Raw genomic sequence first — 144179 nt, forward strand, 5'->3', positions numbered from 1 at the left:
GATGAATTAATTGAGTCACTGTTGGTCTTCCAGACTCTCCAATCCACTCCTGGATAAGTGAAATTAACAAACCAGTACAGGGTCGCTTGTTTTCTGTTATTTTCCTCTGTGAAGTTATCTGTTGTAAACGGGACATTAAATGCGAGAGTCTATTCCCACATGTTGCAATTGCAGGCAAACACCTGCTTCAGGTGAGGTTTGAACTCACAACCTCAGCATAGCCCACTGTTTGTACTGCTTTATAAGTCCCACACGCCAACCAATTGCGCCACTGGAGCACAAAAGCTCTGAATGGTTTGATTTAATAACATCTTACACTGAATGCCTGTGTTCGATTTGATTTATTTTTTGCTAACAGAATGATCTTCACAGCATGGCAACTCCAAGAGAAAAGCAAAGAACAGCACCAATCTTTGTACATGACCTTGCGAATCTCACACACGCCTTCGACGCTTTCAGTTTTGAGGGATTATGGAGCGTCCTCCTCAGTTTTGGCTACCTCTAAATAGAGAAAGGGGAGGTGGTGTTCATCCGTGCAAACAGCGAAATTTAAGGATGATAGCGCTAAATGTAGGGGACAAACCCACGACCCTGAGATTAAAAGCCTCTTTCTCTGTCGACCTAGAAAACATTGCTTTCCTCCTCATTTCTTGGCATGTTATGCATTGGAAAGTTAGAAAGTAATCGACCAACAAATGCCCCAAGGTTACAATGCATTCCTCTCAATCTTCAATAAAATTATTCGCAAGTTCCACTTCTTAGCTACACCTCCGTTCGAACATTGTAATCCATCTCCAAGATTTATTGTTCAATGTTAGTAGTGGTGCCATAATTTTTAGGGGCCCATATTATATTGAGTAACTCAGTGGAACGACTAATAAGTATGCCAGCCTGCTCGAATAAGCACATTCATGTATGTTACAGACTGTCAGAAATTATAAAGTGTCTGCCCAGTGGCAATCAACACTTCCATCACTTTATTTGCTCTGTGTGCCATGATCATTTAGTACTTCTCATTTTCCAGACTGTGTTGTAAGAGTTTGGTTTAATAGTTTCTGTTGTATACTAAAGTGGTCAGCTCACTTCGTCACCAAGGACAACATATTGAAAAGGTTGTCACACAGTGCGTAATTTAATCAGTTCGTTGATCTTTATTAGATGGAGGTTGCTTGCTTGCAGTCCAGGGAAAAGAGAAGGAAAATCTCCCAAATGCCTCTCATGATGTTCCCACTTAGTGATCCTACATTCTACAAAGAGAGACATTGCTTTGAGATACTTCACAGCCTGTCAGGTCATGAAGAAATTGCTGCAACCGATAGGAGTTTTGAAATTATTTTAGCCCCTTCCACAGGAGAAGAAATATTCATGAGCAGCATTAGCCGGTTTCCCGGTTGAAACTCCAATAAAGTTTCACTCACTCAGGTAGTGTGTAAATGCTGTCTGGAGTTTTAGTGAGTGGGATATAATCTACCTGCGTTTTTTCAAGCCTGTGTTCTGGGCCGGGTTGGAGTATCTTTTTTCGCAGGAATGTGCAGTAGCAAATATTCAGCAATGAAACTGAAGTATGCATCAATCGCCTCACTCTGAAATTGAAAGGATATTGCTTCTTCCTCGTTTTGAACCAGAGAACATTCAAGAGTAAGGTAATCTAACAACCTCGAGGTTACACTCTGCTGAAAACAGCCAAAGGGCCTTGATCAGTAACCCAAACTGTGTTTTCATGCTGCACTTCCAGATATTGTTTTCCAGCAATAGAATTGGGGACCGATATTTAGGAATGTTTTGGAGAAATTGTTGCAGCAACAGAATTTTGAAATTTCAGTTATTTAACAGTTCATTCTGCCCATCACCCCTAAATCAGAATTTTCAAGAGCTGTCCCGTGTGTCCCAAAATCAGAGAATCCCTACAGTGCAGAGGAGGCCATTCTGCCCATCAATTCCGCACTGACCACAATCCCCCCACGCCCTATTCTCGTAACGTCAGATATTTGCCCTGCTAATCCCCTGAAAATAGGGTCAATTTATCATGGCCAGTCAAACTCACCCACACATCTTTGGACTGTGGGAGGAAACCGGAGCACCCGCAGGAAACCCATGCAGACGTTGAGAGAAGGTGCAAACTCCACACAGACAATGACCTGAGGCCAGAATTGAACCTGGGTTCCTGGCGCTGTGAGGCAACAGTGTTAACCACTGCTAACCATTCTTTATCACGATGCATGTTACATTTCAAATAATTGTCTAATTCCCTTGTGAAACTGAGTTAACAACAATTTTACAAGTGGTACAGGAGCTTCAGGAGTGTCCGTGCATGCATGAAAATTACCAACATTCTCCCAACCCAATGAAATGAAGGAGTGGAGGTGGGATTCCTATACACTTTTCGTAATTAAAAAAATAAATAAAATTTTTGCCTTTGAATTCATTTCGAATATTTAAAGGAAGTTTACTCTGACTCGGACAATCCTCATTTCACTCAGTTGTTTTTCTGATTTCCAGTTCCTCTTGCTTTAAAACCTGTTATAGAAAACAGTGAAATCTTTCCTCTTCTGATTGGGAATGCACAAGAGGCCAGAATTAGAGGAACACAGATATCTCAGATGCTTTTGGAATTACAGATTTGGGAGAGGCAAGGATACGGAGGGGTTTGAACACAAGGATGAATGTTAATGTTAAGACAGCACTTGAAAGGCAGCCAATGCAGGAGTGCTGAGGGGTGAGAGAGGATTAGAACTTGCTGTGACTTAAGCCCCGGGCAGCAGAGCTTTGGTATTAATGTTTGCATCAGCTGGATCAGCAGTGCCTTATTTCCAAGACCAATATTGATCCTTTACAAGCTGATGTTCCCAGAACAACACACAGGACTCCAGGTGTGATCTAACCAGGGATTTGTATAGCTGCAGCAAACAGTTCCCTCTTTTCTATATCAGAATCTGTAACAGGTTGTACAGCAAGGGAAATATGTTCGTTTGTATCAACAGAGAAAAATGAGAACATTGTTCATCAAAATAAATTTCGTTTAAAAATTAAAGAAGAAATCAAGTTGCAAAATTAATTATTTTTTTCTGAAAACTGTTTAAAATGTCGAGACCAATTCCTCATGCATTGGGTCAGTGGAATGTTATTAATTTTCACACAATCTGCGTGGACACTGCAGAAGCTCCTGCCCCTCTTTCAATCTTGTTTTATTTTCAACTCAGAGATTTCCAAAGGGAAAAGCTCAATGAATCGAAATGGAAAAATAAAGTAGAATTATGGAGAAAGAGAAATATATTGTGTAACTGGACAACTCTTTGGAAGAAGCTGATACGGCCCTGATAGGTCCCCTAATGAGCTGTGTCATTTTACCATTCCATTGTTAGATCAATGCTGTGCAGCATTGTGAAATGTCTATTTATTTAGCTTAATTCAAAATGTGAGAAAGAAGTCTCAAACATCACGATATTGTTTGATATTCTCTGCACTTTTTTAAGCTCTTTTAACCGAAAATTTCTGTAGTGTAGTGGTTATCACATTCACCTAACACTTCTCATTGGAAGAAGCTGATACGGCCATGAAAGGCCTTTTAATGAGCTGTGTCATTTTCACTATTCCATTGTGAGATCAATTTCAGTGCAGCATTGTGAAATGTCTATTTATTTAGAATAATTCAATGCGTGATAAAGAAGTGCAACACCACAACACTGTTTGATATTCTTTACACGCTTTTTAAGCTATTTTAGCCGAAAACTTCTGCAGTGTAGTCGTTATCACATTCACCTAACAAGCTAAAAGTCTGCAGTTCAAAACGGGCAGAAATAATACGTTCGGTTTTTTTTATTTCAGAAAATCGATCGGTCATGTTTACTGTTAATAATTACTGACGACAGATGTTACACTGTATTACATTTCCCGTTTTCCTCTACACTTCTGTACACACTCAAATCCGACAGAATACCTTTCACTGACTGCCGTTTCCAGCTCTGACAGTTCAGAAAGCTTCTCTCAAACCGGCACATCCCGGCTGATTGCTGTTGATTTGTTTTAGATTATTAAAGGCTTCTACAGCAGCACCTCCGTTAATAAGAATCACTCGATGTCACATTTCAGACGGGAAACAAATCCATCAATGATTCTCTCTTTCCAGGCTCCACAGTGATATTTTACCCCGCACTCTCCAATCACTCGCTGCCAGCAGATAATGGCGACTGCAGCTTCAATCTGTGAGTTACGTGGAGTAACATCCCGTTGACACAAGACACTCCAACAGGGTCAAACCACCCAATACAACGAGCACAGGCTCAGGAAACCGCAGGTAGGCAAAATCCCGCTCAGGAAACCTCCTAAAAGCATTTACACAGTACCCAAGTGAGTGAAAATTTCTCTGAGCTTCTTCTCTTATGTTCTCCTGTGACCTCATGGGACTGAGCAAGTTCAGTAAGAAGTTTTCTTGACATTTAGCCCGATATTTGACCCAGGTCTGGGAGATATGTTTGTCAGAGCATCCAGATTTTACCTTGTAACAACTTATCGGTCACTTTCCAGCCTATCAAGTGTCCTTTCTCTTTCTGCCTCTGGATTTGTTCCTGACCTCTTGCCGATGTGATATTCCCAACTCTGACAGGAAACGACAAATCTCATTCATGAGAAATAAATAAAATAATCTTCATCTCATTCCAAAAAATGAAGACCTTTTAATCTTATGATGCGTCCACTAATTGCAGTCTACAATTAGACACATCCCCCAGTATCGAACTTACCAAGTCCATTCAGAATCTTACTCGTTTCCACTTCTGCCTCCCTCGCATCCACCTACAGAATGATTTACATCATTCCCTTGTTGCCCTTGACCTGGTACCAGGGACAGCCGTAATTCGCAAATCATAGTGGCACTGCTGTCTCATAGCGCCAGGGATCCTGGTCCGATTCCAGCCTCGGTCACTGTCTGTATGGAATTTGCACCTTCTTCCCGTATCTGCGTGGGTTTTCTCTGATTGCTCCGGTTTCCTCCACCAATCCAAAAAATGTTCGGGTTAGGCTGATTGGCCAGGCTAAATTGACCATATTGTCGGAGGGTTATCAGGTTAATACGCGAGAAGAAACATGTTTACCGAAAATATTCCACTAGGTGGCAGGGTTTGCAGTTGTAGGAGTAGTTACGGGAATAGGGCCTGGGTTGGATTGAGGTCGGCACAGACTCGATAGGCCGAATGGCCTCCTTCTGTACTGTAGGAATTATATTCTAGTGATGGTTACACAAGTACCTGGCTATCCCTCTGAAAATAGAATCTCCCACGTAACGAAATTCTCCCTCAGTGTAACCGAATAGGTGCTGGAGTGTGGCGACTAGGGGAGTAACTTCATTACAGTGTGAATGGAAGCGTACTTATGATACTAATAAATAAACTTTCAAACTTCAAAGCAATTCATTTATTTTACGCTTTGCTGTTCCCTATTGCACAATCACTTGTTCCTTGAGCGTTGAGTTGCACTTCTTCTCGTGTTCATAACTCCCAGAAGTCATTGAATATGGCCCACAAACAGGAGTCACCTGCAGAACCTGCTCTTCCAGAAGACAAAATAACTGAGGGGGGGTTTCACCTGTAGCGCAAGATGCACACATCTCTTATCCTCCCCATATTCCTTAACTCCTTGAACTGAACTGCCCCACAGCACATCCATCAATCTATGAAATTTTGATCTCAAGAAAAAGCAGCTCTTGACATTTCCTACTCTCGAGGTTTGCCCAGGACGTTTGCTGAAAAGTCCGGCGTTTGCTGAACAATTCTTACATGGTGCAGGAATTGCAGGCAACGGGTATTATATTTTCAAATACTCTATACGCGAAAATTGTTGATCCGACTTTATAAGCTTATTAAATTATTATTGTTAATGGCTACCATTAGACCGAAATTTTGTTGATACAGCTATTAAAATGGAGGTAGAGGCAAATTGTATTACTCATCTATAAATTGTCCACAGGTCCAGAATAATGCTCTGTGGAGGGGATGTATTTCGTATCCCACCTCCGCTGATGAAGACATTTGAGTTCAATCACTAACTGAAAATAATGATGACCATCAATCCAAAGTTGGAAAAATAACTTCCTCTTTATGGAAGGAAATCTGCTGTCTTTACCGGCTCTGGCCCACGTGGTACTCCTCACACACACCAATGTGGTTGGCTCTTGACTGTCCCCAGATTTGGTGTGAAAAGCCGGTTGCGATGGGAAACAAATGTTGGTCATGATTTTGAAGCCTAAATCGTACGCATGAATAAAGCTATAATGATTGACGGACTTCATCCATTTGCTTATGTGGGGGTAGCACCGGATGTTTTCATTTATTTTTAAACTCAGAATTTGAATTTGAATAATTTCGCAATGATACTCAGAGGATAATTCACCCTATTGTTTAACTCCTCTCTGAATTTCTTCTGGGTCCCAGCATAAATGAACGGGTTGACACAGGAATTCATAAATTGAAGCATGTATCCTACTTCTTCCAGAAGGAAAATTGATCCATCAGAACTTGACCCTGTTGAATACCTAAAATTTGCAGTTTGCACACAGATGAAATTGATAAAATATAACAAGTACAACAGGATGAAACTGCCCGAGATGGCGAAGAGCAAAACAATCGACTTTCTCCGTTTCTCCATCTCTGGGTCACTCTGATTCTCTCCAATGCTCTGGGCCCGGAGTCTTCTGCGGGCTCCATTGGCCGCCAGAATGTGTCTGACAGTCAGAGCATTGAGCAATAGAATCAGAATGAAAGGGAGGCCAGGGTTTGTAATGCAGCGAATCCAATCATAAACGATCCAAAGAGGTGAAGTATAAAATGATAATTTTAGAATACACACCCATGGTATATTGTCAATGACATATAAAGGCTCAAATGCGAAATACAAAAACATATTTTTCACAATGTTGAGAGTACAGACTATCCCTATCACTCGTCCCGCCGTTTTCTCGGTGCAATATTTCATTTTCATCTTCTGGCAACAAATAGCCATAAACCTATCAAAGGTGAAGGAAACAGTTAACCAGGCAGAACTGTCTATAGTTGCATAGTTCAAGACACAAAGACTACCGCATATTGGTGTGATAGAGAGGAAACTGCTTGGGAAATAAATGCCAGCGATACGGTTAAATATCACAGCCGTGATAACTACCAGGAGATCCGTCACTGCTATGGACACCAGGTAGCAGGTAATACATTTGGAGAGACCACACCTTCCTTGGTTCAGGATCACGATCACTGCCAAGTTAGCTGCAACATAAAACAAAGGATGGAGTGACACCTGTAATACATATATTTGTGAGAGGTTGAAAACAGGAACAAGCCATTAAAATCATCTTTGTTCGGGGGCTTCTAGCTGATACCCTGCCATAATTTATATGGCATGCTGAATTTGAAACTAACTCTTGTAGCAGAAGGATAATTTATGTTTTGAAAGAAATATAAAGGCTTACAAAGCGTAGAGCAATAAATATCTCAGATACAATAAAGAGGGCATGGCATCAGAAATCTAATGAAAATGCAACGAAAAAGACTAACAGCACTATGCTATAAACTACAACTGTCATGGCAATTCGCACAATGATCAGCAAAAATGTGGAAACTAACAATAATATATGAGGCACGTGAAAACTGGCTGAACACTTGCAAGACTCCGATCCGATTCATTGCTGTAAACGTATTCACTGTTCGAAATTTGTGCTCGAAAGGTCGACTGGGATGAGGAATGTGAACGGCTAAATGTTGTTCCTGATATTATAAGGGGGAGGTTAGCTGCGGCTCAGGGGTCCCTCTGACCTCTTCTACTGATATGCAGATGGGAGCTTGGCAGTTAACCTGAACCAACACTAAAGGCCGATAATGATGTCCCTGATATGCATTCGTTCTTACAGTGTGTTTGAGGGTGCTCAGGATAGCAGAACCATCCAGATTCCACAGCTGCCATCGTATAACAATCTGAAACAACTATTGTGGAAGAGGAGAAACCAAGAACAAGGAGGTGATGTTAAAGTTACACAAGACACCATTTAGACCGCGATCGATATATTGTCTGCAGTTTGGACATAACGCGCTAGGAAGGATGTGAGCGTAGTGGGAAGAGTGCAGAATTAGATTACAAGAATGTTTCCTGGGATGGGTATCTTCAGTTATGTAGATAGATTCCAGAGTTCGGGACTATTCTACTTTGAGAGAAGAAGTATGATAGGAAATTTGAAAGAGTGTTCAAAATCATAAGGGGGCTGGATAGAATACAAAGAACAAAGAACAAAGAACAATACAGCACAGGAACAGGCCCTTCGGCCCTCCAAGCCCGTGCCGCCCCCTGGTCCAAACTAGATCATTCTTTTGTATCCCTCCATTCCCACTCCGTTCATATGGCTATCTAGATAAGTCTTAAACGTTCCCAGTGTGTCCGCCTCCACCACCTTGCCTGGCAGCGCATTCCAGGCCCCCACCACCATCTGTGTAAAATATGTCCTTCTGATATCTGTGTTAAACCTCCCCCCCTTCACATTGAATCTATGATCCCTCGTGAACGTCACCACCGACCTGGGGAAAAGCTTCCCACCGTTCACCATAGAACCATAGAAAATTACAGCTCAGAAACAGGCCTTTTGGCCCTTCTTGTCTGTGCCGAATCATTTTATGCCTCGTCCCACTGACCTGCACTTGGACCATATCACTCCACACCCCTCTCATCCATGAACCCGTCCAAGTTTTTCTTAAATGTTAAAAGTGACCCCGCATTTACCACTTTATCCGGCAGCTCATTCCACACTCCCACCACTCTCTGCGTGAAGAAGCCCCCCCTAATATTCCCTTTGAACTTTTCTCCTTTCACCCTTAACCCATGCCCTCTTGTTTTTTTCTCCCCTAGCCTCAGCGGAAAAAGCCTGCTTGCATTCACTCTATCTATACCCATCAAAATCTTATACACCTCTATCAAATCTCCCCTCAATCTTCTACGCTCCAGGGAATAAAGTCCCAACCTATTCAATCTCTCTCTGGAACTCAGCTTCTCAAGTCCCGGCAACATCCTTGTGAACCTTCTCTGCACTCTTTCAACCTTATTTACATCCTTCCTGTAACTAGGTGAACAAAACTGTACACAATACTCCAAATTCGGCCTCACCAATGCCTTATATAACCTTACCATAACACTCCAACTTTTATACTCGATACTCCGATTCATAAAGGCCAATGTACCAAAGGCACTCTTTACGACCCTATCCACCTGTGACGTCACTTTTAGGGAATTCTGTACCTGTATTCCCAGATCCCTCTGTTCAACTGCACTCTTCAGAGTCCTACCATTTACCCTGTACGTTCTACTTTGATTTGTCCTTCCAAAGTGCAATACCTCACACTTGTCTGCGTTAAATTCCATTTGCCATTTTTCAGCCCATTTTTCTCGTTGGTCCAAATCCCTCTGCAAGCTTTGAAAACCTTCCTCACTGTCCACTACACCTCCAATCTTTGTATCATCAGCAAACTTGCTGATCCAATTTACCACATTATCATCCAGATCATTGATATAGATGACAAACAACAATGGACCCAACACCGATCCCTGCGGCACACCACTAGACACAGGCCTCCACTCAGAGAAGCAATCCTCCACAACCACTCTCTGGCTTCTTCCATTGAGCCAGTGTCTTATCCAATTTACTACCTCCCCATGTATACCTAGCGACTGAACCTTCCTAACTAACCTCCCATGAGGGACCTTGTCAAAGGCCTTGCTGAAATCCAGGTAGACAACATCCACCGCCTTCCCTTCATCCACTTTCCTGGTAACCTCCTCGAAAAACTCTAATAGATTGGTCAAACATGACCTACCACGCACAAAGCCATGTTGACTCTCCCTAATAAGTCCCTGTCTATCCAAATATTTGTAGATCCTATCCCGTATCACACCTTCCAATAACTTGCCCACCACCGACGTCAAACTTACTGACCGATAATTTCCCGGATTTCTTTTGGAACCTTTTTTAAACAACGGAACAACATGAGCCACCCTCCAATCATCCGGCACCTCCCCCGTGAATACTGACATTTTAATTATGTCTGCCAGGGCCCCTGCAAGTTCAACACTAGCTTCCATCAAGGTCCGTGGGAATACCCTGTCCGGTCCTGGGGATTTATCCACTCTGATTTGCCTCAAGACAGCAGGCACCTCCTCCCCTTTAATCTGTAAAGGTTCCATGGCCTCCCTACCAGTTTGCCCTATTTCCGTAGACTCCATGCCCGTTTCCTCAGTAAATACGGATGCAAAAAAACCATTTAGTATCTCCCCCATCTCTTTTGGTTGCATACACAGTCTACCACTCTGATCTTCAAGAGGACCAATTTTATCCCTCACTATCCTTTTGCTCCTAACATACCTATAGAAGCTCTTTGGATTTTCCTTCACTCTGCCTGCCAAAGCAACCTCATGTCTTCTTTTAGCCCTCCTGATTTCCCTCTTAAGTAGCTTCTTGCACTTTTTATACTCCGCGAGCATCTGATGTGTTCCTTGCTGCCTGTACATTTCATAGAACTCTCTCTTCCTCTTAATCAGTGTTACAATCTCTCTCGAGAACCAAGGTTCCTTATTCCTATTTACTTTGCCTTTAATCCTGACAGGAACATACAAACTCTGCACTCTCAAAATTTCTCCTTTGAAGGCCTCCCACTTTCCATTTACATCCTTACCAGAGAACAGCCTGTGCCAATCCACACTTCCCAGATCCCTTCTCATTTCATCAAATTTGGCCTTTTTCCAGTTCAGAACTTCAAACCGAGGACCAGATCTATCCTTATCCACGATCAGGTTGAAACTAATGGCTTTATGATCACTGGGTCACATCTATCACCTGCCCTAACTCATTTCCCAATCGGAGATCCAATATCGCATCCTCTCCAGTCGGCACCTCTACATACTGATGTAGAAAATTCTCCTGAACACATTTTACAAATTCTACCCCGTCTAAACCTTTAACAGTATGCGAGTCCCAATCTATATGTGGAAAATTAAAATCCCCTACTATCACAACTTTGTGTTTCTTGCAGTTGTCAGCTATCTCTCCGCTGATTTGCTCCTCCAATTCTCGCTGACTATTGGGTGGTCTATAATACAAGCCCATTAATGTGGTCATACCTTTCCTGTTTCTCAGCTCCACCCAAAGGGCCTCTGTAGACAAGCTCCCTAATCTATCCTGCCTGAGTACCACTGAAACATTTTCCCTGACCAACAATGCCACCCCCCCCCCCACCTTTTATCCCTCTGCCTCTATCCCGCCTGAAACATTGGAACCTTGGAACATTGAGCTGCCAGTCCTGCCCCTCCTGTCGCCAAGTTTCACTAATGGCTATAATGTCATATTTCCACGTGTCTACCCACGCCTTCAGCTCATCTGCCTTCCCCACAATACTCCTGGCATTGAAATAGACACACCTCAAAAAATTATTTCCACCACACTCTACCCTTCCATTTGTGATTTTGCTTGAACTAACCTGTCTTTTTACCCCTGCTCCACAATCTGCTCTGGCACTCTGGTTCCCACCCCCCTGCAAATCTAGTTTAAACGCTCCCCAATAACACTAGCAAATCTCCCTGCAAGTATATTGGTCCCCTTGTAGTTTAGGTGTAACCCGTCTCTCTTGTACAGGTCCCACCTGCCCCAAAAGAGGTCCCAATGATCCAAGAATTGGAAACCCTGCCCCCTGCACCAGTTCCTCAGCCACGTGTTTATCTGCCCAAGCATCCTACTCCTGCCCTCACTGGCATGTGGCTCAGGTAGCAATCCTGAGATTTCTACCCTCGGGGTCCTGCTTTTTAACTTCCTTCCAAGCTCTTTGTACTCACTCTTTAGGACCTCCTCACTCTTCCTTCCCACGTCATTGGTACAGACGTGTACCACGACATCTGGCTGATCACCTTCCCACTTTAGAACGTTGTGCACGCGATCAGAGACATCGCTGACCTTAGCACCTGGGAGGCAACAAACCATGCGGGAGTCTCTGTCCCGACCACAGAACCTCCGGTCTGTACCTCTGACCATTGAGTCCCCTATCACCCTATCTATACCTTTCATAATTTTATACACCTCTCTTAAGTCTCCCCTCATCCTCCATCTTTCCAGGGAGAACAACCCCAGTTTACCCAATCTCTCCTCATAACCAAGCCCGTCCATACCAGGCAACATCCTGGTAAACCTCCTCTGTACTCTCTCCAAAGCCTCCACGTCCTTCTGGTAGTGTGGCGACCAGAACTGTACGCAGTATTCCAAATGCGGCCGAACCAACGTTCTATACATCTGCAACATCATACCCCAACTTTTAAACTCTATGCCCCGTCCTATAAAGGCAAGCATGCCATATGCCTTCTTCACCAACTTCTCCACCTGTGACGTCACCTTCAAGGATCTGTGGACTTGCACACCCAGGTCCCTCTGCGTATCTACACCCTTTATAGTTCTGCCATTTATCGTATAGCTCCTCCCTACATTATTTCTACCAAAATGCATCACTTCAAATTCATCAGGATTGAACTCCATCTGCCATTTCTTTGCCCAAATTTCCAGCCTATCTATATCCTTCTGTAGCTTCTGACAATGCTCCTCACTACCTGCAAGTCCTGCCAATTTTGTGTCGTCCGCAAACTTACTGATCACCCCAGTTACATCTTCTTCCAGATCGTTTACATAAATCACAAACAGCAGAGGTCCCAATACAGAGCCCTGCGGAACACCACTAGTCACAGGCCTCCAGCCGGAAAAAGAGCCTTCCACTACCACCCTCTGTCTTCTGTGACCAAGCCAGTTCTCCACCCACCTGGCCACCTCCCCCTTTATCACATGAGATCCAACCTTTTTCACCAGCCTACCAAGAGGGACTTTGTCAAACGCTTTACTAAAGTCCATATAGACGACATCCACGGCCCTTCCCTCGTCAACCATTCTGGTCACTTCTTCAAAAAACTCAACCAGGTTAGTGAGGCATGACCTCCCTCTCACAAAACCAAGCTGACTATCGTGAATGAGTTTCTTCCTTTCTAAATGCGCATACATCCTATCTCTAAGAATCTTCTCCAACAACTTCCCCACCACGGATGTCAAGCTCACCGGCCTATAATTACCCGGGTTATCCTTCCTACCCTTCTTAAATAACGGGACCACATTAGCTATCCTCCAATCCTCTGGGACCTCACCTGCGTCCAGTGACGAGACAAAGATTTGCGTCAGAGGCCCAACGATTTTCTCTCTTATCTCCCTGAGCAGCCTTTGATAGATTCCATCAGGCCCTGGGGATTTGTCAGTCTTTATATTCTCTAACAAACCTAACACTTCCTTCCTTGTAATGGAGATTTTCTCCAACAGTTCAACACTCCCCTCCGAGACACTCCCAGTCAACACATCCCTCTCCTTTGTGAATACTGACACAAAGTATTCATTTAGGATCTCCCCTACTTCTTTGGGCTCCAAGCATAATTCCCCACATTTGTCCCTGAGAGGTCCGATTTTTTCCCTGACAACCCTTTTGTTCCTAATGTATGAATAAAATGCCTTGGGATTTTCCTTAATCCTATCTGCCAAGAACATTTCGTGACCCCTTTTTGCCCTTCTAATTCCCCGTTTCAGTTCTTTCCTACTTTCTTTGTACTCCTTCAGAGCTCCCTCCGTTTTTAGCAGTCTGGACCTAACATACGCCTCTCTTTTCTTTTGGACCAGTCCCTCAATTTCCCTGGTTATCCACGGTTCTCGAATCCTATCCTTCCTATCCTTCTTTTTTACAGGCACATGCCTGTCCTGTAGCCCTAACAGCTGTTCCTTAAATGACACCCACATGCCAGATGTGGATTTACCCTCAAACAGCATCTCCCAATCAAGAGCTGCCAATTTCTGCCTAATCCCACTAAAGTTAGCCTTCCCCCAATCCAACACCTTACCCTTGGGACACCACTCATCCTTTTCCATCACTATCCTAAAGCTAACAGAATTGTGGTCACTATTTGCCACATGTTCCCCTACCGAAACTTCGAAGACCTGACCGGGCTCATTCCTCAGTACTCGGTCCAGTATCGCCCCCTCTCTAGTCGGGCTATCTACATATTGTTCCAAAGAACCCTCCTGTACGCATTTTACAAATTCCTCCCCATTCAGAGTCCCAGCTCTCAGCGATTTCCAATCTATACGAGGGAAATTGAAGTCTCCCACGACAACAACCCTATTTTTCGTGCACCTATCCAGTATCTCCTGACATATCCGTTCTTCCACTTCTCTTGGGCTGTTGGGGGGCCTGTAGTACACCCCGAACATAGTGACTGCGCCCTTCCTGTTTCTGCGCTCCACCCAGAGTGACACCGCTGTAATATGCTCTCCAACTAATACTGCTACTCCCCCACCTCTTTTGGCCCCTCCTCTGTCTCGCCTAAAACACTTGTACCCCGGAATATTCAGCTGCCAGCCCTGTCCCTCTTTCAACCAAGTCTCTGTCACCACAACCACATCCAACTTCCTCGTGAGCAGTAAGGCCCTAAGTTCGTCTGTCTTACCTGCTACGCTCCTTCCATTGAAGCATAAGCACTCCAGGCCTCCACGCCCAGTGAGGTCATCCTCCCCCGGAGTGCGCTTCTTCTTTGCCAACCTTGTCCAAGCCCCAAGCTCGTCCCCAGCCTCTACCTTTGTAGACCTAATATTTTGATCCCCACCCCCCTGCCATACTAGTTTAAACCCCCTCCCCCCCAAACTGCACTAGGAAACCTCCCAGCCAGGATATTCGTGGCCTTCCAACTTAGTTGTGACCCGTCCTTCTTGTACAGGTGCCATCCTCTCCTGAAAACTTCCCATTGATCTAGGAAAATGAAGCCCTCCCTCCTGGACCAGTCCTTTAGCCAAACATTCAATTGTGCTAACTCCCTATTCTTAGCCTCACTGGCACGAAGCATTGGGAGCAGCCCAGAGATGGCCACCCTGGAGGCCCTACTTTTTAACCTATTTCCCAACTCCCTGAATTGCTCTCGTAGGATCCCCCTGCTCTTCCTATCTATGTCATTTGCACCAGTGTGTACAATGACATCCGTTTCTTTATCTTCCCCTTTGAATATGCCTCCTATCCGCTCGGAGACATCCATGACCCCAGCACCAGGTAGTCAGACTACCATCCTGGAGTCCCGTTTGCACCCACAGAATCGCCTGTCTGTGCCTCTAACCGACGGATCCCCCACCACTATTACTCTCCTAACCCCTCTCTTTCCTTTCCGGGCCACAGAGCCTGACTGTGTGCCAGTGATCTGGTCACTGTGGCTTACACCTGGAGAGTCATCCTCCTCCACACTATCCAAAACAATGTACTTGCTTTGGAGTGGGACAACCACAGGTGACCCCTCCACTAATTGCTCACTCCCCTCCCCTCTCACACCTGTCGCAGAGCCCTCCCTATTATGACAGACAGCCACTGAAGTACTCTCTGGTACGTTACCCTTCTGACCTCTATTCCTCCTAACTGTGACCCACGTGTCTTCCTCCCGATGCCCCGGTGTAACTAGTTCCCTATAATTCATGTCAATTATTCTCTCATTCTCCCTGACTAGACCAAGGTCAGCAATCTGCAGCTCCAGTTCCGTGATACGATCCCTCAGGAGCTGCAGTTCCACGCACTTGGCACAAATGTGAACCTGTGGGATGCTAGATGTTTCCAGGAACTCCCACATCCCATACATAGGGAGTGACGGTTTATATTCATAACAAGGATCAAGAAAGAACGGTTTGGTAGATTGAACCAGCACATTTTGGTAGTTTGAACCAGGGCTGGACTTACTCAGTTAATGTTATGGCGTTGGGGAGAGTTACATAACAAAGAGATCTCGGGATACATGTTCATAGCTCCTTGAAAGTGGAGTCACAGGTGGACAGAGTGGTGAAGACGGCATTCGGCATGCTTGGTTTCATCGGTCAGAACATTGAATACAGGAGTTGGGACGTCTTGTTGAAGTTGTACAAGACATCGGTACGGCCACACTTGGAATACTGTGTGCAATTCTGGTCACACTATTATAGAAAGGATATTATTAAACTAGAAAGAGTGCAGGAAAGATTTACTTGGATGTTACCGGTACTTGATCGATCGAGTTATAAGGAGAGGCTGAATAGACTCGAACCTTTCTCTCTGGAGCGCAGGAGGCTGAGGGGTGACCTTATAGAGGTCTATAAAATAATGAGGGGCATAGAAAAGGTAGACAGTAAATATATTTTCCCAAAGGTAGGGGAGTCTAAACCTAGAGGGCATAGGTTTAAGCTGAGAGGGGAGAGATACAAAAGTGTCCAGAGGAGCAATTTGTTCACACAGAGTGTGGTGAATGCCTGGAACAAGCTGCCAGAGGTAGTCGTAGAGGCGGGTACCATTTTATCTTTTAAAAAGCGCATAGATAGTTACATGGGTACGATGTTTATAGAGGGATATGGGCCAAATGCGGGCAATTGGGATTAGCTTCGGCGTTTTAAAAAAAAGGGCGGCATTGACAAGTTGGTCCGAAGGGCCTGTTTCCATGCTGTGAACTTCTATGACTCTAGGTTACACTTGCAACTAGATTTTCAAAAGCAACAAATTTGATGCGAGAAAGTACTTTTGTCACACAAAGAGTGGTTCGAGTCTACAATACATTGCCTTCAAGTGTGATGGAGAGACATTCAATGCATTCTATTAAGAGGGCATTAAATGATTTATTCAATAAAATTATTATGCAGGAGTATGGGAAAATGACCGCAGTTGAGGCACAAAGGCACGACGCTCACTTGAAGAGGCAACACAGAACTGGTAGGTCGAATGGGCTCCTTTTGATCCGCAGCAGTTCAATAGTTCTGTAATATTACGAAGGTGTATTCCTGTTTCATTGATGCAGGTTCTGAATAGATGTGACGAGATAACTTTTCGTTGCTTCTGCTTTCTATTTACGGCTTAGCAACTTGAAACTGTCCTATTTGCAACTTCTCTTTATCCAAAGCATTATCCAAACCTCTATGTATGTGCATATATTTTAAACAATCCCCCGAACCCTGATCTACTGTATCACGCTTTTGTGTGGAACATTCCGTGATTCCCTTTGTGCTCTAAGTACACTGTATTGAACTGGACACCTTTATTTTCGACAATCACTACATGATTCAACCGCAATATTGCCCTGTAATTCCCCTGCTCCCCAGTGTAGGATTTAAAGCGAAGCTCAAAGATGCACTGGTGAATCCCACTTTGAACTTCCCAGGGAAATGTCTCTGTGCAAATAGTACAGAAACTCTCCCTTCCCCGGATCATTGCACAGCATGTGGGACACTCGATGAAGTGATTTAAATCGGTAACTTCCCATGGTTCTGACAGGAATAAGGGGGTGAAGACAATGTTAAAGGTTGGAATCTAAACATTCTTTCATTTCTTCCGTTGTTTCATTTTTCATTTTAAAAAAATCTCACTTTCCACCTTTTTTAAATTTACGACTGTCTCCCCTCCCTGCAACTCAACACGGCCATCTGTTGCATGTGTCATGTTGTCCTTTGACATTGTGGTTGTCCGCACTGAAGGAGGAATCAGTTGTCTGCAAAGGAATGACCTCATGTCGAGGAATAGAGATGGGCACACTTAAAGTGGAAGATGAAACTTCCAAGTGATTTAATCAGTGGACGAACTGAACTTTAACATCAAAAGCAGAAAATGCTGGAAAATCATGACAGGTCTGACAGCATTCGTGATAACAGAGCAGAGATAAATTCTCGAGTCTGGATGACTCTTCGGCAGAGCTGTTGACAATAGAGAATAGGATTTGATACATTCTGCTGTGGTGAGGAGGGGGAGGAGGGGGAGCTGAGAGGATTGGATAGAGAGCCAGTGCTTGATGGAGACTGGAGAGATTGACAAAGGTGTCAGAGACAAAAAGACAAAGCGAATATAAGTCGTGGTGACCATGGATATGAACAGTGTTGATGACAACCCATTAAGAGATCGGAATATGTAAATAGCAAAGGTAAGAAGTGCGGACAAAACACAATGTCAAATGGCAACCTGAAACATGCAACAGATGGCCGCACTGAGGTGTGGGGAGGGGACACTGTGGTAAAAGATGGAAAATGAGATTAAGAAAAAATGAAAAAATGAAACAACGGAAGAAATGAAAGTAAAATGCAATGAAAAAGAAAATAAACAGAACTTTACTATTAGCTTGGAAGTCAGCAGCGACTGGTCAAGCCGATCTCATGGAGAATGAAACAGGTAACAGTTTACTGGCTCGTTGTCTATGAGATCGCCTCTGCTAATCAGAGTTTACTTCTAACGCCCTTTTCTCATTTATTCGAAATTATCGCTCCCTTCATGATTTGGTGTTCTTGTGAACTGTCCTGAGAATTGCAAAATGACAAGGTTCGGCAGCATATATACGTTATTTTTTGAGAATACTCCAGACACATTATCCAGTCAAAGGTGGAAATGATACAATTAATATTTGTCTCAGAACAGGGATAGATGATCAATGATTCTGGAAATGACAAATGACAAATGAATTGGAATAATTACCTGGAACTCCGATAACTGCAAGGACCGGATAGTAAATTGAAAACACCAGATCTTTCGGTGAGCCATGCATGTCAGCCTCTGAGATTAGTCAGCAATGAGGTAAAAGTTGGAGTTCTGGGTGCGTTCTTAACTAGATTGAGGCATTGTCTTATTTATATCCGATGTCAGGCTCAAGGGAGTTAATAAGAGAGTTTGATCCTTTGCACTTAATAGACGAATTAAAGTGCATGAACACGCACAGCTGCTCCCATATTCTTGCTTATTTCTTTAGGAATAGATGGTTTTGCAAATTATTTTGCAAAGTTAGCCAAGTTTATGAAAAATTCTCGGGTCAAAGTATTACATGCAGCACTAAGTGTTCACAGCACAAGTTTTCCAGACCAAAGATTTTATATATAGAAACACAATCAACTGCTCTCTCTTGATCACTGACCTTGCACAAATTTGCCGCACATAATATTGGACTGTACTTTAAGGAAATTGCCCGTGCGTTCAATGTGGATTAGTGCAGTTCAACAGACAAAATTTGTTGTCTACAGACCCAGTCCATCATGTTTACTTACAGTGCATTCTTGCCTATTTCATTGTAATTGTTTTCTGTGTGAACATTTCAAATTCCACAGATTTGTACTTGACATGCACAGGTCCTGCTCAGTGACTGTATGTTCATTGTATACTGTCGCAGATAAATATTAGTTTCTTCCTGGCTGCAGAAGTTCATATCAATGCGCCCACATTCAATATGGGCAGCGTCGTTCCAGAGCTGTACACTTAAGCACTTGATTGAGTTTTTTGGAAGGGTGTCCAGGAAGGGAGATGAGGGCAGTGCAGTCGACGCTGTCTATATGGAATTTACCAAGGCCTTTGACAAGATACCACATGATAGGTTGTTGCATAAGGTTAAATCTCACGGGATCCAGGGTGAGGTAGCCAGTTGGATACAAAATTGGCTTGATTACAGAAGACATGGAGGGGTTGTAGAGGACTGTTTTTCAAACTGGAAGACTGTGACCGGCGGTGTGCCTCAGGGATCGGTGCTGGGTCCACTATTATTTGTCATTTATAATCAATGATTTGGATGAGACTTTAAGGGATATGGTTCGTAAGTTTTCAGATGACAGTAAGATTAGTGGCATATTGGACAGTGAAGACATTATCTCGGATTACAACAGGATCTTGATCAATTGGGCCAGTGGGCCAATGAATGGCAGATGGAGTTTAATTTAGATAAATGCGAAGTGATGCAATTTGTTAGATCAAACCAGGGCAGGAAAACCTCATCTAATGGTCGGGCGTTGGAGAGTTATTGAGCGAAGATATCTTGGAGTACAGGTTCATAGCTCTTTGAAAGTAGAGACACAGGTGGACAGGGTGGTGAAGAAGGCATCGGCATTCTTGGTTTCATTGGTCAGAACATTGAATGCAGGATTTGGGACATCTTGTTGACGTTGTGCAACGTATTGGTAAGGCCACACTTGGAATACTATGTACAGTTCAGGACACCCGATTATAGAAATGATATTATTAAACTAGAAAGAGTTGAGAAAAGATTTACTGGGATGCTACCGCGACTTGATGGCTTGAGTTACAAGGAGAGGCTGGATAGACTGGGAAACGCTCGAAGACACGGGGAGAACATGCAAACTCCACACAGACAATGACCCGTGGCCGGAATGCAATCTGGTTCCCTTGTGCTGTGACGCAACAGTGCTAACCACATTGCCACAATGCCGCCCTACAATTATTAATTATTGTAATTACCAGTCGGATTGTCCACACATGCTCTGAATACTGATAATTCACCATTGCAGTTACACTGGAACGAGACACGTTGACTATTTAATGCTTCAATCTCCCCGCTCACCTTCTTCCCTGTGGATGGAATTTCTTAAAAATATCAGCAGATTCTGATGGCTCACCGTGGAGTGGAACTTAGCCCCACTCAGCGAGACTTGTGCTGAGGTGTTTAACTTGCTGACCACGCTGTCAGGATCATCACCACTTTGGGCGGAATTTTCTGATCTTTGAGTTCTTCGGTCCTGGCGAGATTGACAAAGCGTGTTGGTAACGCTGCAGGATAAGGACACGGTGGTCTCCCGTAAGACCTGTTCTATTGCTCGTGGCAGTCGAGTAACTACATGATCTGTACACCAGGAATCACTTGGGAAGCAGAAATGAACGTCAACCAGAGCATTATCTTCAATAGGAGAACACCAATATTCATCTTTCATTTCAACAATTTGAATTTATATTTGTGACATTTGGCGTCTCACCATCGTGTTAACACCATCATTATTTGAAGGACAGAGGGTTATAACAATAATGGGAAACTCAATAGTCCCTGTGTATTTCTACCCAGCGTAACTGGTCATGGCAAAACCAAGTGCCATTGAAACCATTGGAATAGATTCGGGTGTAATCTTGTTGTTGAATCATCAAGATATCAACCATTCGGAGAATGACAGAATGTTTGCTGAAGATCAGGAACTCATATAGCTCTGCACATATTTCCATTTCTTATAAAGAGTGACAACATTACCAGAAAGTTTGTCAATCTCATTTATTTAGACTTTAGCAAATATTGGGGCGAATTAAATTTACAATTTCTCACAGTGTGAAGAATATCGTTGTCAGGGTCACTGTAGCTGCATTCATAAGATAACAATCCCTAATTATTGCTTAACATTCCCCCATATTTTCATTTGTATAATTTAAGTATATAACAAACAATAATGGCTCTACTACTCATGCTTGCGGCACACCACTTTACACCAAACTCCAGTCACTCGAACAAACTTCTACCACTATCATTTATTTCCTATTACATATTTGGTCCCCTATTTCCCTCTGACTCCTAAGGGGCCTATAATACACTCCCACTAATGTGGCTGTCCCCTTAACGTTCTTAAGTTCTACGCACAAAGCCTCGTTTGAAGATACCATCTCTCCTTACAGCAGTAATTGTCTCCATGATTAATAGTGCTACCCCGGCTCCCTTTTTACACCCTCCTCTGTCTCGCCGAAAGATTCTATATTTGCTGAAGATTGAATACTGAAAGAATTATGGAAATTATCTTCTCTGCTTTACTGTTGGTGGCAGGTCCCGGGGCAATGGTATAGCCCAGGTGCCGAACTATACACAGAGATTATGCTTTGAGATTTTAGATAGTTTGGAAGCAATGGCTGATTTTCAGACATGTCTTCATTTCTCCAAAGTATCCTTGTTTAAGTGGTCGATTTGGAGGTTATAACTATGAAGGGGTGAAAACAAACGTAAACTATTGGGGAATCGAAAATCAGTTTTGCTTCTGCTTCAGCCACGAAGGAGACACATTTCCAAAGCACATGAACAACGTCTTTGCCGATGAATCCAGGGATAAAAATGTTGCAATAGCGGATCATTCAGGTTCCAGTTTGAAGCTGTGGGTAATACTGGATGTTCCAGAGATGGGAATAGGATAAGGATTCTGACGCTCTTCATGTGAGATGGCTGAGGAGGGAAATCGTGTTGATACCAGATCACTGATTCCAGGAAAACACATAGTGTGGATAAGGAAAGATGTGCCTCTTTCAAGGAAGCTGTATGTGTGAAGCTATGCTCTCATGTGACTACTAACATAACATTGCTTTCATAAAAGGACGGGGGCTCGACCTGCTTTAAAGGGAAGTGTGGGTTCTTGCAGCTACATAATGCCAGATATCGTGGACAGGCAGCTGAAAGACTTAGTGAGGTATAATTTTGTGACATGTAATCAACAACAAATCCAAAAACACAATTTGTGACAAAGAATGACAATGCCGGTTACAGACCTGAAACATGAAATTTGGAGGCAAGCACCAGTACAGGACGGCACGGTGGTACAGTGGCGAGCACTACTGCCTTACAGCGCGAGCGTTGGATTCCCAGCTTGGGGCACTGTCTGTACGGAGCTTGCACGTTGTCAACACATCTGCGTGAATTTCCTCCAGGTGCTCTGCTTTCTCCACCCACAGTCCGAAAAAACGTGCTGGTTAAGTGCAGTAGTCATTGTAAAAATTGTGACAATATTAAACATAGTTTTTAAAAAATCCTCTTATTGCGGTAACTTCATTTATAATAGAGGCCTTCAAACAAGAGAGAAGGTCAAGGGCGACCTGTCGCCGTCTTTCCCTTGCTATCAGACAGTGTCGTAAAAATGAATAGTATAGAGTTAAGCAATGATACAGCTATTGAATGAAGTCGCTTAAAAATATTTGATTTCGAATTGATTTATTATTGTCACGTGTATTAACATACAGTGAAGAGTATCGTTTCTTGCGCGCTATACAGACGGAACATACCGTTCATAGAGAAGGAAACGAGAGAGTGCAGAATGTACTGTTCCACTCATAGCTAGGGTGTAGCGAATGATCAACTTAATGCAAGTTAAGTCCATTCAAAAGTCTAACAGCAGCAGAGAAGAAGCTTGAGTCAGTTGGTACGTGACCTCAGACTTTTGTATCTTTTTCCAGAAGGAAGATGGAGGACGAAAGAATGTTCGGGGTGCGTGGGTTCGTTCATCATGCTGGCTACTTTTCCGAGGCAGCAGGAAGTGTAGACAGAGTCAATGGGTGGGAGCCTGGTTTGCGTGATGGATTGGGCTACATTCACGACCTTTTTTAGTTCCTCGCAGTCTTGGGCAAAGCAGGAGCCACGCCAAGTTGTGATACAACCAGAAATAATGCTTTCTTTGGTGCATCTGTAAAAGTTGGTGAGAGTCGTAGCTGACATGCCAAATTGTCTTCGTCTTCTGAGAGTGTAGAGGCGTTGTTGGGCTTTCTTAACTATAGTGTCGGCATGGGAGGACCAGGACAGATTGTTCCTGATCTGGAAACCTAAAAACTTGCATCGTGTGAATTTATTGAAGCTGACGGAAAATATTAAGACGCTTTGTAAATAGAATATATAACTCTACAGATGATTGTTTTCGGTCGTAAATTAGAAGCCTCAAATGAGTGAAGGGAAACATGGATAGAAAATACCACTGCTTAATGACACGTCCAGAAAATATATTCCGTCTCAATTTCAGTCAACGACATCTGGGTCCATGATTTAACAGAGTTGCTTTGTCAAATCACCATGGATGAATTGTCATTAACAGTACAAAGTTGATCTACCTACCAATATCAGACAGTACATCACCGTGTTTGGAATTTTGACATGAATTTACAGCTGACTTTACAGCGTGCAAGCAGTTTTGTGATATTTTTAAAAATCGTTTTAAACAGCTATAGTATTAGAAACTTTTCGGAGTCGGTGAAAGTCATGCTTTAACTTCACCTGTGAAATTTGCCTGGAGAGAAACAGAAACACAGTTTTACGTTATATTAAAAATTGCCAACGGACGCTGGAATCGGAGTCACAAACTGAAAATGCTGGAAATTATCTGCGGATCCGTCCACATCTGTGTAGAGAGAAAATAAAGTTACTGTTGCAAGTGCATAAGAGAGTTATATTCAAAACTAAAGAGAAGAGATGCATGATGGATAACTTATTGTGTAAGCGATGGTGTGGCAGCTGCAGCAGATAAGCAGGATCATTGATTTTTGGGAGCGAGGAGAATTGCATTCCCGATATGTGTCCATAAGTCATATTAAGCGTTAGCAGACTGAGAAGGCGCTAGTAGTTGCATAAAGTTAAAATATAAGGACGTGGTAATAGGAGAATAAAGGTCAGTGCCCCGTGAAAGCAGAAGTATAGAACAAATGGCAGATGATCAAATGGGACAGAGATTTTTTATTTAAAAACACCAATTCTCTTCATATAAGAAAAAGCTTCACTTTGCAGGAGAAATGTCACAGTCGAAAGATGTTGTACTTCGTGTTGAGCCCTGAGGGCTATAACCTACCTAATCAGAAGATGAGGTGTTGCTTTTCAAGTTTGGATTGGTCATCAGCCGAGAACTTCAGCAGGTCAAAGACGTATATGCGTGCGTGAGATCAGTGCTGAATGTAAATGGCAAATAACAGGAAGATTTGATTGGTGCTTGTGAACTGAGTGAATATGCAAAGCGGCATCCAGTCTCCGCTTAATCTCCCTATTGTCGAAGAGACTGCACTTCGAGCAGTAAATATGGTGGACAACTTTGAAGGAGGTGTAAGTGAAATGTTGCATCTCCCGAAAGGAGAGTTATGGGCCTTGACTGGTGAGATAAAGGGGAAGGTTTGCACTTTCTGCTATTGCAAGAGAAGGTGTGTGGGACGGGAATCAGGAGTTTGATGTGATGGAGGAATGGACCTCAGTATCACCGAGGAAGTGGTCCCATAGGAATGCTGGTGATGGGTGAGAGGAAAGTTGTGATTAGTTGGGGTGTCAAGCTGCCCATTTCCTCTAGCTCCACGCATAGATTCCCTCCCCGCCCTTGAGTGGGCCAACCCCTCTCCCTGGATTCCCTCTTGCCCTTTATATATGTATAAAAAGCCTTGGGAGTTTTCTTAATCCTGCTGGCCAATGATTTTTCGTGACCCCTTTGATCCCTCCTTCTTGCTTGCTTAAGTTTATTTCTACTTTCGTTGCATTCCATACTTGCTTATTGTGTTCCCAGGCTCCTGGCCTTGACAAATGCTTAGTTTTTCTCTTTGACTAGGGTCACAATATCTCTCCTTATCCAAGGTTTCCGAAACTGGCCATAATTATCCTTCATCCTTACAGGCATGTGCCGATCCTGAAACCCGATCAACATCCACTTGAAAGCCTCCCACATGCCAGATGTTGATTTGCCCTCCAACCTCTGCGCCCAATCTACATTTTCCAGTTCCTGCCTAATATTGTTGTAATTAGTCTTCCGCCAATTTAGCACCTTCTCTTTATCCATCAGTAGCTTAAAGCTTATTGAATTACATGGCCACGTGCAACTCCCTGTTGAACATATCAAACAAACTGGCTCCAAAACGTTATGTGGTAGAATTCAACCAGTTCGCAACTCACTGAGTGAAGAAGCCCTTCCTCATCTTATTTCTGATTAGGCAACCCCTTATTCGTAGACTGTGACCCCGAGTTCTAGCCTTCCCCAAAATTGCGAACATTCTTCCCGCACCGAGCCTGTCCAGTCCCATCAAGATTACATACTTTGCAATGAAATCCACTCTCATTCATCTCAAATCCAGTGTGTCTCAGCCCAGTCGATCCAATCTTTCTTCAAATATATGGACTGCCATTCCAGGAATCAGTCTGGTGAACCTTTGCTGAACTCCCTCGATATCAGGATGTCCTTAATCAAACTAAGAGACGCAAGTTTCACACAATACTCAAGGTGTGGCCTCATCCAGACCCTGTATAACTGCAGCAAGACTTCCTTCATCCTACACTCAAATCTTCTTGCTATGAAGATAGCATGTGATTAGCTTTCCTCGCCATCTTCTGTACCTGCATGCCAACCTTCAGCGACTGTTCCCCCATGGCACACAGGTCACGTTGCACTTCCCCTTTGGCTTCACTGCCAACATTCAGTTAAAAATCATCCTTCCTTTGTTTTTTGCCACCAAACTTTATATTCTCACATTTATGCACACTATATTGCATTTAGCAAGTATTTGCTCACTCAGTCAGCCTGGCCAAGTAACCCTGCAGCCTCTGAGCATCCTTCTCACAGTCACCCAGTTTAGTGTCGTGGACTCGAACACCAGGTTCCCGTTGTGCTGCGAAGTTCAGCAACCTCCCAAGTTTCTTAGAATTTGAATAACATGTTACAAATTATTCCTGCCACACTGGACAGGTTCAGTTTTTTACGCAGTAGAACAATATACCTGCCTCAGGTATATTGCGGGTATAGCAAATATATATCCAGTCCTTTGATTAAATTAGTTGACTTAGTGTAGAAACAGAGAAACTGGAAGCAGAAGTAGGCCATACGGCCCTTCGAGCCTGCTCCACCATTCATTTTGATCATGACTGATCGTCAAATTCAATACCCTGATCCCGGCTATTCCTTGATTCCTTTAGTCCCTTGAGGTATATCTAATTTCTTCTTGAAAGCAGACAACGTTATGGCTTCAACTGGATTCTGTGATAGTGAATTCCATGCATTCACCACCCTCTGTGTGAAGTAATTTATCCTCACCTCCGTTCCAAAAGACTTACCCCTTATCCTTAAGCTACGACCCCTACTTTTGGACTCCCCCATCATTGGGAACAGTCTTCCTGAATCTACTCCGTGTAACCTTGTTAGAATTACATAAGTTTGCATGAGATCCCCTCTCGCTCTTCAAAACTCCAATGAATGGTATCCTAGCCGATTTGGTCTGACTTGTACGACAGTCCTGCCATCGCAGGAATCATCCTGGCAAACCTTCGCTGTACTCCCTCTATTTTGAGACATCCGTCCTCAGATATGGACATCAAAACTTCACACAATACTCCAGGTGTGGCCTCAACAAGGCCCGATACAATTCCAGCAAAACATCCCTAATCCTGTACACAAATCCTCTCGCTATGAAGGCGAACACACCATTTGCCTTCTCACTGCCTGTTGTCTATGCGCATTTACTTTCAGCGACAGATGCACAAGGACACAAAGGTTTCGCTGAGTATCGACCTCCCTGAATTTATGCCCACATTCAGGTCCCAGCACGGATGCCTGCCTAACTCCATTTGATGTATCCCAATAACTTGAAAATGCATCATTGATAAGTACTTTTTTGTCTTCTGTTAACTGAACAATTTTTCATTCATCACAAATATCTAAGTCACAGATGCAGCATGAAATCTGGTTTCTTGATGTCATGTGATGTTGCAGCTGTACATATCCCTTCTGGAATACACCGCATCTACCCTTCCCACTTTATCCACATTGTTTTCCATTAATGGAACCTGCTCGTACCAACGGTTGTATTGTGAGGTCGAACCATGCATTCGAAATAATTATTCAAGTACAATCGTTGGTTGACTGTGCCAGCATGCGAACATATTCTAGTTCCTAACCTATGCATAATGCTGGAGAGGAGTTTGGTTTCCAGGCCAACAAATGTAACTTAATTTCGATTCATCGTCACTTCACTGCAAGGACTTTAAGACGGGTAATTCCCCTGCTTGGGTCCTTTTACATCTGGTTTCAGTCTGAATAAATAGGACGTGTTAACTTTCGTAGACAAAATACTCATGGCAAATGCTGCGTGGATTACAATAGTCTCAAGAAAATCAACACTTTTAGTGAGAGAGTAAAGCAGAACATTAACAATCAATGTGCAGCTTGATAAGACCATTACAGAGAAGAAAATATCATATTTATACTTGGAGAAAAGGAACTGAGCTGACTCATTGTGTTACAATTGTATCAAGATTTGGTGAGAGAACAATTGTAACGTCGTGAATACATTCGCTATCGGTATTATAAGTAAACCAATATATTGTGGTAGGTGGCTGAAAAAGTGGAAAGTGATTCATTAGAATGATGCTCGAACTAAAGAAATTCCTATCAGCAATTGGTGAATCAGCGATGGCTGCTTACTTCAGTAAACACAAGGCAGAACGGTGACCGATAAAGGATTTTAAGGTAATTGAATTGATCTCCAAAGTGAATTTACAGTAAAATGTTTCCATTTGTAGGGGTGTCAGAAACGGAGGGCATTACTGTAAGATCATCAGTGATGCAGTGATAGAAAATTAATGAAAAACATTTTTTAGCCAAAGAGCGGCAATCTGTCCATTCCATTCTGATTTGATTTTTGAAGTAAATCTTCAAAGTGGCGTGGCATGTTGCTAAAATGTTTAATGAAGCACACTGAATGCTGGGTTTTGCAAGTCAAAGGGAAGGATTGACTACACAGACGTAATGGTGAGCCTTTATAAAAGATTGGCTCGGCCATAACTGTAGTATCGTGACCAAACCTGGACATCAGATTTTAGGAGGGATGTAAATACCTAAGAAGCGGAGCAGAGGAGATTGACAGGATTGGTTCCAGGAATGAGGAGTGACGATTATGATGATGGATGGGATGGTACGTCCTAAAAAAGGGAAATCTCAAGAATTTTTCACGGAGATACTGAACACCATGAGGTGTCCAGTGAGCGAGTAACTGCATTGAGATTACGGTCGTGATCAAGATGTTAGCGAGTTTAGGTGAACTGCAAGGAACCTGGGCCGAAAAGGAATAAAACGCTTTTTTCTGCAGTGATTGGTTAGGAATGCTTCAGTGTGTGCTAAATTAACATCCAATTATGGCTTTCAAAAGGGCGTTGGAAAAAAATCTGAGGAAAACTAAATACATCATTACAGAGCATTGACGTGTGGAATGGATATTGCAAAAATCCTTCACAAAGAGAACAAATTGAATCGTCTGGTGTGCAGCAAGTATTGTACTATTATTTAATGAAAATCCAGAATGAGTCAAGAATGACTTAGATTCTTGGCAGAGTTATAATGATCAAAACAGATGGGACAATCTTCTGGTGGAACAAGGTTTACCTCGACCACTTGAGATCCAATTGAAATGTCTATTGCGCCGCAGGATCTATGTCGCTATCTAGTTACGTTTATCTATGCTTGGCAGCTGAATTGCAATACACCTGGTGGATATAAGTTGCAGAGATCTAATTTTCCTCTCGATGTCTGCATCACACGTTTAGTCATGAGCTATTTCAGCAAACGTCATCATGCAAGTGACTTCTTTGTTCAGTTTTCCATAACCTAAAATCCACAGCGGTGCCATCTAATTATATCGCCAATTATAGATCAGGGATTGTTTCTGTCGCTGACCACACGTTGGGAACATTACGAATAAACAGGCTCATGCAGAATATGCACTCTCCAGCGAATGGTCCATTATTTGCCATTTACTGCCCTATCTTTGCAGCTATTGGTGTTCCAGGTAGGATACAGAGATATTTGTACAGGCAATTTTGTAACATTCTGTGCGTGACTCCACAGAAAGTATTGTCTAAATTGACATTTTTGGAGTTTTTGATTTTTTGGTGAACCAACTTCCGATTGTTTCCTCAGGGTTTTGTTTTATTTCTTTTAATTCCTTTGGTTTGCCAACTCACCTTTATTGTTGCACCCACAGAAGCGCCCTCTGTGCCTTCAATTGTTTTAGATGCAGTGATAACGGATTTTGCTTTAAATTTTTGAGGGCCTGGCAATCCCCAATCAGCATGACGCAAACAGATTCCAAAAATAATATTGTTTTATTCCTTCGTGAACCCTGACAAAATATGTGCGGACCAGGCTAAGATGGTGATCCGAAATTAGCACTTCAACCTTATATAAATATTGACATGAAATGACGCAAACTTATTCGATCACCGAGCGGGCAATAAGAACTACAGTTTTCTGATCAATTACACAGAGTGAAAAATCATGGAGTTAAAAGTTCAAATCACATTAACGCTGTGTAAACTGACATATAGTGACACCATTAGAAGCTCACACCGGCTGATGTGTTAATATATTAATCTGGTGTAAATGTTGAGAGTGTATCTGCGTGTGTGTGTGTAAGTGTGTGTGAGTAAGTGTGTGTGTGTGTATATGCATGCGTGTGTGCGTGTGTGTATGCGAGCAGTGTGTGTGCGTGTGCATGTGTGTATGTGTGCAGTGTGTGTATGTATGCATGCAGTTTGTGCGTGCGTGTGTGTGTGTATGCGTGCAGTTTGTGTGTGTGTGTGTGTATGCATGCAGTTTGTGTGTGTGTGTGTGTGTGTGTGTGTGTATGGATGCATGAGTGCATGTGTGTATGTGTGTGTCAGTGAATGTGTATGTGGCCTGGAGGGGGTTGGGTTGGGGGGGGGGCGGGAAGAGGGGGAGGGGGTTGCTTTTAACATCGACCTGACAAAAATATTTTTAAACGCATCAGAATCTAGAAACCTATTGTAGAAAGGATGTTATTAAACTAGAAAGAGTGCAGAAAATATTAACTATGATGCTACCGGGTCATGGTGCTTTGAGTTATAAAGCGAGGCTGGATATACTGTGACTTTTTTCGGTGGAGCGTAGGAGGCTGATGGGTGATTTTATAGAGGTCTATAAAATAACGAGGGGCACAGATCAGCTAGATAGACAACATATTTTCCCAAATATAGGGGAGTCTAAAACTAGAGGGTATAGGTTTTAGTTGAGAGTGGAGAGATACAGAAGGGTCCAGAGGGGCATTATTTTCACACAGAGAAAGGTAAATGTCTGGAACAAGCTGCCAGAGGTCGTAGTAGAGGCGGGTACAATTTTGTCTTTTAACAAGCATTTGGACAGTTACATGTCTAAGATGGATATAGCGAGATACGGGCCAAACGCGGGCAATTGGGGCTAGCTTAGGGGTTAAAATAAAGGGGTTGCATAGACAAGTTGTGCCGAAGGACCTGTTTCCATGCTGTAAACCTCTATGCCTCTATGACTCTCATCATCTCTAACCTCCAATCGCCCTGGTAAACTGTTCCAGTTCCATTTTGTGCTGTCTGAAGGAACTAGAAATCATAAAGAAGGTTGATTTTAGAATATGTTTGTTTTTTGCAGCTGTAACTAGTTGCATATTTCAATCCAGTGTTCTGAATTGAGTTTCAGTTGCATATTTAGCAGTCACAGTTCAAGAGATCGCCTTCAAAATCGAACTGACATTCTTTCATCTGCTGTGGGTGCCTCGGGTAAACGTCTCCAGCTAAACTGAGTTCTCAATTAAAAATCTGTGATTAATTCTTCCGTTATTCGCAGTTATAATTGGTGCATCTCTCTACTTCATTGTCTGTTTGGTGTGAAGAAACCTATGTCAATAGAAAATGTGTCATGCAGGCTTTGTTGATTAATTGATATTCTTCTTATTTCAAATTCCTTTACTGTCCAACTGTCGAAACAGCACAGATGATAATTCAAACATTTTCTGGTGTACCAGCATGATGTTCGTTTGGTACACGCTTTGAAGGCGGCAAAAATTCAATGTCAGCAATTCCATGCGCCATGACACGGAAAGAATGGTTGCTCGACTTCAATGCTCAACTCGATTAAATTTCCATGCTGTCTTCTCATATACACTTACATCAGTCAGTGACTTCATCAATTTTCCAGTTACCAACTGAGTTCAAGAAATAATTCCATGAATTACCAAGAAATAATTCACTTTAAAAAAGCTTTCGTGGGATATGTATGTCACTGGCTGTCCATCATTCATTGTCCACCCCTTGTTGCCCTTGAGAAGGTTGCGGTGAACTGCCTTCTCAAAATGCTGATGCAATTTTCGAGGCCATTTGAGAAAAGAGTTGACAGTCAACAATATTGCTGTGGCTCTGGAGTCACATGTAGAAAATACTCGCTAAGGACGGCAGATGTACTTCCCTAAAGATCATTAGTGAAACAGATGGGTTTTCCCGTCAATCGACATTGGTTCCATGGTCATCAGTAGATTCTTAACTGCAGTTTTGTTTTGCTGAGTTCAAATTCCAACAGCTGCCAGGGCGAGATTCCAACCCGAGTCCGCAGAACATTACTGAGTTTCTGGATTAATAGTCTAGCCACTTTACCACTGGGACATCGTCTCTCCTTTGATAACTATTTGATTGAAACACATATTTCGTTGTCTATTTTAGGAATAAGTATTTGTGACTGAATGCAACCAATGTATTAATTAATTCATATTGTGCAACACTGCTGTTAATTATAATGGTTAAACAAGAGTGAATAGTTCGCCGTTCCTATCAATTGGGCTGCACAAGTCGGAAATATATTTTCTCCTTCATGCAATCCACAACAATTACTTTATTTGGCTTCCATTTTTCTGAATGACTTCCTCTTAGTTTACCTACTGCAAATGCTATTAAAAGAGTGACCCCTTCTCCCCCGCCCTCCACCGTCACTCACCCCCGAACATTTGAAATCCCAATTTTGTTGTCTCCAGTCAACAATCAAATCAGTTACTATCCAGCACACTAGTTCAAAGACAATGATAGAGAACTTCAGATGCCTGAGGAGACTACATTAGATGAGGAGGTTTCTCGAAGACGAGGAAAAAATAAGGCAGGAGTTAATAGCTGTATATCGAACTGGAAACCCGATGAAAATATTTAAAGCAGTGGGCAAATTTCAAAGGCATTCTTATTGCATAGAGTTGGTGGGATCTGGAATCCAGTGGGATAAAGGCGGATGGGAGCAGATTTAATCTTAAACTTCCAAAAAAATATTGTATGTGCACTTGGAGATAAAAAACAGCAGGACTATGTGATGCACTATCAATCAAGTCAAGACTAGTTGTAAGCAAGACAAATAGGCTTTTATTAGCAAGAACTTGGAGCCATCCCTGTTGGAGACCTGGTCTGCACCAAATGCTAGGTGGAGGAGCCACCGCATTTGCACCCGGACCAGGGGGAGGAGTCTTGGGCAGAGTCGACAGGGATGTGCCACATATACAGGCAATAATAAATACTAACTAACAGTGGTTAACCACAACAGATAACAGTGGTTTATAACATTCACCCCCTGTTTAAAAAAGAGTCCGTCGGGAGTGAGGCAGAGTGAACAATATTTACAGGTTCAGTCTATCCGGAGGCTTGCTCTGCCACTGCGACCGGCGTCGTGCCGGTTCCGATGTAGTTTCAGGTCGCGGTGTCATTTCAGGACGTTGTTGTCATCCGTAGTCTCGTCCGCTCGTCGAGTGCATGGTGACGACTCCTGGGGCTCAGGCGAGCTGTATACGGGGGTGAGAGGAGTGAATAGTGGGTCTGATCTGGCATGGACAAAGTTGGGGATTGGGGGTGAGGGGTTGGGGGCCATAGTCGTCCCTGAGTCTCCTGCGGACGCTCGGTCACGGAGATACCGTGATAGATACCATGTCCTCCCGCCCATCGGAGTACGCCACATAGGCATACTGGCATGGAGGAGTTGAACCCGTTCGACCAGGGGGTCAGACTTACGGGTCCTGGCATGCTTCCGAAGCAGGACAGTGCCCGGGTATGCCAGCCACGACGGTAGTGACCCTGAGGAAGACTTCCTGGGGAACACGAACATCCGTTCGTGTGGGGTGGCATTGGCCGCCGTGCACATGAGGGACCTAATGGTGTGTAGTGCCTCCGGTAGGACCTCTTGCCAGCGGGTGACCGGAAGGCCTTTAGACCACAGTGCTAGTAAAACAGTCTTCCAGACTGTTGCATTCTCTCTCTCTCCACCTGTCCGTTATGCCGGGGATTGTAGCTAGTAGTCCTACTCGAGGCTATGCCTTTGGAGAGCAGGTACCATCGCAGTTCCTCACTCATGAAGGAGGATCCCCGTTCACTATGGATATAGCTGGGGAAACCGAACAGAGTGAAGAGGCTGTGCAGGGCCCAGATGACTGTGGCTGAGGACATATCTGGGCAGGGAATCGCAAAGGGGAAACGTGAGTACTCGTCAATCACATTGAGGAAATATATGTTGCGATCAGATGAGGGGAGGGGGCCTTTGAAGTCAATGCTTCGGCGTTCAAAGTGGCGTGTGGCTTTTATGAGGTGTGCCCTGTCTAGTCGGTAGAAGTGCGGATGGCATTCCATGCAGACCTGGCAATTCCGAGTTACAGACCTGACATCCTCAACGGTGTAGGGCAGGTTACGGGCTCTAATGAAGTGAAAAAACCTGGTGACCCCCGGGTGGCAGAGGTCGTTGTGGAGAGCCTGTAACTGGTCCACCTGCGCACGAGCGCATGTTCCACGGGACAGGGCGTCAGGTGGCTCATTGAGCTTCCCGGGCCGATACAAGATATCGTAATTGTAGGTGGAGAGTACAATCCTCCACCGCAATATCTTGTCGTTCTTGATCTTGCCCCGCTGCATATAGTTGAACATGAAGGCAAACGATCGTTGGTCCGTGAGTCGGGTGAACCGTTTACCAGCTAAATAGTGGCACCAGTGCCGTACAGCTTCCACAATGGCTTGGGCCTCCTTTTCGACAGAGGAGTGTCGAGTTTCGGGGCCTTGGAGGGTTCGTGAGAAGAAGGCCACGGGTCTGCCCGCCTGGTTAAGGGTGGCGACTCGGGCGAAGTCAGACGCATCACTCTCCACCTGGAATGGGAAGGATTCGTCTATAGCGTGCATCGTGGCCTTCGTGATGTCAGCTTTGATGCGGTCGAAGGCCAGACGGGCCTCTGCCATCAGGGGAAAAAGGGTGGATTTTATGAGCGGACAGGCTTTATCCGCATAGTTGGGGACCCACTGTGCATAGTACGAGAAGAAACCAAGGCATCTTCTCAGTGCTTTAAGGCTAGTAGGGAGGGGAAGTTCCAGGAGGGGACGCATACGATCGGGATCGGGGCCGATGACCCCATTATCCTCTACATACCCGAGGATGGCGAGGAGGTGTGGACGGAACACGCACTTCTCCTTATTGTAGGTCAGGTTAAGGAGACTAGCCGTGTGCAGGAATCTGTGGAGGTTGGCATCGTGGTCCTGCTGGTCATGGCCGCAGATGGTGACGTTGTCCAGGTACGGGAAGGTTGCCCGCAGCCCGTTCTGGTCTACCATTCGGTCCATTTCGCGCTGAAAGACCGAGACCCCATTGGTGACGCCAAAATGGACCCTAAGGAAGTGGTAAAGGCGACCACCCACCTCGAACGCCGTATATTGGCGGTCCTCCGAGCGGATAGGGAGCTGGTGGTACGCCGACTTGAAGTCAATGGTGGAGAACACCCGATATTGTGCAATCTGTTGACCATGTCAGAAATGCGGGGAAGGCGGTACGCATCCAGCTGCATATATCGATTAATGGTCTGACTGTAGTCAATGACCATTCTGTGTTTCTCCCCAATCTTAACGACTACCACTTGTGCTCTCCAGGGGCTGATACTGGTCTTGATGATTCCTTCCTTGAGGAGGCGCTGGACTTCGGACCTGATAAAGGCCTGGTCTCCAGCACTATACTGCCTGCTCTTGGTGGCAATGGGCTTTCAGTCAGGAGTGAGATTCGCAAACAAGGAGGGAAGGGCGATTTTAAAGGGTCGAGAGAATGCAGGTGGTGCATAGTGGGCAATTTAGATGCCGCTGATTGCAGACGGAGAGCGGGGGAAAAAAAGGCCCATTATACTGTATAGTGACACTCTTCAGGTGGGTCATGAAATCTAGCCCCAGGAGAACAGAAGAGCAAACATGTGACAGCACGAGGAGCCTGAAGTTATCCTATACTGTGCCCCGCACCTTCAGGGTCACCACGCAGCACCCGAGGACATTTACAGAGCGGGACTGCGATGCCATGGAGATCGTTTGCTTGACAGGCCACACGGATCGGACGTATCGGCGCACCGTATCAGGGAGAATGAAGCTGTCCGTATTCCAGCTGTCAAACAAACAATGCTCCCTGTGCCCGTTTACCTCGATGTCCATCATGGACTTGGCGAGTCGATGAGGCTCCAGGGTAACCGATGCCAACGTTGATTCCTGCAGATAGCCGTAGGGGGCTGATGAGGTAGGAGTTGGAGGCCCCTGCTGGTCGTTCGCGGCCGAAGTCGTCCAAGATGGCGGCCCCCCCCCGGGTCGCCGGCGGCCGATGACGTCATCCAAGATGGCGGCCCCCGCGGGTCGCACGCGGCCGGAGTCGTCCAAGATGGCGGCCCCCGCGGGTCGCACGCGGCCGGGGTCGTCCAAGATGGCGGCCCCCGCGGGTCGCACGCGGCCGGGGTCGTCCAAGATGGCGGCTCCCGCGAGTCACACGCGACGCTCGTGGATTTGGAGGTGGACTTACGGCAGAATTTTGCATAGTGCGTTCTCTTCCCACACGCGGAGCAGAACGACTCCCTCGCCGGACAGCGTTGTCGGGGGTGCTTACCCAGGCCGCAGAAGTAGCATTTCGGGCCTCCAGATGCTGCTGCAGTGGTCAGATCACCGGTGAGACGTGGTGCGGCGTAGGTCTGTGGCCCTCCCGGTAGCGACGGCTGCGGTGTCCACGATGCGCCCACGTGGTCAGGTAGTAGGCCTCGAGATATTGGGAGGTCACCTCTAAAGATTCGGCCAGTTCCACCGTTTTCCTTAAGTCCAGCGCACCCTGTTCCAGTAGCCGTTGTGGGATATAGGTAGTTCCGATGCCCGTGACAAAGGCATCCCTGATTAAGTCCTTTGTGTATTGGGTGGCAGTCACAGTCTTGCAGTTGCAGTTCCGGGCAAGCAGTCGCAATGCGCGCAGGAATTGGTCAACCGATTCTCCTGGCTGCCGTCTGCGCGTAGCTAGGAGATGTCTCGCGTAGATTTCATTAGGCCGTTTGTTTTACTGGCCCTTTAGAAGTTCGATAGCGTCCTTGTAATTTTCCACGTCCCGAATCATAGACTATACTACATCGCTTACCCGGCCGTGGAGCACCCGTAGTTTGTTGGCATCCATACGGACAGCAGTGGAGGCTTTGATGTAGTCATCAAAGCATTTCAGCCAGTGATCAAACGTGTTTGACGCTCCTGCAGTTTGAGGATCCAGATTCAGTCTGTCGTGTTTTAGCAACTGCTCCATTTTTTACAAATCTTGGGAATAAAATTGATGCACTATCAATCAAGTCAAGACTAGTTGTAAGCAAGACAAATAGGGTTTTATTATCAAGAACTTGGAACCATCCCTGTCGGAGATCTGGTCTGTACTAAAGGCTAGGGGGAGGAGCCACCACCTTTATACCCGGACCAGGGGGCCGAGTCTTGGGCGGAGCCGACAGGGATGTGCCACATATACAGGCAATAATAAATACTAACTAACAGTGGTTAACCACAACAGATAACAGATAACAGTGGTTTACCACACTATGTGAAATGGTGAGCAAGAGAGGCTTCTTCGATAGGTCTGTCAAAACATTAGCACCTGGCAAATGAAAACAAGTCATATTGGGATTTATACAGCGCTGTTCGAGGCCAACTGTCATCTCAAAATTCGTTGCAACCAATTCAGCATTGAATTCTAGGGGCGAGTGCAATGTCGAAAACTTGGCTCGGCTCAATCCATCAATGCGATTTACACCAAATTACGTGGTCTTGTGTGATGCCGAATGAGAGATGGAAATGGTTGGGACACCATGATTATTACGTAGTAATAATTTCTGTTATGCTTCCATCCACCATAGAATACCTTTGTTTGAAATCTCTCTGAAGGATGGCATTTGCGACCAAGTCGCAGTGGTGTTTACAGGTTTGGTAAGTTTCCTCAAGTTTTGGCCTGAGAGTTGAAATTATAGCTGGTAATTGAAAAGCCATAATCCTACCAACTTGGCTGATGGGGCCACGTTTTGGTCTATAGCCGCTTTCCATGATTCAATTGTTTAGGAGTTGGGACCACAGTTTACACCGAAGCACTGAGCCAATCAGGTACTTTTTCTGAAAAGGGTCAATCAGAAGTTTATTCCGACCTCGCCTCGCTTTATTTCTGGATAACTCTAGCCCGGGTACCTGTCGGTTCCCGAAAGCCAATGTTGAACTGGCAGTTCATCATCCCTTATGTGCATGAATTCTCGATTCAGCATTAAATACTGCCATTTGTTCAAATTACTATTTTAGCTACATTTTTCACACCAATAGTTCCTAAGTATGAGTATCACATGTTACAAGACCACGTCCAGTTGTCCCTTGATCGACCCAGAATGGGAGATGATTTAGTTACAGGGATACCTGATCCTATCTCCCTCTCAAATTACGAGGAGTGGCTGAAGCATCTGTGTTATTTGCCACTGAATACACTGAATCCTGATACAAAGTTGCACGTTATTTTTCGTTCTTAGTATTAATTTGTTTCGTGGCAGAATGAAAGAATGACATAACCATTGGCAGAGTTCTGAACAATTGTATTTCAGAGTCATTTGTGACGAAATCATTTTGTGAATCTCCCAATATCATAATATCAGTAGATATCCCTCTTTCTCAAATCGATGAAAGACAAATTCCATTGATCCGATTCAATACTATTGCAATGTTAATGGATTATTTCCTCACCAACATGTTGAATTTAGTTAACTTTCGTTTCGTTCTGGACAGATCAGAGGATTGCACATTTTATCATGTAGGACACAACGTTTTCTCTGGTACCACACTTTCCTAACACATTGAACCTGGGCCGAATGCGTGCACATTTTTAAAATGAGGCATCTTGCAAATATCCTATCTAACCCAGCCTAACTAAAGCTATCGATTGAATTATAACCAGTAACCTTTTCCTCCTTTTTGCAGTTAATATCATGGCTATTGTGACCCTGTCCCGAGGAGGTTGTGGTCTCTCTCTCGATGTATCACTCGGTACCTGGTGCTCATGGCGGTGACAGACCTCTTGGTTATTATTACCGCCGTGATATTGAATAGAATAGGCGGCATCTATTTCTGAAACAGCTTCTTGTCCAGGACATTAACATGTACCGTCAGTACTGTGCTTATTTATTCATCCCGAGATTCTTCCGTCTGGTTAACTGTCGCGTTCACCTTTGATCGATTTGTGGCCATTAGTTGCCAGAAACTGAAAATAAAATATTGCACCGAGCAAACAGCGGCTGTGGTGATAGGTATGGTCTGTGCTCTGAGCTGTTTGAAAAACATTCCTTTCTGCTTCACATACGAGCCCTTGTATATAATTAATAACGTGGCCTGGTACTGCAATATAAAATCTATATTTTATGTTTCACCCATATGGGCAGCGTTTGACTGGTTTGATAGACTTTTAACACCATGCGCCCCATTCTTCCTGATCATGTTATTCAATGTCCTCACTGTCAGACACATTTTAGTAGTCAGTAGATCTCGTAGAAAACTCCGGAGCGACAACAATGCAGAAAATCAGCGCGATGCGGAGATGGAGAGTCGTAAAAAAGGGATTGTTTTACTCTTCTCGATATCTGGAAGTTTCATCCTTCTGTGGTTAACATACGTTATCAATTTCTTGTATGTCCAAATCAGGAAATCAAACAGTTTCTATAGCCCAAACTTTATCCTGCAGGAAAGTGGAAACATGCTTCAACTTCTGAGTTGCTGCACGAACACATTCATTTATACAGTGACTCAGAGGAAATTCAGACAGCAGTTATGGAACACTGTGAAATATCCACTGAACTTAACTAATAAATTTGCTCAAAAATGAACAAAAATGAAATGGACAATCTCATAAATGTTCCGTCTTGTGCTCTTGCCTCTCAAGCCTCCACAGTGTCTGTTAATTGCTTCTACTCTTGCCCATACTAGAGTGATAAACTGACTTTTACTTCGCACTGACCAGTCAAATGTAATCGGTTCACTGTCTTTCTGGTACTTTCTGCAGGAGGAGAAATATTGGTTTTGCAATAATTCTTATTTTTGTGATGTATATTAAGATGTCAACTACTCACCAGCGTGTGGAGCAGTTTAAAATGTACACTATATTTCAACCTCATTTTCTCCTATCTTGTTTATTCTGATGTTCAATGTTTTAAATGTTAAATGCATTCTAGTGTCGAGCAAACACTTTGGAAGAGCAGGGAGCGCCCAAGTGACCCAAAGATAGACAAGTGAAGGAAATCCATTATCTTACCATTTGCTCTTTTGGGAAATTTAATCCTGTTGCTGTCGGTGTTGCTGTTCCGTTCATTTTATTAAAGATTCTACAATTTAGATGTAATTAAGTTCTATGTTGCCGTATTTGTGCAGGAACTAGAAATTACGCTCCACATCCTGAGTTGCTGCACTATCACATGTATTTGTGTAGTGACCCGGACACATTCAGAGAGGAATTGAAGAATGCGCTGAGACTTCCATTTACTGGAATTCTAAATGTCATTAAATAGTGATCAGCTATTCCATTAGCACCATCGTATTCATCTGGTGTTCTGCAACTCGTCTCAGTGAGACAGGGCAGTCTGTTTGTTCTTGTTTTTGTCATCTAGAAAAAAAGCAATGGACAATAAACAGAGAAACAAAAATAAAAGAAAGAAATTAAGTAGCGAATAATTCCGGATTTGAATCATTAAATGTTCTGATTCAGCAATGACTCGAAACATAGAGCTTCAGAGTAGAATATCCACATGTTAAATTGGGAGTGAGGTTCATGACTCTGGCATTTTTCTTCAGCTCCAAAGCACCAGGTAAAGACAAGAGCCCTCATTCCCAGCCCAAATCTCAACTCCACCATTCACTCCACACTCCCCCCCCCGCACCTTACCATGCACCCCAACACAAACCCACCACCCCCATCTCCAACATGCTCCTTGTTAACTTGCAGTCTGAAATTGTAAGCCAAATGCTTCGAGCTCTAACTTTGTAATTGCAGTTTTCTGATAGAACGATTAGGTCCTTTAAAATTCAGCAATAAATGTCACTTTGCCAGCAGTGGTTAGAGAATGGAAACATTGCGCTTTTCCTGACTCATGTGTACTCCAAACTCAACAGTTGCAAACCAGAGGAATGTATGTTGATAATTATTTCGTGTTTCTTTATTTGAAAATGTTCTGAGCAAAGCAGTAATTTGCAGGGCAAAGAACTATCAATGCACACGCCGCATGAAATAAAAAACATAGAAAAACACTCGAGCTGACACTCCAGCAGAGAGTGCTCACTTCATCGAGGTAATTGGCTAAATTTGGGAATTTTAAGGCGTGATTTTGTTCAAAGTTCAAACCCTGTTTTGCATTCCGCTTTCAATTTGACGTTAAGTTGATTTGCAGATTACTTCCCGCCTTAGTCATTGGGAATCAATTATCCCGCCAGTGGCAGTTGCAAAGTGACTTGATCGCACCATTCCTTGGAATTGCTTCCCTCCTGAGCAGCGACTGTCCAGCTGTTTGTAACTTGGGTTATTCTGAATACAGGATGTTTGCCTCTTGCACAATGTAACAAACGTCAACTTTGCTGCAAAAGAATGCTTCTCGTTCGAGAAGAGTTTTCTCCATTCGCCCACACAATGTGAGAATCGGTGGCAAGGCCTGAATCCGCTGCCCATCCCTAATTACACTTAGTAGCAGTTAAGATTCTGGCACGTTGTATCAGCTCAGCAGTCACATGCTGATCAGATTATGCTGGACAGCAGATTTCCTCCCTAAAAACGAGAATCTGGTGTGTTTTTACAATAACCAGTGGTAATTTCATAGTTAATGTCATTGAAATCGCCTTTCACTTCTAGATTTTATTAACATGCAGACACTGACAAAACGGATTAATAAAACTTTGAATGTTTAACATTTGGAATTTCAACCCAAGCGACTGATTGGACAGAAGAGGCAGCTAAAATGCAACAGGAGATTCGTTTTCACAATGTCTGAAGGATAACTTAAAACATCACAGGACATGAATATTAACTATTGGATCGAGTGATGAGGAATTAAACCGAATGGATAAAGGAATTGTGAGTAGTGACAAAATTAGGAGAACATATTAACCATTAAATAATAAACCTAAATCTGCATGGAATTAATTTAGAGTCAGATTGCAGATCGGACGGGATATTGGAATGGCGGCGGCAACATTGAATGGAATGCTGTGTCAGCATTCGACAATGCAATCGAGGCAATTTGTTCATAACTGAAAAAAAAAACGTGCACAGTAAATCAATCGAGGCGCAAAAAGAAGTTGCAGTGTTGGTTCAGGTATGACCGAGATGGGACACTAAATATGCAGGAACGCAAAATTGAAACACACTTTAAATATACACGGAACAGTGTTGGCCTGGATTTGTGAAGGAAACTAGAACAATTGAATTCTGAAAAATTGAAAATTCATAGAAAAAATAAATCGTTGTCTGTTGATAAGGAAATAATATTTGATGAAGTCTGGGCAAAAATAACCTTTAAAATAATGAACGAGAATTTAATGCAATGATGAGCTGGAAACAGGCACATGTATGCAGATGAATATCAATGCAATTACTAAATTCACGTTCCTCGGACCAGATATTCCTGTGAGTACCACTGAAAGATATATCAATGTCACTGTTTTTCTCACTGTTTCCTGTTTGGCGAAGACATTAATTAAATGTATCCTAAAAAGTTCCTCAAACCTGTTTCACTGTCTTGTGATTAAAGTGTTACAGTGCAACCATCGGATGGTGGCATACAGCTACTGCAGGCGCTGGTCTCTGCGAGTCTCAGATAAGTTCAGGAACTCGATAGTTGCACCTGGGAAGCGGTTGCTGAAATGTGAATATTGAACAGTATTGTCTGAGATTGAAAATTTCAGCAGGAGATTGACTGGTGCGTTCCAATGTAGCGTCACATCTCATTTCGATGCTAATATGTTCCAGAGAAGCTCCCGACTATCTTCCCCTATTCTTATCAATAAATTTATCACTAGAAGCCCCAGGCTCCAGAGCTTTCCACTCAATTATCAAAAACAACATTCAGAACTTCCTCTTGTTTGCTGCAGCTCCTTCCAAACATTGTGATCCATTTTACTCAGGATTTCATCCTGCAATTAATATTGACCTGTCTTTTGACCTTACTTTGAAATCAGATTCACTTCAATGTCCAATGCATCGACGTCCTTCCTTTTAGATTATGAGAAATTTGCAACATAAAAATCAATGTCTAATGGGGTGTCTCCATTTGGCGCAGTTTTGCTGATGGCTGAGGCGGCTAATCCTGGGAGGCCGATGCTGTCACAAGCCTGGAAGGAAGCTGCCAAGTGTGGCTCTGGGTTGATGTTTGCTCGTTGCTCGTTGTCGGGGCAGAAGAGTCAGAGGGGATTTATGAAAAACAAGATCCCTTGGGGGTGGTGGCAATCTGGAATGAACTGCTTGGCAAGGTGGTGGAGGCCGCAAACCTTACAAGCTGAAACACAAATATTCGGATGAGCAATTGAAACATAACATTCAAAGATATGGGACGAGTGACGGAAAATGAGAGCAGCAACTTTTCCGTTATTTATTGTCGATGCAGACTCAATGATTCGAAGAACCTTTTCTGCACTGTATGATTGTATGACTATAACGCTAAGTATCTCTTGATGAAAACAAATTGTTCCTGGTGCTGGAACGTGAGTTTCCAGCCACGATTGAATGACATTTTACAAGTTCTTCGTTAAATGAAATCAAGCCACACAACGTCTATGAATGAGGAACATGGGTAATCTTCCAGCTGGATGAACTTGCATCAGAGCTGGAAATGCGACTCTGGCAAATCATGCCGTGCAAGGCCAGCAAGCGGGTTCTAATTCCCGCCTTGTGTGACTGTCGTTTTGGAGTTTGCACATTCTCCCCGTGTCTGCGTGGGTTTTGTGCGGTTGCTCTCATCGTCCAAAGATGTACAGGTTAGGTTCATTGGCCATACGAAATTACCCATTAGTCTCAGGGAGTGTAGCAGGGTAAACACGTGGGGTTACGGGGATGGGACCTGGCTGGGAGTTGTCGGTCCAGGGTGAATAGGCCTAATAGCCTCGTTCTGAACTGTACTGATACTATGACATGGCAGACATTGATAATTTAAAAGACTGTCAATTGTTGCCGTTTTCATTTGACAGCTCAGACACTTCCACGCTAATCAAACGTCACCCACCGAAACATTCACCCTGATCGTCGGCCCATTGATTACAGTAGAGTAACTGTGAATTTGGCAATGCGGCTGGCTTCATAGCTCAAAGGGCCAGTTATCGTGTCCAAGTGGTTAACGTGATGGAATTCAAATCGATCGAGATTTCCTGCACTTCATTATTTCTGGTATTAACTGTGTGTCCAGAGAGCGAATTCAATCGAATCCATCCAAACACTCGGGAGTTTTCCCATTTCCGTTCACTTACCAAAAACATTCACGAAATGTGTAGTCGGAAATGGAACAGAAACAGAGCCAGGCTGGTGTCAGGCTTGTTTTCAGTGTCTGTGTCTCTCCTTCGGCCTCTGTCATTCTGGGTGTGTGTGTCTGTCTGAGTGTCTCTGTGCGGGATAATGTGCTGCAGTTCCCTACATTCAAAATAAATCAATTATATAAATAATCAATTATATAAATGGGCAACACGGTAGCACAGTGGTTAGCACTGCTGCTTCACAGCTCCAGGGACCTGGGTTCGATTCCCGGCTTGGGTCACTGTCTGTGCGGAGTTTGCACATTCTTCTCGTGTCTGCGTGGGTTTCCTCCGGGTGCGCCGGTTTCCTCCCACGGTCCAAAGATGTGCGGGTTAGGTTCATTGGCCATGCTAAAATTGCCCCTTAGTGTCTTGGGATGCGTAGATTAGAGGGATTAGCGGGTAAAATATGTAGGGGTATGGGGGTCGGGCCTGAGTGGGATTGTGGTCGATGCAGACTCGATGGGCCGAATGGCCTCTTTCTGTATTGTGGGACTTCTATGAAACCAGAGATGCAAGCGACCCAACACTGATTCCTTCAGGACCCATTGCTTTTCTTTGTCGCTGCTGATAATTGATTTGCTGCAGGACATTTTGCTGACATTTTTCGCAAAGTACGAATTCAAAGGACAATTTGTCAGCTAGTTCAGTTGACGCCAGATGCCTGCAACATCAATGTTTTTTTTTCGCTGTTCTTTAATTCCTCTGTTGAAAGAAAGGAGCAGTTGGCATTATGCATCAACAAGCATTCGACTGCAGTCGGGCAATTATTAAGCAAGTGTGCGTGTGTGCGTGTGTGTGTGTGTGCGCGTGTGTGTCTTGGGAGAAAGACCTTGTGCCTTAAGCTAACAGCCTATCAGTTGCATGGTGTAACGGTTAGCACTCTGGACTTTGAATCCAGCAATCCGAATTCAAATCTCGGTGGAACCACTATACTCGTCGTTCCGAGTGAATGAACGATACCTGGTGGTAGACCCACTGTCTTCTCTGACTGTGAGCTCTTTGTATTCATGACCAATCGTCGTCTGGGGCTGAAGCAATGACGCCAAGAGACGCATTACCTGCATCTTCCGCAATGCGATTGCAGTGGAATTTGTTGGAATTTCCTCAGTGTTCAGAGTTCCACTTTCTGAGGGTTTTAAATAAAATGCCCTTCAGCAAACCAAACAAAGGGCTTTAGGAAAACAAAACAATGTTCCGCCAAGATTGGAATTCCGATCGCTTGATTCAGAATCCAGAGTGCTCAAAATACTCCACACAACCGGGAACAAAGCTGCCAGCTGCAAATGGTCAGTCAAAGCATTTGACCTCTTTCATTCAATGTGGCAGCAATAACAAGTGCGACAACAATGTGTTGATGTATTCCACTACTGATATGTGAAAAATTCAGAAGACGATCCCCCCACCACCTCCCCCCCCCCCCCCATCCCCCATCCCTCCCGCCGCAAATCTACAGCAAATCATTTCACCCCAGGCTATATCGGGTGATACCAGTAGAAATAGTGAAGTTCCAAAAGGGATAAAGTCACAGAGGGCTTCAGCACAGAAACATAACGTCGGACTATCGCATCTTTACTGGTCAGACAGCCACCTCTCTAGTCCAATCCCATTTTCCAGCATTTGACCCATAGCCTTGTGTACGGTCAAATCGCAAAAGCACATCTAAATACTTCTTAATGTTAAGAAGGTCTCTGCCTCCACCATGCTTTCAGGCAGTGAGTTCCAGTCTCCCACCACCCTCTGGGTGAAAATGTTTTTCCTCACATCCCCTCGAAACGTCATGCCTTACAACTTTAACCACGCGGCATTGATCCCACCACCATGGAGAAAGGTTTCTTCCTGTCTACTCTCCCTCTGACCCTCACAGTTATACACATTCAATGACGTCTTCCCCCAACCCCAAAGAACCTCTCTCTCTCTCCCTCCCCCCCAACCCCCAACGCACAAACACACCTCAGTCTCCTTTGTTTCATGAAAAACAATGCCAATCGTTCTAATCTAATTTCATAACTAAAAATCTCCAGCCCTGGTGCCATACTGGTCAATCTCCTTTGCACCATTTCTAGTGCTATCACATCCGTCCAATCATATAGATTCCAGAACTACCCACAATACACTAGCTGGGGCCGAACCAATGTTTTATATAACAGAGCTCAGTACTGGGATTTCACCCGCGTGAACTTCCTCCATTCATATAGTCCCAATTATTTCACCTCACTGTGGATTTCAAGAGCAAGCTAACATCAATCAGTGTCCTCATTGGCAGAAGAAGTCACTTCTTTCGATCTCTGTTGTAGAAGAAACGTACAAAACAGCCAAATTGTTTCCTTTGTCGTTTAATGGTTCGGATTTGGGGTTCTCCCTGCCGCAGCTTGAGTTCAATTCCCGGTCAGGGAATGATTTTTTTTATATTGCTTTCGGACAAGCTGTGAAAATGAAGCCGGATTAGCTCCTGAATGTTAACTGGAGACAGCTCTTTCAAAATCAGCGGAATTGTGATTGGTAGCTTTCCATCAGAGCTGGAAATGTCAGCTTCCGAAAACAAATTCGGAGAGAGAAAGGGAAAGACACTGAAAGATGAACAGAAAATGCACGAAAACTGAACAGAGCAACCGTCGAGAGCTCTTCATCAAAGTTACAGAGCTCTGTGGAAAGGTCATCCAGAATCGAAACGTTAGCTCTATTCTCTCTCCACAGATGCTGTCGGACCTGCTGAAGTTTTCCAGCATTTTTGCTTTTCTTTCAGATTCCAGCATTCACAGATCTTGCTTTTACAAGACGGACAGAGATAGACTGACACCCCTGACGATCGAGATGGTGATGCGAAGTAAAATATGTTTGGTAATGGCTTTGATGTTACAGTTAACACTAACACAAATATTTCTAAGATCTGGCTTCAAATCTGGGGCCAATAACAAGATTTCTCACTAAATTTATTCAGTTCCATGAGGTCACAGGAGCGGAACACAGGAGAAGAAGATGAATTTTGCTGCAATGGGTTGTAAGACGATAGGATGACTGTGAAAGTACAAGCAGTAAATGAAAAGTTACAGCACAGGAAGATGCCACTCGGCCTGGCGTGCCGCTCCGAAACAGCAGCAGTGATTGGCTGATCAGGAATGAGAAATAGACCCGTTTCTCATGCAAAATGCTATGTTCATCATTTGTCACGTTCCGGTCGAGCGAAACAGACAACGTAATTTCTGGCTGGTTTGCGAACCATCAACCATTCTGTTAACAGCTGAACGCTCTGATCAATTGCGATAGATACTGAGATGCCGACAGTATCCGAAATCAAGGCGTTAGCAAGTTCCCGACATGTCCGACCCAATTCTCTTTCCGTAAAACCTAGTTCAGCATGACCATATTTTTTAGAATTCTAAAACTGCCACTTTGACTATTTTACCTCCACAGTGTTGTTGAAGTGTAGTGATTATTCCCCGTCTCCTGAAATGGGGCAAGGGCCGCTCGATAGAACAGGTAGGGAGAGACTGTTTATACTTCGAAGGTCAGTAGCCAGATGGCTGAGATTGAAGATATTTAAACCAAGTCAGACTTAAGTTTATATAGCGCTGGAACACTTAACAGCAAAGGGTTTCGTTAACATACATCCAAAAAAGCTAAAACCTGAATTAAGTGCCGTGGACCACTCCTCAATGACGACAGCAGAAACAATTTTTATCGTATGTGGTATTGGCAGTGAACAGAATAAAGGGTGTAGGATTGGTTCATTATGACATTGAGCCTCCCCGCTCTTTAAGACAGGTGCCACAGTGGTTAAGTACAAAACTAACCGAATTCCAGTGAATTGGAGGCAGCTTTCACCAGAAACTAGCAACTGTGAGAATAGTAAAGGGGGATGGATAAACACTCAGTTTGAGCGGTGATACTGCAGGAGGAATGGAGAACTGGAATTCGCCCAGGATAGCAGCAAGGTTTAACAATGTGGGGCTCGAACAGACAACACTGAGATTTAGTGTTTCATGCGCTATCGACTATGTTAGCCGGACAGTTGCGGTCGTGAAATATATTCCACATTCTAACTTGCTCCTACAAAATAGCATGTTTAGCGAGAACACAGATGATTTGTTCAGGAATTGGAAATACCAATTGTATTTTTGCCGGAACACCAAGGGAATTAGTCCCGCATGTGTAACTTTCAATTTCTAAAAGCTACCAAGCAAATGACTGAGGGGTCAGTGAAAGTACAAGGGAACACATAGCAGGAACTCATCACTGTAAAGAATTGACACTCAACAGCTGCCTTAACACATCCTCTCCCTTTCAGTTATCTCCAGGTTTATCAAATGCAATTCATGTTCAGCTATGCCCGATGTCTCGTTCCACTGATTATGGTCGATTTACTATGAATGGTTGCTCGCAATTGGCTTCTTAGCTCAATGGTTAGAATTGATTGAATCATATATTCAAATAGCTCAGTCTCACTTTGAGTGGAAGGGTATTAGTTGCATTACTGTTGTCTTCTTGTTGACACAGTTTCGAAAATCTTCTCATTCATTTGAACATAATATATATAAAACTCCTTTTGAATATGTAAAACAAAGGAAAACTGAGAATTTCAGGCTAAGCAGAAGTGCATGGAGGATTGAGGAATCCGCCACATAATAAATGGTAAAGACGTGGCTAAAGATCAGAAAATGATTAGGCTCAGTCAAGGTTATTTTGTTGCAATTGTGTTCGAAAAAAAATATTTGAGTTTATTTCGACGAGATCAGGGCAGGTAAAACATAACCAGTGGATATAGTTTATTTGAAATTACAGAAGAAATTCGCCCGGTTGCAAAGGACTGGTGGTTATACTAGATTATGGGAGTTACCTGTCAGCATTTTGTGCTGAAAGCAACCGTCCTAACCTGACGTTTGCTACACAAAAGAGTAACTGGCACAACTGATGAAATGATCCTTGAAAATAGCCTTGCTGAGCTGTGACAACATTGAATGCACAGGCAGAGAATTAAACAAATTTACAGCATAGAATAATGCCATTGCTCACATTGTGATCAGACCAGTCAATCGACTTCAATAAAGTGTGTTTACACTCGCATAGCAATTAGGAATAAAGGGTGTGCGTGGTCACTATGCAAACTGAAGATGAACAGTAATCAGGAGCGAGAACGTTAGTGCTGCCCGTTTCCCTCATTTTGAAGGAAATTAGCTAATAATGAAGAGAGTGTCGCACCGGTCCTTCCTTTTTCTCAATGTTCACTTTCACCTCTGAAAATGACCATTGAGCGTTCATAGTCACAGTTATTTATGGATAAATGATTTGAATTGATACTGAAGCCTCTCCGTATTTCACATTAAAAGATTGTCAATGACTTTTTAAACATTTCATTTCAACTCTCTGGTAGCAGCTGCCCTCAAGTGCCTCCACCAATTAGCGTCATTTAAATTAAAACAATCTAATTATTTCCCTCGAGCCCGTTATCATGTTAAATTGTAAGGATTTTTGAAGGGAGTCGAGAGTACGAAAAGAATTCTGAAGAAAATGCATGGGCCAGCAAAGGGTCTGGTGTTTGCCATTTACTATCCTGTCCTTGCAGCTATCGGAGTTCCAGGTAAAGTGATGAAAATCGTTGCGAGTTACAGAAATGATCCTTAAAAAGTCAAATGCTCTCATTCATTTTTCAACCTTTTCCTTTGAAATATTATTTTGCGTACCGTTCCAGAAGAACGTTTAACCATTTTAATGGGATTTTTTTTCATTCTAACCACTATAGCTTCTTCCATTTCACAGAATCACCTTCTCCTCTTTAAGACATTAATTTTGCATGCTAACTAACTCTTTTCCCCATTCATGAGTATCGTTTCTCCCCTTTAACAATGTCATCACCTCACAAATGACACTGCTATTCACCTTCCGTTACCACTCTCAGCTTGAATGGTATAATTTATGTTCTTTTCAATTATAATTGCGTGCATCTCTGTACATGGTGTCCCCAATTTGTGTCTACTGTTGGGTTGTGTAAAGTAAGATCAATTACGTCATGACACTATTGTGGCATATGCATCATAATATGATTATTGGACCATAAACACTAACATAATTACTTTACTAACATTTGGAGCAATTAGAGATACACTGCATTTTTCAGACTCAATGTGGTGATTTGTCATGACTCTTTGAATATAAAATAATTGTGCTATTGGCACTGGCTATCTGTTTTGCTCAAATGACTCAAAGATTCAATAGTTAAGGTCTGAATAATTTACATCCCAATTTAACTGACATACACTTTCAGTGCTGTTAGGGAGGGAAGTCCAGAAAATTGACCCAAGGACAGTGAATGAACGGCGATATAATTCAAAGCCAGGATAGTGAGTGGCATGGACGGGGTGTTCATGCATTTGCTGGCCTTGTCCTTCTAGATGGTATTGCACTTGCTTTGGGCAGCTCTGTGGTGAATTCCTTCACTACATCTTTTAGATGATACATAAAACTGCCACGGTTCAACGGTGATGAAAGATGTGAATTTATGAATGGGGTGGCAATGAAGCAGACTACTGTCTTCTCGATTGTCTCAAGCGTCTTAAGCGTTGCTGGAGCTGCACTCCTCCTGGGAAGTGCACAGCGTTCCATCATACACCTGACATATCCATCTGCTTTGCATCCATGAACATGCTGCAGGAGTCAGAAGATGACAACTCGCCAAAAAATTCTTAGGTTCTGAGCTGTCTTGTTGCCAACACATTTGTATGGCTAGACCAGTTCAGATTCTGGTCAATGGTAACCCCAAACATATTCATAGTGGGAGACTTAGCGGCGGTAATGTCACTGGATGTCAAGGGGCAATGTTTAACTCCTCGCTTGTCGGCACTTGTGTCATTATGAATTGCCAGCCCAATCCTGGCTGTTATTCAGGTTTTGTTGGAATTTGACATGAACTGATTAAGCCTATGAATAATCAGAAATGGTGCTGACTGATTTGTGCTCAACAGCGAACATCCAACTTCTGATCTCATGGTCAGAGGACTGTCACTTTTTGAGCACTGAATATGTTTGGACCTGGGACACGAACCTGAGGAACTGCTGGAGTGAAATTGTATTGACTGGCTTCCAACCAAAGCAACAACAAACTTTCTGCTTGATTCCAGCGCTTCTTGTTGCCATCCTCGCTCAAATGTTGTCTGGATATCAAGGGAATTCATTCTCAGCTCACTGGAATGCGACTGTTTTGTACATGTTTAAACGATCATTTTGAATAGTGATATTAATGAACCAAAATCATGCAGAGTTGCTTAGTTTTTCACCACCATTCAGGAGTGGACTGGCTGGACTGCAGTTCTTAGTTCTGATTTGATGGTAATGGAATTGCTTTGTTCTGTGTAATATTTGCGCTTATGCTGTTTAGCACTTATATAGACCTATATTGTAGCTTCACCAGGTGGACAACTTATTGTAGGTATGCCTGGCACTTTTCCAGATATGCCCTCCTGGTATCTTCACTGAACTATGGTCGGCTCGCCTGGTGCTAATGGTAGAGTGCCTGGCCATGAAGTTCTGAATTATGTTCAGATGAGTTCTGAGGCCGATGGCCATCAGCACCTTCTGGGTGCCCAGACTTGAATTGCTAGATCTGGTCAAAATCTCTACCATTTAGCACGGTGTTAGCGCCAAACAATAGAAAAAAAACATGAGTGTATGGTCAGTCAGGACGGTGTGGTGGTGACCCCTACCTGTGTTGTCATGAGCATTTACATCTGAGGCAGCAGGTTGGTAATGATGTGGTCGGGTTTGCTTTTCCCTCTGTTGGGTTCCCTCACCACATGACACAGTCACGGTCAAATCTATGCCCTTTTGAACCCGGCCAGCTCGGTCTGTGTATGTACTATCAAACCATTCTTACTGACGGATATTGAAGTCCCTATTCCAGCGTGTATTCTACGCATTTGCAACACTCAATGCTTCCTGCAAGAGAGTTCGCCATGAAGCAGTCCTGATCAGCTGACGGGAGAGTTGGGGCGGTACGCCGTAATTAGTATGATGTTTACGTCCTCATGTTAGATTTGATGCCGAAGATGTGCTGCCACATCTTTTGGCTCCATCCTGATGGTGGGAAAGGATATACCAGGAAGGGTCATGGTGGTAGTGAGACCTGATCTGTAACACATGATTCCGTGAGCATCACCATGTCAGGCTAATGTAGTAGTGACAATTTTGTCAGAAGTCCTGACGAGTTACTTAACAGGATTTTGCAAGGTTGGGTTTCTCGTTTTTGGTGCCTACTAATGCTGGGTGGACATTCTGTTTAATACCATTTCAGAGTTTGACGCATTTGTCTTGTTGGGATTAAAACGTGCATTACTTGACACATGTGGATTATTAGTCCCATTGAAATACCACTCCGCCACCAATTTCCCTCGAGAAATGTCACTTGTGCATTACTATAATCTTCAGCAACAAAGAATTAAATAATGAAGGCGTGGCCGTCATCGTCCTGAACATTAACCTTTGAAGTCACTTGAAAGGCCAATGAATTGAATAAGATTTTGTCTCAATGCTACTGTTTCAAGGTAAATTAATGATCTTTAATAAAGAATGGTTTTGCAATAAAATACACATGCGAAGTAAAAACCTTATGTGTTGAGTTGCTTTCTCTTTGGTATCTCCCGTACCCATTCATTTTATATGAATTCAACTTCCAATATTAAACTAATTGATCATTTATCCTGTGACAGAGCACAATACTGAGGAGGGTTGAGTTGAAGGAGGTACTTTTTTCCAACAATGAGACATCAGTTGCTTTGAGTTTTTTTTTTCATTCACATCCACAACTGGAATCCTAGGCGACTTCTGAAGAAGAGCTAGAAATTATCTCCATGTCCTCCTCAACGCACCCTCTGCGCAGGTAGAAATCATTCTCTGCATTTGTTTCTTCTCTTTTCAACCATTTTCGCTGCCAGATTGTCCAACAGTAAAGGTCGTTTATTTGAAGTAATTGATTTGATAAAAGAGAATTATAAATTTAGTTCTCAATTGATTTTTTGTTCCTGCATTGCTATTAGTTTACACTCTTATTGTTAGTTGTTGTATTTCGTATTATGGGCATTGTGGCACAGTGGTTAGTACTGCTGCCTCACAGTGCGAGGGAGGCGGGTTCGATTCCTGGCTTGGACGACTGTTTGTGTGGAGTTTGCACGTTCTCCCTGTTTCGGTGTGAATTTCCTTTCGGTGCTCCAGTTTCCTCCCAGAGTCCAAAGGTGTGCAGGTTTTGTGAATTGGCCATGTTAAATTCTCCCTCAGTGAACCAGAACAGGTGCTGGAGTGTGGCGACTAAGGGATTTTCACAGTACCTTCATCAGTGTGTGAATATCAGGCTGCTTGTGACTAATAAATATACTTTACTTTTTAACTTTAATTTTACTGCCTTGGATATGTATATGATTGGTTAAGTTATTTCTTTCTCTTTTCCAGTTCTCCCATATTTGGTTCAATCGTTTTATTTTGCTTTCCTGGTCTGTTTTATGTTATATTGAAATACGGTAGTGGCCGATGTTATTTCCCATATTTCTCATGTGAATGATTTCATTAAAACAGAAACAAGTGCCAACAACACTTGTTTTCTTGCTACCGTGCGCCAATTGTCTAAAATTCACAGGAAGTTTGCAGATATAGACAATTATTTGAGAATTTCTCGTTCTAGCCGTCAAAGGTTAGTACACCCTCCCATTTTCTCTCATTGCTTCTCTACCTGTGTCTTTGTTACAGCGAACTTGTCAGTGATTGTGATCCTGTCCCAAGAGAGATGCGGACTTTCCAGATGTATCACTTACTACCTGCTATCCATGGCGGTGATGGATTTGCTCATCATCGTTACCGCTGTGATATTAAACCGGATTGCTGGAATGTATTTCCCAGTTAGTTTCTTGATCATTACGCCAGTGTGCAGTTTCAGGTCTGTCATAAACTATGCAGTCATAGACAGTTCGGTTTGGTTAACAGTCGCATTCACCTTCGATCGATTTGTGGCAATTTGTTGCCAGAAGCTGAAAACAAAATATTGCAACGTGAAGACGGCAGGCCGTGTGATCGGCATTGTTTTTACCCTGAGCTGCTTGAAAAATACCTTCCTATATTTTATTTATGAACCTTTGTACACAATTAACAACACACCCTGGTTCTGTAGCATCAAATTAATATTTTATACGTCACCTGCATGGGCCGCATATGACTGGATTCATCACATTTTAACCCCTTGTCTCCCATTCATTCTGATTTTATTGCTCAATGCTCTGTCAGGCACATAGTAGCGGCCAACAGAGCACGCAGGAGACTCCGGACCAAGAACAATGGAGAGAATCAGAGTGACCCAGAGATGGAGAAGCGGAGAAAATCCATTGTTTTACTCTTTGCCATATCTGGTAGTTTCATCCTGCTGTATTTATTAGTTCTGATAACATTCCTCTATGTGCGGATTGCAAATGTTAGTTACTTCTCAGGTACAAACTTCAGTGAATCAAATTTTGTTCTTGACGAAAGCGGATTCATACTTCAGTTACTGAGCTCCTGCATCAATCCCTTTATTTATGCTGGAACTCAGAATAAATTCAGAGAGGAGTTAGTGAATGCAGCAAAATATCCAATGAGTATAATATTAATGTTATTTAGCCGTTAAAAACGGTACGATCTGCTGCTTATTGTACATTAGAATCGACCATTTGCTCTTCTTGATCATGTCATGCAAAACTTCTCCTCGTCGAAGCATATACACTTTATTTGTGATCCATGAACATAATTCAGTTATATCTATATAACCCATGTAATAATGGCACGGCATTTTTGATGGGTCTTTTAAACTACATGTAGATTGTTCAAATCAGGTCGATCAAGGGAGCCTTGAGGAGGGGTTCATAGGATGTATCCACGATAGTTTCCTCGAACAGTATGTACTGAAACCTATGTGGGAGTAAGCTATATTAGATCTGGTCCGATGTAATGATGGAGGAATAATGAATGATCCTTCCTTTCATTACCCTTTCTCCCCCTTCGTTCCCCTTAATCCCTTTTTCTCAATTTTACTTCTGTCCCACCAGTATCCCCCCCACTCCCCCCTTCCCCTCCGCTCCTCCTGCACGCCCCCCTCCCCCGCCGCCTCCACATCTTTATCTGTCACAGCTTACCCTCTGATTTCAGCTTCTCTGTTGTTTGGCCATTCACACATTCTATTCCCTCTATGGACTGCCATTAGGAGTCTTACCCTTGCTTTTGTGGCTATGGCTCATCTTATATTCCTTCACCCTACAGTATAAATGTCTCCCACTTCCCACATCTTTTAACTTTGACAAAGGGTTATCTGGACTAGATACGTCAGATATTTTCTCTCCTTACAGATGCGAGCCAGACCTGCTGAGATTTTCCAGCAAAATCGCATTTGGTTTCAGATTCCAGCATCTATGCTAAATTATTTTTCTCCCATAATAAATGATCTTACAGTGATAGATCCTCGCGGTAGGAGAGATCACAGTATGGTTCAATTTAAATTATAGATGGAGCGTGAGAGACTAAAATCCAATACCCGTATCTTGTGCTTCAACAAAGGATACTACAATGCTTAACTTCTGTCGTGGGGAAAATGTTTGAATCTATCATCAAGGAAGAAATAACGAGACATCTGAATATAAATTGCCTCATTGGGAAGACACAGCATGGGTTCATGCAAGGCAGGTCATGTTTAACTAAGTTACTGGAATTTTTTGAGGACATTGCGAGCGCGAGTTACAATGGTGAACCGGTGGATGTGGTGTGTTTGGATTTCCAGAAGGCATTCGACAAAGTGCCGCACAAAAGGTTGCTGCTTGAGGTAAAGGTGCACGGCGCTTTGGAAAATGTATTAGCTTGGATGGAGATTGGTTAGATAAGAAGAAGAAAATACTGGGGGTAAATGGGTGTTTTTCTGGTTGATCATCAGTAAATCGGGGTGTGCCTAACGGATCAGTTATGGGACTACAATTGTTTACAATTTACATAGAATGATTTGGAGTTGGGGAACAAATGTAGTGTGTCAAAGTTCGCAGATGACACTAAGATGAGCGGTAGAGCAAACTGTGCTGAGGGCAATAAAAGTGTACAAAGGGATGATAGGTAGTTTAAGAGAGTGGGTAAGTGTCTGGCAGTAAATTCGAGGTCACCCTTTACGGTAGGAATAACAACAAAATGGGCTATTATTTAAATGGTAAAAATTGCAGCATGCTGCTGTGCATAGGGACCTGGGCGTCCTTGCGCATGGATCGCAAAACATGGATGGCAGGCAAATTGAACTGTGTCTTTCATTGCTAAAAAGAAGGTTATGTTTCACCTGTATAAGGTGCTGGTTAGGGCACAAATGGAGCATTGTGCACAGCTTTGGTCTCCATAATTGAGAAAGGATATACTGGCACTGGAGAGAGTGCAAAGGAGATTTACTGGGTTGATTCTGGAGTTGAGAGTGATACCTTATGAGGGGAGAATGAATAGACTGGGACTATAATCATTGGAATTCAGAACAATGGCGGGGGTGGGGGGGAGGTGTTGTGCGGGAGGAGGGGGTGGTGGGGAGGGATCTTATAGAAACATATATAATTATGAAGAGAATAGATAAGATAGAATAAGCGAGGTTGCTTCCACTGGCGAGTGAATCTCGCACCAGAGGGCATCGCCTCAAAATAAGGAGGAGCAGATTTAGGAATGAGTTGAGGAGGAACTTCCTCACACAAAGGGTTTTGAATCTGTGGAATTCTTTGCCCAGTGCAATAGTTGAGGCTTCTTCGTTGATTGATTTAAGGCAAAGTTAGCCAAATGTTTTAACTGTGAAGGAATTAAGGGTGATGGTGAGCGGGCGGGTAAGTGGACCTGCGTCCACAAAAAGAATAGCCATGATTTTATTGAATGGTGGAGCATACTCCCCGGGCATGAAGGACTGCTCCTGCTCCTATTTCTTCTGGCCTTGTGTTCCTAACCCCCAAATTACTGTACATTAGTGTTGAAATTTGTCGTGGTTATTATTAGGGTGCTCTGCCTGCGCTACCTCAATACTGGATATTCCTGTAAGCCCCAAGGCCCCACATCCGTGGAGCAGATGGAGCATCCAAAAGGTGTTCTGTTACTGGATATCATACGTTTACTTCTGAACAATGTGATAACAATATTCTACTCGGAATGTTTAGAACCTTCACATGTAGGATATCCCCTGAACTGGAACACTTATTTCGCCCGTGATTTTTTCAGCAATCTACAAACAACATCCCCCAGTCATATGCCTGAGCCAAGAGTATTGCAGAATAGAATTACTGGAGGCAACCAAAAGCACAAAATAGTTTTTAGATCACCGTCTAATATTTTATATTGGGAAATAGGATTGCACGGCCTGGATTACCACACCATAGTCATTTGGCAAAATGCCCATCCTTTTTAAATGGATGTTGACATTACAGACAAATATCCAAAATATGGGGAAAAATTATTTTCAACTGAATGCACCAACCGTCAATCTCTAATCGTAACTATTCGCTTTCCACGTACTTGCAGTTCAATAACACAATAATTACTTATATTCATTAATTGCAGCAATGAATCACTTTAAAACAGTCCACAGCAGGCCCAGTCAAGAAAGTAGAAACATCCAGTAGTGCAGAGGTTTAGGAATTATCAAGCAATGGTATACTCATTGCATAATATCTCGCATTTATCTCAAGTCCTGCAACAACAATATATTCTGTGAAAAAAAATCTCTTTACATTTCATTGTGAGAATAGTCTCCAAAATCGAAAAACAAAATTGAAATTTCGTATAAGAATAGATAAACAGAATATTTTAAATGAATGGTGTTAAATTTGGAATGAAATGTCAACCAGAGACTTTTTTTCTCTTTCCAAAGAAATCTGTAAGTTCGCAGATACAGTAAGCAATTAGGAAAGCAAATAGCATGTTTGTCCTTATTGCAAAATGATTGGATTGAAGGAATAAATAAGTTATTCAGTGATTGTGCTGGGTTTTTGTGAGACTGCACCTGGTATGTAGTGTGTAGTTTTGATCTCCACATTTAGTAAATAATATATTTGCAGTCGAGTGAATGATCATTCGATCCATGGGATGAGCGTGCTGTCCTATGATGAAAGGGTGAGCCCATTGAATTCATATTAAGAGAGCCAAAGAAACCAGAAGCAGTAGTAAGTCATTTGTCACATTGATCCCAATCAGCCATTCAATATCATTGTAGATGATTACCTATCTCAATGCCATATTCCCTCTTTCTCACCATACCACTGATATCATTAAAATCTAAGGCATCGTTTATGTATTTCTTGATTTCACTCAGCCACTTGGCCTCCACAACCTCTTTGAGCGCTGTTTCCACACTTTAGCTACGTTTTATCGTGAAGAAAGGTATCCTCATTTCAATCCTAAATAATGTGGACCATTTTCTGAAACTGTCCCCTGGTTCTTGATTCTCCCGTAAGAAGTTTAACAAAACCAGGTTAAAGTCCAACAGGCTTATTTGGTAGCAAAAGCCACAAGCTTTCGGAGCCTGAAGCTCCTTCTTCAGGTGAGTGGGAATTCTGTTCACAAATAGGGCATATAAGGACAGAAACTCAATTACAGAATAATGTTTGGAATGCGAATGCTTACAGCTAATCAAGTCTAAAAGGTACAAACAATGTGAGTGGAGAGAGCATTACGACAGGTTAAAGAGATGTGTCTCCAGAAAGGAAAGCCAGTGACACTCTGAAGTGCTCCCCAACAGGAAGAGAACAGTCTTGCCTGGTGATTGTCGAGCGGTGTTCATTCATCGGTCACGGGCATTCGGCCTCTGATATTCGGGTAAGCGTTCTCCAAGGCGGCCTTCACGACACACGACGGCGCAGAGTCGCTGAGCAGAAACTGATAGCCAAGTTCCGCACACGTGAGAACGGCCTCAACCGGGATATTGGGTTCATGTCACACTATCTGTAATCCCCACAGCTTGCCTGGACTTGCAGAGTCTTACTGGCTGTCCTGTCTGGAGACAATACACATCTCTTTAACCTGTCTTAATGCACTCTCCACTCACATTGTTATAGAACATAGAACATAGAACAGTACAGCACAGAACAGGCCCTTCGGCCCACGATGTTGTGCCGAGCTTTATCTGTAAGCAAGATCAAGCTATCCCACTCCCTAGCATCCTGGTGTGCTCTATGTGCCTATCCAATAACCGCTTAAATGTTCCAAAAGTGTCTGACTCCACTATCACTGCAGGCAGTCCATTCCACACCCCAACCACTCTCTGCGTAAAGAACCTACCTCTGATATCCTTCCTGTATCTCCCACCACGAACCCTATAGTTATGAACCCCTTGTAATAGCTCCATCCACCCGAGGAAATAGTCTTTGAACGTTCACACTATCTATCCCCTTCATCATTTTATCACCCTCGATTAAGTCTCCCCTCAGCCTCCTCCGCTCCAGAGAGAACAGCCCGAGCTCCCTCAACCTTTCCTCATAAGACCTACCCTCCAAACCAGGCAGCATCCTGGTAAATCTCCTCTGCACTCTTTCCAGCGCTTCCACATCCTTCTTATAGTGAGGTGAACAGAACTGCACACAATATTCCAAATGTGGTCTCACCAAGGTCCTGTACAGTTGCAGCATAACCCCACGGCTCTCAAACTCCAACCCCCTGTTCATAAAAGCTAACACACTATAGGCCTTCTTCACAGCTCTATCCACTTGATTGGCAACCTTTAGAGATATGTGGATATGATCCCCAAGATCTCTCTGTTCCTCCACAGTCTTCAGAACCCTACCTTTGACCCTGTAATCCACATTTAAATTAGTCCTCCCAAAATGAATCACCTCACATTTATCAGGGTTAAACTCCATTTGCCATATTTCAGCCCAGCTTTGCATCCCATCTATGTCTCTTTGCAGCCGACAACAGCCCTCCACCTCATCCACTTCCCCACCAATCTTGGTGTCGTCAGCAAATTTACTGATCCACCCTTCAGCCCCCTCCTCTAAGTCATTAATAAAAATCACAAAGAGCAGAGGACCAAGCACTGATCCCTGCGGCACTCCGCGAGCAACTTGCCTCCAATCCGAAAATTTTCCATCCAGCACCACCCTTTGTCTTCGATCAGACAGCCAGTTACCTATCCAATCGGCCAACTGTCCCTCTATCCCACACCTCCTCACTTTCATCATAAGCCGACCATGGGGGACCTTATCAAACGCCTTCCTAAAATCCATGTATATGACATCAACTGCCCTACCTTCATCAACACACTTAGTTACCTCCTCAAAAAATTCTTTCAAATTTGTGAGGCACGACCTGCCCTTCACGAATCCGTGCTGACTATCCCGGATTAATCCGCATCTTTCTAAATGCTCGTAAATCCCATCTCTAAGGACCTTTTCCATCAATTTACCAACCACCGAAGTAAGACTAACCGGTCTATAATTACCAGTGTCATTTCTATTCTCTTTCTTAAACTGAGGAACAACATTCGCCATTCTCCAGTCTTCTGGCACCATCCCCGTTGACAGCGAGGACCCAAAGATCAAAGCCAAAGGCTCTTCAATCTCATCCCTTGCCTCCCAAAGAATCCTAGGATACATTTCATCAGGCCCAGGGGACTTATCGACCTTCAGTTTATTCAAAACTGCCAGGACATCCTCCCTCCGAACATCTATTTCCTCCAGCCTATTAGCCTGTAACACTTTCTCTTCCTCAAAAACATGACCCCTCTCCTTGGTGAACACTGAAGAGAAGTATTCATTCATCACCTCGCCTATCTCTCCTGACTCCATACACAAGTTCCCACTACTGTCCTTGATCGGCCCTAACCTCACCCTGGTCATTCTTTTATTCCTCACATAAGAGTAAAAAGCCTTGGGGTTTTCCTTGATCCGACCCGCCAAGGACTTCTCGTGTCCCCTCCTAGCTCTCCTAAGCCCCTTTTTCAGCTCATTCCTGGCTAACTTGTAACCGTCAATCGAGCCATCTGAACCTTGTTTCCTCATCCCTACATAAGCTTCCCTCTTTCTTTTCACAAGACATTCCACCTCTTTCGTGAACCATGGTTCCCTCACTCGGCCATTTCCTCCCTGCCTGACAGGAACATACCTATCAAGGACATCCAGTATTTGTTCCTTGAAAAAGTTCCACTTTTCATTAGTTCCTTTCTCTGACAGTTTCTGTTCCCAACTTATGCCCCCTAATTCTTGCCTAATCGCATCATAATTAGCTCTTCCCCAATTGTAAACCTTGCCCTGCCGTACGGCCCTATCCCTCTCCATTGCAATAACAAAAGACACCGAATTGTGGTCACTATCTCCAAAGTGCTCTCCCACCACCAAATCTAACACTTGGCCCGGTTCATTTCCCAATACCAAATCCAATGTGGCCTCAGCTCTTGTCGGCCTATCCACATATTGTGTCAGGAAATCCTCCTGCACACACTGCACAAAAACTGCCCCATCCGAACTATTTGACCTACAAAGGTTCCAATCAATATTTGGAAAGTTAAAGTCCCCCATGACAACTACCCTGTGACCCCCACACATATCCATAATCTGCTTAGCAATTTGTTCCTCCACATCTCTATTACTATTTGGGGGCCTACAGTAAACTCCTAACAACGTGACCGCTCCTTTCCTATTTCTAACCTCAGCCCATATTACCTCAGTGTGCAGATCCCCCTCGAAGTGCCTTTCCGCAGCCGCTGAACTATCCTTGATTAACAATGCCATTCCTCCACCTCTTTTACCAGGTTCCCTACACTTCGTGAAACATCTATACCCCGGAACGTCCAACAACCATTCCTTTCCTTGTTCTACCCACGTCTCCGCAATGGCCACAACATCGTAGTCCCAAGTACCAATCCACGCCCCAAGTTCATCTACCTTTTTCCAGATGCTCCTTGCATTGAAGTAGACACACTTCAACCCACCTTCCTGTCTACCGGTACCCACCCTTGACCCTGATACCTTCCCCAATACCTCACCACCCTCACTGACTTCTGGACTACAACTCCTTTTCCCACTCCCCTGACAAATTAGTTTAAACCGCCCTGAAGAGCCGTAACAAATTTCCCTCCTAGGATATTGGTGCCACTCTGGTTCAGGTGCACCCCGTCCTGTTTGTACAGGTCCCACCTTCCCCAGAATGTGTTCCAATTATCCACATGTCTGAAACCCTCCCTCCTACACCATCCCTGCAACCACATATTTAACTGCACTCTCTCCCTGTTCCTCAACTCGCTATCTCGTGGCACCGGCAAAGTACCAGAGATGACCACATGTTTTGTCTTGGCTCTCAGCTTCCAGCCCAGCTCCAGAAATTCCTGCTTTGAATCCCCGTCCCTTCGCTTTCCTATGTCATTGGTACCAATGTGTACCACGACTTGTGACTGTTTCCCCTCCCCCTTCACAATCCGGAAAACACGTTCTGAGACGTCACGGACCTTGGCATCCGGTAGGCAACATACCATCCGTGAGTCTCTCTTTCTTTGTACCTTTAAGACTTGATCAGCTGTAAGTATTCGCATTCTAACCATTATTCTGTGTATTGAGTTTGTGTCTTTATATGCCGTGTTGGTGAACAGAATCCTCACTCACCTGAAGAAGGAGCATAAGGCTCCGAGAGCTTGTGGCTTTTGCTACCAAATAAACCTGTTGGACTTTAACCGTGCTGTTAAACTTCTTACTGTGTTTATCCTAGTCCAACGCCGTCATCTCCACATCTTGATTCTCCTACCAAGGATATTATCCTTTCTGAATCTGAATCCATCACGTCATCCTCCATGGATTTCGTTTGTCTCATGCTCAAAAGTGACCAGTGACTGAGACATGCAACACCTTGCCTTTATCGGCATATTTTGGTTATAATTTCTAGATCACCTTCTGTCCAGATGCTTCATAATTTTTCCACAACTGTATCTTTCCACTACGATACCCTGAACTGTACAGTAGCTCGCAGACAGTGGTTCCCTGACATACTTTGGCAAGATACTTCACGAAAAAGGAACAATAAACACATTTTAATTTTCCTCCTTGCCTGGAACCTCTGCAGAATAAATTATTTCTCATAGATTGATGAAAGAGACCCAGCTTGTTTCCAAGATCCTTGAATTATATCTGGGCCCAGGATTGATTCAATTGAATTTGTACAACCATTTCGCAAACGCAATAACAATTTTCGACTGAAACTCGCTGTAATCTGAATTCTAGGTCATAAGTTTATTCGAACTGTTTCCACTTTGTTAGAATATGAAACGAAAAGATGCGCAATTGCATGTTGTCTCACAACAATTCTCATTGCTTCACTGGATCCAGGCAAGACTGTTCTCTTCCTGTTGGGAGCACTTCAGCGGTCACGGGCATTCGGCCCATATATGTATAGTGGCATTCTCTTCGCTTGTCTTAGTTTAATGGATTATGTTCATTATTATCAAAAAGCATCGTTGGTTATCTCGGCATGTATTTTAGTACACGTTTCACCGACTTAACTGACTGCATCACCTATTATTGCCGTCAGAAAACGTGGGGCTAATCCTTCAACTTCATTTCTTTCCATCAATGCAGAAAACGCACGTCAATATATAAAAATAAAGGCCGTATGGAGTGCAGGTGCCTTTTAAGAAAAAAAAGTTAATCGATCATGCATGACAACAGCATAATTAACGACATTGTCAACTATTCATTGATTTATCTTGCAAATATTTTAAACCCTTACATTGATTTCATACAATGCTTCAGAAGTTGTGTGTGCATTCATAACAACATAAATCCTATGACTGTCTCTTCCAAGCTTCATTGCTACACCAATTAAGTGGGTGCAAAATAGTGAATTGGTTTTAGAATGTTCACGGTATAGACATAGCTAGTTTGGTTGGAATGCATCCTCAGATAATGAAATATTGGTTGTCTATATACACACGACTTGAACCACATTGTGCTGCTTATTTGCGCCAAGAAACGTTCAGCCAATGATCAATACAATAGGAGCACATCTGTCTGCCCGTAATTTCGGGCGGCATGGTGGCACCATCGTCAGTTATGCCGCCTCACAGTGCCAGGGACCCGTGTTCAATTCCGGCCTGGGGTCGCTGTCTGTGTGAAGTTTGCATATTCTCCCCGTGTCTGCGTAGGTTACCTCTGGATTCCTCTCACAGTCCAAAGATATGTAGGTTCAGTTGCTTTGCCATGCTGAATTGCTCATTCGCGTCAGGGGGACAGACAGGGTAAATACATGGGATTACGGAGATAGGGCCTTGTTGGGAATGCTGTCGGTGCAGGCATGATGGGCCCAGTGGCCTGCAGCTGTGCTGCCGGGATTCCATTCTTACCTTCCGTGATTCTATGTTCAATGGCATTAACAATAACGGTGGTTGTATCAGATATCTGATGCTGAACAGCACCAGATGCAGGCGGTCAGGGTAAACAGGCACATGGGGACAAAACTGCTGGCAATTCATCCTTAAAGGCTGATTTGAATGTCCTTATTTTTTTCAGTGACTCAGGGTCAAAATCCGGAAACTTATTTCCAAACGCCATCGTCAGTGCACCGACACCATATCGAATACAGACTTCCACGAAGTTGGCTCTCTACTAGTTGTTAGGCGCTATTAATGATTGACAGAAAAACCCATGACAGAATTTTAAATTATGCCTTTGCTAGATACTGAAGAAAACACATTTCAAGAGGTATTACTGTGTTATACTGTGAAGCAAGATCATGGAGGGTTTGTACATGTATTTGTGTGTGACTAATTTAATTAATCTGAATACATTTCGGCTAGAATAGTTAAATAATCAAAATAACGAGGTGTAAGAAACATATATTTGAAGTGTAGATGATCAAGCTAAGATATCAGAAGAATGCTGAGTTGGATCATCATCCTAGCACCAATGGCTTAAGATGGCGTCAACTTCTTCAGAGCTACAAATTTACGCTGATGTGCTGCGGTCATCCTGCATTGAGACACGGGAAATGTTTTTGAGACGATGCTGCCGATTCGTCTTTTTTTTAAATTTCCACGATCACTCATAACTGTATGGGACATGACTGCAGAGATTATGGTGTTGATCTGTCAAGTAAATCTGCATGTTTGTGTGATTGGCACAGGCGATCACCAATCAAAATATGGTTGTGGTCGTCCCTGGTAGAGCAAATAGACCTGTCAGTTGTTCGAGATGTTTGCTTGATTGGCACAGTAAGTTTTCTTGACCATAAATTTCAAGATTTAGGTGACTGGCACAAGGAGATTACCTATCTGCGTAATACAATGGTTATTCGCCTGGGCAGGAGGCTCAGCTGTTATTAAATTTGAATGTTTTCCTTTCTGGTCCAGCAAGTGTCTTGGAATAAATTGGAATGTTTTTTTCTCAGGTACAGAATGAACAACTGTCAGTAGGTTGTGATATATTTCTCAGTGACATCGGAATTCCAATCGCTATGAAATTAGTCGAGTAATCAATCCAGTGCAGGAATATCGTCCGTCAGTAAGGCAGGATTTTTGGATCCCTGGCACCGATAGGATTACCCGCCAATTAATTGTGATGTGTATGTGTCTCCCAGTGTAGGATTATCTGTCAATAAATTGGAATGGTCGCTAAGTGATCCGAGAGTGCCGTCCCGTGGACACCACAGCAGCATTGGAAACAGATGCAGAATCAAGAGCCCAGATGTTTACATTCCGAGAACAAAGAACAAAGAAAATTACAGCACAGGAACAGGCCTTTCGGCCCTCCAAGTCTGCACCAACCCTGCTGCCTGACTTAACTAAAAACCCCTATCCTTCCGGGACTGTATCCTTTTATTCCCATCCTGTTCATGTATTTGTCAAGGTGCAACAAACATTTGAGGACGAGGTCAGAGCAATGACAATATGGATGTAATATCGACATTCGGATAATGTTGAGCAACGAACTAAATCATACAGATTAACTTCACCCATGGGAAAGCTTAATGAATGTTCCTGCTCGGCGTCGAGCCGAGGACCTTTCGCTTGTTAGGCGAACGTGATAACGATTACACTACTGAAACAAGTAACACACTGCAGAAACAAGTGAAATATCCAGTACAGCTACAACACTGGACAAGAGGAAACATCCGCTGCACGTCCACACTGTTAGCACCGCCTAGGCTTTTGAAGGTTTCAGTCAAGTTGCCTCTTACTCTTCTAAACTCCCCTGGATACAAACCTCTGCTCACCATCCATTCCTCAAAAGATAACCCGTTCTTAGCTGGGAGTAAACCTCCTGTGAACATTTCCAGCACATTACCATGGTTCTTAAGATAAGGAGTGTACACAATACTCTAGATGGCCTCAGCAATGCACCAATGGCCTCACCAATGCCCAATCTTCCGATCTATCTTTGTGCCGGCAGTAGATTTAGTATCCATATCATCATCACTGCAGAACTCACCCCACTTCAATGTTTCAGCATGTATTTGTTCAGGTCAAATTGCGTTTAATTAACTTGCTTGCGTTTTATGCTGAGTAACAGAGATGGTTGGTGAGAGTCTTCCTCTTAATGGGCGTCCAAACGTCATGTGAGACAATGCTGCACCACAGCCTTACGAGGAAATATGCAGCTGATGGAAAAAAATGAACAGGAGCAATATAGATAGGAAATTGGCTGAGTGCCAGGAAACAACTGGTAGCTGTTTTTTTCGTACTGGAACAAAGGTTATCCTGAAATTGCCCTGACATTTTTTTTATAATTGAACACCCACAGTGCAGCAAAAGACCGTTTAGTCCATCGAGTCTGCGCCGAACGCAATCCCAACCAGACCCTCTTCCCCTAATCCCTCATATTTAAACTGCTAATCCCCCTGGCAATAGGGTCAATTTAGCATGGCCAATCAAGATAACCCGCACACCTTTGGACTGTGAGAGGAAACAGGAGCACGTGGAAGAAACCCACACAGACATGGCGAGGACGCGCAGACTCCACACAGATATTTACTGAAGCCAGACTTCATAGAATCCCTACAGTGCAGAAACAGGCCATTCGGCCCATCGAGTCTGCACCGATCACAATCCCATCCAGGCCCTACCCCCATATCCCTACATATTTACCCGCTAATCTCTCTAACCTACGCATCTCAGGACACTGAGGGCAATTTTTAGCATGGCCAATCAACCTAAACAGCACGTCTTTGGACTGTGGGAGGAAACCGGAGCACCCGGAGGAAACCCACGCAGACACGAGGAGAATGTGCAAACTCCACACAGATAGTGACCCAAGCCAGGAATCGAACCCATGTCCCTGGAGCTGTGAAGCAGCAGTGCTAAACACTGTGCTACCGTGCCGCCCACTGTGCTACCGTGCCGCACAATTTATCTAGTTAATCTCAGTAAGAAGTCTCAGAGCACCAGGTTCAAGACCAGCAGGTTTATTTGGAATGAGGAGCTTTGAGAGCGTTGCTACTTCATCAGGTGAGTGAAATAAACGTGGTATTTAAAGCTGGTGTTATGAGACATCTTACTGTGCCAGCCCCAGTCTTTCATATCCTGGAAATAAAGAAACCATCTGCATCGGAGCCCCACAGGGCCAAAGCTGAGGCTCGCTCCAAGCGAGAATCAGAACCCCCAGCCTCTCACACTCGACAGTTCCCCGTAACCTGAAAAAGGAATCGTTCACTCGTTTCTTCTGTTTTTTGCCATTGCGTCAATTTGAAGAAACATGCTGGGGAACTAATCTGTTACTTTGAAAATTAAACTTGGTAAAATTGGAAAATACTGCATTCTTCACAGTCTTAACCATTCACATTGGGTACAACTATTAGGGTAAAATTCACTCTTCCCAAAGAGTATGTCTCACTCTGAGTTCCCTCAATACAATTGATTTTACAATATACAATTCTAAGACAATATACATTGTGAGGCATTGAGCCCAAGGGTAAAACATAATATCCTCTCAAAGGACATTACAGAATTTCTATCCAGCATACAGTCGGGTGGTACATCCCAAATCCAAACCACCCATTGAGTACTACTGAGTTTCTTGATGTAATCTCTGCTGACATAGAACATAGAACAGTACAGTACAGGAACAGATCGTTTGGTCTGCGATATTTTGTCGAGCATGACGCCAAGTTAAACGAATCCCTTCTGCCTCTCCTTGGCCCATATCCCTGTGGTCCTTGCATATTCATGTGCTTATGTAAACACTCCTTAACCGCCACGATCGTTTCGGCCTCCACCACCATCCCTGGCAGCACGTTCCAGACACCAATCACTCTCTGTGTAAAAGATCTTGCCCCTCAAGTCTCCTTTGCACATTTCGGCTCTCACTTTAAGTGCGTGTCGTCGAGTACTAGTACTAGGGGTGACATGGTGGTAGAGTGGCTAGCAAAGCTGCCTCACAGCACTCTGGACCGGGTTCAATTCGGCTTTGGGTGACAATCAGTGTGGAGTTTGCATTCTCCCGTGTCTGCGTGGGTTTCCTCCAGGTGATCTAGTTTCCTCCCACACACCAAAGATGTGCAAGTTTAGTGGATTGGCCATGCCAAATTGCCCCTGTTGTATCAGTGGAATTTGCAGGGTTAAAAAGTAGGGTCATGCCGATAGGGCCTCGGTGGGATTGTCGTTGGTGCAGGCCTGATGGGCCACAGAGCTTCTTTATGCACTGTCGGGATTCTGTGATTAGATATTTCAACCCGGGCAAAGAGATTCTGACTGTCAACCTTCTTTATGCCTCTCATCATTTGATAGACTTCTATCAGGTCTCCCCTCAGCCTCCGCCCCTCCAGAGAAAACAACACGTCTCCAGCCTCTCCTTATAGCTCAGACTCTCAAATCCTGGCAGCATTGTGGTAAACATCTCCTGTACCTCTCCAAAGCCTCCATATTCTTCCTGTAACATGGCGACCAGAATTGAAGGCTTCTTCAACTAATCTATCTTTGCTTGTTATCGACCCTCTGACAGTGGAAACATTATGCTTGGGCTCAACCGGCCATGCTTACACCAAGACTGGAAAATCCCATCTGAATTCAACGAACCTTTCCATGATCTGTGTCCCGTCCACTACGATACCCGTGATGGGCGGGACGGGAAAATTCCCCCCATGTCATTATTTAATTCATTTAAACCCTTTATAATTTCGAACACTCGATCAACTCTCCTAATATTCTCCTCTGCTCTATGGAGAACAAAACCAGCTTCTCTAGTCTAACCTGTATAATCCGTCCTCCCTGAACAATTCTAGTAAATCCCTTCTGTACCCTCTCCAAAGCCTCTCCATCCTTCCCAAAGGGTGGAGCTCAGTATTGGACACGGTATTCCATGTGGAATTAAAGTAGACTTTTATTGTTGTTTATCATAACTTCTTTTTGAACAGATTTCTTATTGCCTCGTGTATAAGCATACAGTGAAAAGTATTGTTTCTTCCGCTATGCAGATAAAGCATACCATTCATAGGGAAAGAAAGGATGGGGTGCACAATTCAAAAGTATCTGTACGGAGAGAAAAGTGCTGATGTTTCGAGTCCAGATGATCGTTTTTCAAAGCTGATTGGCTTCAGTTTCCAGAATCCACAGTAATTTGTTTTTACATGGTGGGTGCAGAATGTGTAGCTCGGATGTAGAGAATCAGAGATTCATAGCTAGGATGTAGGGAAAGATCAACATAATATATGGTAGGTCCATGATGTTCTTGAGTCGGTTGGTACATGGCCCCACACTGTTGTATCTTTTTTCCGATGGAGGAAGGTGGAAGAGAGAATGTCCAATGTGCTTGGGGTCCTTGATTATGCTGACTGCTTTTCCGAAGCAGCGGGAACTGTAGACAGAATCAATGGATGGGAGGTTGGCTTGTGCGATGGACTGGGACGCATTTACCACCTTTTGCAGTTACTTGCAGTTTTGGACAGCGCAAGAGCCATACCAAGTTGTGATACAACCAGAAAGAATGCTTTTTATATTGCATCTGTAAAACTTGGTGAGAGTCGTAGCGGACATGCCAAATTTTCTCATCATCTGAGAAAGTAGAGGCATCGGTGGGCTTTCTTAACTACAGGGGGGTGGGCGTGGAGCGTCCAGGACAGGTTGTTGGTGATCTGGACAACCGCAGAATTGAGGCTCTATTGTACTGTCTACACATTTACATATTACAAGCAGGAGTCGGCCATTCACCCCCTCAAGCCTGCTGTGCTATTCAAAAAGTTCAAGATCTGATTGTAAAGTCAAGCCCACAATCTTTCCAAACCCTGATAATATTCACACCGCCTTCTTAAAAAATATTCAAAGACTCTGCTCCCACCGATTTTAAGGAGTACCCAACCAAGTAGATGAGGGCAGTGGAGTTGACGTCGGACTTTAGCAAGGCATTTGAAAAGGAACCGCGTGGTAGCTTGTTGCGTAAGGTTGAATTTCACAGGATCCACGGTGAGGTAGCTAAACGGATACCAAATTGGCTTGATGACAAAAGACAGCGGATGCTTGCCGTGGGTTGTTTTTCAATCTGGTGGCTTTTAACCAGCGGTGTGCCTCAAGGATCCGGTGCTTTAGTAAGTTTGCAGATGACACCAGGATTGGTGGCATAGTGAATAGTGATGAAGGCTATCTGGGATTGCAGCGGGATCTTGGTCTATTTAGCCAGTGCACTAATGAATGGCAGATGGAGTATAATTTGAATCAATGTGATATGATTGATTTGGTAGATCGAATCGGGACAGTTAATGGCAGGGCGTTGGGTAGAATTATAGAACAAACAGATATAATGGTACGAGGACGAGTCGCGAGGACCTCGCCGGTCAAAGCCAAGGCCATTGAGGACACCGGGCATGGTCAATGGCAAAGGTAGGTACCCCTTGAAAAGTGCCCACCGGGCAGTACAAGGGGGTGGGGCATGAGGTGACGGGGTCGACAGGTGCGGGGCCTAAAGGTGGCGGAGCCTACAGACCGTGGCCTGCAGGGGCGGGAACTGAAGGGGCGGGACCTGACCCTGACGGTAGCTTGGCCCTTGGGGAGAGGGCCGAACCGGTAGGGAGGGAGAACCAATGCATGCGATCGGTGGCGTCGGGAGCGTGGCCCTCCTGCCGCTCAGCACGTGATTTTTAGGGGCGCAGTGTGTCCCACTTCCACTCTGCACACGGTTGGTGAGGTAAGATGGTGTCCACGCCACCCTTCGTTCAGTTGTGGTGGCAGAGGTTCCCGCTGCCACTCTACATGCTGTCTATTGGGTGGGGTGGGGCAGTCCCCGCTGCCACTCTCCACTTGATTGGTGGGGATAGGGGGTCATACAGCCACTTTGCACGCGATCAGTGCTGTAGGTCAGGGGTCTCGCTGCCTCTTTGCACAGTGGGTTATGGATTGCAGCGTTTCTGCATGCACAGTGGGGTAGGAAAGGGGCCTCTCTGCCTCTCTGCATGCATAGTGGCGTAGGGAGTGGGGTCTTTTTGCCTCTCTGCATGCACAGTGCGGTAGGGAGGGGGCCTCGCTGCCTCTCTGAATGCACAGTGGGTTAGGGAGGGGGTCTCGCTGCCTCTTTGCGTGCACAGAGCGGTAGGGAGGGGGCCTCACTGCCTCTCTGCATGGACAGTGGGGGAGGGAGGGGGTCTCGCTGCCTATCTGCATGGACAGTGGGGTAGGGATGGGGGTCTCGCTGTCTCTCTGCATGGGCAGTGGGTTAGGGAGGTGCTCTCGCCTCTCTGCATGTAATTGGTGTGGAGAAAGGGGTGATTGGTCCAGGTGGTGGGGGTGGGGCTATATCCGGTTGGGGGTTGCTGACGAAAAGCTACGGACCCCGGACTATTTGAGGGCAGATACTGTGTTGACGCTAGCTGCAGCAGCAGAGAGCTGACAGATGTCTCTCTCAGACCAGGCAACTCACTGCTGGCTGGGATAACGCAATTGCAACCACATAAGTTTGGTACGTGGTCGGTATCCCAGCCAGCGCTGTGAGAGCTGCAAGTGATGGGGCCACTGTTGAGGGTGGTCTCACAGTCATCGAGTTTTAACAGCACAAAATGAGACACTTTGGCCCATTATGTCTATACTGGTCATCACACACCTATCCAATCAAAACCCATTTTCCAGCACTCGATCCACAGTCTTGTATGCTCTGGTATTTGAATTGCTGATCTAAATGCCTCTTGTGGTTGTTCCCGCTTCTACCATCCTTTCACGCCCTGAGCTGCAGATCCCAACACCCTGTGGATGAAAACATTTTTCCACAAATTCACACAAAATCTGCACTTTACCTTAAATCCATGCCCCTCTGGTTATTGACACCTCTACTAAAGGGAAAAGGTTTCTTCCTATCTGAAAAAGGGGCTTAGGACAGCAGTAAAACGGGCTTAGGAGAGCTAGGAGGGGGCATGAGAAGCCATTGGCGGGCCAGATCAAGGAAAATCCCAAGGCTTTTTACTCTAATGTCAGGAATAAAAAAATGACCAGGGTGAGGTTAGGGCCGGTCAAGGACAGTAGTGGGAACTTGTGTATGGAGTCAGTAGAGATAGGAGAGTTGATGTATAAATACCTTTCTTCAGTGTTCACCAAGGAGGGGGGCCATGTTTTTGAGGAAGAGAAGGTGATACAGGCTAAGAGGCTGGAGGAAGTATATGTCGGAGGGAGGATGTACGAGCAGTTTTAAATAAACTGAAGGTCGATAAGTCCCCTGGGCCTGATGAAATATATCTTTGGATTCTTTGGGAGGCAAGGGATGAGATTGCAGAGCCTTTGGCTTTGATCTTTGGGTCCTCACTGTCCACGGGGATGGTGCCAGTGGCCTGGAGAATGGCGAATGTTGTTCCTCTGTTTAAGAAAGGAAAAAGAAATGACCCTGGTAATTATAGGCCGGTTAGTCTTACCTCGGTGGTTGGTAGGTTGATGAAAAAGGTCCTTAGGGATGTCATTTACGACCATTTAGAAATATGCGGATTAATCCGTGATAGTCAGCACAGATTCGTGAAGGGCAAGTCGTGCCTCACAAATTTGATGGAATTTTTTGAGGAGGCGACTAAGTGTGTTGATGAACGTAGGGCAGTTGATGTCATATACATGGATTTTAGTAAGGCGTTTGATAAGGTTCCCCATGGTCGGCTTATGATGAAAGTAAGGAGGTGTGGGATAGAGGGAAAGTTGGCCGATTGGATAGGTAACTGGCTATCTGATCGAAGACAGAGGGTGGTGGTGGGTGGAAAATGTTTGGACTGGAGGTAGGTTGCTAGCGGAGTGCCACAGGGATCAGTGCTTGGTCCTCTGCTATTTGTGATTTTTATTAACGACTCAGAGGAGGGGGCTGAAGGGTGAATCAGTAAATTTGCTGATGACACCAAGATTGGTGGAGTAGTGGATGAGGTGGAGGGCTGTTGTCGCCTGCAAAGAGACATAGAAAGGATGCAAAGCTGGGCTGAAATATGGCAAATGGAGTTTAACCCTGATAAATGTGAGGTGATTCATTTTGGTAGGACAAATTTAAATGTGGATTCCAGGGTCAAAGGTAGGGTTCTGAAGACTGTGGAGGAACAGAGAGATCTTGCTGACCATATCCACAGATCTCTGAAGTTTGCCACTCAAGTGAATAGAGCTGTGAAGAAGGCCTATAGTGTGTTAGCTTTTATTAACAGGGGGTTGGAGTTCAAGAGGCGTGGGGTTATGCTGCAACTGTACAGGACCTTGGTGAGACCACATTTGGAATATTGTGTGCAGTTCTGGTCACCTCACGATAAGAAGGATGTGGAAGCGGTGGATCGAGTGCAAAGGAGATTTATCAGGATGCTGCCTGGTTTGGAGGGTAGGTCTTATGAGGAAAGGCTGAGGGAGCTCGGGCTGTTCTCTCTGGAGCGGAGGATGTTGAGAGGAGACTTAATAGAGGTTTATAAAATGATGAAGGGAATAGATAAAGAGTGAACGTTCAAAGACTATTCCCTCGGGTGGATGGAGCTATTACAAGGAGGCATAACTTTAGGTACATGGTGAGAGATATAGGAAGGATGTCCGAGGTAGTTCTTTACTCAGAGTGTGGTTGGGGTGTGGAATGGACTGCCTGCAATGATAGTGGAGTCAGACACTTTAGGAACATTTAAGCGGTTATTGGATAGGCACATGGAGCACACCAGGATGATGGGGAGTGGGATAGCTTGATCTTGGTTTCAGATAAAGTTCGGCACAACATCGTGTTCTGCGCTGTACTGTTCTATGTTCTACGTTCTATCTAGGTGCCACATAATTTTGTACATATCACTCAGGTCCCCCCCACCTGAAAGCATTCCCCACAACCACCCACTACACTCGCTCCCCCTCCAGCAATCTCTGCTCTCAGGTAAGAAACACAGCCGAACCAACCTCTCTTCATAGCTGAAACTCTCCAGGCCAGGTAGCATCCTGGTGAATCTCCTCTCCACTGTCTCCAGTGCAATTACATCCTTGCTGCAGTTTGGTGACCAGAGCTGCACGCTGTACTCTTGTTCTGGTTGAACCAGCATTTCAAACACTTCCATTGTAACCTCCCAGCTCTTATATTCTATGCTGCGGCTGCTGAAGGTAACTGTCCGACATGTCGTCATAACCACATCATCTGCCCGTTTATTTGCCTTCGGGGCTCCTCATATGTGCCCCCCAAAATCATTCTGGGCCACTTCACTTCCTCACACTCTCCTGTTCATTGTGTATTTCCTTGCCCTGTTCGTCGTCCCAAATGCATCGCCCCACATTTTTCAGGTTTAAATTCCATTTGCCCATCAGACCAGCCTGTCCATTTCCTCGGCACGGTGGCACAGTGTTTAGCACTCCTCCCCCACAGCGCCAGGGACGTGTGGTCGATTCCTGGCTTGGGTCACTGTCTGTGTGGAGTTTGCATATTCTCCCCGTGTCTGCGTGGGTTTCCTCCGGGTGCTCCAGTTTCCTCTCACATTCCAAGGACATTTGGTTTAGGTGGATTGGCCAGACTAAGTAGGCGTTCGTGTCAGGGAGAATCGCTGGGGTGAATGAATTGTGTTATGGGGATAGGGCATCGATGGGATTGTGGTCGGAGCAGACTCGATGGGCCGAATGGCCTCCTTCTGCACTGTAGGATTCTGTGATTCCTGTAATCTAAGGCTTTCCTCCTCAATATTCACCACACCACCAATTTTTAATGTAATCTGCGAACTTATTGATCAGACCTCACACATTCATGTCTCGATCATCAATTTGCACTACAAACAGCAACGGACCCAGCATCGACCCCTGTGGAACCCGATTGGACACAGGCTTGCAATCACAAAAGCCATCTTCGACCATTACCCTCTGCCTCATGCCACTCAGCCAATTTTGAATGTAATTTACCAAATTGCTCTGGATCCCATCGGCTATCACTTTCTTGTTCACGCTCCCATACGGAATTAGTCAAAAGCTTCTCTGAGGTCCATGTAGGCTCCATCGACTGCACTTCGCTCATCTACTCATCCAGTCACATCCGCAATATATTCCAGCAAATTGTTAGACGTGGTCTCCCCCTGACAAAGCCATACTGACTATTGTTCATAAATCCTTCCCTCTCTAAGTGGACATTAATTCTGTCCAACAGATAGCTTTCCGATCATTTCCCGACCGCGGATATGGTGACGATGGTGTCTTGGGCGTGTTCTCGGATGTCTCCAGGACACCTTGTAGGGCGGTAATATGGCACAGTGGTTAGCACTGCTGCCTCACAGAATCAGGGACACTGGTTCAATCCCGGGGATTCCATCATCACGAGTGAAGCTTATTTTTACTTTGAAACCAGCTCCAATCTCACATATTGCCTATTGGGATTTCTCCTGTTACAAGCAGGTGTGGTGTTTCGCTGGAAAGGATCCACTTTGCTTCAGTCCAGTTTCTCGCATCTCCCCAGTGTCCACATTGAGCACGATGTTGTGCCGAGCTTTATCTGAAACCATGATCAAGCTATCCCACTCCCTATCATCCTGGTGTGCTCCATGTGCCTATCCAATAACCGCTTAAATGTTCCTAAAGTGTCTGACTCCACTATCACTGCAGGCAGTCCATTCCACACCCCAACCACTCTCTGCGTAAAGAACCTACCTCTGATATCCTTCCTGTATCTCCCACATCGAACCCTATAGTTATGCGCCCTTGTAATAGCTCCATCCACCCGAGGAAATAGTCTTTGAACGTTCACTCTATCTATCCCCTTCATCATTTTATAAACCTCTATTAAGTCTCTCCTCAGCCTCCTCCGCTCCCTCAACCTTTCCTCATAAGACCTACCCTCCAAACCGGGCAGCATCCTGGTAAATCTCCTCTGCACTCTTTCCAGCGCTTCCACATCCTTCTTATGGTGAGGTGACCAGAACTGCACACAATATTCCAAATGTGGTCTCACCAAGGTCCTGTACAGTTGCAGCATAACCCCACGGCTCTTAAACTCCAATCCCCTGTTAATAAAAGCTAACACACTATAGGCCTTCTTCACAGCTCTATCCACTTGAGTGGCAACCTTTAGAGATCTGTGGATATGAATTAGTACAGAGAATAACAACATGTTTGAAAGTTGCGAGAAAAATTGACTAATCCTGGCTTTTGTTTGAGTGGCGATTGCTTATGGACTCAGTGTCCATATGTTACACACCAGAGTATGATTGAAATTTTCACTGATCAACATTTAAACAGATAGTGGATTCATTCGGTGTGATGGTGGGTTCCAGTTCGATGTCTGCAATCACAGCATCCATTTCTAATAGTTACTGTAAACCCAATATTTCTAATGAGTTGGAAATATACAACAGTATGATCTAATGTATCTCGTTTTATTTGAAATGAATATTGATAGATCAAATTGACAACTTACTGAATAACAGCAAGACTGGCAAAGTTTGGACAATATTTCTCTGTTGCTGAAGGACACCATGCATATCTAATTCGGGAATATATGTAGAAACAGGAATAATGGGAGTCTTTTTGTCCCGGGGCTCTCTCAAACCTCCACCGGTTCAGTTGGCAGCAAAGTTTCCTGAACAATTTTTCCACAGAAATAATGTAGCAGTTTAAGTTCAGGGCTTTCACTACCTGGATCCAATTCAATTCCTAGTGTCGATGCTGTGCTAATTGTTCTAATTCACACTCCTTTACTGGTTTGAAAAGAGTCATGTTGCACTCGGAACCTTAACTGTCCGTCTTGCTCCACATTTGCTGCAAGCCCTGCTGAGAACGTCCAGTATTTTCTGTTTTTAATCCTAACATGAACCTTTGGAGGAGGAGCAGACCACTCGCTCTATCGAGATTCTTCCACTATTCAATACCATCATTGCTGATATTGGGCTACAACTTAGTATTTCCACCAGGTCCCCATATCCCTGAATTCCCCAAGAGACCAGAAACCTGTTATCCCAACCTTAGTGTGCTCGATGATGGGGCTCGATGATAACTGTCAGGTACAGAGAATGCCAAAAACTTTCAGCACTTTGAGTGAAGTAATTTCTCCTTTTCTTAGCCCTAAATGATCAGCCCCTTATCTGTGCTGCAGTGGGTTAGATTCCCCGACCAGCAGAAAAAAAATTTCAGCCTCCATCTTATCAAACCCAAATCAGAGTCATGTAGGTTTAAAGGGATCGCCTCTTATTCTTCTAAACTCCAGAGAATTTCAGCACAATTTACTCAGCCTCGCATCACAGGACAACTCCCTCACCCCAGGGAACAATCTGGCGAACCTTTACTTTACTGTTTCCAATGCAAGCATATCCTTTTTAAAATGTGACTATCATATCTGCACAGAATATTCAACATGTGGTCTCAACAAAATCCTGTACAACAGCAGCAACACCTGGTTATTCTTGGACTCCAGTCTGCCGGCAATAAAGACCAAAATGTAATTTCCTTTCCAATTATGTGCTGCACCTACATGCTAACGTCATGCATTCTTTGTATAAACGCATCTATTCTATTCTCAATATCAACACATATTTTTGAGCTCTTCAAATATGTCCTGCTCTTTCTATTTTAACGGAGAAGAGAATATCTATTCACTTTCCAAAATTGCACCGATCTGCCCCGACACTCATCAAAGCTCTCTTTTTCGTTTCCCAGCTTCTGCCCGAAAACCTCTTGCAAATAAACTTTGCCTGCCGGCTCCAGCTAGAAGTGAACTCACGACCTTTGGTTTTCAAGACGAATGTTCTAACCACTGCGCTATGCAGCTAAATACTGCAAACTGCTCGCAGTACGTGCAGTATTATCAGTGGATTGAGATACAGGATGGGGTTTGAGGTCGGAGATTTTTGATGAATATGGAATTGCCTGAGGTGGAGAGCAGTAAGTTAAAAGACGCAACTTGAAAATGACATGATTGGACATGGATGCTATGTGTGTATCTGACATGTATGTTGTGCGTGTCGTGCAATTCTTCTTCAGAGTTTATCGTTCGTGTTACATCTTTGACTTTTCCAGCTCCGATGAAAGTTCATCCAGCTGGAAGATTTAGACGTTGCTCCCTTCACAGGCGCTGTGAGGCGTGTTTTGATTAAATGAAGAATTGAAGGAAAGGTTATTCATTCCGTGACTGGAAATTGAAACGCCGATCCTGATCACTGGACCCTCAGTGACGCTGATGTGAGAGATCTGCAATGAGTTGATCATCTCTGTACCCATTGCTTTATTTCCAATAACTTTCAATAAAAAAGTCACAATGAAGAATAAGGGGAAGCATAAATGACAGGATTTGAACCTTAGTTAGAAAATCCCAATCTATCTCCTGGGCCGGGACTACAGCCTCAATGTTTGCAACCCTGTTGTTTATATCGGCCATACAGCCTGTGTTCCCATTTGTATCCACTATCGGAACAACTCCACTCCTTCCAGTTTTGACAAAGGACGGTCTGCACTCGAAACGCCAGCTCTCTTCTCTCATAATAGATGCTGCCAGACTTGATGAGATTTTCCAGCATTTTCCCTTTTTGTTTCCGATTCCAGCATCTACAGTAATTTGCTCCACTCCTTCCACAAATGTTCCTCTACCTCAACAACTGTTTACATTGGTATGTGTCCCCTATTTCCTCCTGCCAAAAAAGGTCACGGTACAAACTCCTGCATTCAATCTGAACTGCTGGACTTCAGCTGCAGAGAGAAAACTCAAACCCATTTTAGCAGTGCCTGGATTCAAAACCACAGCTACCACAGAAACTAGGTCTGGCCACCGGTTTAAACTGCTCCGCAACGCTACCACGTAGCCATCCTGTCCTTTACTAATAACGTTACTGAAATTCATCAGCAGCAAAGGATCTGAGCAAGGCCATCAGTCGGCTTGAGCCTGCTCCTTCACTGAATCAATTCATCCTGAACTGTGTAACAAATAGATATCACATCCAGTAAGAAACAGAATGAGAGACAATGAAGGACTGGCAGCATTTAAACTGCCCTGAACCTTGTCTGGTTCACAATATCCTATCAGAAATTACAAGAAACCCTCCTGTTGAATTTGCTCAGTCTTCACTCCGGGACGCGAGGAAAGATTGTGTTTTATATGTTCCACCAGGCAATAACTGACATTTGTTTTTACGGTTTAGATGAGAGCAACAAATCTCCATTACCTGACCTGCAATCTAAACAGCAGTGAAAGTGTCAAACTCGAACCACCAGACCAGCAGCTTGCAGCCTGTTTTACAATTTGCTTCATACACACTGCACTTGTTGTTTTATTTTTCGCGCCAGACCAGACCACATTCACATTGGTCTCTTCTGCAAAATAGCACCTTCTGTTTCCACCCGAGGGATATATTCAATCAGTAACAACATACAACAGACATTCCACTTACAATTATTAGTTTCGCTTTCGACGGTTCGAAACTGGAGAGAAACTTTTCCAAATATTTTCTTTGAGTGAGGGAAAGGTTTATTAATTCAGTGCGAATGCTAAACTCTGGCCAGTTTACCATCCAGATGTTAGCTTGCTTCAGCATCTCTATCATCAGCGCTTTGCAGCCTGTAAAGCGCTGTTTCTGCGACTGTATTTGTTCTTGACCTGTTGCACATGTGACATTTCCAGCTGTGATGTAAACTTGCAAACATCACTCGGTTGAAATTAGTAGATCTGCTTTAAATCAGATAGTAAATCAAGTTAATCTTCATAGTTTGCTGAGAGCAAGAAATAATCGTTTCCTGAGCGGGAATTGAAACCAAACAACACTGGGCGGCACGGTAGCACAGTGGTTAGCACTGCTGCTTCACAGCTCCAGCGACCTGGGTTCGATTCCCAGCTTGGGTCACTGTCTGTGTGGAGTTTGCACATTCTCCTTGTGTCTGCGTGGGTTTCCTCCGGGTGCTCCGGTTTCCTCCCACAGTCCAAAGATGTGCGGTTTAGGTTGATTGGCCATGCTAAAAATTGCCTTTAGTGTCCTGAGATGCATAGGTTAGAGGGATTAGTAGGTAAATTATGTAGGGATATGGGAGTAGGGCCTGCGTGGGATTGTGGTCGGTGCAGACTCGATGGGCCGAATGGCCTCTTTCTGTACTGTAGGGTTTCTATGATTGGGGGAGGACTGAACACAACTCACTGGACTCGGACTCCCAGTGTCACGGTGAAATGTGTTTTTCAAAATGACTTCCCGTATATCCCTTAATATGTCCTGTTTGGATGGAACATAAGTGACTGCTCCAGCTCATGACAACGCCGATTGAGTTCGCTGGGACATGAAAGCGACAGTTAGTAACTGCCCATTTGTTAACATCGAGCATAACGATTCATCGATACATATAAAGCCAAAATATGGTGGATGCGGCAATCCGAAACAAAAACAGAAAATGCTGGAAAATCTCAGCAGGTCAGACAGTATCTGTGGAGAGAGAACAGAGAGAATATTGTGATCAAGCATTGTTCCTGGATTTAACATCTACCTACCTTGTGTCCTCATTTTTAAATGATATTCAATTCAATGTCCAACACATTGGCTTCCTTCTATTTACAAGATGAGAGTTTCATGACAAATAAATCATTGTCAAATGGGGTGTCTCCATTTTGTGCAGCTTTGCTTATGGCTCAGGAGGCCAATACTGGGCTGATTCTGACACAAGTGCTGGAATAAAGCTGGCAGCTTTGGTTGTGGATTGATGTTTCTCGTTCGCTCCATTGGCAAACCCCTGTAACCAGTGGTCATCTTGGTGATGCACGGCCGCCCACAGGAAGTGTACTCATTCTATCTGGGGTCAGTAAAAGGCATTTCTGTATGAAAATCCACATTATAAATCATATAATCTCTATGTTGTGGAACTTCGTGTCCTGCTCGTAAAACTTCATGAAGTAGAGTTTTGAGCGTCTGTTTTTCTCCAGCTACATCACGATACAGAAATCCCTTGTATATGTGACAATCATTCATCATGTGGACGGAGCACATCCACTGCACGTATTTGACGAGTCTAACAGACTTGGGAGCTGTGCCTGTGACTGGACAGAATCATTCCTGAATTTGTCCCGCCAGTAGGTACCCATAATGCACCGCACGCAGAGCCAAGATGGAAATGTTTGAGCTTCTTTCTGAGGTCTCTGAATGGTCCATGTTTCACAGTCACTCGGCAAGATGCTGAGAACACACACCCTGCAAACGATCAGCTTCGTCCTCAGGGTCAGCTTGATGTTACTCCATGTGTATATTAGGAGCCAGCTGGTAACTGCTTTCTCCATGGGTTTACAATTCTGTATAAAGGAACATACTCTCTGTCACCCTGGAAGATGGGGAACAGAATTAGTGAATCATTTCCAGCCGATTGATATGTACTGGTAATTCAACACCTTGACCAGTGACCGAGTTTCTCTTGGCCTTTAGAGTCAGTGAGAAAATGTTACATGGGAGATGAATTAATTGAGTCACTGTTGGTCTTCCAGACTCACCGGTCCACTCCTGGATAAGTGAAATTAACAAACCAGTACGGTGCCGCTTGTTTTCTGTTATTTTCCTCTGTGATATTATCTGTTGTAAACGAGACATTAAATGCGAGAGTCTATTCCCCACATGTAACAACTGCAGTAAAACACCTGCTCTAGGTGAGGTTCGAACTCACAACCTCGGCATAGCCCACTGTTTGTATTGCTTTTTAGTCCCACACACCAACCAATTGCGCTACTGGAGCACAAACGCTTTGAATGATTTGATTTCATAACATTTTACACTGAATATCTGTGTTCGATTTGATTTATTTTTTGCTAACAGAATGATCTTCACCGCAAGGCAACTCCAAGAGAAAAGCAGAGAACAGCACCAATCCTTGTACATGATCTTGCTAACCTCACACAGGCCTTCGACGCTTTCAGTTTTGAGGGATTGTGGAGCGTCCTCCTCAGTTTTGGCTGCCTCTAAATAGGGAAAGGGGAGGTGGAGTTCATCCATGCAAACAACGACATTTAAAGATGATAGCGTGAAATGTAGGGGACAAACCCACGACCCTGAGATTAAAAGCCTCATTCTCTGTCGACCGAGAAAACATTGCTTTCCTCCTCATTTCTTGGCATGTTATGCATTGGAAAGTTAGAAAGTAATCGAGCAACAAATGCCCCGAGGTTACAATGCATTCCTCTCAATCATCAATAACATCATTCGCAAGTTCCACTTCTTAGCTGCGCCTCCGTTCGAACATTGTAATCCATCTCCAAGATTTATTGTTCAATGTTAGTAGTGGTGCCATGATTTTTAGGGGCCCATATTACATTGAGTAACTCAGTGGAACGACGAATATGTATGCCAGCCTGCTCGAATAAACACACTCATGTATGTTACAGACTGTTAGAAATTATAGTGTCTGCCCAGTGACAATCAACATTTCCATCACTTTATTTGCTCTGTGTGCCATGATCTTTTAGTACTTCTCATTTTCCAGACTGTGTTGTAAGAGTTTGGTTGAATAGGTTCTGTTGTATACCAAAGTGGTCAGCTCACTTCATCAGCAAGGACAACATATTGAAAAAGTTGTCACACAGTGCGTAACTTAATCAGTTAGTGGATCTTTATTCGATGGAGGTTGCTTGCTTGCAGTCCAGGGAGAAGAGAAGGAAAAACTCCCAAATGCCTCTCATGATGTTCCCACTTAGTCATCCTACATTCTACAAAGAGAGACATTGCTTTGCTCTACTTCACAGGCTGTCAGGTCATGAAGAAATTGCTGCAACCGATAGGAGTTTTGAAATGATTTTAGCCCCTTTCACAGGAGAAGAAATAGTCATGAGTAGCATTAGCCGGTTTCCCGGTTGAAACTCCAATAAAGTTTCACTCACCCGGGTAGTGTGTAAATGCTGTCTGGAGTTTTAGTGAGTGGGATATAATGTACCTGCATTTTTTCAAGCCTGTGTTCTGGGCCGGGTTGGAATATCTTTTTTCTCAGGAATGTGCAGTAGCAAATATTCAGCAATGAAATTGAAGTATGCATCAATCGCCTCACTCTGAAATTGAAAGGATATTGCTTCTTACTCGTTTTGAACCAGAGACCATTCACGAGTAAGGTAATCTAACAACCTTGAGATTACACTTTGCTGAAAACAGCCAAAGGGCCTTGATCAGTAACCCAAACTGTGTTTTCATGCTGCAATTCCAGATATTGTTTTCCAGCAATAGAATTGGAGAAATTGTTGCAGCAACAGAATTTTGAAATTTCAGTGATTTAACAGTTGTTTCTGCCCATCATCCCTAAATCAGCATTTTCAAGAGCTGTCCCGTGAGTCCCAAAATCAGAGAATCCCTACAGTGCAGAAGGAGGCCATTCTGCCCATCAAGTCCGCACTGACCACAATCCCCCCACGCCCGATTCTCATAACCTCAGATATTTGCCCTGCTAATCCCCTGAAAATAGGGTCAATTTATCAAGGCCAGTCAAACTCACCCGCACATCTTTGGACTGTGGGAGGAAACCGGAGCACCCGGAGGAAACCTATGCAGACATTGAGAGAACGTGCAAACTCCACACAGACAGTGACCCGAGGCCGGAATTGAACCTGGGTTCCTGGCGCTGTGAGGCAACAGTGTTAACCACTGCAAACCATTCTTTATCATGATGCATGTTACATTTCAAATCATTGTCTAATTCCCTTGTGAAACTGAGTTAAGAATGATTTTGCAAGTGGTACAGGAGCTTCAGGAGTGTCCGTGCATGCATGAAAATTACCAACATTCTCCCAACCCAATGAAATGACGGACTGGAGGTGGGATTCCTACACACTTTTCGTAATTAAAAAAATAAATAACATTTTTGCATTTGAATTCATTTCGAATATTTAAAGGAAGTTAACTCTGACTCAGACAATCCTCATTTCTCTCAGTTGTTTTCTGATTTCCAGTTCCCTTTGCTGTAAAACCTGTTATAGAAAAGAGTGAAATGTTTCCTCTTCTGATTGGAAATGCACAAGAGGCCAGAATTAGAGGAACACAGATATCTCAGATGCTTTTGGAATTACAGAGTTGCGAGAGGCAAGGATACATAGAACATAGAACATAGAACATTACAGCGCAGAACAGGCCCTTCGGCCCACGATGTTGCACCGACCAGTTAAAAAAAAAAACTGTGACCCTCCAACCTAAACCAATTTCTTATCGTCCATGAACCTATCTACGGATCTCTTAAACGCCCCCAAACTAGGCGCATTTACTACTGATGCTGGCAGGGCATTCCAATCCCTCACCACCCTCTGGGTAAAGAACCTACCCCTGACATCGGTTCTATAACTACCCCCCCTCAATTTAAAGCCATGCCCCCTCGTGCTGGATTTCTCCATCAGAGGAAAAAGGCTATCACTATCCACCCTATCTAAACCTCTAATCATCTTATATGTTTCAATAAGATCCCCTCTTAGCCGCCGCCTTTCCAGCGAAAACAATCCCAAATCCCTCAGCCTCTCCTCATAGGATCTCCCCTCCATACCAGGCAACATCCTGGTAAACCTCCTCTGCACCCTCTCCAAAGCCTCCACATCCTTCCTGTAATGTGGGGACCAGAACTGCACACAGTACTCCAAGTGCGGCCGCACCAGAGTTGTGTACAGTTGCAACATAACGCTACGACTCCTAAATTCAATCCCCCTACCAATAAACGCCAAGACACCATATGCCTTCTTAACAACCTTATCTACTTGATTCCCAACTTTCAGGGATCTATGCACACATACACCTAGATCCCTCTGCTCCTCCACACTATTCAAAGTCCTCCCGTTAGCCCTATACTCAACACATCTGTTATTCCTACCAAAGTGAATTACCTCACACTTCTCCGCATTAAACTCCATCCGCCACCTCTCGGCCCAACTTTGCAACCTGTCTAAGTCTTCCTGCAAACTACGACACCCTTCCTCACTGTCTACCACACCACCGACTTTGGTGTCATCAGCAAATTTGCTAATCCACCCAACTATACCCTCATCCAGATCATTAATAAATATTACAAACAGCAGTGGCCCCAAAACAGATCCCTGAGGTACACCACTTGTAACCGCACTCCATGATGAATATTTACTATCAACCACCACCCTCTGTTTCCTATCCGCTAGCCAATTCCTGATCCAATTTCCTAGATCACCCCCAATCCCATACATCTGCATTTTCTGCAGAAGCCTACCATGGTGAACCTTATCAAACGCCTTACTAAAATCCATATATACCACGTCCACTGCCTTGCCCCCATCCACCTCCTTGGTCACTTTCTCAAAAAACTCAATAAGGTTAGTAAGGCACGACCTACCTGCCACAAAACCATGCTGACTATCACCTATCAATTCATTACTCTCCAAATAACTATAAATCCTATCCCTTATAATTTTTTCCAACATCTTGCCGACAACAGAAGTGAGACTCACCGGTCTATAATTCCCGGGGAAGTCTCTGTTCCCCTTCTTAAACAATGGGACAACATTCGCTAACCTCCAATCTTCTGGTACTATACCAGAGGCCAACGACGACCTGAAGATCAGAGCCAGAGGCTCTGCAATCACTTCTCTTGCCTCCCAGAGAATCCTTGGATAAATCCCATCCGGACCAGGGGATTTATCTATTTTCAGACCCTCCAGAATATCCTGCACATCCTCCTTATCAACTGTAATACTGTCTATTCTACTCCCTTGCAACCCAGTGTCCTCCTCAGCTATATTCATGTCCCCTTGCGTGAACACCGAAGAGAAATATTGGTTCAATGCTTCACCAATCTCCTCCGGTTCCACACATAACTTCCCTCTGCCATCTATAACTGGCCCTAAACTTGCCCTAACCAACCTTCTGTTCTTGACATACCTATAGAACGCCTTAGGATTCTCTTTAACCCTATCCGCCAAAGTCTTCTCATGTCCCCTTTTAGCCCTTCTAAGCTCGCTCTTCAACTCCCTCTTAGCCAATCTAAAGCTTTCTAGTGCACTACCCGAGTGCTCACGTCTCATCCGAACATAAGCTTCCTTTTTCTTTTTAACCAACAAAGAAACTTTTTTGGTGCACCACGGTTCCCTAGCCCTACCAATTCCTCCTTGCCTGACAGGGACATACCTATCACAGACTCGCAGTAGCTGCTCCTTGAAAAAACTCCACATGTCGGACGTTCCCAGTCCCTGTAATCTCCTAGTCCAACCTATGTTTCCTAATTCTCTCCTAATAGCCTCATAATTACCCTTCCCCCAGCTAAAACCACTGGCCCGAGGTTCATGCCTATCCCTTTCCATCACTAAGGTGAACGTAACCGAATTGTGGTCACTATCACCAAAATGCACACCAACTTCCAAGTCTAGCACCTGGTCTGGCTCATTTCCCAGCACCAGATCCAATATAGCCTCACCTCTAGTTGGCCTGTCTACAGGGGAAATGTTGAGGGGAAGTTTTTCACACAGAGGGTGGTGGGCGAGTGGAATCAGCTGCCGCCAGTGGTGGTGGAGGCAAACTCAATAGGGACTTTTAAGAAACTCTTGGATCAGTACATGGGACTTAGTAGGATGGAGGGTTATAGGTAGGCCTAAAAGGTAGGGATAAGTTCGGCACAACGTGTGGGGCCGAAGGGCCTGTTTTGTGCTGTAGTTTTTCTATGTTTCTATGTTTCTAATTGGGGAACCGAGCATCTATTTCAGGTCAAGCAGAGGTCGCAGTGTGGGAGCATGGTGATAAATATCAGAATTATCTGTATCAATATCTGATTGCTCAGAGATCGGACTTAAAATAAATATATTCGCTGCATGTGAAACACGTATAAAATGAAATGCATTAAAAAGTTAATGCTGGTGTTCAGTGACTGGAACTAATGTTATTCACCTTGAGATCTCTATAAATGTGCCTCTTCTGTTTTGTGCAGTCAGTTGGAGAAACGGATTTCGAAATGTTTTTCAATTAGACTGTATAAGATCTCCACATGCATTTTCACAAATTCCCCAAATAAATCCCCAGGTGAATTTAACAAGGCAATCCCCACCAATTGAATTATGGTTTTCACCCTGCGTGAGATGTCAGCACCTCCGGGAATGTCATCCCGCTTGGTTAACGCTGAGACGCAGACTCACTGTCACTGGGAGATATTGCAAAGTGTTCTTGTTTTGAATAGGGTCATCTCATTGTCCCAATATTGCAAACAATCACAACATGGAATGGGTTCTCACTTCTACACAGGACAATTATTCCCCATTTGACTTTGATTACAATCAGTCGGTCAATCTGATTTACTTTACTGGGGCACTCTTCACATGGACAGAAAATGTTTGCAATTAATTCATTCGAATTCCAAAGTGTCTGCATTGCATTTAGGAAAGATCTGAAGGAGTATTTCACAAACTAGTACAATGAATTAACAGAAGACCGGTATTCTGAAAGGACGAATGGAAAATATCAATATCAGTAGGACAGTAGTGGGAACTTGTGTATGGAGTCAGTAGAGATAGGCGAGGTGACGAATGAAGACTTTTCTTCAGTGTTCACCAAGGAGAGGGGCCATGTTTTTGAGGAAGAGAAGGTGTTACAGGCTAATAGGCTGGAGGAAATAGATGTTCGGAGGGAGGGTGTCCTGGCAGTTTTGAATAAACTGAAGGTCGATAAGTCCCCTGGGCCTGATGAAATGTATCCTAGGATTCTTTGTGAGGCAAGGGATGAGATTGCAGAGCCTTTGCCTTTGATCTTTGGGTCCTCGCTGTCCACGGGGATGGTGCCAGAGGACTGGAGAATGGCGAATGTTGTTCCTCTGTTTAAGAAAGGGAATAGAAATGACCCTGGTAATTATAGACCGGTTAGTCTTACAAAGAACAAAGAACAAAGAACAAAGAACAGTACAGCACAGGAAACAGGCCCTTCGGCCCTCCAAGCCTGTGCCGCTCCTTGGTCCAACTAGACCAATCGTTTGTATCCCTCCATTCCCAGCCTGCTCATGTGACTCTCCAGGTAAGTCTTAAACGATGTCAGCGTGCCTGCCTCCACCACCCTACTTGGCAGCGCATTCCAGGCCCCCACCACCCTCTGTGTAAAAAACGTCCCTCTGATGTCTGAGTTATACTTCGCCCCTCTCAGCTTGAGCCCGTGACCCCTCGTGATCGTCACCTCCGACCTGGGAAAAAGCTTCCCACTGTTCACCCTATCTATACCCTTCATAATCTTGTATACCTCTATTAGATCTCCCCTCATTCTCCGTCTCTCCAAGGAGAACAACCCCAGTCTACCCAATCTCTCCTCATAGCCAAGACCCTCCATACCAGGCAACATCCTGGTAAACCTTCTCTGCACTCTCTCCAATGCCTCCACGTCCTTCTGGTAGTGCGGCGACCAGAACTGGACGCAGTACTCCAAATGTGGCCTAACCAGCGTTCTATACAGCTGCATCATCAGACTCCAGCTTTTATACTCTATACCCCGTCCTATAAAGGCAAGCATACCATATGCCTTCTTCACCACCTTCTCCACCTGTGTTGCCACCTTCAAGGATTTGTGGACTTGCACACCTAGGTCCCTCTGTGTTTCTATACTCCTGATGACTCTGCCATTTATTGTATAACTCCTCCCTACATTATTTCTTCCAAAATGCATCACTTCGCATTTATCCGGATTACTTCGGTGGTTGGTAAATTGATGGAAAAGGTCCTTAGAGATGGGATTTACGACCATTTAGAAAGATGCGGATTAATCCGGGATAGTCAGCACGGATTTGTGAAGGGCAAGTCGTGCCTCACAAATTTGATAGAATTTTTTGAGGAGGTAACTAAGTGTGTTGATGAAGGTAGGGCAGTTGATGTCATATACATGGATTTTAGTAAGGCGTTTGATAAGGTCCCCCATGGTCGGCTTATGATGAAAGTGAGGAGGTGTGGGATAGAGGGAAAGTTGGCCGATTGGATAGGTAACTGGCTGTCTGATCGATGACAGAGGGTGGTGGTCGATGGAAAATTTTCGGATTGGAGGCAGGTTGCTAGCGGAGTGCCGCAGGGATCAGTGCTTGGTCCTCTGCTCTTTGTGATTTTTATTAATGACTTAGAGGAGGGGGCTGAAGGGTGGATCAGTAAATTTGCTGACGACACCAAGATTGGTGGAGTAGTGGATGAGGTGGAGGGCTGTTGTAGGCTGCAAAGAGACATAGATAGGATGCAAAGCTAGGCTGAAAAATGGCAAATGGAGTTTAACCCTGATAAATGTGAGGTGATTCATTTTGGTAGGACTAATTTAAATGTGGATTACAGGGTCAAAGGCAGGGTTCTGAAGACTGTGGAGGAACAGAGAGATCTTGGGGTTCATATCCACAGATCTCTAAAGGTTGCCACTCAAGTGGATAGAGCTGTGAAGAAGGCCTATAGTGGGTTAGCTTTTATTAACAGGGGGTTGGAGTTTAAGAGCCGTGGCGTTATGCTGCAACTGTACAGGACCTTGGTGAGACCACATTTGGAATATTGTGTGCAGTTCTGGTCACCTCACTATAAGAAGGAAGTGGAAGCGCTGGAAAGAGTGCAGAGGAGATTTACCAGGATGCTGCCTGGTTTGGAGGGTAGGTCTTATGAGGAAAGGTTGAGGGAGCGAGGGCTGTTCTCTCTGGAGCGGAGGAGGCTGAGGGGAGACTTAATGGAGGTTTATAAAATGATGAAAGGGATAGATAGAGTGAACGTTCAAAGACTATTTCCTCGGGTGGATGGAGCTATTACAAGGGGGCATAACTAAAGGGTTCGTGGTGGGAGATACAGGAAGGATATCAGAGGTAGGTTCTTTACGCAGAGAGTGGTTGGGGTGTGGAATGGACTGCCTGCAGTGATAGTGGAGTCAGACACTTTAGGAACATTTAAGCGGTTATTGGATAGCCACATGGAGCACACCAGGATGATAGGGAGTGGGATAGCTTGATCTTGGTTTCAGATAAAGCTCGGCACAACATCGTGGGCCGAAGGGCCTGTTCTGTGCTGTACTGTTCTATGTTCTATGTTCAGTGGGTCTGCCCTGGGATTATAGAACATAGAACATTACAGCGCAGGACAGGCCCTTCAGCCGTCGATGTTGCACCGACCAGTGGAACCAATCTAAAGCCCCTCTAATCTACACTATTCCAATATCATCCATATGTTTATCCAATAACCATTTGAATGCTCTTAATGTTGACGAGTCCACTACTGCTGCTGGCAGGGCATTCCACGCCCTTACTACTCTCTGAGTAAAGAACCTACCTCTAACATCTGTCCTATATCTATCACCCCTCAATTTAAAGCTATGTCCCCTCGTGCTAGCCATCACCATCCGAGGAACAAGGCTCTCACTATCCACCCTATCTAATCCTCTGATCATCTTGTATGCCTCTATTAAGTCACCTCCTAACCTCCTTCTCTCTAACGAAAACAACCTCAAGCCCCTCAGCCTTTCCTCATACGATTTTCCCACCATACCAGGCAATATCCTGGTAAATCTCCTCTGCACCCTTTCCAACACTTCCACATCTTTCCGATAATACGGCGAGCAGAGCTGTACGCAATACCCCAAATGCGGCCGCACCAGAGTTTTGTACAGTTGCAGCATAACCTCCTGGCTCCGAAACTCAATCCCTCGACCAATAAAAGCTAACACACCGTAGGCCTTCTTAACAGCCCTATCAAACTGGGTGCCAACTTTCAGGGATCTATGCACATGGACACACAGATCCCTCTGTTCATCCACACTACCAAGTATCTTACCGTTAGTCCAGTACTCAGTATTCCTGTTACTCCTTCCAAAGTGAATGACCTTACACTTTTCCGCAATAAACTCCATTTGCCACCTCTCAGCCCAGCTCTGCAGCTTATCTATGTCCCTCTGTAACCTGCCACTTCCCTCCGCACTGTCTACAACTCCACCGACTTAAATGTCATCTGCAAATTTACTGATCCATCCTTCCACGCCCTCATCCAGGTCATTAATAAAAATGACAAACAGCAGTGGCCCCAAAACAGATCCTTGCGGTACACCACCAGTAACTGAACTCCAGAATGAATATTTCCCATCAACCACCACAGTCTGTTTTCTTACAGCTCGCCAATTCCTGATCCAAACCACTAAATCACCCTCAATCCCATGTGTCCGTATGTTCTGCAAAAGCTTACCATGGGGAACTTTATCAAACGCTTTGCTGAAATCCATATACACCACATCAACCGCTTTACCCTCATCCACCTCTTTGATCACCTTCTCAAAGAACTCAATAAGGTTTGTGAGGCACGACCGACCCTTCACCAAACCGTGCTGACTATCCCTAATCAAATTATTCCTTTCTTGATGATTATAAATCCTATCTCTTATAATCCTTTCCAAAGCTTTTCCCACAACAGAAGTAAGGCTCACTGGTCTATAATTACCAGGGTTTTCCCTACTCCCCTTCTTGAACAAGGGGACAACATTTGCTATCTTCCAGTCGTCTGGCACTCTTCCTGTAGACAATGATGACACAAAGATCAAAGCCAAAGGCTCTGCAATCTCCTCTCTAGCCTCCCAGAGAACCCTAGGATAAATCCCATCCGGCCCTGGGGACTTATCTATTTTTACCCTTTCCAGAATTGCTAACACCTCCTCCTGATGAACATCAATCCCATCCAGTCCAACAGCCTGCATCTCAGTACTCCCCTCGACAATACTGTCCCTCTCCAGTGTGAATACCGACAAAAAATATTCATTTAGTGCCTCTCCTACCTCTTCAGATTCCATGCACAACTTCACACTACTGTCCTTGACTGGCCCTTATCTTACCCTGTTCATTCGTTTACTCCTGACATACCTATAGAAAGCTTCAGGGTTTTCCATGATCCTCCCTGCCAAAGACTTCTCATGTCCCCTCCTGGCTAACTTGTAACTCTCAAGTGCCCTAACTGAGCCTTCACATCTCATCTTAACATAAGTCTCCTTCTTCCTCTTCACAAGAGGTTCAACCTCCTTAGTAAACCACGGTTCGCTCACACGTCTGCTTCCTCCCTGCCTGACAGGTACGTATTTATCAATGACGCGTAGTAGCTGTTCCTTGAACAAGTTTCACATTACAATTGTGCCCATCCCCTGCAGTTTCCTTCCCCAACCTATGCCAGCTAAATCTCACCGAATCGCATCATAATTTCCTTTCCCCCAGCTATAATTCTTACCCTTTGGTATATACCTATCCTTTTCCATTGCTAAGGTAAACGTAATCGAATTGTGGTCACTGTCACGAAAGTGCTCACTTACCTCCAAATCTAACTCCTGGCCTGGTTCATTACCTCGTACCAAATCCAATGTGGCCTCGCCTCTTGTTGGTCTATCTACATACTACGTCAGGACGCCTTCCTGCACACATTGGACAAAAACCGACCTCTCTAAAGTACTCGAACTATATCTTTTCCAGTCAATATTTGTAAAGTTAAAATCCCCCATAACAACGACCCTGTTACTTTCGCACCTATCCAAAATCATCTTTGCAATCTTTTCCTGGACATCTCTGGAACTTTTCGGAGGTCTATAAAAAACTCCCAACAGGGTGACGTCTCCTTTCCTGTTTCTACCCTCAGCCCAAACTACCTCAGTAGACGAGTCCTCATCAAATGTCCTTTCTGCCACCGTAATACTGTCCTTGACTAACAATGCCACACCTCCCCGTCTTTTACCACCTTCCCTGCACTTACTGAAACATCTCAACCCCGGAACCTGCAACAACCATTCCTGTCCCTGCTCTATCCATGTCTCTGAGATGGCCACAAAATCGAAATCCCAGATACAAACCCATGCTGCAAGCTCACCCACCTATTCATGGACAGTGATGGAAACGTGTTTTATACAGAAGATACACGTCCCTTTTATCAGCCTGTTTGAATTGGCAGTGCAGCAAGACCATGTACTTTACCCAGTGCTGTCCCTATCCTTGGAAATGTTCAATGGAGCACAATTTACAGTAAACCAATGGCAAATTCAGAAACATGGTTCAGAATGGGATTCGAAACAGAGTGAACGCCCTTTTCAGTGAACTACCCAATGGGACACTGCAGAGTGAACTTTGCTCTGTATGCAGTCCCGTGTGTAACTGTTCTGGGAGTGTTTCAGAGGACAGTATCAAGAGGAGATGTGTCTGTCTTGAACTTTGCTTCACCCATATCTGGGATTTTTTGCTGGCAATATGCAGGGAGCTCAGAACTATATGTATCTCTGTGTACACCTGCGCTCGAGTTCCTGATCAACAAAGAACAAAGAACAATACAGCACAGGAACAGGCCCTTCGGCCCTCCAAGCCCGCGCCGCTCCCCGGTCCAGGATTGAATCCTGAATCCAGGATCCCCGCCCAATTTTCCAGCCTATCTACATACCAATATCCTATCCACCGAGCTGTCCCTCACAGCTACGATGCTTTGTTCATTACAACCTATTAACTCACCCCCACCCCCCCATTCCAGACCATGTGAACTCCAGGGAGAGGCGAAAACCCAGAGTGAAAAACCCCAGGGCCAATATGGGGAAAAAAAAATCTGGGAAATTCCTCTCCGACCCCCTGAGGCGATCGAAACGAGTCCAGGAGATCACAATGGCCCTGATCGGAAAATGCTTCCCAACCCTAGTCATTTCCACTTCCACGAACACCATATAAATTCGCTGCCCCCGAGACAGGTTCCCAACTATCCGCAGTCTCGCTCTGTACTGGCACCAGCAAGATGATCATAGAATGAAGCCTTGAAACGAGAAACAAGGAACAATTAGCCCGCGCCGCTCCCTGGTCCAAACTAGACCACTCTTTTGTATCCCTCCATTCCCACTCCGTTCATATAGCTGTCTAGATAAGTCTTAAACGTTCCCAGTGTGTCCGCCTCCACCACCTTGCCCGGCAACACATTCCAGGCCCCCACGACCCTCTGTGTGAAATATGTCCTTCTGATATCTGTGTTAAACCTCCCCCCCTTCACCTTGAACCTATGACCCCTCGTGAACGTCACCACCGACCCGGGGAAAAGCTTCCTACCGTTCACCCTATCCATGCCTTTCATAATTTTATACACCTCTATTAAGTCTCCCCTCATCCTCCGTCTTTCCAATGAGAACAACCCCAGTTTCCCCAATCTCTCCTCATAACCAAGCCCCTCCATACCAGGCAACATCCTGGTAAACCTCCTCTGTACTCTCTCCAAAGCCTCCACGTCCTTCTGGTAGTGTGGCGACCAGAACTGGACGCAGTATTCCAAATGCGGCCGAACCAACGTTCTATACATCTGCAACATCAGACCCCAACTTTTATACTCTATGCCCCGTCCTATAAAGGCAAGCATGCCATATGCCTTCTTCACCACCTTCTCCACCTGTGACGTCACCTTCAAAGATCTGTGGACTTGCACACCCAGGTCCCTCTGCGTCTCTACACCCTTTATGGTTCTTCCATTTATCGTGTAGCTCCTCCCTACATTATTCCCACCAAAATGCATCACTTCGCATTTATCAGGATTGAACTCCATCTGCCATTTCCTTGCCCAAATTTCCAGCCTATCTATATCCTTCTGTAGCCTCTGACTATGTTCCTCACTGTCTGCAAGTCCTGCCAGTTTTGTGTCGTCTGCAAACTTACTGATCACCCCAGTTACTCCTTCTTCCAGATCATTTATATAAATCACAAACAGCAGAGGTCCCAATACAGAGCCCTGCGGTACACCACTAGTCACAGGCCTCCAGCCGGAAAAAGACCCTTCCACTATCACCCTCTGTCTTCTATGACCAAGCCAGTTCTCCACCCATCTAGCCACCTCGCCCTTTATCCCATGGGATCCAACCTTTTTCACTAGCCTACCATGAGGGACTTTGTCAAACGCTTTACTAAAGTCCATATAGACAACATCCACGGCCCTTCCTTCGTCAACCATTTTGGTCACTTCTTCAAAAAACACCACCAGGTTAGTGAGGCATGACCTCCCTCTCACAAAACCATGTTGACTATCGTTAATGAGTTTATTCCTTTCTAAATGCGCATACATCCTATCTTTAAGAATCTTCTCCAACAACTTCCCCACCACGGACGTCAAGCTCACCGGCCTATAATTACCCGGGTTATCCTTCCTACCCTTCTTAAATAACGGGACCACATTGGCTATCCTCCAATCCTCTGGGACCTCACCTGTGTCCAGTAACGAGACAAAGATTTGCGTCAGAGGCCCAACGATTTCACCTCTCGTCTCCCTGAGCAGCCTTGGATAGATTCCATCAGGCCCTGGGGATTTGTCAGTCTTTATATTCTCTAACAAACCTAACACTTCCTCCTTTGTAATGGAGATTTTCTCCAACGGTTCAACACTCCCCTCCGAGACACTCCCAGTCAACACATCCCTCTCCTTTGTGAATACCGACGCAAAGTATTCATTTAGGATCTCCCCTACCTCTTTGGGCTCCAAGCATAAGTCCCCACTTTTGTCCCTGAGAGGTCCGATTTTTTCCCTGACAACCCTTTTGTTCCTAACGTCTGAATAAAATGCCTTGGGATTCTCCTTAATCCTGTCTGCCAAGAACATTTCGTGACCCCTTTTTGCTCTTCTAATTCCCCGTTTGAGTATTTTCCTACTTTCATTGTACTCCTCCAGAGCTCCCTCCGTTTTTAGCTGCTTGGACCTAACATACGCCTCTCTTTTCCTTTTGACCAGTCCCTCAATTTCCCTGGTTATCCACGGTTCTCTAATCCTACCCTTCCTATCCTTCTTTTTTACAGGCACATGCTTGTCCTGTAGCCCTAACAACCGTTCCTTAAAAGACTGCCACACACCAGATGTGGATTTACCCTCAAGCAGCCTCTCCCAATCAAGAGCTGCCAATTTCTGCCTGATCCCAATAAAGTTAGCCTTCCGCCAATCCAACACCTTACCCTTGGGACACCACTCATCCTTTTCCATCACTATCCTAAAGCTAACAGAATTGTGGTCACTATTTTCCACATGTTCCCCAACCAAAACTTTGAAGACCTGACTGGGCTCATTTCCCAGTACCAGGTCCAGTATAGCCCCCTCTCTAGTTGGGCTGTCCACATATTGTTACAACGAACCCTCCTGTACACATTTTACAAATTCCTCCCCATCCAGAGTCCCTGCCCTCAGCGATTTCCAGTCTATACCAGGGAAATTGAAGTCTCCCACTACAACAACCCTATATTTCCTGCACCTATCCAGCATCTCCTGACATATCCATTCTTCCACTTCCCTTGGGCTGTTGGGGGGCCTGTAGTACACCCCCAACATAGTGACTGCGCCTTTCCTGTTTCTAAGCTCCACCCAGAGTGACTCGCTACACGACTCCTCTGAATTGTCCTCCCTCTGCACCGCTGTAATATGCTCTCCAACCAATACCGCTACTCCCCCACCTCTTTTGGCCCCTCCTCTGTCTCGCCTAAAACACTTGTACCCTGGAATATTCAGCTGCCAGTCTTGTCCCTCTTTCAACCACGTCTCCGTCACCGCAACCACATCCAAATTCCTCGTGCGCATTAAGGCCCCAAGTTCGTCTGTTTTACCTGCTACGCTCCTTGCATTGAAGTATAAGCACTCCAGACCCCCAGGCTCAGTGAGGTTGTCCGCCCCCAGAGTGCTCTTCTTCTTTGCCAGCCTTGTCCCAGCCCCAAGCTCGTCCCCAGCCACCACACTTATTGACCGAATAGTTTGATCCCCACCCCCCTGCCATACTAGTTTAAACCCCCCCGAACTGCACTAGCAAAGCTCCCAGCCAGGATATTTGTGCCCTTCCAACTTAGTTGTGACCCCTCCCTCTTGTACAGGTGCCATCCTCTCCTGAAAACCTCCCATTGGTCTATGAAAATAAAGCCCTCCCTCCTGGACCAGTCCTTTAGCCAGGCATTCATTTGAACCAACTCCCTATTCTTAGCCTCACTGGCACGAGGCATTGGGAGCAGCCCAGAGATGGCCACCCTAGTGACCCGACTTTTTAACCTATTTCCCAACTCCCTGAATTGCTCTCTTAGGACCCCCCTACTCTTCCTATCTACGTCATTTCCACCAATGTGTATAATGACATCCGTTTCTTTATCTTCCCCTTTTAATATGCCTCCTATCCGCTCGGCGACATCCGTGACCCCAGCACCAGGTAGGCAGACTACCATCCTGGAGTCCCGTTCGCCCGCACAGAATCGCCTGTCTGTGCCTCTAACTGAGGCATCCCCCACCACTATCGCTCTCCTAACCCCTCTCTTCCCTTTCCGGGCCACAGAGCCTGACTGTGTGCCAGTGACCTGGTAACTGTGTCTTACCCCTGGAGAGGCACACTCCTCCACACTATCTAAAACAATGTACCTGTTTTGGAGTGGGACAACCACAGGTGACCCCTCTTCTAACTGTCCACTCCCCTCCCCTCTCACACCTGTCACCAAGCCCTTCCTATTTTGAGACACCTCTGGAGTCCTCCCTTGTACATTACCCTTCTGCCCTTTACTCCTCCTAACTGTGACCCACGTGTCATTCTCCCGATGCCCCGGTGTAAATAGTTGCCTATAACTGCTGTCAATTTTTCTCCCATTTTCCCTGACTCGGCTAAGGTCAGCGATTTGCAGCTCCAGTTCCCTAACACGGTCCCTCAAGAGCTGCAGTTCCACGCACCTGGTACATATGTGAACCTCTGGGAAGCTAGGTGTTTGCAGGAACTCCCACATCCCACATCGGAAGCACTGAACTGGCCGATCACTCATACCTGCCCTTATCCTTTATAGGGTTGGGTAAAAAATAACTAGCCTTGCCTCGCCCTTTCTGCCCAAGCCCTGTGAGCCAAAGCCCTTATAGTGCACACTCTGCTACCCACTCACTCCACTGCCCGCTCCCGACGCTGCCCGCTGTATAGTGTAGACGGCTTTTTATGCTCCCGGCGAACCCCCCAAGTAACTGCCTTTTATACTAAGACTCAACCTCCCAGAATCCCCTTCAGCTGACCTCACTTCCTCAATTCAAAACCCTGAAAAAAGCCCGCGAAATATACTAGGAATACCCTTAAATGAATAAATGAGTAAATAAATCACTTCTTAGCTTACTCTCAGCACTCCTGCCAAGACTCTCTCCCCCAGTCTCACTCCAGTTAAACAAAGAGATCGAACCCCCCAGGTAACTGCCTTTTATACTAAGACTCAACCTCCCAGAATCCCCTTCAGCTGACCTCACTTCCTCAATTCAAAACCCTGAAAAAAGCCCGCGAAATATACTAGGAATACCCTTAAATGAATAAATGAATAAATAAATCACTTCTTAGCTTACTCTCAGCACTCCTGCCAAGACTCTCTCCCCCAGTCTCACTCCAGTTAAACAAAGAGATCGAACCCCCCAGGTAACTGCCTTTTATACTAAGACTCAACCTCCCAGAATCCCCTTCAGCTGACCTCACTTCCTCAATTCAAAACCCTGAAAAAAGCCCGCGAAATATACTAGGAATACCCTTAAATGAATAAATGAATAAATAAATCACTTCTTAGCTTACTCGCAGCACTCCTGCCAAGACTCTCTCCCCCAGTCTCACTCCAGTTAAACAAAGAGATCGAACCCCCCAGGTAACTGCCTTTTATACTAAGATGGGACAGTGTAGAGAGATTTTCTGTGTATCTGACCCTGTGCTGCTCCTGCACAGGTCTTTAGTGTTTGAATAGCGTATGTGGACATTTTTTGTGCATTTCACCCTTGCTACACCTTCACTGGAGTTCTTGGTGAAACAGTGTGGGGGGAGGTTTCTGGAAATCTCAACCGCACTTTGGTTGGTTCACCAAAGAGGCAGATTCACTTTGCATCGAACCACTGCTGCAAATACCCTGAGAGAGTTTGGTGGAAGAGTGTAGAGTGATAGAGCTCCATGTTCTTCCCCTCAATACAACACTCCATTCAGAATAACACAAACCCCTCACTCAACACATCTCTTCCCCTCCCAATAACCCCGTCACCTCAAAATGACTCCCTCAACACAACACACTGCCTCTATCATGGTATCGGGGTATGGTGGGAAATTCGTATGAGGAAAGGCTGAGGGGCTTGAGGTTGTTTTCGTTCGAGAGAAGAAGGTTCAGAGGTGACTTAATAGAGGCATACAAGATGATCAGAGGATTAGATAGGGAGGATAGTGAGAGCCTTTTTCCTCGGATGGTGTTGGCTAGCACGAGGGGACATAGCTTTAAATTGAGGGGTGAGAGATATAGGACAGATGTTAGAGGTAGGTTCTTTACTCAGAGAATAGTAAGGGCGTGGAATGCCCTGCCTGCAGCAGTGGTGGACTCGTCAACGTTGAGAGCGTTCAAGTGGTTATTGGATAAACATATGGATGTTATTGGAATAGTGTAGATTAGAGGGGCTTTAGATTGATACCACTGGTCGGCGCAACATCGAGGGCCGAAGGGCCTGTACTGCGCTATAATGTTCTATGTTCTATCAAATCAACACTACCCCCTCACCTCAGCACTTAACCCCCTCACCTCAAAACACTCCCCGTCACTTTAACCCTCTCCCCACCATCAACACTCTCTCTTGCCTCAACTCCCCCCTTTCACTGCAACCCGTCTCCCCTCAGCTGCACACTCCTCCTCTCAGCCAGAGGATGCTGATTCAATGTGCATGGAGACAGAAGCAACATGAAGAACCCTTTGTAATGTAGTGATGAGTGGAATCTGGAATCTACTGTCTGACCCTGAGGTGGAAGCAAATTCCATCAGGGATTTCAACAGGAAATGGAAAGGAAAGTTGAAGGGACAATATTTACAGCGTTAGGGGGATAGAGAGACATCAAATCAGACATTATCTAATAGACTGGAGGAGCAATCGCCGAATACTTCCCCTATTTCTATATGGATGCTGTAAAATAAACTTTATTCTCCATCTGTCCATGTACTGTAGCTTTCCTGGGAGTTTTTGATGGGGACAGAGGGAGCTTAACTCTGCATCTAACCCTGTGCTGTACCTGTCTTGGGAGAGTTTGATGTGGACAGTATAGAGGGTGCTTTGCTCTGTATCTGACCCTTTGCTGTACCTGTCCTGGGAGTGTTTGATGGGGACAGTGTAGAGGGAGCTTAGCTCTGTGTCTAACCCCGTGCTGTACCTGTCGTGGGAGAGTTTGATGGGGACAGTGTAGTGGGAACGTAACTCTGTATCTAACCCCGTGCTGTACCTGTCTTGGGAGAGTTTGATGGGGACAGTATAGAGGAAGACTTACTCTGCATCTAAACATGTACTGTCCCTATCCTGGGAGTGTTTGATGAGGAGAATGTTGAAGGACGTTTATTACGTATCTACCCCCACTCCCCGTGCTATAGCTGTTCTGGGTGTGTTTGATTGGGACATTGGAGAGGGAAATTTATCTAACCCCGTCCTGTACATTGCCCCTCTCCTCAAAGTTCCCATTCACACCTCAATTTAGCATGGCCAATCGAACGAACTCCCACGTCTTTGGAGTGTGGGACGCTTTGGAGAGAGTACAGAAAAGGTTTACCAGGATGTTGCCTGGTATGGAGGGTCTTAACTATGAGGAGAGATTGGGTAAACTGGGGTTGTTCTCCCTGGAAAGACGGAAGATGAGGGGCGACCTAATAGAAGTGTATAAAATTATGAAGGGCATAGATAGGGTGAACAGTGGGAAGCTTTTTCCGAGGTCGGAGGTGACGAACAGAAGGGGTCACGGGTTCAAGGTGAGGGGAGCAAGGTTCAACACAGATGTCAGGGCGACGTATTTTACACAGAGGGTGGTGGGGGCCTGGAACGCAAGGTGATTGAGGCGGACATGCTGGGATTGTTTAAGACTTATCTAGATAGCCACATTAGCAGACTTGGAACGGAGGGATCACATAAGCGGCGCAGGCTTAGAGGGCCGAAGGGCCTGTTCCTGTGCTGTATTGTTCTTTGTTCTTTGAAACCGGAGCACACAGAGGATTCCCACGCAGACAGGGGAGAACGTGCAAACTCCACACAGACGGTGACTGAAGTGGCACGGTAGCTCAGTGGTTAGTACTGCTGCTTCACAGCTCCAGGAACCTAGGTTCGAATCCTGGGTCGCTGTCTGTGTGGAGTGTACACATTCTCCCTGTGTCTGCGTGGGGTTCCTCCAGGTGCTCCGGTTTCCTCCCACAGTCCAACGATGTGCAGGTCAGGTTGATTGGCCATGCTAAAATTGCCCCTTAGTGTCCCGGGATGCATAGGATAGAGGGTTTAGTGGGTAAATATGTAGGTATATGCGGATAGGGCCTGGGTGGGATTGTGGTTGGTACAGACTCGATGGGCCAAATGGTCTCTTTCTGCACTGTTGGATTCTATGATTTTTCTATGAAAAAGCTGGAATCGAACCCGGGTCTTTGGTGCCATGAGGCAGCAGTGCCAACCAGTGTGTTACTGTGCCAACCCCTCAACTGAACACATCCCCGCACACCACAGAATTCCCCTCTCACCTCCACATTCCCACTTTCAGCTCAAATCTCCCACCTCTCAACTCAACACTCTCCCCTCTCATCTGTACACACTGCATCTCACCCTCTGCTATACCTGCACTGGGGATTCGTGTTTGGACAGTGTAGAGGGAGATAATTTGTTCATCTCGGCCTGTGCTGCATCTGCAATTAGGGAATTTGATGGGAGATTGCAGAGGCAGCTTATCCTTGTAAATGTTTGATGGCTGCAAGCTTGCAGGATGTCGAGCCTGAAGGTTGTCTGACTAATCCTCGGAGTTGAACCTTTACTTTACCAGCCACGGGACAGGCTGGTCACACAGTTAAGATGGGGTGGCAGTGACACTGGACCTCTGTAACTAACATTGGAGTGTTTGGTGGGATGGTGCAGATGATGTTTGCTCCGTGTTTAAGGGCTGTCACCATGCCCTCCGCACTCTGGATGGCAGCGTGAGGGGACAGATCGACTTTGCACTGAATCCCTGCAGCAAATATCCTGGGAGTGTTTGTTAGATCAGTGTATATTGATATAACACCATGTTGATCCCCTCTCATCTGAAATCTCCCCCCTCACATCAACACGCTCCCTCTCACCTCAGCACACCGCCTCTCACTTCAACTCTCACCGTCCACAGCAACATCCCGCACCTCAACACTCACCCTCTCACCTCAAAATTCCCCTTCACCTCAACACACTCTCTCTCACCCCACTCACATCAAAAATAGGATTGACCTTGTGAGTTCCTTCAACCTTTCTGATTCTAGGCTGCCAACAACAGCATAAAGTTTCACTGCGCACCGCCCGTCTGTTCCTCCAGAAATACACTAGTGTTAAATAATTCTGAATAGCGCATCTATTTCAGGTCAGGGAAAGGTCGCGGTGTAGAAGCATGATGCTAAATGCCAGCATTATCTATATCAATGTCTGAATTCTCCATGTCCCGTGTTACATTGATTTGGATGAGAATTTAGGAGGCATGATTAGTAAGTTTGCAGTTGACACCAGGATTGGTGGCATGGTGGACAGTGAAGAAGGTTATCTCGGATGGCAACATGTTCTTGATCAATTGGGCCACGGGCTGACAAATGGCAGATGGAGTTTAATTTAGATAAATGTGAGGTGATTGCATTTAGGTCGATGGAATCAGGGCAGGATTTACTCAGTTAATGGTCGGACGTTGGGGAGAGTTACAGAACGAACAAATCGCGGGCGGGGTGAGGGAAATACAGACATTGACAGCAAAACAGCGGTGTGGGTTGAAGAGAGGTGGTGGGATGAGACACAGGATCTGGGGGGGTGGGGGGGTGTCCAGTGTGGGGTCAGTGCCCAGCTCCCTGTCTCTGGAGAAAAGCCTCAGTCGCAGCCCTCTGGGATTCCTGAGTTACATTAATAAACAACTAAATAAACATATGAATAAATGTTGGGAGGCTGATTTTTAAAAAGTCTCCCCAAGGAATGGACACAGCTTGTTCCCAGTTTAAAGAGGGGAGTTTATCTCTTTCTGTGACTGAGATGTTGTCTACTCAGACTCGGAATATACATGGCGTTCAGTGGCTGGGTGGGAAGATTACACCAGGCATGAGGCTGGGAGAATTAAATTTCGTCCCGTCGGGATATTGTCAAATTGTTGCCCACGGGACCTGGCTGTGCATCAATAACCAGCTGCCTTTCCTGAACTCCAACTTGTAAGCACGCAAATTTAAAATCGGATTGACTGTAAAACATGTGAGGGATGAAATTAAAATTCCCCGGTGAAGAAGGGAAAGGGTTAATGCTTTTTGTACTCAATGTATTTTGCACCTAAAGGGTTAATGGATTTTGCACTTAGAATGTATCACAAGCATAACCCTTCATTATGGCTAATACCCTTGTTTATACTGCTTCTGACATTAATATAAGTTAATTTTTATTCTTGTAACAATAGATAGTCAAATGTAAATGTAAATGTGAATGTGTTTGCAGACATGCAAGTCTTACCTTTTCTACAGGCTTGTGTGGTGAAGGTAAACGGAAGAAAGCATTGCAAGATGTGGGGCATGATAACGGCCGTTTAAAGGAGGACTCCCACTGGGCCAGCGACAATTATGGCGGCAACTTCAAAGGAAGGGCCGTGGAAGAACAGGAAACCTCAGATTGTATTGTGACTACAGCTGCCAGAGAACTGCTGCTTCGTGATCAAGGACTATTGTATGGATTTTGATTCATGACCAGACCAGTGTTTGTGTCGTGACTGGTGCTGGGAGCCATAATGTATATATATCCCCACTTTTCTGTGTTCAGGGAGAACTTTGGCTTTCGCTTTCAAGGGGTCAGGTTCTCCCACAAGCTTGTGAGAATAAAGCCTTACTCTATTTTGACTCTACCAGCCTCAGAGGTATTTTTACCGACTACACCCGGCCTTGGCAATGGTTTGTTCCCAATTGCGGAGTCCTGATTGTGTTTTTAGAAGAGGTGGTGTGAATTGGAGAATTGCCAGGGCAGGGGGTCGGGTCCGGGGTTTAATATCACTGCCTCTGTCACTCCAGCTTTCCAGGGCTGGAGAGAATTGTTACGTTTCACTGGAGTGGAGCGAATCCTGCTCTTTGCCCCAAGGTTTAATGCAGCCTCTGTGACTAGGCCTCAATTCAAGCCCTAAATGCAGCAGTAACAGATGGAGGGAGAGAGAGAGAGCGAGAGGAGAAATGATGGGGATATGAAAACAGCTGGATGTGGTGGGTTAAACTGAGGCTGTTCGTGGGAGAGGGGCTTCAATGAGGGATATACCCTCCATTTTAATTCTGAGGGTCCTGTTGGGGGCAGGTCTCAGTCTCTTTTTCTCATGTTCTCTCAATCTCTCAGTCTGATTCTCTCTCTCTATCTGTCTTTTTCTCTATCTGTCTCATTCTCTCTCTCAGTCTCATCCTATCTCTCTCTGGCGCATTCGCTTTTTCTCTCTGCCTCATTCTCTCTCTCTCTCTGTTGCTGCCTGTAAACAATTACTCAATAATAAAATCTATGCAACCTTTGTGCATGCTCTCAGTTTCGACATTACAGTAATCTTGCAGAAACTGAGAGATAGAGAGAGAGATCCACTATGACCACGTTGGGGAAATGGAACTGCAGCTCAATGACCTCCGTCTGGTTAGGGAGAATGAGGAGGTGATAGATAGGAGTTACAGGCAGGTGGTCACACCGAGGCCACGGGAGATAGACAAGTGGGTCACGGATAAAACATAGAACCTAGAACATAGAACATTACAGCGCAGTACAGGCCCTTCGGCCCTCGATGTTGCGCCGACCAGTGGTACCAATCTAAAGCCCCTCTAATCTACACTATTCCAATATCATCCATATGTTTATCCAATAACCATTTGAATGCTCTTAATGTTCGCGAGTTCACTACTGCTGCTGGCAGGGCATTCCACGCCCTCACCACTCTCTGAGTAAAGAACGTACCTCTAACATCTGTCCTATATCTCTCACCCCTCAATTTAAAGCTATGTCCCCTCGTGCTAGCCAACAACATCCGAGGAAAAAGGCTCTCAGTATCCACCCTATCTAATCCTCTGATCATCTTGTATGCCTCTATTAAGTCACCTCTTAACCTTCTTCTCTCTAACGAAAACAACCTCAAGCCCCTCAGCCTTTCCTCATACGATTTTGGCACCATACCAGGCAACATCCTGTTAAATCTCCTCTGCAAACCTTTCCAACACTTCTACATCTTTCCTATAATACGGCGACCAGAACTGTACGCAATACTCCAAATGCGGCCGCACCAGAGTTTTGTACAGTTGCAGCATGACTTCCTGGCTCCGAAACTCAATCCCTCTACCAATAAAAGCTAACACACCGTACGCCTTCCTAACAACCCTATCAACCTGGGTGCCAACTTTCAGGGATCTACGCACATGGACACACAGATCCCTCTGTTCATCCACACTACCAAGTATCTTACCATTAGCCCAGTACTCTGTATTCCTGTTACTCCTTCCAAAGTGAATCACCTCAAACCTTTCCGCATTAAACTCTATTTGCCACCTCTCAGCCCAGCTCTGCAGCTTATCTATGTCCCTCTGTAACCTGCCACTTCCCGCCGCACTGTCTACAACTCCACCGACTTAAGTGTCATTCGCAAATTTACTAATCCATCCTTCCACGCCCTCATCCTGGTCATTAATAAAAATGACAATCAGCAGTGGCCCCAAAACAGATCCTTGCGGTACACCACCAGTAACTGAACTCCAGGATGGATATTTCCCATCAACCACCACGTTCTGTTTTCTGACAGCTAGCCAATTCCTGATCCAAACCACTAAATCACTCTCAATCCCATGTGTCCGTATTTTCTGCAAATGCTTACCATGGGGAACCTTATCAAACGCTTTGCTGAAATCCATATACACCACATCAACGGCTTTACCCTCATCCACCTCTTTGCTCACCTTCTCAAAGAACTCAATAAGGTTCGTGCGGCACGACCTCCCCTTCACAAAACCGTTTTTTTTTGGTTTTTTTTTCAGTGCAGTGGGAGGGGGCACAAACAATGTGAGCGATACTAGCTCTGAAAGGATAGAAAAAAAAAACTATCCCCAGAGTTAATAGCCATCCTCAAATGGATTAAGTGTAGACTATAATTTGATACGAGTTATTGGCTGTGACTTACTTTCGCAGGTATTATCACAGCCTACAATATTCCAGTTAGGAAAGGGAAGGGGAAAGATCAGGTACTAGAGAGTACCCCAGTGGCTGTGCCCCTTAAAAATGAGTACTCCTGTTTAAGTACTATTGGGGGTAGCAGCCTACCTGGGGGAAGCAACAGTGGCCGTGCCTCCGGCGCAGAGTCCGGCCCGGCAGCTCAGAAGGGTAGGGAAAGGGAGGCTGAGCAAACTGACCACAGAACCAGGGTACAGGGAGCCATCCAAGTCGGGGGAGAAACAAAAAATGTAGTAGAAATTGGGGATTGTACACTTTTGGATGCTGTTGGGGGGACGACTTAGCTGGGGTAAGCCATGGTGTACAGGTCACTGGCTCAGTGTCTGTCCTTGTGGCTCAGAAGGGAAGGGGGAAGAGGAGTAGAGGATTAGTCATTGGAGACTCCATAGTTAAAGGGACGGATAGGAGATTCTGCGGGAACGAGAGAGACTCGCGATTGGTGTGTTGCCTCCCAGGAGCCAGAGGCCACGATGTCTCGGATCGTGTTTTCGAAATCCTTAAGGGGGAGGGGGACCAGCCCCAAGTTGTGGTTCACATAGGCACTCAAGACATAGGTCGGAAAAGGGATGGGGATGTAAGGCAGAAATTCAGCGAGTTAGGGTGGAAGCTTCAGGCTGGAACAAACAAAGTTGTTATCTCTGGTTTGTTACACGTGCCACGTGGTAGTGAGGAGGGGAATAGGGAGCGAGAGCAGTTGAACACGTGGTTACAGGAATGGTGCAGGAAGGAGGGATTCAGATACCTGGACTATTGGGGCTCTTTCTGTGGTAGGTGGGACCTCTACAAACAGGATGGTCTGCACTTGAACCAGAGATGTACCAATATCTTGGGGGGGGGGGGGATTTGCTAATGCTCGTCGGGAGGGTTGAAACTAATTCAGCAGGGGGGTGGGTACCTGAATTATAGCTCCGGTATACAGGAGGTTGAGAGCAGTGATGTCATGGATGAGGTTTCAGAGTCGCAGGAGTGTACTGGCAGGCAGGCAGGCAGTTTGAAGTGTGTATACTTCAACGCCAGGAGCATCCGGAATAAGGTGGGTGAGCTTGCAGCATGGGTTGGTACCTAGGATTTCGATGTTGTGGCCATCTCGGATACATGGATAGAGCAGGGACAGGAATGGTTGTTGCAGGTTCCGGGGTTTAGATGTTTCAGTAAGTGCAGGGAAGGTGGTAAAAGAGGGGGAGGTGTGGCATTGTTAGTCAAGGACAGTACTACGGTGGCAGAAAGGACATTTGATGAGGACTCGTCCACTGAGGTAGTTTGGGCTGAGGTTAGAGACAGGAAAGGAGAGGTCACCCTGTTGGGAGTTTTTTATAGACCTCCGAAAAGTTCCAGAGATGTAAAGGAAAGGATTGCAAAGATGATTCTGGATAGGAGCGAAAGTAACAGGGTAGTTGTACTGGGGGGACTTTAACTTTACAAATATTGACTGGAAAAGCTATCGTTCGAGTACTTTAGAGGGGTCGGTTTTTGTCCAATGTGTGCAAGAAGGCTTCCTGACGCAGTACATAGATAGACCAACAAAGAGGCGAGGCCACATTGGATTTGGTACTGGGTAATGAACCAGGCCAGTTGTTAGATTTGGAGGTAGGTGAGCACTTTGGTGACAGTGACCACAATTCGATTACGTTTACCTTAGCAATGGAAAAGGATAGGTATATACCAAAGAGTAAGAGTTATCACTGGGGGGGGGGGGGGGGGGGAAGGAAAGTATGATGCGATTCGGCGAGATTTAGCTGGCATAGGTTGGGGAAGGAAACTGCAGGGGATGGGCACAATTGTAATGTGGAACTTGTTCAAGGAACAGCTACTACGCGTCTTTAATAAATATGTACCTGTCAGGCAGGGAGGAAGCAGACGTGTGAGGGAACCGTGGTTTACTAAGGAGGTTGAATCTCTTGTGAAGAGGAAGAAGGAGACTTATGTTAAGAGGAGACGTGAAGGCTTAGGTAGGGCACTTGAGAGTTACAAGTTAGCCATGAAGGACCTAAAGAAAGAGTTATGAAGAGCCAGGAGGGGACATGAGAAGTCTTTGGCCGGTAGGATGAAGGAAAACCCTAAAGCTTTCTGTAGATATGTCAGGAGTAAAACAATGACTTGGGTAAGATTAGGGCCAGTCAAGGACAGTAGTGGGAGGTTGTGCGTGGAGTCTGAAGAGAAAGGAGAGGCACTAAATGAATATTTGTCGTCGGTATTCGCACAGGAGAGGGACAGTATTGTCGAGGTGAATACTCAGATGCGGGCTGTTGCACTGGACGGGATTGAGGTTCATAAGGAGGAGGTGTTAGCAATTCTGGAAAGGGTAAAAATAGACACGTCCCCTGGGCCGGATGGGATTTATCCGAGGATTCTCTGGGAGGCTACAGAGGAGATTGCATAGTCTTTGGCTTTGATCTTTGTGTCGTCATTGTCTACAGGAAAGTTGCCAGAAGACTGGAGGATAGCAAATGTTGTCCCCTTGTTCAAGAAGGGGAGTAGGGACAACCCTAGTAATTGTAGACCGGTGAGCCTTACTTCTGTTGTGGGCAAAGTTTTGGAAAGGATTAGAAGAGATATGATTTATAGTGAAAGAGAAAGCAATAATTTGATTAGGGATAGTTAGCACGGTTTTGTGACGGGTAGGGCGTGCCTCACAAATATTATTGAGTTCTTTGAGATGGTGACCAAAGAGGTGGATGTGGGTAAAGCGGTTGATGTGGTGTATATGGATTTCAACAAAGCGTTTGGTACGTTTCCCCATGGTAAGATTTGGCCGAAAATACGAACACATGGGATTGAGGGTGATTTAGTGGTTTGGATCAGGAATTGGCTAGCTGTAAGAAAACAGAGGGTGGTGGTTGATCGGAAACATTGATCCTGGATATCAGTTCGTAGTGGTGTGCTGCAAGGGTCTGTTTTGGGGCCACTGCTGTTTGTCATTTTTATTAATGACATGGATGAGGGCATAGAAGGATGGATTAGTAAATTTGCGGATGACACTAAAGTCGGTGGAGTTGTAGACAGTGCGGAGGGAAGTGCTAGGTTACAGAGGGACTTAGAAAAGTTGCAGAGCTGGGCTGAGAGGTGGCAAATAGAGTTTAATGCGGAAAAGTGTGAGGTGGTTCACTTTGGAAGGACTAACAGGAATACAGAGTACTGGGCTAATGGTAAGATACTTGGTAGTGTGGATGAACAGAGGGATCTGGGTGTCCATGTGCATAGATCCCTGAAAGTTGGCACCCAGGTTGATAGGTTTGTTAAGAAGTCTTCCGGCGTGTTAGCTTTTATTGGTAGAGGATTGAGTTTCCGAGCCGGGAGGTCATGCTGCAACTGTCCAAAACTCTGGTGCGGCCGCACTTGGAGTATTTCGTACAATGCTGGTCGCCACATTATAGGACAGATGTGGAAGTGTAGGAAGGTTTGCAGAGGAGATTTGCCAGGATGTTGCTTGGTATGGTGGGAAAATCGTATGAGGAAAGGCTGAGGGACTTGAGGTTGTTTTCGCTCGAGAGAAGGAGGTTAAGAGGTGACTTAATAGAGGCATACAAGATGATCAGAGGATTAGATAGGGTGAACCGTGAGAGCCTTTTCCCTCGAAAGGTGATGGCTAACACGAGGGGACATCGCTTTAAATTGAGGGGTGTGAGATATAGGACAAATGTTAGAGGGACGTTCTTTACTCAGACGGTAGTAAGGGCGTGGATTGCCCTGCATGCAGCAGTAGTGGATTCGTCAACATTAAGAGCATTCAAATGGTTATTGGATAAACATATGGATGATATTGGAATAGGGTAGATTAGAGGGGCTTTAGAATGGTTTCACGGTTGGCGCAACATCGAGGGCAAAAGGGCCTGTACTGTGCTGTAATGTTCTTTGTTCTATGTTCTAATTGGCACGGCACTCCTAATTGACACGGGCACTCTAATCGACAGGTGGCGCTCCAAATTGAGATAGTGGGCACTTCTAATCGACAGGGGGCACGCCGAATTGACAGGGGCACTCCTAATTGACAGTGGGCGTTCCAACATGACAGGCCGCACTCCCAATTGACAGGAGTTACTCTGAATTGACAGGGGGCACTTCTAATTGACATGGGCCCTCAAAAGTGACACAGACACTCCTAATCGACACAGGCACTCCTAATCGACACAGGCACTCCTAATCGACACGGGACGCTCCTAATTAACAGAGGCACTTCTACTTGTAAAAGGGGGCACTTCTAAGTGACAGGGGTCACTGTTAATTGACAGAGGCACTTCTAATCGTGATAGGGGGCACACTTCTAATTGACAGGGGTCACTGCTAATTGACAAAGGTATTCCAAATTGTCAGGGGGCACTCCTAATTGTCAGGGGACTCTGCTAATTGAATCGGCGGCACCACCAATTGTCACAGGGGGCACTCCTAATTGACAGGGGACACTACTAATTGTCAGGGGACTCTGCTAATTGAATCGGCGGCACCCCTAATTGTCACAGGGGGCACTCCTAATTGACAGGGGACACTACTAATTCGCATGGACACTCGTAATTGACAGGCAACACTCTAATTGACAGGGGCACTCCAAATTGACAGGAGTCACTCCTACGTGACAGGGCGCACTCCTAATTGACAGGGGGCATTCCTAATTGACACACGAGCGCTCCGACTTCACAGACATCACTCCTCTTTGACAGGGGCACCCTAGTTGTCAGGGGCGTTCCAAATTGACAGGGGTCACTCCTAATTGACAGGGGCATCCTTAATTGACAGGGAGCACTCCTAACTTTCAGTGGGCGCTCCCAATACACAGGGAGCGTCCTAATTGACAGGAGGCACTCCTAATTGACAGGGGGACTGCTAATTGACACAGCACTCCGAATTGATACGGCACTCCTAATCGACTGGGGACGCTCCGAATTGACAGGGGGCACTCTTAATTTGGGATAAGGGGCACTTCTAATTGATAAGGAGCACGCCTAATTGAGATAGGAGGCACTCCTAATTGACAGGGGACACTCGTAATTGACAAGGGCGCTCCCAACTGACAGGGGACACTCTTAATTAACAGGAGGACTCCAAATTAACATGGGGCACTCCTAATTTACAGGGGTAATTCCTATTTGACAGGGGCGCTCCTAATTGACAGGGGGCACTCCTAATTGTCATGGGGCGCTCCTAATTGACATGTGGCACTCCTAATTGAATGGGAACCCAACTAATTGACAGGGGCACTCCCAATTGAAAGGGGTGCCTCGTAATTGACAGGGAGTACTCATAATTGACAGGGGGCACTCATGATAGACAGGGGGCATTGCTGATTGTCACGCACTTTTCCTAATTGACAGGGAGCACACCTAATTGACAGGGGGCAGTCCTAATTGAAAGCCCCCCCCCCCACCCCCCGATAGAACGGGGGCACCCCTAATTCACAGGGGCATCCTTAATTGACAGGGGGCACTCCTAAATTTTAGTGAGCGCTCCCAATACACCGGGACCGTCCATTTGACTGGGGGAATTCCTAATTTACAGGGACACTCCTAATTGACAGGGGACTCTCCACATTGACTGTGGGCACTCGTAATTGAGAGAGGGCACCGCAAATTGATAGGGGCACTCCGAATTGACAGAAGCACTCCTAATTGACAGGAGCACTCCTAATTGACAGGAGCACTCCTAATTGACAGGGGTCACTCCAAATTAACAGGGTCACTCTAATTGACAGGGAACAATCTTAGTTGACAAGGAGCTCTACTGATTGACAAGGAGCTCCCCTAATTGACAGGGAGCACGCCCAATGAACAGGCGGCGCTCCTAATTGACTGGGGGAAACCCTAATCGACAGGGTAGGGGGGCTCCTCATTGAGAGAGGGCACCCATAATTGATAGGGGGCGCTCCTAATTGACAGGGGGCACTCCTAATTGACAGGAGACACTCCTAATTGACATGGGGCACTCCTTATTGACAGGCGGCACTCCTAATTGAACGGGAACCCAACTAATTGACAGCGGGCACTCCTAATTGAATGGGATCCCTTGTAATTGACATGGGACACTCATAATTGACAGGGGGCACTCATAATTTGCAGGAGGCATTGCTAATTAACAGGGACTTTTCCTAATTGACAGGGAGCACTTCTAATTGACAGCGATCATTCCTAATTGACAGGGGCACTCCTAATTGACCGGGGGCACACCTGATTGACAGGGGGCACTCCTACTTGAACCCCGCCCCCCCCCCCCCGATAGAACGGGGGCACCCCTAATTGACAGGGGGCACTCCAAATTGACAGGGTTCACTCCGAATTGACAGGGTGCACTCCTAATTGACAAGGGGCACTCCGAACTGACATTGGCACACCTAATTGACGGGGGGCACTCCCAATTGACAGTGAGCGCTCCTAATTGACATCGGGCACCACTAATTGACAGGGGTACTTGATGAAAGGAAAGGGTTAATGGATTTTGTACCTAAAAGGTTGAACTTTGTACTTAGAATGTATCACAAGCATAACCCTTCATTGTGGCTAATCTCCTCAGGTTTATACTGCTTTCCCTCAGGTTTCTACTACTTTTGACATGAATAAAAGTTATTCTTGTTTGTACTGCTTATGACATTAATACCAGTTAACTTTTAATTTTATAACAATAGATAGTCAATGTAAATGTGAATGTGTTTGTGAAGTCTTACGTTTACTACAAGTGTGTGTGTGGTTTGCGGAAGACAAGCGATTCCATGGTGTGGAGTGCGATATCAGCCGTTTGAAGAGGAACTCCAGCTGAGGCAGCTGGAAGAGCGTCGGAACTTCAAAAGGGAACCGCAGGAAGAACAGGAAACAGAAGACCTACGCTTCGTGTGATAAGGATGCCAGTGTGGTGGAAAAATACGATTCAGAGACGATTGGTCATGGAAAGGAGCAAACTTTATTATTACTCTGCAGAGGACGCGTTCCTCCCGCCACAGGATAGGGTCGGGGGAAGGCGCGCCCGAGTACAGCAAACTTCAGATTTTATACCTATTCTGCTGCTAGGCGGGCTACGCAGGCACCCAGGCCAGCGATGAGCTTATTCAACGACGAGTTCTCTTTCATTCCGTATAAGGAGTTGTATTTCTTCTTCTAGCTCTACTATCTTATCTTCTTCATTCAGCTTGTTTCTCATTACTTTGTTCAGTGCTGTAATTTCTCAACCGCCCCCTTGTGCAGCTGCTCAACATTAAGTTTGACAATTTTCCACTACACCAGATACACAGGTTTATGGTCAAGAAGCTATCAATGTATTTTTTTGTAGTTCGTCTGGAAGCTTGCTTCGTGACCAGCAGTTGTAAATTGTATTTCTGAGTCGTGACTGGTATGGGGTTGATTCGTGACCAGTATTAGAAGCCATCTGTATATATATATCCCCACTTTTCTGTGTTCAGGGAGAATTTTGGCTTCCGCTTTCATGGGGTCAAGTTCTCCCGCAAGCTTGTGAGAATGAAGCCCTCAGAGGTATTTTTTACCTCCTACATTTGGTGCTGAAACCTGGGAGACCCCGGGATCTGTTTGCAGGACTCTGTTTGCGGGCTTAGGTTGAATGGCCACAACCTGGGTACTGGAATAGAGTTCTGAACTTAATAGGGTGATTCAAACTGCAGTGGGCTGTTCATATGTGACGACAGAGTGTGAGAGTGAAAGACGTCTGAACTGAACACATACGGACAGGGAGGCATTTGTCTGTTATGGATTCTGAAGTGAGTGCAAAGACTGGAGAAAAAGGTGCCTGAGGTGTGATGTTCAGACATGAGTGAGAAAGAGAGACTGTCTGAATGACCACCGCAGTAAAAGCCGGCTTAATTTTGTAAGCTTAATAGTGTAAGCGGTGGCACGGAGGGATTTGATCACCCTGACAGGTATCACCGGACTCTGATAAGAGCAGCCGAGGAGTGGGAGAGTGAAAAGGGGGAGTAGAAGACTCCAGGTGGTGAGTATAAAACTTATCTGTATTATGGCGGGATCACAATAACAGTGGGGGCCCTTGGGCTCCCTGATCAATTAATATATGTCTGAGAGGGATAAACGTATTAAACAGATGAGCAAAGGGGGGGTGGGACCTGTCTCACGTGAGACCAACAACGGAAATGGTTGGAAAAAGAAAAGAAAGACAGAACTAAGAAAATTGGAGTTCTCTTGGTTCACCAATTAACCAAGGTCTCAGTCTCGGGTAAGAACTGGGCTGCCGACAAAGCAAAAATCAAATTGTTGGAAACACGCATTAGAAAATTAGAAAAGAGAAACCAAAGTTTGGAGGACCCCGGCTGGGGATCCTTGCCTCCCTGTAGGATGGCCATAAAACCCACAGCACCAATAGGAGACTTCGACTCCGATGAGGAAGAGGCCTATGATCTTGCTCCTATAACTCGAGGCGGGACATTACTGGACCCCACTGCCTGTTACCACCCCTTTACCCCAGGAGAAAGACAACAAGTTTTGGCCTCCCTGCGAAAGCTCCAGCCTCGGAGTAACAATGGCAATTTTGTGCAGAACTGGATACCAATTGGGTTGGACACCAGTTACATTTGCGGGATATACACCAGTTGGTACGGGCCGCTTGTCCACAGGATAAGTGGAGAGTAATGGGTGACGGAGCGGGACAGGTTAACGCCGCCGACCAAGCTCAGTTGGATTACCGTGGAAAGCGGGCGTACACGACAGCGACAAACGCCGAGATCGAGGCAATGATTGAAGCATTTACTCGGTTTAAGGCGGAAGTCCACCGAGTCTTGGGCAATGCACCAACCAACCAACTGGTCCAGAATTTCCAATACTAAACAACAAAGGGGTGAAGGAGCCTCCGAGTTAGGAGAGCGACTCTTCAGAGTATATCAAGAATGTTCGGGAGTGCCCGACAATGCCCAGACAGATAGAGCCTTTTTACAAGCATTTAAAGATGGGCTGTCGCCAGCTCACCAAAAAATCCTTAAAATGGGAATTCTCAGTACCCCGAACAATGATGAATTGATAGATGGGCTCGTGGTATACCTGGAGGTGGATAGGAGAGATCTTAGTTTTTGTATTTCAGTATGTTTGTGGGATCTGGTTGCTAGTCGAATGTCGGTGGCTGTTGTTGAATTAGATTGAGATCAGGAATTGTTGAAGCCTTTGTTTGTTCTTGTGGAGTGTTTATTGTGGGTAATAAATGACCTTACTTTAACCTCAGGAGAGCTGGGGAGGCGTTAAGACTGTTAAAGATTAAAGTGATAAGATTTCGTGAATTTACTTCTGTGTTGAGTTTTAATTACAGTTTGGAAGAAAGAAGAATAAAAGTGACTGTCTTAATCCAAGTTCTGTATTCTTTTAAATGTTTTACTTACATCTCAGTTTAAGATGTTAAGTTTGAATGAGTGTTGGAAGCTTCTATGTGTGTCTGTGTGTGTTTACAAAGTTGCTGGCTTTGTTGTGATTTTACAACAGAGGGTTTGATACAGAGTTTAAATAAAATTAGAAGGTAAATTGAAATTTCAAAATCGAAGTACATCAATTGACGTTGGAAATAGCCAATTTGAATTTCGAATAAACCTGTGTCGAACTTTGTTAAGAAAGGATTTAAACCTTGGAGGGAACCATGTGCTCTCTCCTTTGTCTTGAAGTGAAGATCATGAGAGAGTGAGTTGAGAAATTGGGAGAAAATAAGTAATTTTATGGAAAAGTAGATAAGCAAGAACAAAATAATGTGGTAAATGTACTGTCCATGAGTCAGTTTAAAATATTTTAAGTTAGTGAAATGAATCGCAATTCTGCTTATTTCAAGTTCCGGCAGGAGATTATTCAATTAAATCTGAGTTGCCAGTGCAAATTGTCGATTTAGGATTGCCTTTACGAATGTCTGATAGTTTAATATTCTGTAAACTGGTTAAGATTATGTACTGCCGTTGGAATTTTGTGTGCTATCTATTGTTCAAAGTTTGTCAAATATTCAGCAGTGTCAAGCTTAAAATCTAGCCAGTTAAAATCAAACCAAAATGTTTCTCATTAATTAACGTGTACCTACTTTGGTTTTGATTTGGCGCCTGTTGTTTTCCTCGACTGCGGGGGTTTTGATCTGGAGCTCAGTTTAAAATTGGAAACGGATTTGATTCAAGGGGTTTGGATATCACAGTTACGGTGCGTAAAGTATGATACAACTGCCGCTTGATTATTTTCCATATAGACCCGGGAATAAAATCAAATCCTGAAAAGCCTTCACCAATTTTGTATAATATATATGATATATTGTGTATTGATGAAACATAATTCTGTAGGAGCTTCCTGTTTTCCTCGCCATACAAATAATTAAATTAGAGATAATGTCGGGGTACATTATATAAAGACTGGAACTGTATGGTATGTGATTTTATTGGGGAATGCGATGTTTTTTGATGAAATTATATACAAATGAATAAATGTCCGACTGCAGCCAAAAACCAGTGTAAAGTGTGATTTAATTCACACTAAGCTTTCTATGGAAGTGGGGGGGGGGTGTAGTTAACTGTATAATGTACTAGCTAAAGCCATACAGATATCGGGAAATTGTGGACAGAAATATTGCCCAATATACTGATGAGATTAAGAGTAACCACAAATTGGACAACAGGATTAACCCTTTATGAATCAATGACAGAATGAGTGATGATGTAGGTTCACTAACAGATGAATTCAGGAGATATGTTCTGGAACGAAGCACCCAATTAAAAGGGATGAACAAATTGGTAAAAGACAATCCGGAACAAAGAATCACAGGGAGAGAGAGAGCTTGAAATGCTCCCTGACGGGCGGGAAGTTGCGTCCTAGTGAAAGCACTACTTGACAAACCTGGGTTTGCCCCTAAATGGAAGGGCCCCTATGAGGTTAAAATTGTGTAGTGTGCTTAATTCACAGATATGTGAGACGGTTGACCTCCAAGCAAGCTGAACGGGTTTGCGGGCAGTGGCGCATGGGCGGTATAGCCTTTGGACCATTGTATAACGGTCGCGCGGGTTATTAGTTAAGTGAAAGGATGAATCTATTGCTGCTTCTCACGACCCTTGCCCTGCTAGTTACGGAGGGGAAGTATAGATGTAATTGTGTAGGCTTGAGGATAGAGAATCGTAAGCATCTCTGTAACGATGGCTCTGTCTATTGTAACCTTCCAACACATGGAATAAGTCCCTGGGAGGTAACACGTAGGGACCGCTGCTTGGAATTTCTTAACCATGCCATGTTGCCAACTCTGTTGGAGGGGCGAGGTGATTGGAGTCTCCCATGTAATGTAACGTGGTGCAACTGGAAATTTTGGTGTTTCGCTGAGGGACTGGGATGGATCTGTGCCCAGCAACCGCAGAGGGCTCGGGAGGATGAGTACATTTACACGAGATTTGGTCGATCCAAGCGATCATTGTACCAATCATCCAAAATCCGACCGTATCACATGAACACTTTCATGTATATGTCTCACTTGTATGTATTGCAGTCAAAGTTTTGAGCAAGTGTTGGGTCTGCTTACATATTCCTATGCACGAAGGAAAGGGGGGAAAGTCCTTTATTCTCTATCCCTTTGTCAACTCCGGGAATGGTAGAGGGGATTTCGAATCAGAATGGAACCCAAGACGGGATAAGGAAAGTCACATTTAAAACCCCATCAGAGATGTTGTGAAAAACCAAAAGGGGGGATCTATCAGCTTGGTAGGAAACGGAACTTATTGGCCGTAGCTACTGCACCCAACAGGTTAATGTCACCAGTGGTGCCTGGGCTTTAGATTACAAGCCATTGCCCCATTGCTGATGTCCTGGTCAGCCTCTCCTCTGCTTATATGAGCAGCATGACTGCATATGATGGTACCTGTTTCGTCTGTGGAAACAATGCCTGCCCATGGCTTCCTTGGGATTGGGTAGGATCGTGTTATTTAGCATATGTGGTACCCTATATTCACCATTAGTGCGACAGAATGGTTCTTCATGATAGCTTTCCCACTTTATGGGACAGCAAAAGCAGCTCAGGAACTTATATATATGGCCTCGACCTTGGAGAGAATTGCGAATGAAACTAGAGGCGGGTTCGAGGAGGTGAGCAGAGCCTTCTCTGAAGCATCAGCCGAGGTTGTAGTTATCCGGACTGTTGCTGTACAGAACCGATTGACTCATGATTATGTGTTGGCTTTTCAGGGAGGGACGTGCGCTTTGAATGCGGCACGTAATCCCGGATGATTCGGAAAATATAACTCGTTTGGCAGATCATATCAAACGAGTGGCGATGACAATACAAGGTGAAGGGAGCCAATATCATAATTATAACCCTCCGGGATGGCTAGGGCAATGATTTGGGTCGTGGGGATCATACCTGATGCATGGGTTGATTGTATTAATTGTCATTGTTATTGCTTGTTGTATTTATGTGACATTATTGAACGAACAGCCCGAATTATGCCGAGTGCAATTGTACAGGCAGAAGGGGCAGGCTTCCTGACGAAGGAGGTAAACCCATATATTGGTAACCTTTGGTTCTGAATTGATCATGGAGCCATGTTTGAACTTGTCCTCGACCAAAAGGGGGGATTGAAGAAGGGAAAGGGTATTGTTTCTTTCCACTCAATGTATTTTGTACCTAAAGGGAAAGGGTTAATATATATGGTACCTAAAAGGTTGTACTTTGTACTTAGAATGTATCACAAGCATAACCCTTCATTATGGCTAATCCCCTTATTTATACAGCTTCTGGCATGAATATAAGTTATTTATTCATGGTTTCATTCTTTAACTTCATTCTTATAAAGACAGACAGCAAAATATCAATGTAATGTTCGTAAAGTCTTACGTTTTCTACAAGCTTGTGTGTGGTTTCAGGAAGGAAGGCAATTACAAGATGTGGAGCATGATAACGGCCGTTTAAAGGAGGTCCCACGCTGGGCTAGCTACAATTGTGCCGGTAACTTTTCAAAGGAAGGGCCGTGGAAGAGCAGGAAACCTAAGACTGTATCGTGACTACAGCTGCCAGAGAACTGCTGCTTCGTGATCAAGGACTGTTGTTTGGACTTTGATTCATGACCAGACCAGTGTTTGTGTCGTGACTGGTGCTGGGAGCCATAATGTATGTCTATCCCCACTTTTCTGTGTTCAGAGAGAACTTTGGCTTCCGCTTTCACGGGGTCACGTTCACCCGCAAGCTTGTGAGAATAAAGCCTACACTATTTTGACTCATACCAGCCTCAGAGCTATTTTTTAAACCTACTACACTCTCTGTCACCACAGTCCCCTCTTTCCTGTTGGACTTTCTCCTCCATTACTCTTGCCAATGTCATCACATCTTGTCTAACGTGTGTGACCCAGAACAGGACACAATACTCCAGCTTACCTATTTCATGTGAACACAGCACCGGGTCATTTACGATGAGGCTGTCTTCCTCTAAGTTTAAGTTACATTTATGGACACCATTCCTTTCACAATATCTGCTTCCCCATAATACCTTCCACATTCGCAGGTCCTGTCTCCCTCTCTGTCTCTCTTTCTCTCTCTCCACATCTGGACACATTTCTCTCCCCGCATAAGGTTGTGTATCAGATGTGGGGCCTGTATCATTTGGTGTCTGTGCATTACTTGTCACAGTTAAATCTGCATATTTACTGCTCTAAGAGATGATGCGTTTGTATCTGCTGCAGGGTCTGAATTTTCTGAGACTTCCCATTGTTTCCAAACGTTTTCTCCGTTTCTCAGTTTGAGGAGCTTCATTAGATTAAGGGGTAATATAATTTTATTTGCAGTTTAAAACGTTCCAGATTACTGATTCACATAATTTTGCAATCTATGCTCACCCATAACTTACATAATTCACATCACTGAATGTCCAGTTAAATACCACACACAGAGAGACACGGTAACATTTGAAACTTAATTATTGAAATGTGACAGTCCAGTGACAGAGATCACTGAAACAATGTGAGATCTAGACATGGGACTGATAGTGTTTGAGTGGACAGCATCTTTCCATTTGTTATTAGATGATACACAGAGGGTGGTGGGGGCCTGGAATGCGCTGCCAAGTAGGGTGGTGGAGGCAGGCACGCTGACATCGTTTTAGACTTACCTGGATAGTCACATGAGCAGCCTGGGAATGGAGGGATACAAACGATTGCTCTAGTTGGACCAAGGAGCGGCACAGGCTTGGAGGGCCGAAGGGCCTGTTTCCTGTGCTGTACTGTTCTTTGTTCTTTGTATAAATGTGATCAACAGAATCCAGTCTTTGGAAAGAGTTAACTCTATCTAAAGATAATTATCCACCACTGAACTCAATGTCGTAATCTGTTTGTTCAAATATTTAAAAAAAAATCTTTTTGCTACTTCAATGTCCCTGAGGTGATTCTGCAGTGTATATATTAAAGGCTTTGGGAATAGGTAACCTCAGAGTTTAAGACAGAGAGACTGTCAGCAGCTCGAAGGGACACATCACTTCACACTGAAGATGCATCGTCCAATTGACATGGTTCAGAAAATATTCTCCCCAATCATTGCCATTATTGGTGTTCCTGGTGAGTGACTCTAACCATTGAGGTTGTGTAAACCTGTGTGTGAGCCGCTCTCTGATTTTAAACTCTGACTGAAATGGTCCATGCTGATCTCATTGTCTCTGTTATACAGAGATCAGGTGAAAGATGTAATTCACTTAAATCAAATTACCTGAAATATCTTTGTGGTTTTAATCCTTTTCATCAACTGATATAACTCTGCACGTAATTCATAGGCTCAGCAATCAATGCAGCTATTGTATTTAGTGGAATCTTGTGTAATGTTAGATTGTATTTCAGTTACAGCGATGAGCCTGAAATAAAATTTAGTGGGAGTAATAAAATTGACCTTTGATTGTGGATCAATAACCAGAATTGCAGGATGTAGTTGTCAGTGTAGAATTATCCTCATTGTGTCTTTTTGTTCACCAGAGTGGTATACCTGATTTAAGTATCCATCTATTTCTGGCACTACCTATCCGAGTCAAATTGTATTTTGTTTTTTAAAAAGTACTGGAATGAAATAAGTTGGTTTCATTTCAATTATATATATTTTTATTGGGCGAGTGAGATATCCATTCCAAGGAGCTGTCTCTGTGTTTAATCCTTGGAATAGTTTAGAAATAGGAAGCGATTGCCTTTGTTCTAATGATGTTTTGCGATCAGTGTGTGATGTGAAATGCCCCGGTAACTCGGTTATGTATTGAAAAGAAACAGGTTTCAGCTAGTTTCTGATACTTAAACAACCCAATAACAAAGGCACAATATTCTCTGATTTGTATTTCAAAAATGTTGTGATTTGTTCGCATTTCTATTAATCTATGAATGAACTCCAATGTTTTCTTTTCCTAATTGTTATGATTATAGCTGAACTGTGTTGCTTCTTTATGCGATTTGTGAATCTGATCACCTGAACCCTTAAACTCCTCGAAATCTGAATTCAATAGAGTGATTGGGAAATTTATTGTTCCGATCAGAATGCAGAACCTGACACTGAGCTGTGGTGAAATTAATTTCCAATTCGAATACCCAATTTGCAAGTTTATAATTTATTATTAATGTGGTATTGTGTTTAGTTGTATTCTTCCACTCTGCTCATTCTCATTCTCAGTTTGGATTGGTTTGCAAATTTTGGATCTATAATTTTGCTTCCGGATTCCATGATGTTGATGTAAATGGTGAAAGACAGTGATCCCAGCGCTGATTCTTGTGGAAAACCACTTCCCACCTTCCAGCGATCAGAATAAATCCCTTTAACTCCTACTCCCTGTGTTGGGTTTTTGTAGCCAGTTTGTTGTCCATTCTGCTGCTTGTCCTCTGACTCCATTTGCTCTAAGATTACACAAGTCTCTTAATGTTAACTTGCTGAAGGCATTTAGAATCTCAATATGTCGGACATCGATCATATTAAGCTCCTCTTTCATTCCTGTTAAGTGCTAAAATAATTCAATGGACTCTGTCAGGAATTATCCTAATTTCGGAGTACTGACTGCTCTTTATGACAGCCCATTTTACTCTGTGGCAATTAATTCATTTATTTATGTTCATGCTGTTGAGTTTAGAACTGGACGGTTGTTCTTCGGATTTTTTATGTATGTTCTGTTTAATCACAAGAACAACATAAACCTTCTGTTGTTTTCCGATCCAGTGGGTAACTATTGATGATCAGATGGTTAAGAAGGCAGACATGATCGTTGTCTTTATTGGCCGAGGTGTCGAAGACAGGAGCAGGGAGCTCAATTCCAATTTTGGGGAAATTGATGCGATTCAAAGTGGACAAATCTCCAGGTCCTGATAATCTTCATCCCAGATTACTTAAGGAAGTGGTCCTGGGAATAGTAGATCCAGTCTTGGTTACTTTCCAAAATCTGTTCGTCTCTGGCCTGGTTCCTACAGATTGGAGGATAGCTAATGTAAGCCCCCTATTCAGGGAGGGAGGTAGAGAGAAAACAGGGAACTATAGCCAAGTGAGCCTAACGTCGGTACTGGGGAGGTTGCAAGAGGACAATTTCAAGGATTTCATAACTCGGCACTTGGAAGGCAGTGGCAATTTCAGACAAAGTCAGCATGGATTTACCAAAAGAAAACCATGATTGGAATGTCTTGGATATGTTTGAAGATGGAACTAGTCGAGTTGACCGAGGGGAACCAGTGGATGTGGTTTATTTAATCTTCTAGAAGGGGGAACTGAATGCAGCATCTCCAAATTTTCAGATGATACAAAGTTGGGTGGCAAGGTGAGCTGTGAGGAGGATGCAGAGATGCTTCAGCGTGATTTGGACAGGCTGAGTGTGTGGCCAGACGCATGGCAGATGCAGATGCAGTAGAACGTGGATAAATGTAAGGATATCGGCTCTGGCAGGAACATTAGGAAGACAAGTTACTACTTGAATGGGTGTAAATTGAGAGAGGTGGATACTCATCAAAACCTTGGTCTCCGAATGCATCGTTCACTGCCAGGAACCAGGCTGATACAGCAAGAAGTAATGAAGCCAAATGATCTGTTGACCTTCATAGTGAGAGGATTTCTATATAGGATTAGGGATGATTTGCTGCAGTTGTGTAGAGCATTGACAGGCCACACCTGAAGTTTTTTGTACAGTTCTGATGTCCTTATCCGAGGATGAAATTATTCCTATGGAAAGTCCATGTCTGTGCCGGATGCATGAAACTGCAACAACTGAGGGACCGTGTAAGGGAGCTGGAGCTGCGGCTCGATGACCTCAGTTTAGTCAGCGAAAATGAGAAATTAATTGATATAACTTATAAGCAGGTAGTTACACTGGGGCCTCAGAAGGAGGACAAGTGGGTCACAGTTAGGAAGGGTAAAAGTCATAAGGGTGCTGTACCAGAAAGTACCCCGGTGACAGTCTCCCATAATAGCAAGGGCTGGGCAACGGATGGGAGAGGGGAAGAGAGTGAGCAGTCAGTGGAGGGATCCCCTGTGGTTGCCCTCCAAAATAGATATATTGTTTTGGATTCTGTGGAGGGGGTGACCCTCCAGGGGTAAGCCACAAGGACTAGTTCGCCTGCACAGAGACAGGCTCAGAGGCCCAAAAGGGGATTACGAGCTAAATAGTGGTGGGGGATGAGATGGTTAGATGCACGGACAGGCGGATCTGCGGGCGGAAGCGAGACTCCAGGATAGTAGTTTGCCTCAATGGTACAGGGGTACTGGATGTCTCTGCGAGGGTAGGAAGCATATTAAAATGGGAAGGTAATCAAACAGATGTAATTGTACACATTGGTGAAAATGACGTAGGTAGAAAGAGCAGGGGGTCATACGAGAGCAATTCAGGGAGATGGGTGCGAGGCTAAAAAAAAGGCCTCTAGGGTAGCAATCTCTGGACTGCTCCCAGTGCCGAGTGCTAGTGAGGCCAGGAAGAGGGGGTTTCTACAATTGAACACGTGGCTAAAGAACTGGTGCAAGAGGGAGGTTTTCAAATTCATGGACCATTGGGAAGTCTTCATGATAGGATGGCATCTGTACAGAAAGGATGGGTTACAGCTTAACTGGAAGGGCACAAATATCCTGGCTGGGAGTTTTGGTAGAGTCTTTCGGCAGGGTTTAAACTAGGGGCATAACTACAGGGTTCGTGGTGGGAGATATAGGAAGGATATCAGAGGTAGGTTCTTTACGCAGAGAGTGGTTGGGGTGTGGAATAGACTGCCTGCAGTGATAGTGGAGTCAGACATTTTAGGAATATTTAAGCGGTTATTGGATAGGCACATGGAGCACAGCAGGATGATAGGGAGTGGGATAGCTTGATCTTGGTTTCAGATAAAGCTCGGCACAACATCGTGGGATGAAGGGCCTGTTCTGTGCTGTACTGTTCTATATTCTATGTTCTATGTTATAGTGTGGCAGGGGGGTGGGGATCAAAACAGTAGGTTAGTAAGTACTGAGGCTAGGGTCGAGGTGGGCGCCAGGGCAAGGCGAGCTAAGAAGAAGAGCATTCTGGAGCTAGATGACCTGAGTGGGCCTGGAGGTCTGGAGTGCATCTGCTTCAATGCGAGGAGCGTAACGGGTAAGACAGATGAACTGAGGGCCTTAATGCTTGCGCGGAATTTGGATGTGGTTGCGGTGATGGAGACATGGTTAAAAGAAGGACAGGACTGGCAGCTGAATATTCCGGGGTATACGTTTTTTAGGCGAGACAGTGGAGGGGCTAAAAAAGGTGGGGGAGTAGCAGTATTAGTTAAGGAGCATATTACAGCGGTGCAGAGGGTGGACAATTTAGAGGGGTCATGTAATGAGTCGCTGTGGGTGGAGCTCAGAAACAGGAAAGGTGCAATCACTATGCTGGGGGTATACTATAGGCCACCCAACAGCCCACGGGAAGTGGCGGAACGGATATGTCAGGAGATTCTGGATATGTGCAGAAAAAATAGGGTTGTTGTTGTCGGAGACTTCAATTTCCCTGGTACAGACTGGAAAGTGCTACAGGCTGGGGGTCTGGACGGGGATGAATTTGTAAAATGAGTACTGGGAGGTTCTTTGGAACAGTATGTAGATAGCCCAAATAGAGAGGGGGCGATACTGGATCTAGTTCTGGGAAATGAGCCTATTCAGGTAGGGGAACGGGTGGCAAACAGTGACCACAACTCTGTTAACTTTAGGATAGTAATGGACAAGGACCAGTGTTGTCCTAAGGGTAGGGTGCTGAATTGAGGAAGGCTAACTATAGCCGGATTAGCCAGGAATTGGTGGCCGTTGGTTGCGAGAGGCTGTTCGGGGTAAGTCCACGACTGGCATGTGGGAGTCTTTTAAGGAACGGTTGATAAGGTTGCAGGACAGGCATGTGCCTGTAAAAAGGAAGGATAGGAAGGTAGGATTCGGGAGCCGTGGATAACCAGGGAAATTGAGGATCTGATCAAAAAGAAAAGAAAGTCGTACATTCGGTACAGGCAATTGAAAACAGATGGGGCTCTGGAGGAATACAGAGAGAGTAGGAAAGAACTCAAATGGGGAGTTAGAAGGGCAAACAGAGTCCAAGAAATGTTCTTGGCAAACAGGATTAAGGAGATCTTAAGGCATTTTATTCATTTGTTAGGAACCAAAGAGTTGTTAGGGAAAAGGTTGGACCTCTCAGGGACAAAGGAGGGGAATTATGGTTATAGAACATAGAACATAGAACATTACAGCGCAGAACAGGCCCTTCGGCCCACGATGTTGCACCGACCAGTTAAAAAAAAAAAAACTGTGACCCTCCAACCTAAACCAATTTCTTTTCGTCCATGAACCTATCTACGGATCTCTTAAACGCCCCCAAACTAGGCGCATTTACTACTGATGCTGGCAGGGCATTCCAATCCCTCACCACCCTCTGGGTAAAGAACCTACCCCTGACATCGGTTCTATAACTACCCCCCCTCAATTTAAAGCCATGCCCCCTCGTGCTGGATTTCTCCATCAGAGGAAAAAGGCTATCACTATCCACCCTATCTAAACCTCTAATCATCTTATATGTTTCAATAAGATCCCCTCTTAGCCGCCGCCTTTCCAGCGAAAACAATCCCAAATCCCTCAGCCTCTCCTCATAGGATCTCCCCTCCATACCAGGCAACATCCTGGTAAACCTCCTCTGCACCCTCTCCAAAGCCTCCACATCCTTCCTGTAATGTGGGGACCAGAACTGCACACAGTACTCCAAGTGCGGCCGCACCAGAGTTGTGTACAGTTGCAACATAACGCTACGACTCCTAAATTCAATCCCCCTACCAATAAACGCCAAGACACCATATGCCTTCTTAACAACCTTATCTACTTGATTCCCAACTTTCAGGGATCTATGCACACATACACCTAGATCCCTCTGCTCCTCCACACTATTCAAAGTCCTCCCGTTAGCCCTATACTCAACACATCTGTTATTCCTACCAAAGTGAATTACCTCACACTTCTCCGCATTAAACTCCATCCGCCACCTCTCGGCCCAACTTTGCAACCTGTCTAAGTCTTCCTGCAAACTACGACACCCTTCCTCACTGTCTACCACACCACCGACTTTGGTGTCATCAGCAAATTTGCTAATCCACCCAACTATACCCTCATCCAGATCATTAATAAATATTACAAACAGCAGTGGCCCCAAAACAGATCCCTGAGGTACACCACTTGTAACCGCACTCCATGATGAATATTTACTATCAACCACCACCCTCTGTTTCCTATCCGCGAGCCAATTCCTGATCCAATTTCCTAGATCACCCCCAATCCCATACATCTGCATTTTCTGCAGAAGCCTACCATGGTGAACCTTATCAAACGCCTTACTAAAATCCATATATACCACGTCCACTGCCTTGCCCCCATCCACCTCCTTGGTCACTTTCTCAAAAAACTCAATAAGGTTAGTAAGGCACGACCTACCTGCCACAAAACCATGCTGACTATCACCTATCAATTCATTACTCTCCAAATAACTATAAATCCTATCCCTTATAATTTTTTCCAACATCTTGCCGACAACAGAAGTGAGACTCACCGGTCTATAATTCCCGGGGAAGTCTCTGTTCCCAAGGGAATGGGGGAGATCCTAAATGAATACTTTGCATCGGTATTCACAAAGGAGAGGGACTTGTTGACTGGGAGTGTCTCAGCGGGAGGTCTTGACCCATGAGAGAGAATCTCCATTACAAGGCAGGAAGTGTGAGGTTCTTTAGGTAACATTAAAACTGACAAATCCCCAGGGCCTGATGGCATCTATCCTAGACTGCTCAGGGAGACAAGAGATGTAATTGCTGGGCCTCTGACGGAAATCTTTGTCTCTTCGTTGGACACAGGTGAGGTCCCTGAGGATTGGAAGTCAGCGAATGTGGCACCGTTATTTAAGAAGGGTAGCAGGGATAACCCGGATATTTATAGGCCAATGAGCTTGACGTCCGTGGTAGGGAAGTTGTTGGAGGGGATTCTCAGAGACAGGATGTATGCGCATTTAGAACGGAACAATCTCATTAGTGACAGACAGCATGGTTTTGTAAGAGGGAGGTCGTGCCTTACAAATTTGGTGGAGCTTTTTGAGGAAGTGACAAAAAACGGTTGACGAAGGAAGGGCCGTGGATGTCGTCTGTACGGATTTCAGTAAGGCATTTTACAAAGTCCCCCACGGCAGGTTGGTTGAGAAGGTTAAGGCTCATGGGATGCAAGGAGAGGTGGCGAGATGGGTAGAAAACTGGCTTGGCCACATAAATCATCATCATTGAAACCCTACAGTGCAGAAGGAGGCCAAGTCTGCACCGACCACAATCCCACCCAGGCCCTACCCCCACATATTTACCCGCTAATCCCTCTAACCTACGCATCTCAGGACTCTAAGGGCAATTTTTAACCTGGCCAATCAACCTAACCCACACATTTTTGGACTGTGGGAGGAAACCGGAGCACCCGGAGGAAACCCACGCAGACGCGAGGAGAATGTGCAAACTCCACACAGACAGTGGCCCAAGCCGGGAATCGAACCCAGGTCCCTGGAGCTGTGAAGCAGCAGTGCTAACCACTGTGGTACCGCGCCGCCCAGGAGACAGAGGGTAGCAGTCGACGCGTCTTTTTCCAGCTGGAGTTCTGTGACCAGTGGTGTTCCGCAGGGCTCTGTACTGGGACCTCTGCTATTTGTGATATATATATAAATGATTTGGAAAAAAGGTGTAACTGGCGTTATCAGCAAGTTTGCGGATGGCACGAAGATGGCTGAACTTGCGGATAGCAATGAACATTGTCGGACAATACAGCAGGATATAGATAGGCTGGAAAATTGGGCGGAGAAATGGCAGATGGAATTTAATCCGGATAAATGCGAAGTGATGCATTTTGGAAGAACTAATGTAGGGGGGAGTTATAGAGTAAATGGCAGAGCCATCAAGAGTATAGAAACACAGAGGGACCTAGGTGTGCAAGTCCACAAATCCCTGAAGGTGGCAGCACAGGTGGAGAAGGTGGTGAGGAAGGCATATTGTATGCTTGCCTTTGTAGGACGGGGTATAGAGTATAAAAGCTGGAGTCTGATGTTGCAGCTGTATAGAACGCTGGTTAGGCCACATTTGGAGTACTGCGTCCAGTTCTGGTCACCACACTAACAGAATGACGTGGAGGCGACAGAGAGAGTGCAGAGAAGGTTTACCAGGATGTTGCCTGGTATGGAGGGTCTTAGCTATGAGGAGAGATTGGGTAAACTGGGCTTCTTCTCCCTGGAAAGACGGAGAATGAGGGGAGACCTAATAGAGGTGTACAAAATTATGAAGTTGTATAGATAGGGTGAACAGTGGGAAGCTTTTTCCCAGGTCGGAGGTGACGATCACGAGGGGTCACGGGCTCAAGGTGAGAGGGGCGAGGTACAACTCAGATATCAGAGGGACGTTTTTTACACAGAGAGTGGTGGGGGCCTGGAATGCACTGCCAAGTGGGGTGGTGGAGTCAGGCACGCTGACATCGTTTAAAACTTACCTGGATAGTCACATGAGCAGTCTGGGAATGGAGGGATACAAACGAATGGTTTAGTTGGACCAAGGAGCGGCACAGGCTTGGAGGGCCGAAGGGCCTGTTTCCTGTGCTGTACTGTTCTTTGTTCTTATATTATTTGAGATAGTACTGCGAAGGATTACCAAGCTGATTCTTGGGATGGATGGTCTGTCATATGAGGAGAGATTAAGTCGGTCAGGAAATGTGTAGAGTGACAGGGGATCTCATAGAAACGTATTAAATTCTGACAGGATTAGACATGATCGATGCAGAACGAATATTCCCAATGGTGGCAGAGTCCAAAACTAGAGGGTGGCATTGCTACCTCACAGCGGCAGGGACCCGGGTTCAATTCCTGGCTTGGGTCACTATCTGCGTGGAGTTTGCACATTCTCCCCGTGCCTGCGTGGGTTTCCTCTGGGTGTTCTGCTTTCCTCCCACTTTCTGGAAGATGTGCTGGTTAGGTGCCTTGACCCGAACGAACGCCGAAGTGTGGCGACTGGGGGAATTTTACAGTAACTTCATTGTATTGTTAATGTAAGTCTTACTTGTAATAATAAATAAACTTTTAAAACATTTCATAGCTTGAGGATCAGGGGTAAACCATTTAGAACTGAGGTGCGGAGAAATCTCTTCATTCAGCGGGTGGTGAATATATGGAATTCACTACCACCGAATGTTGTTAAGGCAAACGCATTGTGATTTGAAGAATAAATTAGATACATGTCCAGAGGCTAAAAGCTCAAGGGATATCGCGGGCGGGGAGGAGGGGGGATCATGATATAAATTCGATGATCAGCCATGATAAAAATGAATGGCGGAGCAGACTCCTACTCATGCTTCTAGTTTTTATGTTTCTATGACTGGGGAGATAAAGTGGTACCACACAGCGGAGTACCCCCTAACCATGTCCCACCCCACGACAATTTCTCTTCTCATAGTTCCTGCCACTCTGGCTGCTCTCTCCCCTCTCTCCCTCTCTCCCTCTCTCTCTCTTTCTCTCTCACACACACACACCCTCCCTTTTTTCTCCCTCACTGATTGCACATTCTAACGAGAGGTTTGAGTGAGAGAGTTGAGAAACCGACACGTTCATCGTCAGTGAAATGAATTAAATTGGCTGTTGCAGATGTATTAAGACGTGGAGATGCCGGCGTTGGACTGGGGTAAACACAGTAAGAAGTTTAACAACACCAGGTTAAAGTCCAACAGGTTTATTTGGTAGCAAAAGCCACTAGCTTTCGGAGCGCTGCCCCTTTATCGGGTGAGTGGGAGTTCTATTCACAAACAGGGCACAAAGACACAAATTTACAAAATAATGGTTGGAGTGCGAGTCTTTACAGGTAGTAATCAAGTCTTAAAGTCTAAAAGTCTAAAAGAGTTTGTGTCTTTCTCTGCCCTTTTGGTGAATAGAACTCCCACTCACCTGATGAAGTGGCAGCGCTCCCAAAGCTAGTGGCTTTTGCTACCAAATAAACCTGTTGGACTTTAACCTGGTGTTGTGCGACTTCTTACTGTGTTTACCCCAGTCGAGCGCCAGCATCGCCACATCATGACTACCATCAACACTGCAAACTGCCGGCTTCAAGTGGAGAGGATCTTCAAGAAGATCGCGCATATTGACACAGACATCAAGTTTCTACAAAGATGCAAGAAAGCAGACAAGATACCGAAAGGACTACAGATCACGAACTCACTCAGGTCAACCTATAACACAGACTACAATGTGAGACTTTGCCGTCTCACCTCTCTCACACTCCTCAACCACCTCATACGCCAGCTCCACAGCAAACGCCGCAGCCTGGCAACCAAGATGCAGTCCATATTCTCAACTTGCGTTCAGGACGCCGACCTGCTGGGAAACTCTGACAAGCAGACCAGACATAGGAACTACACTATCGACACGCATCCCGAGAACAGGAAACTCGGCATCACCGGCAAGAACTCGGCATAACCACCAGCAGCAACCAAGCCTCCCCCGGTACCACAGTAGAAAGCAGTACCACTGCAGAGAAGTCCAATGTCAATTTGTCGTAATACACACCTTAACCAGATGAAATAGAAGTTATCAACTGAGGGTTCAATTTTTGCCCCACCATCAAAACAGACCCCATCAGTCTCCCAGCAGACACAGAGGAATTCAACGGGCGAATGAGGCTGTGGGAGTTCTTCCACAAACCCCAAGAGGCCAACAGCGAACACAGCGAGACAGCCAATGAACCGGAACAGCCGACAGAGAGGTCAGCAGTGTATCCAAAGAGGAAAGAGGCGAATTGGACTCCACCGGAAGGCCGCTGCCCTCGACTTGACATGTATGTCCAAGCCGTCAGGAGGTGCGTCAACACTAGATTCACAAGCCGCACTCACAAGACAGCCCCAAACATCCCCCAAGCACAACGCAACGCCATCCGCGCTCTCAAAACCAACCACAGCATTGTCATCAAAGCAGCAGACAAAGGAGGGGCCATCGTCGTACTGAACAGAACGGATAACCGCAAAGAAGTGTAACGACAACTGAACAACGGGGAACACTACAAACAGTTACCCGCAGATCCGATCAAAGAACACACCCGTCAACTCAACAGACTGATCAAGAACATTGATCCGGACCTTCAGAGCACCCTTCGTGCTCTGATCCCACGTACCCCCCGCGGTGGAGATCTCGACTGCCTCCCGAAGATACACAAGGCAAACACACCCGGCCGTCCCACCGTATTGGGCAATGGGACCCTGTGCGATAACCTCTCCAGCTACGTCGAGGGCATCCTGAAACCCATTGTACAAAGAACCCCCAGCTTTTGTCGCGACACTAAGGACTTCGTACAGAAACTCAGCACACATGGAGCAGTTCAACCAGGAGAACTCCTCGTCACAATGGCTGTCTCGGCACTCGACACCCGCATCCCCCACGACGATGCGATTGCTGCAACTGCCTCAGTACTCAACGCCGACAACTGCCAGTTTCCAGATGCAATTTTACAACTCATCCGCTTCATCCTGGACCACAATGGCTTCACCTTCAACAACCAGTTTTTCATCCAGGCACACGGAACAGCCATGGGGACCAACCTCGCACCTCACTGTGTCAACATCTTCATGAACAGGTTCGAACAAGATCCCTTCACTGCACAGGACCTTTACCCTTTGCTATACACTAGATACATCGATGACATTTTCTTCATTTGGAGACATGGTGAAAAGTCACTGAAACAACTATATGATGACATCAATAAGTTCCATCCCACCATCAGACTCACCATGGACTACTCTCCGGAATCGGTTGCATTCTTGGACACACGCATCTCCATTAAGGATGGTCACCTCAGCACTTCATTGCACCGCAAGCCCACGGTTAACCTCACGATGCTCCACTTCTCCAGCTTCCACCCTAGACACGTTAAAGAAGCCATCCCCTACAGAAAAGCCCTCCGTATGCACAGGATCTGCTCAGATGAGGAGGATCGCAACAGACACCTCCAGACGCTGAAATATGCCCTCATAAGAACAGGATATGGCGCTCGACTCATCGATCGACAATTCCGACGCGACACAGCGAAAAACCGCACCGGCCTCCTCAGAAGACAAACACAGGACACGGTGGACAGAGTACCCTTCTTCATCCAGTACTTCCCTGGAGCGGAGAAGCTACGATGTTGTAGGTAAAATAATACCTCTGAGACGAGTCCTAGAGTCAAAGTACAGTGGTTTATTTGCACAATTGTGGAAGAGGTCCTCCCGAACACAGTCTCAAACTTCTTACTGAATACCGGTCAAGAGCAAACATTTATACATATATTTTCGCCTCTGGCCACGTGCTCATCTTTCCACGATTATTGCTGTCTCGGCAAGTTCCAACTTTCCCGTGTAACCGTGGCCATCCTCAAGGCTGCGAATATCTGTTTTGTTGCCACCTGTGTGTTGTTTATCTATTACACAAGATTATAAGTTTGCATAAAGAGGTTAACTAAGATACAGGTGCCTATCTAGTAATTCATATCAGTATAAATAGTATAGATGAATAGCATATAATGAATATATATGAATCTATTGTTATACGATGACAGAAGGCATACATGTCAGCTCCACCGTGTTAAACAAAGGTACATAATAGAAAGGAACATAAAATGGAGTCTGCTTAGCTGATTCTGCTTAACCACATTCCTGATACGCAATTGGCTGGGAACAACAAGGACAGCTGTCTCAATTATCTGGTTTGGATGCATGAAAACAAGTTCCACAGACATGAAAACACCGAGCCCTAACGTAAACATGAGCTCCACAATGTTTCTCACAAAATAACAGAGTTCGGGTCTCAATGCTTAAGTGTTACAAAGTTCATTCACCCATTCCCGTCTTCATACGACATCTTCCCTGAGCCTTCAACATGTCATTGATGAAGACGAACATCTCGCCAAGGCCATCCCCATACCCACACTTCTTGCCTTCAAACAACGGCACAACCTCAAACAGACCATTGTCCGCAGCAAACGACCCTACCTTCTGGAGAACAGTGACCACGACACCACACAACCCTGCCACAGCAACCTCTGCAAGACGTGCCGCATCATTCACATGGATGCCATCATCTCACGTGCGAACACCAACCACCAGGTACGCGGTACATACTCTTGCAACTCGGCAAACGTTGTCTATCTGATATTCTGCAGGAAAGGATGTCCCGAGGCATGGTACATTGTGGAGACCATGCAGACGCTACGACAACGGATGAATGAACACCGCTCGACAATCACCAGGCAAGAGTGTTCTCTTCCTGTTGGGGAAAACGTCAGTGGTCACAGGCATTCGGCCCCTGATCTTCGTGTAATCGTTTTCCAAGGCGGCCCTCACGACACACGACAACGCAGAGTCGCTGAGCAGAGACTGATAGCCAAGTTCTGCATACATGAGGACGGCCTCAACCGGGATCTTGGGTTCATGTCACACTATCAGTAACTCCCACGACTTGCCTGGGCTTGCAAAATCTCACTAACTAATCCTGTCTGGAGACAAGACACATCTTTTCAACCTGTGCTTCACACTCTCTTCACTCACATTGTCTATACATTTAAGACTTGATTATCTGAAAAGACTCGCATTCCAAGCATTATTTTGTAAATTGAGTTGTGTATTTATATGCCCTGTTTGTGGGCTAGAACTCCCACTCACCTGATGAAGGGGCAGCGCTCCGAAGGCTCGTGGCTTTTGCTACCAAATAATCCTGTTGGACTTTAACCTGGTGTTGTGAGACTTCTTGCAGGTGTATTTAACCATTGATCTCATCCAATTAAACACAGAAACTGTTCGGAATGAGGTGAATGGAAAAGGCATCCTGAGGCCCCTGATTTTAGGCCTTGAATTGAGATGCACAGAAGATGCAATAAACCTTGGGGACAACGAACAGTATTATCCCCACCCCAGTGAAACAGAACTGTCCTTTCCAGCCTCAAAACATCCCACACACGGATGGAAGGGGCAAGAGGGAAAAAGAGAGCCACTGTTCCCCAGCATCTGTCCCGTCCGCACACCCCTCATACACCCCTGAACAATAAAAAAAACAACAAATCACAATGGGATTTTATTTTACATTAATTACAGGATGCAATATTGAAGTAAATGGATGGAGAGAGAGAGGAAACGTTGTAGTGATAGAGGCAGAGATATTGAACCCCCTTCCCTACCCACTCCTCTCAAAAAATAATAAGTCCTGCAACTCGCACCACCCTGTCTAAAAACGCAAACAGGACACAGGGATTGAGAACAAGCCTTTACCAAGGCCCGGGGTTTGATTTTTGTCCCCTCCTCCCTCCCATGTGTTTTATTGTCACTGATCTAATTTGCCTTTTAAGTTGTGTGGTTCCCATTTGCAGTTCTGTATATGCTGCAGGTCATTGATGCACAGCAGGATCCCATGGGCAGCAATGTTTCCACACCACCCAACCAAGTCGGCAAGTGACTCAAACCTCAACTGGGAAGAAGCTGTTCATTTCCTCAGGATACATTTCAAGACAGACTGTCTCAGGATTGGAGTGTTTGAACACCACACTTTCTGGAAAGATGTGACAGGGGACATCAGAAGTGACTGCACACAGGAAACACTCTACCCCCAAATCATGTGCCATTTTCCCTCCACCCTAACTCGACAATGTTCAGCTATCTCTCCCACTGTTTAACCTGATCCTCCCTTTTCTCTCTCACGACTTAACATCAGCCCTTCCTCAGCCTGTCTCCCAACTCTCTCACTTCCTCTCTCATTGTTCCACAGGAGCAGGCTGAGGGTAAGACGGTGTGTTTGTACATGTGAATTATTTATTTATTATTTATTGTTTATTTATTTTTCAGTTAAATTTGTGTAAAAAAAATGTTTTAAAATGCAAAACAGGAAGTAGGCCCAAGAGAAGCCTGGGAAGGTTTTTGGAGGGACTAAAAGCAGGCGATACTTTTGAGCGGGCAGCGTCGGGAGCGGGCAGCAGAGTGAGCAGGGAGTAGAGTGTGAGCTGTAAGGGCTTTGGCTCACAGGGCTTCGGGGGAAAGGGCGAGCAGGGGTGAGCTTTTTTTTCCGTTTCTAATTTACTTTTCTCTGTGCACCTTGGTAGAAAGGGTATAATATGAGTATTAAGCCAGTGTGTTGTTCGCGGTGCAGTATGGGGGAGGGCCTGGAGGCACCTGGCCTCCTGGACATCCACATCTGTGAGCAGTGTGTCGAGCTGTGGTTCCTGAGGGACCGTGTTAGGGAGCTAGAACAGCAGGTCGAGGATCTTAGGCTGTTAAGGGAGAATGAGGTGGTGATAGACAAGAGCTATCATCAGGTGGTCACACCAGGGCCACGGGAGGAGGCCAAGTGGGTGACCGCCAGGAAGAGTAAAGCTCGGGTGATTGAGAGCACCCCGGTGGGTGTGCCCCAACACAACAAGTACTCCTGCCTGAGTACTGTTTGGGGGGACAGCCTGTCTGGGGGAAGCAGCAGTGGCCGTGTCTCCGGGGTGGAGTCCGGCCCTGTAACTCAGAGGGCGAAAGAAAAGAGGAGGAACACAGTATTCATCGGGGACTCGACAGTCAGGGGGACGGACAGGCGATTTTGCAGCGGCAGGCGGGAGTCTCGCATGGTGGTCTGCCTCCCTGGGACCGGGATCCAGGATGTCACTGGGCGAGTCCCAGAAATCCTGAGGTGGGAGGGAGAGGAGCCGGAAATAGCGGTAGATATTGGTACCGCTGATGTGGGTAGGAAGTGGGAAGGGGTCATGAAAAGTGAGTATAGGGAATTTGCGAGACAACGGAGAAAGAGGAAAGCAAAGGTAGTAATCTCAGGATTGCTGCCTGTGCCACGGGAAGGTGAGGACAGGAATGGAGTGAGGTGGAGGATGAATGAGTCGTTGAGGGACTGGTCCATGGAGCAGGGATTCAGGTTCCTCGACCATTGGGACCTCTTCAGGGGCAGGTGTGACCTGTACACAAAAAACGGGTGGCACTTTAATCCCAGAGGGACCAATATCCTGGCAGGAAGGTTGGCTAAGGCTACTGGGGAGAATTTAAACTAGATAGGTTGGGGGGAGGGAATCAAAATGAGGTGACTGAGAGTGAGGAAGGTAGCTCACAAAGAGAGAAGGGCTATAGGGAGTGCAAGAGGGCGGATGGACAGGGAATAGAGAAGGGGAGAGCTCAGAACAAAGGATTTAGATGTGTTTACTTTAATGCCAGGAGTATAGTGAATAAAGGGGATGAGCTCAGAGCGTGGATCGATGCCTGGAAGTATGATGTGGTGGCCATTCCGGAGACTTGGATGTCTCAGGGACTGGACTGGATACTCCAGGTGCCGGGATTCAGATGTTCTAGAAAGGACAGGGAGAGAGGCAAGAGAGGGGGTGGAGTGGCACTGCTGATCAGGGATTGTGTCACAGCTGTAGAGAAGGTGTATGCTGTGGAGGGATTGTCCACCGAGTCTCTGTGGGTGGAAGTTCGGAGTGGGAAGGGGCCGGTCACTTTGCTGGGAGTTTTCTATAGGCCGCCCAATAGTAACAGGGAGGTGGAGGAGCAGATAGGGAAACAGATCCTGGAGAGATGCAGTAATAGCAGAGTTGTTGTGATGGGAGACTTTAATTTCCCGAACATAGATTGGAATATCCCTCGGGTAAGGGGATTGGATGGGGAAGAGTTCGTTAGGTGTGTTCAGGAGGGTTTCCTGGCACATCATGTCTACAAGCCTACAAGAGGAGAGGCTGTACTTGATCTGATACTGACCAATGAACCTGGACAGGTGTCAGATCTCTCAGTGGGAGAACATCTTGGGGATAGCGATCATAACTCTATCTCCTTTTGGCTTGCATTGGAAAAATAGAGGATCAGGCAAGCTCGGAAAGTGTTTATATGCAGTTAGGGGAAATATGAAGACATTAGACAGCAAATTAGAGGAGTAAATTGGAAGGAGGTATTCTCGGGGAAATGTACTGAAGAGAGGTGGCAGTTTGTCAACGAATGTCTGTCTAGACTTCTACAGGACAACATTCCGAGCAGACAGGGAGGTGTTGGTCAGTTAAAGGAACCGTGGTGCACGAAAGCTGTGCGGGACCTCGTCGAGAAGAAAAGAAAAGCGTACAAAAGGCTCAGAGAGCTTGGCGAAGAGAGGGATTTAGAAGAGTAGACGGCTTGGAGGAAGGGACTAAAGAAGGAAATTAGGAGAGCCAGAAGGGGTCACGACAAGGCCCTGGCAGGTAGGATTAAGGAGAACCCTAAGGCGTTCTATAAATATGTGAACAGTAAAAGGATGAGACCTGACGGAATAGGGCCTATAAAAGGTGAAGGCGGGAAAGTCTGTACGGAACCAGTAGCAATGGCAAAGGTGCTCAATGAGTATTTTGCCTCGATTTCCACAGAGAAGGACCTGGGTGGATGTACTGCAGGCATGCGGTGGACTGAAAAGATTGAGTATGTGGACTTTAAGAATGAGGTTGTGCTGGAATCTTTGAATTGCATCAAGATAGATAAGACGCCGGTTCCGGATGGGAAGTACCCCAGGTTACTGTGGGAGGCGAGGGAGGAGATTGCAGAGCCTCTGGCGATGATCTTTGCAGTAAGAAGTTTAACAACACCAGGTAACTTTAACCTGGTGTTGTTAAACTTCTTACTGTGTTTACCCCAGTCCAACGCTGGCATCTCCACCTGATGATCTTTGCATCATCGATGGAGACGGGAGAGGTGCCGGAGGATTGGAGGATTGCGGATGTGGTTCGTATTTTCAAGAAGGGGAATAGGGATAGCCCAGGTAATTACCGACCGGTGAGTCTAACCTCAGTGGTTGGTATACTGATGGAGAAGATCCAGAGGGACAGGATATATGAGCCTTTAGAGAGGTTCAGTATGCTCAAGAATACTCAGCATGGCTTTGTCAAGGGCAGATCATGCCTTACGAGCCTGATGGATTTCTTCGAAAATGTGACTGAACACATTGACGAAGGGAAGGCGGTAGATGTGGTTTATATGGATTTTAGCAAGGCGTTCGATAAGGTCCCCCATGCAAGGCTTCTCGAAAAAGTGAAAGGGCAAAGGATCCAAGGGGCTGCTGCCCTGTGGATCCAGAACTGGCTTGCCCAAAGGAGGCAGAGAGTGCGTATAGATGGGTCTTTTTCTAAATGGAGGTTGATCACGAGTGGTGTGCCCCAGGGATCTGCTCTGGGACCCTTGCTGTTTGTCATTTTCATAAATGACTTGGATGAGGAAGTGGAGGGATGGGTTGGTAAGTTTGCCGACGACACGAAGGTTGGTGGGGTTGTGGATAGTCTGGAGGGATGTCAGAAGTTACAGAGGGACATAGATAGGATGCAAGACTGGGCGGAGAAGTGGCAGAGGGACTTCAACCCAGATAAATGCGTCGTGGTCCATCTTGGTAGGACAAATGGGATGAAGGAGTACAATATAAAGGGAAAGACTCTTAGTACGGTAGAGGATCAGAAGGACCTTGTGGTCCGAGTCCATAGGACTCTGAAGTCGGCCCCGCAGGTAGAGGAGGTGGTTAAGAAGGCGTATGGTGTGCTGGCCTTTTTCAATCGAGTGATTGAGTTTGGGAGTCCGGGGATAATGATGCAGCTATATAAGACCCTCGTCAGACACCACTTGGAGTACTGTGCTCAGTTCTGGTCGCCTCACTATAGGAAGGATGTGGAAAAGATTGAAAGGGTGCAGAGGAGATTTACAAGGATGTTGCCTGGATTGAGTGGCATGCCTTATGAGGAGAGGCGGAGGGAGCTCGGTATTTTCTCCTTGGAGAGACGAAGGATGAGAGGAGACCCAAGAGAGGTGTATAAGATGTTGAGAGGCATAGATCGGGTAGACTCTCAGAGGCGTTTTCCCAGGGTGGAAATGTCTGCTACGAGAGGACACAGGTTTAAGGTGCTGGGGGGTAGGTAGAGGGGAGATGTTAGTGGTAAGTTTTTCACACAGAGGGTGGTGGGCGATTGGAATCGGCTGCCGTCAGGGGTGGTGGAGGCGAACTCAATAGGGTCTTTTAAGAGACTCCTGGATGAGTACCTGGAGCTAAATAAGATGGAGGGTTATAGGTAGGTCTCGAAGGTAGGGATGTGTTCGGCACAACTTGTTTCCGAAGGGCCTGTTTGTGCTGTAGTTGTTCTATGTTTCTTCTATGTTTCTAAGCCACATAATGGAGATACAGAGACACATAGGGAGACAGTGCCATGAGACAGAGGTTGATGCCCTTTTAACAAGCCACGCCAAATTCCCGAAGAGGAACACTTTGCTTTGTAATGTGTGAAAGGTATGTGGGAAGGTGTGAACTGTTCTTCATTAACATTTAGTGGTTAACTAACAGAAATATCTGACACTCACTTTAAGTGAATAATTAACTATTTAATTATTTAACCAACAGGGAACTTTAGTGAAAGAAATAACATTGTGATTAAATAAGATTCTACTGGAATGCTGCTCAAATAAACACAATGACATTCATTAACAGTAAAAAAGAACATAATTTAGTCACTCGCAAAAATGTACACAACTAGATTTTGTGGCTTTGGAAAACTTTTGGCGTTCATCTTTCTATTCCGCTGCCTGCAAGTTATTTCTGATTCAGACAGATAGATGGAAAGGTCTATTAAGTGATATTTAAAGCTGGAGAGAGTTGCCCTTTCCCTCTCTAGGCTTTGAGAGGTGGCAGCCCTTCAGTTGAACTGCGGGCAGGCAGTTGATCTCCTGTTTTCATAACTGCGATGACCTATGAATTGTCCTGCACCAGGATTGATCTGATCTTGTCCACAACAATATATTAACTTTTGATAGCTTCCTGATAGCTGTGTCTTCTTTAAACTGCTCGGCTGAACACAAAATTCAAAAGCCTGCAAAGCCTGTTACCATGGCGATGCTGATGCTTGTTCTTTGCTACAAATGTTGCAGTCTGTGTACCCTGTCTGCATCGGCATTTTTAACCTCCAAGCATTGACACAAGTGCAGCTTTAAAGGGACACAAAACCAGATTTTAAAGGGACCGCACTTCACACACTCAGCTTCGCAACAACAGGCATTGAGCGAGAGCACCGACAATCACCACCACAGCAAACTGTATTCAAATGGAAACCTGAGCTTTTCATTTCACCCTCACATTTATCTATCTGCCTCAGACACATTTTCTATTCTACAATTATTCGCGCTTCTAGTCAAAGAACTTTCATTCCAGGCCATGAAGAATTATTTCCTGTGATGAGATTAATTTTTAATCTGACCTCACTGCTGTTAATTTAGAGATTTCTGATGTAACTTGTGCACAGGAAGATCCAAGGCACAGAGGCAGTTTCAAAATTCAGTTCAGAGTTTATGATAATTGTTTTGTGTGTCCGTGTTTCTTGTTTTTTTGTACAAACTGAAGCTGGAATATTGGTCACACAGTAAGATCCCACAGGCAGCAATGAGATATTGGCTGAATGTCCCCTCAGTCCTCTGCAGAAAGTGATCATGAACTCCCTGAGCACCATTTTGCAAGTTTAAGCTTTTATATATTCAAGGCCTTTGAGCCTTCTTTGCCGTCAGTGAACTATTTTCAAAGAGGATGGTCATTGTATCAAGGCAGGCAAAGGGCCCAGCACAGTATGTGCACAGCAAGATCCCACAGCAGCTGCACTGCGAAACTAATCGAATGAGACACAGACATTCCCCTGCTCCCATCCTCACACCTGCTGTGAGCCCCTTCCACTCCTGCACCCAAAAAAAAGCCCCAGATACCAACCACTCTGTGTGCATTGTCCCAAGTCTTGAGAATTCCCTTCACTTCCCTGGAAAGATGACAGTCTCTCTTAACACTGAGACAACCTTTAAAAACAAGTTCTGCAGCAAGGTCGCACAAGGTGCACTTAGCAATGTGGAATGTGTTTTATACCGTTTCATGAAATGTAACCCGGAAAAGTGTGAGCTGGTACACTTTCGAAGGAGTGATTTGACAAGGAAGTACTCAATGAATGTTCGGACTCCAGGAAGATCTATAGCAGTATGTGACCTTGGCGTGTTTGACCACAGATCTTTGAAAGCAGAAGGGCATATTAGTAGAGGGGTGAAAATGGTATTTGGGACACTTGCTTTAATCGAGGTTCGATGACAAAAGCAAGGGAGTACTGTTGGAGTTGCATAGATCTTTGGTGAGGCCCCAGCTCGAGTACTGCGTGCAGTTCTGATCACCACGTTACAGAAAGGATGTGATTGCACTGGAAGGGGTGCAGAGGAGATTCCGCAAGATGCTGCCTTGGATGGAAGATCTACATTATGAAAATAGGTTGCCTAGGCTTGGATTATTAATGCTTTATCAGAGAAGACTGAGGGGCGACCTGATCGAGGAGTACAAGATTACAAGAGTGGATAAGGAGCAACTGCTCCCCTTATCTGAAGGGTCAGTCACGAGGGGACATAGGTTCATGGTGGGGACAAGGAGGTTTGGGGGGGTTGTGAGAGAATATTTTTTTTCCCCAGAGGTTGGTGACGGTCTGGAATGCGCTGCCCGGGAGGGTGGTGGAGGCAGGTTGCCTCACATTCTTTAAACGGTTTCTGGATGAGCACTTACCACATCATAACATTCAAGGCTATGGGCCAAGTGCTGGCAGATGGTGGAAGGTGAGATTTCAAGTATTTCTAATGTGTCAGTGCAGACTCGATGGGCCGAAGTGCCTCTTCTGCATGATATGATCCTATTATTCTATACATTTCCTTCTTGGTTCTCCTCATTCTCTCTCACTATTTCCTTCCCTCCATTTCTTCCAATGAGACAGAAGCATTGAAATAGAGAAAGGGAGAGATCCACAGAGAGAATCTTCTAAAGCTGAATTAAAATGCCAGCCCTGCTGCACCCTGTCCACCCCCTGTTACCTCTCAGTGCCTAGAAGCTGCTCACCTCCCTCTTTCAATTTGGGAAGCGGCTGCTGATTCCTTCAGGACATTTTTTAAATCGTCCCAGACTATCAGACAGGGTTTGAACCATAGAAAACCGTAGAAAATTACAGCTCAGAAACAGGCCTTTGGGCCCTTCTTGTCTGTGCCGAACCATTTTTTGCCTCGTCCCACTGACCTGCACTTGGACCACATCCCTTCACACCCCTCTCATCCATGAACCCGTCCAAGTTTTTCTTAAATGTCAAAAGCATTTACCACTTTATCCGGCAGATCATTCCACATTCCCACCACTCTCTGCGTGAAGAAGCCACCACTAATATTCCGTTTAAACTTTTCTGCGTTCACCCATAACCCATGCCCTCAGTTTTTCTCTCCCCTAGCCTCAGTGGAAAAAGCCTGTTTGCATTCACTCTATCTATACCCATCAAAATCATATACACCTCTCTCAAATATACCCTCATTCTTCGACGCTCCAGGGAATAAAGTCCCAACCTATTCAATCTCTCTCTGTAGCTCATCTTCTCAAGTCCCGGCAACATCCTTGTGAGCCTTCTCTGCACTCTTTCAACCTTATTTACATCATTCCTGTAACTAGATAACCAAAACTGTACACAATATTCTAAATTCGGCCTCATATAACCTTACCATAACACCCCAACTTTTAGACTCGGTACTCCGATTTATAAAGGCCAATGTACCAAAGGCACTCTTTACGAAAATATCCACCTTTGGCGTCACTTACTGGGAATTCTGCACCTGTATTCCCAGATCCCTCTGTTCAACTGCACTCTTCAGAGTCCTGCCATTTACCCTGTACGTTTTACTTTGGTTTGTCCTTCCAATGTGCAATAGCTCACACTTGTCTGCGTTAAATTCCATTTCCCATTTTTCAGCCCATTTGTCGAGTTGGTCCAAAACGCTCTGCAAGCTTTGAAAACTTTCCTCACTGTCCACTACACCTCCACTCTTTGTATCATCAGCAAATTTGCTGATTCCAATTTACCACATTATCATCCTAATCATTGAGATAGATGACAAACAACAATGGACCCAACACCAATTCCTATGGCACACCACTAGTCACAGGCCTCCACTCAGAGAAGCAATCCTCCACAACCAGTCTCTGGCTTCTTCCATTGAGCCAGTGTCTAATCCAATTTACTGCCTCCCCATGTATACCCAGCGACTGAACCTTCCTAACTAACCTCCCATGAGGGACCTTGTCAAAAGCCTTGCTGAAGTCCATGTTGACAACATCCACCTCCTTCCCTTCACTCACTTTCCCGGTAACCTCCTCGAAAAACACTAATA

The sequence above is a fragment of the Mustelus asterias genome, unplaced genomic scaffold (assembly GCF_964213995.1).
Source record: "Mustelus asterias unplaced genomic scaffold, sMusAst1.hap1.1 HAP1_SCAFFOLD_260, whole genome shotgun sequence".
Taxonomy (NCBI): Eukaryota; Metazoa; Chordata; class Chondrichthyes; order Carcharhiniformes; family Triakidae; genus Mustelus; species Mustelus asterias.